Consider the following 144,179-nt stretch of genomic DNA (forward strand, 5'->3'; position numbering starts at 1 on the left):
TGCAAGCGTTAATGTGAAGGACACGTATGTTGCAAGAGAAAGATTTGCTAACGTAGATGCCATTTGGCCTGGTTCTGTGCACGACTCTCGCGTATGGAAGAACTCGGATATTCGTAGAGTAATGACTAATACCGCTAACGCACTATTATTAGGTGATTCTGGATATGGGATTGCACTTTGATTAATGACCCCCTAGCACAATCCTACTACTCCAGAACAGAAAGCGTTCAACAAAAGCATTGGAAAGAAGCGAGTAATAATAGAACGTTGTTTTGGTCAGCTCAAACAGCGATTTCCAATCTTGGAAAGTAAGATCAGAATAAACGAGGACCCAGACCGCTTTTCTGCTTAAGCAAGCTAGGCACGTGCCTAGGGCGCAAAAAATTGGAAGGCGAAAAAAGAGGAAAAAAGAAAATACGCTGGTGCAGAAAATGTTATTCCCTTTCCGGTTGAGCTACCTTGTTACAAACAAACTAGATCTCGGCGACTGATGTAAATGTGATACGTATAATTTTACTTTTGATAATTGAAAATAGAGATTTATATTACTTGATAAATAAGAATACTTAAGAACAGTTGTTTTAGAATAACTGTGGGGTCAAAACACACTATTAACTGTACTAATATTTGAAAAAATACGTATTTTCTGCTATTAGCAAACAAAAGCCGAGACTGTGGAAATGATTTCTTGTGCACTTTTTCATTATAATATTTTACGAGAAATCTATAAATACAACCTTCGTCCATTTAAAACTACTAGTTTGTCGCTCAATATGATAAACTGAACATCAACATGATGAAATAATAATAATAATAATAATAATAATAATAATAATAATAATAATAATAATAATAAAACAAATATACTTTCGATGAGTTCAATGTATGATTATTCAAAGCGCGCCGAATAAATTTCAATCTCCTGTACATGAATGGGATTATCTTGTCACTTGCTAATTTAGCAGCAGTTATCAGCGTTTGTTTGTAACCATCATGGGTGCCAGTCCGGGACATCACAGGTCCATAGGTGGTGGATAACGGAAAGACTCTCCAAAAAGCAAAAACAAAGAAAAAGGAAAATACATCCCGAATCGAAACTGGCAAGGTAATAACTGGAGGGGTGATTTGGGAATAGTGAGGGGGCGTAGCAAAATGAAGTGCCTATTGCGCCGGGAGGTTAAAAACGGCCCTCGAGGACAGAGTAGTTTAAACCTTATATACATTGCTAAATATTTTGGAATTTGTTTCTCAAAACTGGCTTTATTTATAAATATTTATGAATGTTTGAAATTAAAAGCTCTTCTTCCCTCTATTGTAGAAAGCAGACAAGACAGTGGGTTCATTGAACACTTGTTACTTGCCTCGGAGCATTTGCTAAACGAGTAGAGGAATGTTTTATTTATACCAAAACAAAGAGCAGGTGCTCGATACTCAGCTTGCTCATGAGCAAATGCTCACAAGTAAACCTTACGTTTGGGTGAATCGAGTTGCTGACTGAGACACATATGAGAAAGTAGTACTAAATGTGGTCAGTATTTCAGTGAAGTTTTAGGTGCGAAGCTCCGGGGGTTTAGGAGATACAGCTACCAGAACATCACATGGAAGTACAGAATAGTCTTCATACAGTTGGAGGTAAAAGCTCTGTAAGACCTCTTGTAACGACAAAAGATAAATAACAAATATATGGGTACATATTAGGACTAGGGGGAAGTCATATAGTAAGGATATATCTGACGGCGGCCATCTTGAAATCCGCCATTTTGAATTAAGGTTAAGTTTTTAAAATAGGAATAGGGTCATGTGATACATGATTTAAGACTCAAATTTAATCAGAAGAACAATGGTGACGTTAATTTTGATTTACGCGCAATTGGTAAAAAGTTACAGGGAAATTAAATATTGTTGCTGCATATGTATTAGTCCTTTACCCCACCTTGTAAATTTTGTTTTAATGATAATAATTAAATAAAAAGCAGGTGGATAAATATTAGGTCTATGGTAAGAGTTGCCTTGATGGCGGCCATGTTCAAATCCGCCATTTTGAATCAGACAAAAGTTTTAAACAAAACGCATAACAGTGACACCTTATTAATAGCAAATTTTACCATAAATCCAACGGTATAACCATTTTTGCTTTATCATTAACCAGCATTTGTTATCGCATAAACAAGTTGCTAATTTAAATAAAAATGACTAAAGTGGAACTGAGTCATAATTGAACTTGGGTCTTTGGTGTTTTCCAGAAAAGTCCTCAATTAGTACAATCAATATGTAGTTCAGAAAAGAGTGCATGACTTGCACAAATGCTCTGCTCACAGTGAGCACACCTGACACAGGCAATCGAGATGCACTTGACACATTTGTCGTTAACAATTCCGTCAAAGCAGTAGTCGTAAGAAGCGATCCATTTAACTTTGTGTTGGTTAATGATAAAGCAAAAATTGTTAAAAATGGTTATGGTAAAATTTGCTATTAATAAGGTCTCACTGTTATGCGTTTTGCTTAAAACTTTTGTCTGATTCAAAATGGCGGATTTGAACATGGCCGCCATCAAGGCAACTCTTACCATAGACCTAATATTTATCCACCTGCTTTTTATTTAATTATTATCATTAAAACAAAATTTACAAGGTGGGGTAAAGAACTAATACATATGCTGCAACAATATTTAATTTCCCTGTAACTTTTTACCAATTGCACGTAAATCAAAATTAACGTCACCATTGTTCTTCTGATTAAATTTGAGTCTTAAATCATGTATCACATGACCCTATTCCTATTTTAAAAACTTAACCTTAATTCAAAATGGCGGATTTCAAGATGGCCGCCGTCAGATATACCCTTACTATATGACTTCCCCCTAGTCCTAATATGTACCCATATATTTGTTATGCACCTTTTGTCGTTACAAGAGGTCTTACAGAGCTTTTACCTCCAACTGTATGAAGACTATTCTGTACTTCCATGTGATGTTCTGGTAGCTGTATCTCCTAAACCCCTGGAGCTTCGCACCTAAAACTTCACTGAAATACTAATCACATTTAGTACTACTTTTTCATGTGTGTCTCAGTCAGCAACTCGATTCACCCAAACGTAAGGTTTACTTGTCAGAAGCAAGTGCTCGCTTTTATTTATACGACCCAATGTCAGAGAAGAGCTTTCTCATGCTACAAAAGAGCTCGGCTGCGCATTGATTGAAAAGTAGCCAAACTAACAAAATATTTATTTTATGTAATTCACTTCGATACTAATGTTACCATGAAGCAAAAAATGAAAAAAAAAATTGAATGCAATTTGAGTTTACATTCTTTACAACACATTTCAACAAATTCATGTTACTAAAAAGTGCAGACCAGCGCATTAAACTTTCTAGCCATTTCTTAATTTTGTTGTGTCACGCTATAATTATAACTGAAATGTTTACTATATATATATATATATATATATATATATATATATATATATATATATATATATATATATATACAGATGGTGATCAGAAAAATGGAAACACCTGTAGTTGGCAACACGTCAGATGTATGGGTTGGCACTGGTGTCGTGGCGGTCGCTGGTGTTTCTCTACAATCGCAAACTTTTATGTGCTGCGATTCTCGTAGATAGAAATGTATTGAAAATAGATGCTTTCATTTTCGTTAATTTCTTTCAAAATCAGGCAAGATATGGCAGTTTCAGCTTGTGATTAAATTAAAACTGCATTAACGTCACAACAACCAAATATTTATAGCGACTTCTCAACCTTTTCCAGTCTGTAATCACCTCGAACTCCCCAGAACCCAGAAGTATAACGAAAATACTCTTTAAAATATAGACACAAAACAATCAAATATTTTTATATTCAAAGAATAAATGACTCACAGGCTTTATATAGAAATTCTTAATGCTAAAAACGAACTGATTTCACTTTCAATTGGATGTAAGGTGTTCTTCTTTCACTCATGGTATAGTAAAGGGTGATACGAGCAACTCAAAGCTTCATCCGAAATTTTAGAAGATTCATTCTATACACACGCAAAAAATTTTAACCTTAATTTAATAGTTTAGTTTGATACAAATATTTCATGGTTCACCAAATATTCCCTGAGGACTCATCAGGGGGTCGCGCCCCATATATTGAGATTTGCCGTAATGATAACCTTACATATAATCTACACGAGGATGGATCTTGAAGAAGGCTACAAGCAGCAGTAGTCGAAAAGCAAGCATTGTAGAAGGAATAGTGTTTCCTGGGAGTGGATACAGATGACGCCAGTTGTCAGCAGTTGTGCAGATAGATATTGTGAGTTTTTAGACACGTCAGAGCAAGTGGAGTGGTGAGTGACTTAGAAGACTGGTCTTGCTTGGATTTACTGAGCCGGGATTCGTTTCTTGTGGGCAAAACTGTGTCGTCATCGGACAGTCACAGTCAGATCGTGGAAATGGATGGTGAAGAAGCAATGAGCAGATATATGGCAAAATGGTGTCGTCTTTTTCAAGCGGACGGAGAGGAGTTGGTAAACCACAATAAGGCAGCAAACGGTAGTCCAAGTTCTGCAAAGACAAACAGCAACAAAGCACGAGTGGAAGAAATGATTGAAAATGATCGAAGGGTAACTGTTCGTGCAATTGCGTTAGAGCTGGAATTGAGCTACAGTATCGTATCTGATATGTTGCGTTATTCCAAGTTGTGTGCCGGCTGGGTTCGATGTGCGTTATCCTAGGAGAATTTAGACAAACGAATGACATGCAATCTCACATTTCTGGAGCCGTACCATGCTGACAGGCCGGAACTTCCTCTATCACATGGTTACTGGGGACGAAACCAGGATTCATCATTTCACCTCAACAAACAAAAGGACCAGTATAGCGTGACAACATACTGGATCACCAAAGAGAGAGAAGTTTAAGGTTACACTCTTTGCCTGTAAAATTATGACAACCATATTCTGGAACTCATGCGGCGTGATCCTAATCAAGTATCTGGAGCGTAGCGATTCCGTAACTGAGGATCATATTTATGTAACGTTGACAAGGTTACGTAAAGTCATTCGAAGAAAATGCTTTGGCATGTGAGTGAAGATATCATTCTCCTGCATGACAACGTAAGGCTCCATACTCCTAGCCAAACTCAAGCAGTGCAGAAATAGTTCAAATGCGAAGTGTAGCCCGAATAGCCCAGATTTGATTCCCAGTGACTATTGCAGTTTTGCAGCATTGAGGAGCACCTTTTAGGAAAAAGATTCGCTTTAGATTGATGACAAAACAGCTGCTGAGAACTGACTGAATGTGAAGAGATGTGATTTCTACCAAGCCGGGTTAGAAAAGTTGATCACGTGTTCTGATAAATACCTGAATTTAATTGGTGATTATTTGGATCACCCCTTTCAAGTGGTTTTAGGCAAAAATGTTAAAGATGAAAATTTTAGCTCTGCACGAGTTGGAGAAGTCCAGAGGTTTTCAATTTAGTAGAACAAATACATGCTGAGATATTCAAATCAACGTAAACTCCTAAAATCGCAAAAAAAAAAAAAAAAAAAACGCTAAATGGCAGTAGCCGCTGCGTCGCCATGGGATGTTGTAAAAAAAATAATTAATTGTGGTTTTGAAGTACCCTGATATAGGTTAAACATTCATGAAAAAATTAGATTTTTTCAAAAAGATCGAGCGGCAATTTTTCTTTTTTCTCGATCATTTTGCATAGATTGATCCTACATTGAAAAATTGTTACCATTCGACTTACTAAAGTGTCTTTTCTATTATTTAGTTAAGAAAGTATCAGGTGAATATTTTCGTTATAAGTAGACAAAAAATAAGATGAAAATATTCAGTAAAAATACTCAAGCCGTTCATAATAGATTATTACAATCAGGATAGCACTATTATAAGAGTCTTGGTATAACGAAATAAAGATTAGTTGTATAAACACGGCTCAACCGGTTTAGTAATAAGCTATTATTGATTTAGTAACAAATCAATACATAGTTCTATGTAGAACTACTCTGTAGTCATTTAACAGTATTATTTAAGACACAATGTGATTCTTATAGTGTTATCATAATAACTGCAAATCACAATGTTTTTGGAATTTCAAGATCAGCATTTGTGTAATCAACAGTGTTGTTTTAGAATTTAATATTTAATTATCACATGCAGTCAAGTTGTTGTCTCGAGTATTATGCCTGGGCATTTTTTACAAATTTCTTAAATTGATGTAAACTAAATGAAAGCACAAAAAGCCGGAACTAAAATTTAACTTTGCGGGCTTTTTTGGCTGCAAAGGTTTTCACAGTGTTTTCAAAGTATAACTTTGAAGCTAACTTATGCTCTATGGATATGAATTTAAGGTTGGTGAGTCGTTGTTGTCCTGTTAAATTTCTGAGGTATTTTTTTAAATGATCTTTAGTTTGCTTAAAGTCCTTTCCTTGCCTTATAGTGAAAACAAATGTTTACCCAGTTTTTCGCCGCCTAATCCGGCGCCCGGGGCACAAGCCCCTTTTGTCCCCCTTTGTTACGTCACTGCGAAGTTTGATCCCCTTTCATTAGCAGTGATCATTAGTTCCTATCAATGACACACTCTTTACAGTTTCTGCTACTCCATTACGTAATACGGTACAAATATGCATGAACTTTCCCTTTCTTTAAACCCTCTGCTATTATTTGACGAGCACTCTCTCCTCATTTACTCCCATGAGGTCTGATATTACTCTTAGGCTTACCTTTTCGCAATTCAAAATGATACTTGAAACATGAGCCATCATAATTTTCCATATACTCTTTCCAGACAGCCATTACGTCACTCAAATCCATGCAAATAGAAAAGACAACTGCCACTACATTCTTTTCGAACAGCTCAAATATTTTCCGTTTGGGTTTCTCTAAGAAATTATGATGATCGTAACGGAAAAGACTAATTCGAGATTTCAATGGATTTTCGTTTCATCGCCCCTAGATATTAAAAACTGATTCTTCGATGCCTTTCCATCTATTCGTCCTGGTTTTATGTGCACAAACGTAAGGGCTATAACATTCAATGTATCTGGGCTAAATTTTAAACTTAGGATTTTTCTGCTTTTCCAGGGAAGAGGATTCGAATTTTCTTCTACTTTTAAAAATAAAGATAATTTACTGAAAATACTGAAAACTGTCATTTTCCTCGAAACGATTTTTAACATTTTAATTTTCATAAACCAATATATCATTAAATATCTCTTATCACAACGTACGCAATTTTGCATCAAAAAGAACACAAAGAATAGTTAAATTGTTTACTGCTAAGATTTAGTTTTCTTCCACTGAACTTCTCAGACACTGTTCAGTCAATTTTGTTCTTACTTCATAAATATTTATGAAATAATTGTTAATTGCGGATCTCTAGACAGCAATTGGGGTGGATACTGGCCAGACAAGTCAGGAACTGCGACTATAATTCAGTGAGAGTGAAGAAGAAACTCGGCAACACCTCCATCAACTTGGGAAGTGATCGAACAAGTTGGGTCGATGGGTTCCCATATGATTTGACTCCGGACGAGAATAGTCCAGTCAAAATATAAAAAAGTAAGGAACAACTTAGTAACAAGCTGAAAATTGATACAGATGTTGGGAATGATGTTCTAAACAACATACTAAAAGTCCCGTGAAATCCCACGTGACCTTCAGTGCCATATTGGAAAATGGCTGCTGGAAGTGTCAAATTAACAATACCCTGATAAAAGTATCAATATATTCGCTATGGTTGAATATAAAGAGATAAATTTAGTGTCGTTTTATAGAACATATATAACACAATATTTTTTTATCGAGAAACAATTTTTCATAAAACGCATATTTTTTAGAAATATTTAGCCGTAATTCTAAAATCCAGAAAACTACCATCAAATTGATTTAAAATTTTATTGAACTTAGGAAGTAATTATTAATAAGTTAAAATTTGACATAGATTTTGGTAAAGATTATTTAAATGACATATTAAACACCACAACTTTTTCGCTCGCCATATTGGAAAATGTCCAAATGTCCGAAGTAATTGAAAGATGATATTTTGTTGAGTGAAATGAAAAATCTGGACCGGGTAAATATTTGATAAACTGTAAATGCAGTGGATCCAAAGTCAGTTGGGGTCAATGGTGGTAGGAAGGGGTAACATTATGACGTGTTTAAGCTTGTCGTCCGCCATTTTGGAATCAACTTGTTTATTTTGAATGTCAATATGGTCGTGTGACATATTGAACAGCATCCTCGTTCGAAGGGAAACCCAACGGTAAGGTTGTTTTTCCAAATCCTGCAACGGTTTTGAAGTTGTGGATAGATTTAGGATATGTTATGTGCGAAAAAAATTGCTGTCCGAAGTTTCAAATTGAAGGATTAACTAGAAAACAAGCTTTGTAACATCTCACATTACGTATACTTTAATAATCAGGAAGGCAGAGAGCTAACACATAAAACAATAACAATCACATGACGTGTCCAGCATGCCCACCGTTCTGTTCTGTGCATATCCTTAACCGTGAGATACAGTGCTTGTGCACTCTACGAAGCATAATTGGTTATATTTGTTCACAAGCGGTAATGATTCTCCTTTTCAGGTAGCCTATGTCATTAATTTTACACTGGTAGACTTAGCTTTAAAGAGCCCCCCAAAGATAGAAATCCAACGGAGTTAGGTCGGAAGATCTTGCTGGCCTCTCAACTGATCCATGCTGACCTATCCAGCAACCGAGAAAATGTCCATTGAGCTGTCGATTACATTACGGCCATAACGTGGCGGTGCTCCATCTTGTCTCCAATATTGATGAAATCACCCTTCTTCGTTCAATAAAAGTGTCATAATAGTGTTTTCAAGCATATCTCCATATTGTGCAGCATCCAAGGTCTCATCAATGAAAACAGGTCCAATAAATTTTTCGCCCCATATTACACACCACACTATTGCACCTTGCATCTTTGATGAATCTACCTAATTAAGATTTGTATTAGCCTAGCACCGAACATTTTGCTCAGTACCGAGAAATTCTATGGTAAAGTTTTCTGTTTTCAAAATCGGCAACGGTTTTGAAGTTGTGAATGGATTTAGGATAGATTGTGTTATCATTTAGACTTAAATTTTGTTATGAGTGGAACAGTATAGATGGGAATCGATTGTCTCTACTTTTTTCTTGTGAGTAGTACAGGATGCTAACTCGAGAGTAAAGAATCGAAATTATTCTATTGGCTGGAGGACGCAGTTCAGCAATAATAACAGCTGTTTTCAAAGAGCGAGCCGGTGACGACACGAAAACTAATCCGCAAATTCAGGGCAACGGGAAATGTCGATGATTTACCACGAAATGCAACTGATCTAGATACATCAGCAACTGTGTTGAGCATATTGGTGAAAAGTCCTACGAAGAATGTGCAACGTCTATCAAGTGAACATTATGTTAGTGTGAAAAGTGTTCAAAGAATATTAAAAAGGGAAAAGTGACACCGTGACTATCTTTAGAAGAGTGACACCGTGATAAATCTATACTTGCAAAAGTATCGACAACTGAAGTCCACAATTGAGGTTATCTATAGTCCACAAATAAGTCTCCATGTACTTACTTAGTTTATGCTCATTTGCAATGAGGTTTTTGTTAGGCCAACAATAAATTACACAGCCACACACACATAAAATAAAAGTTCCGTGCACCGAACCTAAGGGAATGGATTTGATATATTTTGTTACACCGAATCCAAATTTCGAAACCCCAGGGCAATTAACCGTTCTAATCCCTTTTTATGAGCAAAAACACTTTAGCAATTATGGATAGGGAAAATACACGTAATACAACTAGGCAAAAATAAATAAATAAATAAAATAAATTCTGATCAGCGGTCCCCAGGGTATATGTCCGATGTATTTTGTTACACAAAATCCAAATTTCGAAGCCGTAGGACAATTTATCATGTGAATGTTGCTTTATGAACGAAAAACCTGTGTCCTCTCTATCCAAATTTTTCGCCCATAGCAAAAAATATTGACACAATGAATCTTCCTGGGGTTTCAATAACAAAACACAGCCAATCCATAGCCTGCGATCCGGTGCACAGAACTTAAATTTTATTGTGTGTGTGGGTGTGTTATCTGTGAGTAAAAAGATAACACCTGTGTACTAGTCACGCAAAGCTGCTGTTACAAATCTACTTGTACCCATATGGTTGTTCATTTCCGACTATGCAAAAATTATAAAATTTCCTTACACAGTTGATTAGTACTCATATACCGTAAATCACATAATACTGAATCTACGAAGCTCTTGGTCGCAAGCTGTTGCTGGGCAAGCTTCCTTCTTCGTTTAATCATCATCTGATCCTTTTATATTCCTCGTGCCGAAGCTTTCCCTGCAGCCGATTTGATTCAGCATTGCAATCAATTTTAGCTACCTTTGTTGATCGTCAGCTATTTGAATACATACCATCAAGTATGAGGTTCATTCCGCACTGATGATCGTGGTCGTCAGCTGAAAACTTTCGAAAATGAGAGTTGCATGCTAGTCATATTTAGCTCTATATTAGTCCTTACTTTTGTACTAAGTCCAGGATCAAGTATTTATTCGTGCATAAACCTCTCCCTGTGCGGCTTCCTTGTGGCTTCACACGAACGACAAAGTGTATACAGATTTCTATGGCAGTATCAGTAATAACTGAAACTCTGCCTATTACTATTAATGTGAGGGCGCCTGATTAGTCTGGAGCCAAAATTGGAAATGCGATTGGAAAAATTCCATCATTTTAAATTGGAAACCACTTATTTCCAACAGCTTTTCTCTCTTTCTATTTTTGCTATCTCTACTCACAACGGAGTTGGCCGATGGTCCCAGACTTGAGTTGATTTTAAATTTAACGTCTCTTTAAGCAGCGAGGCTATATGAGACAGGACCTACTGATTAATGTGGAACCCAAATTACATGAACTTTCTCGGGGAATTGAACCCGAGTCTCCCACGGCACGTACGCTGACCGCTTAGCCACGAAGTTCATCCCGGACTTACTATATATATATATATATATATATATATATATATATATATTTCATTTCACCAAGGGAAATTAGAACTGGAAAATCCCATTCAATACACTAATGGTGCACAAAATTCGACGTGGGAACATCGTACTTCGTTTTCAATTAAAGCCATTTTATTAATATTACCCGTTGATAACTTTCGCTGAAAGCTTTGAGAGCATGAATTAGTAATGAGTTTGCTTTTGAAACGTAACGACTACAGTAGAAATACCGAACTCAGAAGTTGTTTGGCTAGCAATTTGTCCTACGCTTTAAGCAACGTTGGTCAAGGTTTTGCTGTTACTTATTATTCAACCTTCCACATTTTAGGAAAGCATATATATATCTTTATCTGATTGTAAATTGCTTCTTTTACAAGCACTATTTCACCAACTTTACCACAAGAAATTCAACATAGTATAACTTGACACCTTAAGTATAGATTTTTATTTTTATTGTGAATTTTAAACATTCATTATTCAACTTACACGCACTGATGGGAATCTCAGCACAGACTAATGTTACACGAAGAACTACCTAAAGTGAAATACAGCAATGTTGCTATTCTTAATAAAAATAATTATTGGACTAATTAAAACCTTATATTTTTCTCACATCCTGTTCTTCTATTAAGAAAATTACTATTGAATTATGAGGTGTCGCTTTCCCTTATTGTTCTGGCAAAACCAGATTGGACATGACTTCTACTAAGGTCACATCTAGTACAGCAGATATTTCCCAATAACTTCTTTCGTGGTTGAAAATGTAAAAGAAAAATTGGGAAGCTGGAATGAATTCATTGTCAATTAGAATATGAATCAGAAACAGTAACTTAACGTGGCTAGTTAGCACAACAGAAAAGAAAATATTTACGAACATATTAATAAAAGTAATTTATTCACTGTCATGTATTTTCAAATGGGCTTTTAGGTGACTTCCTGTCGAATATGCTTTAGGACAGTATTTACAATGATAAGGTTTTTCACCAGTATGTGATCTAATGTGAACTTTGAGATCACTCAAGGTAGAACATCTTTTATGGCAATGGTCACATTCGAAAGGTTTTACCAAATTGTGTGATCTTGACATATGAATATTCAAGTGACTTACACTAACAAAGACCCTGCCGCATTCTTGACAAAAAGTTGTTTTCCCATCAGTATGAGTAAGAAGGTGTCTTTGAAGAGAAACGTTTGTTTTAAAATTAACACTACAAAGATGACAATTAAATGGTTTATCTCCTGCGTGTAACTTTAAATGATTTTTCAGTGCATAAGTTGAAGGAAGTTCTTTATCACAAAATTTACAATGAAATAATTTCCCTACACTGTGCACATGCATGTGTAAATCAAGACGAGCTTCATTCGGAAATGATTTACAACAGATTTTACATGAGAATGAATTTTCATTTGAATGTGTTTTCAAGTGTAACTTTAGGGTACACAACGACTCACAAATTTCGGAACAAATGCCACACTTGAATGTCTTTTTTTCTTTCGTAATACCTCTATGGATATTTAAGTTACTTATCCTTGAAAATAACTTATTGCAGTCAGGACACTGAAATCGCTTCTCTCCAGTATGTGATCTCATATGTTGTTTTAACTTAGACTCCCACAAAAAACCCTTATAACAGAGTTCACATTTGTAAGGCTTTTCACTAGTATACCATAACATGTGTAACCTGAGATTACTTGCACACGCAAAACTCTTATCGCAGTGATCACATTGATACGGTTTGGAGCCAGTGTGTGTTGTTTCATGCCTTTTCAATTTCCACATAGACGAGAAACATTTTCCACATTCCGAACATGGATAAAGTTGCTCTCCGGAGTGCAATCTCATATGCACTTTTAAGTCAAAGGGTCTAGAATAAGACTTACCGCATTCCCTACATTCATATCCTTTCTGAGTTCTGTGCTGACTTAGATGATCTTTTAGTTCACTTGAATCTAAAAACAACATTCCACAATATTTACACTCCTTTCTTTTGCAATGGAAATTCCTATGTCTCTTCAGGGAATTTGCTGCTAAATACTTCTTGCCACAAGCTGAACATGAGTATAAGCGTTTACCGGAATGCAGATTACGATGTTCTTTCAAGTTTCGCTTTGTTGCAAATGACTTTGAGCATTCAGAACATGTAAAACGTTTTTGACCCAAAGACTTAGATGGGGAATTTTCTCCACAATGCGAAATTTCATTATCTGTATTTTCGCCATCAGCATCACCAAATGCTGTTTCCAAGATGCAGCTGAGAAAGGACAAAATAATCATTTAATTTCAGAAAGCCAATAATTCATAATACGTAAATGTCTGTTTCCATCTAGCTGCAGTAACATATCTATCTAGGAATGACCTATGTTTCTGCTTATCGCTAATAAATTTTCTCCAGAAAGTTGATTCTAAATGCCCAAACTTTCCTATATATGAAAATGGCAATACATACACAGAACAATACTGCAGTTACATAATGGTAATTAAACGATTTTCAAATGCAGAATTATTACTCTTCTTACAGATTTATTCTTAATATGCTTTTGTTAAAATGATATTAATATTAGAACACCGGACACAAAATTAAACACCCTTATTACAACTAACGTTAGTCTGTTTCTACCATTACATATTGGGTTTTGCTTGTGACACATAATTTGTAGTTCGCAAAGACATGCACTCGCTCAATCCCTCCTGTTAACTAACAAAGTGGAAGATGGTACTATGATGCTGTGGGGTCCCTTTCTGAAAAACTTAATATATTTTTATTACATATAGGATTAAAGTTACGATAATTTTGTGAATCAAGAGAAGTTTAAAAAACAAGATATTTCAAATTTTAACAACTTGGCGCAGTAAATCATGATCTTTTATATTTAGGAGTTCTTTCAAGCATGTCATAATACCTATATTAAACGTAAAAATCGACATTTACAAAACTATTATGCATTGATTAAATTCGATATTTGAATAAGTATTCTCTTTCTAAGTGGACATAGAGTTCACGTCAACTGGTAGATGTCACCACATGGATTTTCCCTTTCTCACCTTTATTTTCGGCAAAGGGAAACAAACAAGAGGTCCACTCCAGTAGTTGGGACAGGTGGGTGGAGACTTCTGTTGAAAGAAAAATGGCAGCTTCGTTCTTGGAAACATGCAAAATTCTCAAATATCCTAGTTTGCACTGCAGACAAACCTCCAGACACAAAGCTCAGAATCTGCCCAGACACTTGGGAGGCACGTATATAGCGTTGTGGATCTTGATTTCTAATTTTTTTCCTATTTCACATGTAAACGGCATAGGATGTTACAATATTCGTAAGGAATGTCGTGACGTGGGAGACCCGAGTTCGATTCCCGGCAGGAGCTCATGTGGTTCGGATTCCACGTTAATCAGTAGATTCATGTCTCATATAACCTCGTTGCTGAAAGGGACGCTAAACTAAAAATCAAATCAAATCAATTGATAAAACAAAGCATTCACATTCTTTACATTATTTTACAAATTTCCTTCTAATAGGAATGTAATTAGTACATATTATAGAGGCAACAAAGCGTCAATTATTTTCATGTATTTGTGTCGGAGAGAGTAAGGCAACCGATTTTGCCTAATACCTTATAATGGCTTTAGTACAGCCTTAATACCGGCTTTCTAGACCGAATTCCGCTACCTCTTATTCCACGTATGCTGGGTCAACACCGAAATTTTGAGTATCCTTGTTGGAATCGAATCCTGATCATCCTTCCTGATCATCATCGATATTCTGTCATTATTGTCAGGTCACTTGCTGAAACTGAGAAGTTTCCGTGCTCCACGATCTTTCACTAACCTCTTCGTTTTCACGCACGATTTATCTGTTTTCATATCGTCCATTAATTATAGTCTCCTTCGCCCCCTTCTCTTTCTCCTGCCACAATACCCTCTAGTACCTCCCTCATGATACAGTTCCTTCTTTTCCAATGTTCCAACCAGTTTTTCTTTCTTAGTAATATCTAAAATTGTTTTTTTCCCTTAACATTTCCAACACTCTTCCATTCGTCTTCCGCTCGATCCAGCTAATTCGCTCAATTCTTCACACCTCAATTTCGAAACCATCCAGTCGTTTCTCATGATCTTTGCGTAATATCCATGCTTTCTGACCCATACAGTATAGTACTCCACACGAAGCACTTCATAAGTATTTTTCTCAATTCTTTTTTCAAGGTACAACAAAATAGTATTTTCGTCATCCTAAAGGCTTCATTCCTATTCTTGCTTTTATTTCACGTCATTAATAATAATATAATGCAGGTATCGAAAATTCCTTGCCTCCCCTGCTCCACTTTCTTCCCTCCTACTTCTATATTTGACACCGATCCCTTCGTTCCAATCGCCATGGCTTTTGTTTTTAACATTTACTTTGATCTCATATTGTTCACAGTCCTTTCGCAAGTCTTCTAATATTTTATTGATTTCCCTTCAGATTCTGGAACAGGCGCCATTTCATCTACAAACTGTATAGACCTAACCATTCTACCTGCTACTGAAATGCTGTCTTCGTTACATAGGCCTTTTTTCACTATATCTTCTAGATAGATATTAACCCCTTTCTGCATGATTTTTCTTTTAGCGAAAAAAAATAATCAGTATTGGAAATCCTCATATGGGAACTTGAAAAATGAATTAAAACTTGAATTTTAGATTTTTCACTTAAATCCGACGAGAAATAAGTAAGTGCCATATATGACACAACTCACAAAGAACATGCTAGATGCCACCAATATCTCTTATTCATACACGTCAATCTTACAGAGCAGACAAAACAGTCATTTGGTGACTTTGATAAATCACAAAAAAGCTAGCGAAAAAAGGGTATGTACCATATATAGCACGGCATGCGGTAAGGGGTTAAATAATGTAGGCGAGAGGCAGGATCCCTGTCGAACTCCCCTTCCATTTGCACTCTCCTCTGACATTTCCTCCCTATTCTAACACTTACTTGTTGGTTTAATAAATAGCACATACACCTCTTTCCCTTTTTCTATAAATGTTTCACCGATCGCCCTTAATAATCCAATTGCATCTCTTGTGGCCTTACATCTCCTGATCCGAAATGGTTCCTCCTCAACTTTTTTTATTCGATCTTCCATGTAATCTTCTGTTCAGAATTCGAAGCAAAATTCTTGCTGCACAAGATATGAGATAGTATTTCCCACATCACTTTGAGTTCGATTTCTTATCTATCGGTATTATGATCGTCTTCAGGAAGCCTTCGGCCACTCTCCTGTTTCATATAGTTCACTGCAGACTTCGAATAATTCTTTCTTGCCGTTGCTGTACCGTATACTTAATGAATTCGATCGGTATATTATCTATTCCGGTCGCCTTTTCATTCGTAATCTCGAATATAGCTTTTTCAAACTCATTCCGAAGAATACTGAACCCTTTATCTTCCTCGCCTAATTCATTACTTACTTCAACATCTATGGCACACGATCTATTCCTACTCTCATACAAGTTCTCAACTTTCTGAAACATTCAACAATATTATTTACTTGCGTGTCTTTTACGTCAAGCATTGAAATGCGTAAGTAGCATTTGAAAAAATACACTGGTATTATGGAAAGTGTGTTGCACTTTGTATAAATATATATAATAACTAATTTAAAACGTATTCTGAAAACTAAACTAATGTATTATTGTAGTAATAAAATACAAAACTATAGTATTGACATTCCTGTAGGCAAGGAGAGAATGCTTCATAAAGGCTGAACTGGGAATCGAATCCGGGATCTTTCTATTACAAGACAGAAGTATATGATATTGTATTCTGCCACACTGATACAGTACACCTTATGAGCCTTCGAAACGCCCTTCCGTTGGAAATAAAATTAGTAGTAGAGAAGAAATGAGAAGACGGATGCCCCAAGAAACACTTTTCCACTGAGTTGCTTACCTTTCTGATAAACGTATCTCCAAATCAGTAGGAAAAACATCACAGACATTACCCCACTCCATTCCTACTCAGGCCACCACACCATCCTTTCGCTGAGAGTGTGAACGAATAACAGTAAATAATTTTGGTTTTCTTATTTCCTTGCAAAGCAGATGGTTGAGAAAAAAGTAAAAGTTCACAACCATCTTGTGGCGAAGAAAGAAATTAGTTGCATATGAAAAATCCAAGAAGCTTATAGACACGAACAACTTCACCCATGGCCAAGTCTAACCCCTATTGTAGACACATGCCCTCTTGTAAAGTGAGGGAGGGGGAGGGGTTAGAAACGGATGACAAGAAAGATTCTTTTCTTTCTCTTGCAAAACATAAGTGAAAGAGTCAACATTCAGAGCCATCTATTGACGGAAAAATCCAAGGATTGAAATGTTTTCTCCGGTAGAGAGAATCTTAACTAGAACGAGTGTATCAATCGGTTATATCGAAAATCTTGTCAATGTGGATCGCAGGGCATTTTTTAAGCTACTTTTTTGTATCCAAAAGGATACCCGGGCCCAGCAGTTGGATACCCAGGCCCAGCCATTTGGATACCCAGTGCACTTTATAAATCTTTAAATTACTGGAAAAGTACTTGAACAATAAATTACTTGAATTATGTAAATTTAAAATTAATTCAATATACTTTAGTTTTGTGACTACATGTTTTAGCATGTATTCTGTGGATAGGTATAAAATTGGAGAGCTTCATTCTTGAAATTTCAGCTATTCCTCTTTCCTTCGTTTCGCGTACCCATTTGTCTACCTCTAGATGGTATAACTTTCATTCTACTCTAATACAGAGAAAGTTAATGGACTGACTAAAAAGGTAGAAAGGTTGAAGCCGAATTATCACATCAGTACGATCCAAATGACGTTTGGATTATACACCTTTTGTATAGTCTCTGAGAGAAAATAGCAGAAGAAAACAACTTGCTATTTCGATATTTAATTTTTATGTAATTGAATTTTTACTTATTCTTAGCTTACAATTCTCTTTTGGTTCATTACAATTGAGACTCATTATTTCTGATAAAATATTGAGAATAGAACATTTACAACACTTTTGGGGAACACTTTGCGTTGCGACGATAGCCACTTAGATCAAAATCGGCAATTTGTAGAGCAAGAAGGAGCTGCTGATTCAGTGCCGACGCCGATGGCTTTTTAGTGAAAATCTCTCATGCCAAATGATTAATGTAGCTACGTGAAGTCAAATCCAGGATTGTCGTCTGTCATCTATAAGGTAGGCCCACTATTTACAACATATTTGAGGGTAAGCTAACCTGCATATTGAAGAGGAGGTTATTGTCAAGTATTGAAGAGGAGGAATAAAATAGAGCGACAGAATTAGTTAGACTTGCCATGTTTCTTTTGCTTTGCTTCTTGTATGTTTTCTGCAGACAATTGAATATCGGGTTTCCTAGCATCTATTTCCGTTTTATTGAGAAGAGGCGATCACAGACGATTTTTCCTTTAAAGTCAGATTGTTTTTTTATTCTTTACCATAACGTGGTTGTTTCTCATATCACCAAGGGCACCGATCCTGGGGCCCCTGTTGTATTTATGAATATACAATATTAGGCATAATTTGAATGCAATTTGTCTTAAAATATCCTTATATATATATATATATATATATATATATATATATATATATATATATATATATACCTTCTGCATCTGAATGCCCCCTCCCCAAATGTACAGAGAAATCGGCGCCCTTGACCATCACACCAATCTACTATGCACTATATTGTTGATATTCATTTGATGCGACGCATATTAGGTTATAAACTTTGATAAAGCAATTTTGATTTTTTTCTTAGGTTGGGTCATATTGAGTGAATACATAATTTTGAAGTTGTTATTTTAGAAGCCTGTTGAGGCTAACTTTCAGCTATTCCTGAGCTACGCTCTTGTATTTGTAATTTGGTTCGCTTTCCAGAAATTCCCAATTCTCATTATCGCCCAATTCCAGCCTTCTCGAAGATTGTTGTCTTTAACCCAGGAATGCAAATAAGAAACAAAATTTTACTCACTCAAGAAAAAAGCTACTAGCCCACATCCCACAATAGAAATAATATGCTTACCTTCGGTATTATATTAAATACTCGCCCGCACCGATGAACCCTCGCCCCGGGCGAGTGGTTATTTGCATCCCTGCTTTAACCTAATCTGTTTTATCTTGGCCTGACATTTCCTGTCAATCAAACATTTCATGTGTGTTATGGGCAATATCGATAACTAATATTTGTTCACGGAATTTTTCTGACTCAATTAATAGATGGCACAAACTTGTTAAAAAGTAAGGGATTGTCCATTAAATACAAAGCGCTATTTTTAACATTTTTTAAAAATCGAATTTGTTGCACAGTTACCTTCAGTGGTGGATTTACACCGGGCAGAAGGCCTGAGCTTCTCCAAAATTTTAGGATTTCTATAGAAAACGAATCAAATGTTCCTCATAACCTTCAAGCCCCTCCCCATAAAATTTAAAATTTCTAAACGCAAAGTATTCCTAAAGAGGAGCCCCTACTAAAATATTTTTCTAAATTTGTGGCTAGTTACCTCTGTGCCCATCCCCCTGTTTTCCCTTATACTCAGATATTAAATCTCTAATACTCAGATTATAGTCACTGTCCATTTTCACGTTTTTTCTTCAGCGCGAGTTTTCTTAAATATTGCCAGAACTTTTTCCTTTTCTTTGGTAATTTTACGATCAGTAAGATGCTACAAAAAGATTGAACGTTTGTGACAGTTAAATTGTTAAAAAGAATCTCTTATGACACAAAGCGTAACAAATTGTAAACCTTTCTCATGCTCTGTAGCGTTACATAATTAATAGACTGTCCTAATGGCCGAAATCTCCAATACACCGCGAGCATTCTATTTTCATAGGAAAAGCAGGGTTACATACAATGTTCCTGTATTGATGCGATGTGTTAAATCGGAAATGAAACGGTTAGCAGAAGTCTGACAAATGCGTCATTTTGTATGTCATTATTTCAAAAGTGTACATACAAAAAGGCACTTTAAAAACTCTGCCATGTGTGTCAAGGGCCCTTTTGTGCCTGGATACCCAGTAGCGATTTCTTAAAAAATGCACTGGTGGATCGAAGTAAAGATAAGAGAATAAGAATAAAAAACAGAGTATATAATACAAGATTTCTTGCAATTCTATCCATCAAGATTCTGTAACTCACTAGAGGAAAAATAAACACTTCTGAACAGAGTAAATACACTTATTGGTTAAAAACTAAGCTACAGTATAACGGTTTGAACTACTTAACGTTGTCTTCATCAGACACTATCTCAACTGAGTTAGTGGCTGATGAAGACAACGCTATTGAAACCATTACACACTGTAGTTTAGTTTTTAACAAATAATGTATTTACTCTGGTCAGAAGATTTCTTGCTATATGAAACTGGAACATCCGATGTGTCTACAAGGAAAGCTCCAATACGAGTGTTCGTGCAAACAAAGTCAAATTGTAGATGTAGAAATATCACAAATCCAGAAGGACTGCCAACGAGTTTCGCGTCTAATGAAATAAAATCTTTATCAAACCCGAGAAAGTTCCAGCAGTTCAAGGATACAGCTATATCCGAACAAATTTCCGGAAGAATATATAGAAGGAAACCTCATGCAATTAATATTTGGTGCCATGTATCATGAAAGAGACCACGTACGAATCTTCAATGAACTTAAGGGTAAAGATACCCGAGTGGAGAGACCTAGTCGAATTGCTAACAGTCTATATTCGAACTATGCTTTGCAACAAGTAACGGAAACCCACTAGATGAAATGTCCAGGTACAGCTGGAAGAGGCACTATGTGAGATATTTCCGTACCATGGCCTGAGTTCATTCATGCAAGTGAAAGTGACTGAATATAAAGAAGCTCGTGTATCTGCACATTTTTAGTGACTACACGTTATCATTTATCTTACATCTTAATGATTACTATGTAGTGAACTCTATCTTCTATAATTATGGCAACTACTGTATTTTCAAAACAAAGCGATTGCACAATTACAAGTATTTTAATGGACCTGGGCTGGCATGGCAAGTCTCCAGATGGAACAACGGCTTAAATGCATGAATAAGAATCCTCGTATTTATGCAATGTTTAAAGTACAGCAATCACATCGATCCAACGAACGGATTCAAATCGATGTGGCACATTTCGTTTAGTAACTTTAAACAGAACCCACGCAGTTATTCATGCTAGAGACGATGATACCCGTTATTATGAAAGTCTTGGGGCAATATTTAGCTATCTTTACTTTTATCAAGTATAAAGTTCCCTTAATATTAGTAAGTTTATAGAAAAGTAAATGGGACCCAATCACATTTTTCAAAGCTGACATGCAGTATAGTAGAATTCAACGACTATACTTTCTATCAACTATAACCTCCATACAAATTCTTTGTACAAAATTATAGCGTATAATTTGTAGTAGGTGTCTATCAAACACTTAATTTTTAAATTTTTAAGAATCAAGACCATAGATCAACAAAACAGAACAGAACAAGAAAATGCTTAACTTCAAGTGAAAACGTATTTAATTTTCACAGTTGTTGAGAGTATGTTATCCTGACCTCGTGGCTAAGAATTAGCAGTATGTTAGTATATACGTTTTTAGCGAGTAGGCTCGGGTCTGATTCCCGTCGGGAGGTCATGTGGTTTGCATTTCATGTTAATCAGCAGTCTACGTCTCATATAGGCTCGCTGTTGAAAGGGACAATAAGCTCAAAATCAAAAATTATTGCTGACTTTATCTACAACACTTTTTTTTTCTAAAATTTTAAATCAATTTTTCATTAGTGGTCATCATCGAAGTTAAATAGTATGCCAACAGTATTAGAGAAAATAAAGACGATACACACACACACAATACTATCGCTTTCAGAAAAACACTACAAATATATTTTTATTCGCGAAGAAGTTCTGAGTTAGCGTACATTAACTACACCTTCAGCTGGTTTTCTGCTTAGGAAATTATCAAATCAACTGTTTGCTTCTCCTTGTAACACATGCTAAACAAACAACATTTATTATGTTTATTTAAAGTAAACTTCATTTGAAGCAGACAATTGTACAATAGGTGAACAAATGTATATCTCAGCATTATATGAGGACATGCAATGAAAAATGTAAACATGTTCGTAGGTTCGACGTAGAGGTAATATTGTCCAACTATATAATATTAGAAATATTTAAGACCTTTTTCCTACTTTGCCACATTAACTGAACACATAAAATACATACCTTGATTCAGGTAACTTTGTATTTTCCTGCAGTCCACCAAGAACAGAAGGCGGGTAAATAACATTTGAATTGCTCTCATCTGAGCATGATATTTCAATATCTCTTGATGATTCATTATTGGAACAAAAATCTTGAGTACCTTCTTCTTCTACTTTCATATCATAAAATTCATCTTCCAAATATGAATTTGCCAATCTATGATTTGCCTGCTTATTGGAGAGGCTTACAGTATCAGGTAACAAAACCTCGTCTTCCTGAGCAGAATTAGAGTAATCATCGGTTTTTTCACGTTTTATATTATTTTTCTCTAACTCACATAAATCTGTAAAATCAGTGCAAATTTTAGACTGAGTATCGTACCCTACGTTTTCACATGGCAAATAAAGTTCTCCAGGATTGTTCTCGACAACAGATTCATCAACAAAATGTTCTTCTTGTTCCCTTTTTAATGGAAACGGTACAAACTCAACGTCATGCTCCATCATACTTGAGTTGTAAGGAATATTCACATCTATAAAGAAAGAATAATCTAATATATAATGATTACTTCTTCGACAACAATAAAGCAGTTTACACAATTAGAATTTGTAAGACAGAATCTTAAAGCCCTTATCATTACGGAAAGCATATGCTGCTTTTACTAGCTTTGTTTTATGGCAGCAACACTAACGCGACATGAAAAATCGATTAATTTGGCGAATGCAAGCCTAAATATCGGTAGACCTAATTTAAGGTTACTGTGAACTGTGAAGTAAGAGGAAGAAACTGTCTGAAAAAGTTGCGTTATGCTGTCGAAATATTACTAGAATTGTAAGCCTTTGTTGTATGCAAATGCGAAGGCTCCTCCTGGTTTAAGTGGGGCTCAGCTAATTGAAAAATGCAATTAACAGAAACGAGGATATTAAAAGGTAAAAGATACGAAGAATTTAAACACGGAAAAAATACGCAGAAACCAACACCAGGAGAAGAAACAGTCTAAGCGTGCATCATGATGCAGAGGAAGTGGGAAAGTATCAAAGATCAACGGGCAACTGAGAATCTATGATCTCCCGAAGAAATTAGAGGAGAGTAAGTCTACGGGATACACCAGGAAGGGAAAAATTATATATAGGAACCTTAATAAGAATTGCAAAGAAAATTCAACCAATCCAAGGAAGTAAATTTTATTGTTATGGAATTACATTGTCCTGGACTCAATAAATGCTTATGGTACATACAAGCCAGAATAACGCATCAGAAAGTCTGAAACCATGAACCAGTTGCTTACGGAACCCGACGTCATGTTGAAAAACATTATATCAACCTCTCTCTTGTAATATCGACCACCGTAATAACTCTTTCACTTACTCTTTTTTATATAATGCTTCTTGTAAGAACTAAATTTCCTGTACACTAAAGTTCCCATTCTCTCGACACTTGAGAAAGACATCGACCGCTACAACACGGAAACGGAAACCAGTATTATTGTCAGCCCATGTGAACAATAACAGTTTAAATACTTAAGTTACGAAGGTCATAAATTACATTTACAGTTCTGGTCAGATAGATACGTCATCGCAGGGAAGAGAAAAATAAGAAATTGGAAAAAAGTGGAATTCCGCCAAAAAAAAAATCATTCCGATTAATTTGCACGGCGGATTATAGAGGAGAGACAACTGAAGCCCAGAGATGACCAAGGTGGTCTAATTCAGTTCGCCTTTTCTATTGTAACAGCCCAAGAAGCACAGACTACGCCAGAACTAGTGGACAAAACTTGAATATAATTACGCAACATCTGCAAGATCTTATTTAAAGAATGTCAAGTTTCAGGTCCGTCATTTGAGCGTTCTTCCCCAAAACTCAGTTCTGATCTCTACTCAAATCTCAGTTCTGATCAAGGGTTTAGCTTAATTACTAAAGAAATGTTGGAATTTCGTTTACAAAGATCTTATCCATATCCCAATTAATATGCTACGTTTATGAATAATTTTAACGTAAGTCATTATTTCTATTTTCTCACACCTCAAATCCAATGCTATAGCGTAATCTAAAGGAACACATATTGAACTTAGACAGCTGATGTAATATTGTTTAATGTGTACAAGGTTACTAGTTTGAGCCTCGAATCACACATGTCAAAAGGATACAATTTTAACATTACCACATCACGAAGAAATGTTTTTTTATTATAAGAAACAGTAAAAAATCCTTCACATTTTTTTTTAAAATTTTGAGCATTGCCAAAATAAATGTAAATATGAAAAATAGAATTTCTTAAAAAGGAAAGAAAATATACAACAAATTATTTGGAAGCTTGAGGCTTAGAACACGAGAAACACATTAACAGAAAAACAATGGAGAAATAGTACATGAAAACAATTTTTACGTAGATGGACGGAATATATGGAAAAATTGCAAGATAAAAGTGCCGAGCGCGTAGTCTGGATGTAGAATATATTATGTATGTAAATGAAGACGTTAGATGGATTAATATACTTAAAAATAAGTTCGTACATGCACTTTTAGACATGAGAAACAGAAAACCAAAGGATAGATAATATGTCAATTGTATAAATTAAGAATCTTAACAAGAAGAAATATTAAGTTAACCATATATATTTGGAAGTACTTATTAAAGAAAATAATTAATGAAGCTAAAACGAATAAATTATTAAAGAGAGTAATGGGTAAATGAATTTTAAAGATGATGAGATTTATTTGCTTTCTACAGAAGGTTACATTAAGCTATCAGGTTTCCGAAAAAGCAAATGCAAATTTAAGGCAATTTATCCCAATTTAGGACGAAATTTGTAGATCAAAATAAAAGGCATTAGAATCTATGAATTTTGGCCAACAAGGAATAAGTCTGTTTCTTCCCATAACATGAAAATATGAAATTCTTCAACCGATGAGCTCTACAAAGGCGACTAGGGCTCGTTTGGTTGTTGAAGATCCTTTTCTGCAGGATGTTGTCTAGGTGCTTCTTAAAGTGGTAATTGGTGGGAGGAGGGTCGGGTGAGTTAGCTGGGTGAGGTAGGTCTTTATATTTTTGTTAGTTCAATTTTTGCGGATTTCATTTGTGATACAAACCTTCTATGTGGTTGGAGAGAATTCTACCTTTTGATTGACAAATACGGTCCATAAGTTTTGCAGTTGGTGCATTGTGCCGCTTTCCTGACAATGTTTGATACGACAGTTTTGTCAGGGTTCAACATGTTGTAGTGGACTCGCTGTGCCTACCCACAAATGATAAGTATTTCCTTCGTGTGATGCAGCGTAGGTTTAAGAAAGTATTTTGGTGCACCTTCGTCTAGCAATTACGCGGAACACCGTTATTGTTGTAGAGCAATTATTTCTTGTCATATGTCGCAATGCGATCACGATTTTTTTTTTTTTTTTTTTGTTTTGTTTTGTTTTCTTAAGGAAAAGTGCAAAACATATTTCTAATCGGCGAAGTTTTTGGTTTCGGGCAAGATTATGAGAGAACCATTTGTCATCTTATTTTTAGATTTTCGAATCAGGTTCAATTACGAGCAATTGTTTAATAGTCAACGTTAATTTTTCGAATCTACTAAGATGTTTTACGTCGGCCTTCATCACTTTCCATGGGATAATGAGGTCGATGACTCTCCTTATCTTCTAAGCTCTCGTTTCCTCGGGAAATTTCTGGACTAATGTTGAGCTGTACGTTAGCTGATGATACTCTTGACACATGTTTGGTTGACATTGCGAGTAGTTTCTGCAACTTTACTCTCAATTCAAACTCCTAAAAAAATTCTTAAATTTGCTTTCTTGCGATTATTAAATATCGAAATGGTATATGACATGACCACTGTTAAATGAAAGCGTTCCTACAACTAAGCATCAAAGTATAAACTACAATTAATTTTGCACCAACACCATACATAAGTACAGTAGACCCAGCTTTGATTCCTGTCGAGATCATATGGTTCGGATGCTACGTTAAGGTGTAGATTTACATCCCTTATAGCCATGCTGCTGAAAGAAGCGTTAAACTCAAATCATATGTATATAAACGTTACTGTAGTTGAACAAGTTACGTACACCTATATATATTCTCAGTATGTCCGTTATAAGCATGTATTTTTTTAAAAGGAAAGGTCTACCTCCATTAAGAGGAAACCTGACTTTAACGGAAATTTTTGCGAGTCCCGCTCGATTCCGCTGAAGACAGGTTTCACTGTATTTGCAAACTACTTTAAATGTTTCAACTAATTTTATTTTGACTCCCTCTTCCTAAAAGTTCTACGCAAATTGATTGGCTGCCAGAGGTTCGAAGTTTCGCTCGTAAGGTTAATTTGTCCTTTGTATATTACATGCAACAATGTGGAAGATTCTTGTGATCGTTTTAAAAGTTAATCATTCGTTACTTGGAAAATTGTTGACGGAATCAGTTTCATGTTACATCCAAGAACAAATCGTATGAATCCATGCTCCTTTGTCTCCAGCAACAGATCCAGAACATCTGTCTCTCATATCGGAATACGAAAGAGTTAAGAAAAATAACAAAACAGTATTACACGTGGCCAAAATACGCAGATAAATTTATCATTATCATCACTATTGTATCAATGCGGCCAACTTCCAAGATAGACAGGTAGCCAACATACAGAATAATAAGTAACAAATGTCTTATAGGAAAATGCAGATTCAGGACGAATTAGGCCACGATAAGGAGGTAGCCAACTTAAAGAGGTGGCCAGGTTGACAGGTTTTACTTTACAAGTGTAGATTTGACAAATAAATTGGATGCTAAGACATACTGTCTGAGCATACAAAAAGGAATGTGCAAAGGAAGTTAAAAAGAGAAGTAAAAGAAGATATAGCGCGTGAAAACGATTATAGCATTACCATATAAACTAGGGACAATGCTCCTCACAAAGCATTTTCAAATCTGAAGCAAGTTCAAACGAAAAACAATAACATCATGAAACCTGACGCAATTTGTCAATACAATCAAAGAAACTCGCGAGTTGATCGCTCATACTAGAAGGCCTTTCGTCTCCGCAAGGTTGTGAATTTGTACTAGAACTTATCCTAAATCCGTCCCTTGTACGTGCCCACATTGACAAAGAAATCACTGGTAATTCTACGAACAACAATGATTTTAGAGAGAAATCCTGAGGTGAATGTGTGGTATATGAAGGTGAAGACAACAGAACATTATCGCTAGGTACTAGAAATGTTACCATATAAAGGGTACAACTTCTGTATGTTAAAATGTAACTTCAAATTCAAAGGACTGCCAAAACCACCATGAAAAAAAATGAAATGTTTCAGTTTAACGACCCACGGTTATGCCGGTTAGGCTAAAGGAGACGGTGGTAATGAGAAGTGAGTGAAATGGTGGAATGAAGAAAGTGGGAGGAAACGGGAGAACACGAGAAAACCCACGAGCACGGTGTTTGTCCACCACAAACTCCACACGGCGCGAGCTGGGATCGAACCAGGGACCGCAATCACCGGAGGTGAACGCTCTACTACTGAGAAATTACCATGAAGAAAGTCGTCGCATACTGTAACAATTGCAAGAGAAGATATATTTTTATCTTGTATATTTCAACCATTTAAATGTCAGATTGGAGTTTTAGCACACCCCGTTCGGCACCGAGCCTACACGTTGAGCTACAGCTAAACGTAAGAGCGAACGAACCGGGGTTCCCCGCACCGAAAGTGGAAAAACCAACAATGCAGTCACGACGGAGCTCGTTTCAGTAATTTGAAGTAAACACAAGAAAGAAACGTAAATTTCTTTCAACCGATCAAACATTTTCCAAGTGCTGTAGAGAACATTTTTTTTACAGATGCAAAAATATCAGTAGTTGACCAATATTCTGTACAATTAAGTAGACTTTAGAATGAACTATCACCATTTAGTTTCTTCATTCAAAAATATTAGATAAAATAGAAGAAATCTTTTTAACACGGAAATTTTCTCAAATAAACATTTCTAAATAGCTGCTATTATTTTCAACTTCAAAACAATACAAATTAGATTTATGCCAACCATACTCCATGTAATTATGTTCCAGGCTCCGCCGGACAATTCAAACATACCATATAAAGAACTTCTATACTTCTAGAACAATTACTATTAATAACGAAGTGTCGGTCTAATATGACCGATGTGGCGTGTTCGGATAACTCTCTACCGGTCCCATATGACCGCCATGACAGAAAACATGTCAATTACAATATCTTGTCCTGAGGTGCCATTGATGATTGATTGAAAGAGTTTGGCTGAGTACGTCGTCACTGAGTTTTTCACCCTTCTGTGAAATTAAAATTAAAGGGGAAGAAAAAGGGATAAAATGATATTATCCCAGGAAAAATATAAATTAAGAGCGCAGTTGTAGGATAAAAAAAAAGGTGTCAGTTTACTTAGGAGTTAAAATGTCAGCATTTAAGAAATGTGCAAACTCAAAACACAAACAGAAGTGCTGGTTACACGCAAAGGCTGCCGGGGCAGCTAGCAATAGGTGAAAACACGTGGAACAGCCGTAATTATGACTGGATATGAATGTGTACAGAAGAAAATAAAAGGAAGAAAATGCTATTAAAACCATAAAACCACCATGAAGACACAGAAGCACTAGATACAATGAGAAATACATTAATTAAAAGAAAGATGGGGAATATACTCACAAAGCAGTCAGGACTTGGGCATGGTGTAGGAAGGAGAAAACTTTGAGGATCACTTGGGCATCGTCTCAAAGCAAAGTAAGTATATCAGCTGGTACCTCATTGTTACTATCAATGGTTCTCTAGTGATGGGTAAATTCTTGGGAAGATATTTTTCGGGAAAATTCCCTGGGAATATTCCCAAAAATGGGAGTTTTCCGGGAATTGATGTACAATAACAATGAAAACTGCATTCATTTATTATATTATGATTTCAAAGTTAAATTCGTTTTTTTATCACAGTATATTATTACTGCTGTCTACAGAGGATTCTTTAAAATGTATATTCGGAACGGTATTATGCTATTTTATTAGTATTTTATTATATTTACAGAGTACGCATAAATGTATATTTACTTACAATATGTTCTATGCAAGTAAATATGTGGGAAAAATGGTATTGTAAGTTCACATACATTTACACCGCTAAACAGTTTAAATTTATATGTAAGTGGATTTCCTAAACTTGACTCTACTACTGATATCATAAATATATTAAATTTTTAAATCTTATAAACACATTTGGTTGGGTAACTGCCTGAAGACACACAGCTCGCCATTTTATCAATATTTGCGCATACATATTTATGTTCAAAATATTTTAAAGATACTGACTTATCTTTATAGTTTTGCACGTAACATTGCCACACACGACCTTCCTTCCTACCTATTTCTTGAAATTTTATGCGTAAATTCACATGAGAAGTCCAAGTACCTCTTCAGAGATTCGAGTCTGACAGAAGACAGACCGACTTCTATTACTAACAGTCGTTCGGGGCAGGGTTGGCAAAAACCATGGTTTTTATTAAAAAAACCAAAAAAACCGGTTTTTTTGGTTTAAACCAGGTTTATTTGGTTTAAATAATTTGCTCTATATATTCATATCATATATGGACAGAAATAAGTTTGTTTCGATTTGATGTTACTATGCAACAGCCGGGTTATGCTGAAAGGGGTCACATAAGCTTACAGCAGAATAAAAACTGCTTCTCGAGTTACATCCGAGAGAAATTGTCCTCCATTTGAACTCGGAACCAGGACTAATTGGCCACAAATGCGATACGTCTGCCGACTCACTCACGAAGGAATCCTGATAAAAAAAAATACGTTGTACTGATCTTTACATGCTTCTTAATATAGCTGTCAAGAGTCATTTCAGATGGACAAAGAGATAAACAGTTGCACAAGTGAAACCATTATACTGAATTACATATGGACAATTTCAAAGTACTACGGAGTACAGAAGAACTAATTTAATTCAAGTTAGTTAACAATGACTTTTATTGGTCCAAATTAAAGAAATACAACGACTTAATTTGCATATCACAAAGATACGAATTATTTGAGTCCACTTTGGCTCAGACTCATTTATACATAAATAGATACAGAAGATACTTCTCATTTCACTAAATTCCTCTCGTGAAGTCTGTATGACCCTCCCCCCCACACACACACAAAGTACGGCATTTCGATGTATTTTATCAATAGTAAACATTGAAACAAAACAATATTTAGATTTTTTCTTTGATTGCAATTACATAATAATAACTACAAAAAAATCACAAAACAAACATTTATAAACTTATATAAAAAAAAAGTTGCTTTTGTAGTATAATCTTTTTGAGTAATGAATGGGGAATTTAGGTCTGAATATGATACAAATAATATACGGGAGTGAAACGTGATAACCCACAAATGTGTGTTCATCAAGATTTTACAAACACTTACACTTTTACGAACATTTTCGTTTTTTGGTTTAAACCAGTTGGTTTTTTTGAAAAAACAAGCTGGTTTAAACCTTGGTTTAAACCATGGTTTAAACCACCTTGGTTTAAACCAGCCAACCCTGGTTCGGGGTGTATTAACAGTGCTTCATTTCTATTTCTACATTACTTTACAAACTGGTTCCTTTTCATCATTTGTAAATTAGTACTTTACTATTTTTAGAATGGAAATGGAAATTTAAAAATCGTGTTATTAGTTATATAAAGTACAATCAACGAATTTTGATTGTTTTAACCTCCAAATTATTTAAAACCTAGAAGTAATTCATAATAAATGAAAATAAATTCCTTCCCGGGAATTTATATGCCAGGGAAAAAACCGGGAATATTCCCATTTTTTATTTTCCTTCCCACCGGGAATATTCCCACTGCCCATCACTATGGTTCTCACCAACCCAACTTTAGCTAATTTCATTACAGTTATTTAAATAAATTTGCACTCTAAAAATAATGCTATATCTTTTATAAATGATATCGATATTGTTATATATACGATACAAATATTCTTGGCCTTTTCAGAAATTCAACTTATATTGTGTCTCCTCCCAGTATATATGAAATTCAACACTAAAACTGGAAATGAATTTCAGAACATGTTAATTATATATAACAGAGCAATTTTTAGTTTTTATTACGCTGCTTGTACAAGCAGGTGGTCGATACCTTGTTGTGTTCCTAAGGATAATGCCAGCCTGAAAGTAATGTTCAAGACTTCCTGCAGTTCTCACTTAACAGAAAGATTTCGTGTCTCTACATCCTAGGAAACCAGAAATAGACTTTTTGTGGTCATTCAATATGATGAAGTTATGCACTTATTAGTACGAGGAATTACTGCTTAGCGTGAAAAATGTCTTACCTTGATTTCAAAATTATTCCTTACAAGGTGACTATCAGAAAATTAAATGAAATCTTTAAGTGTTACGTCCCACGGTTATCCCGGTGAGGCTAAAGGAGACGGTGATGATGAGATATGAGTGAAATTGTGGAATGAAGTGGGAGGAAACGGGAGAACCCCGAGAAAACCCACGAACACGGTGTTTAGGTGACTATCAGAATGGAAAACAATAATTGAAGCAGAAAATCCATTAAATTCAAACGAAATTTGAAGAAAAGATGTCGAGCTGTTTAGCTTAATTTTACTTCTTACTAAATTCCAAAACCTAATTATAAATAAAATGCAGTGACAAATTAATTAGGATACATTGGAATACAAATAAAATTACCAGTTGCTAGAAATAAATAAACTTGAAATTAAAATTTCTATTCGAAATAAAGAGGTATAGCTGACGAACTGTAGGATGATAATAGTGGTTTAAATTAAATAATGGTTAAGTCGTTTATATTGGGAATTAAAGAGTGAACATTGGTACGGACAATCAGCTTAAATAAAGTGAAATAATAGGATAACTTTCAATACGGTATAGAGCATTAAAAGAACTCACACTTCTCAACTCCGATGATATGTACGAGTAATATCCTGCACAGTAAGAAACAATGTTACGTATAGCTTGGAGTCAACTTATATTTGATTCTGACCGTACATTCAGTTTAGTTTCCGAATACATTGTCTGTCATTCTTACAACAAGAAAATCATTTTATTAAAAAAAAGAAAAAAAAGTCATAATGCAAATTTATTTTTGCAAGCATATTCCGAAACAGATTCTAATAGTTGCAGATTTTCGTGTCTAAAAAAAAGTATTTCAGGCCTAAACAAACAACTTTCTTTTATATTCTGGCATTCCATAATGAATCATTAAATTTGGTATCTTTACTTCTGTTGTTTGGTTTATGGCGGAATCTACCGTGTAGCATGAAAAGTTCTACTGGTTTGGTGTGCCACGTTTCATTTTTAGGTAGTTACACCCACTGCATTATTGGTGAAGTTTTACTATACAGATTCATAGATCGTAAAATGTACAGAAAAATTTGGGCAAATCTTTAATTTGCTCATTTCTTGTCGAGAACAGAACGCAACCAATCCATGCGGGGCTTCTAATCCGTTCCTAGTAATAATACTACTACTACTTTTCGTGCAGTTTTACTATACGGATCCATAGTATAGGTAATAGTAATTGTAAAAGTGATAGTAGTTGTAGTAAGTAGGGATAGAAGCCCCACAGGGGTTGGCTGGGTTCTGTTCTCTATATGAAATGGGCTAATTAAAGATTTTCCCAAATTTTCCCGTGCATTTTATAATATATGGATCCATATAGTCAAACTGCACTCTTCATTTACTACTACTATTATTTATACTATGGATCTGTTTAATAAAACTGCAAGGCATTAACTAAGGAGGACACAATTGTCATCGCAAATTAATGATTTTTGAAAAGCTTGGGAATCTGCCTCTCAATTGTCTAAACTTACATTTGTAATCTCTATTTTGAATGAAGTATATTCTTGCCGAAACTGTCAATAGTACTTATTTCATTCTACACGTATTAAATGAAATTAAATTTTAGGATTTATAACGTTGAACGTTTAAACAGTCGCAAATTAAGGCGATTCTTAGGATAATGTTTCCCTTTATTATTTCGAGTAGTATTTCATTATTATACATTTTACTGTGTCTGTACTGATTCACGATTTTGTTGCATTGTAAATCGTTGGTGAAGTAATGTTCATGTACGATATAGGCATGTTTTCTCTTGTGTGATCGTGGTAGTTTCAGGCAGGCGACTAAAATCATTGATCACTGGTGATATTGAAGATATTCTTTCTATTCCTCGTGCTTGTTGCTGGTAGAGGGTTTTCTGGATTAAAAGTACACACTGAATGATTAAGCTTGCGTTAAGTTACTTTAGGTTCTGTTCGGTTTACACAGAGATAATCGTGCGGAACTTAATGAAATATAACCCATAATAAGCATTAACTGTGATTGTCTTTTATATATATATATATATAATGTGTGTGTGTATATACATGGTGCTGGTACAGTTTTGGAGCACTACATTTTGGAAGATTTACAGGTATAATTGAATACTTTTAATGGAAATATATATTTATAAGGAATAAATTTTAGCAAGAGACAAAATTAAATGCAATGTAATATAGCTCTATTTTAAGTTTACAAGTGATAGGTTATTAGTGTAAAATCATTACAAGTGCTTTACGACGGATAAAATACGTGAGTACATATAAAGATGACTCTTATTAGATACTATATTCAATCGGCAGTGTATTTCTACACAGTATACAGAAGCTGTAGTTCACGTATACAAGTGAAGCGTTACTACTATGAAACCACGACAAGTGCTAAGCGTTAGTAGTATGAAACCATGACAAGTACTATTGAAACTCGGGGTTAACTGCTGCATCGGCGGACCAATTTTAAGGAATTTACCGGGTCAACTGGAGAATTTATTTAAGTTTGTGAGGAAGAATGAGCGAAAGTCAGGTAAGGAGAAGAGTAAAAGTTAAGAAAGTGGTTGTATTTGTTGGTTGTTTTTTATGTAAGCGGCGTTATATGCAGAGACGGATGGCCTATTTCGCGGAGAGAAACAATTGTTTTACCATACGGATCCATAGATTGTAAAATGTACAGAAAAATGTGGGCAAGTCCCTAATTTGGCCCCTTTATGTCGAGAACAGAACCCAACCAACCTCAGCGAGGCTTCTAACCCGTTCCTTCTACTACTTATACTATGGATCCGTATAGCAAAACAGCACACTTAATAACGTAATCTAACGTAACCTAAAATAATCCAATCAAATATTACCGAATGCAATACATTTTTTCAATTTTCAAATTGGTCGGGCGATGCAGCAATATAATGGCTAAAACTCGTATCATTTCCAAGACCTACTTACGGCAGTACTCTCGCTTATGCGTACACCCACCATCGCTGACGCGCCTACTCCCTTCGGAATTACACCCGCGAGGACCCTCCAGCTGCGCAATATTCTGACTCGGTTAGATAACGTTCGTGCCTTTTAGTGGTGACCTAGGAGTTTTATTTGCGTTTTTTGCAGTGTAATTTTTATGCTATACATTCGGAAGCTATATTTATATGTAAATCGTAAAAGAATTGTAATTGTCCTATCAGCAGAAGATATACATAGACACCAGATATATATATATCTATATATATATATATATAGACACCATTTAGAACATACACCATTTCATAAAATGAACGAAATTATTCTTTAAATAATAGCGCTCAAATTATTTTATGTTGAAAATAGTGCATTTGTGCCATATCGCCGGACCTTTGAAAATTGAAAAAAAAAAAAAAAAAAAAAGCATAAAAGTGTATTGCATTCGGTTATATTTTCTTGGATTACACTAATTTACACTAGATTACGTTTCATTAGGCATGCAGTATTACTTTAATACGGATCCATAGTATAAGTGTTATTAGTAATAGGAGCAGGATTACGAGTAATAATAGTAGTAGATGGAACGGGTTATAAACCCGGCAGGGGTTGGTTGGGTTCTGTTCTCGACATGAAATGACGATAGGAGAATAGGATTACTTGTTAGCAAAATCAAATATTTAGCACTTTCTGTTGGTTACTTCCTCAGCACATAGACTTTTTTCGTTTTACCATAGATTCAGGAATCTTCCAAACCACTACTGGTAATAAAATTTACACATACACAAGTACACATGTATGGTACAATTGTAGAATTGTCTTATGTACTCCTCAGAAAAATTTTGGATAGTACAACTAAATTGTCTACGTGTTAGGAGTTACTATGTCAGCTAACCATGACGGCTCACAGAGAACATTAATGTTTAACTTGCACCACAGACAAAATAACAATGTTTAACTTGCACACGCCTTTACCAGAAGTTCACAAACTTAAAAACAGTGATGCCAGGTTCATTCGTACATTTTCAATGTCCTCCCCAACCGGGGATGTTATGGGGCGTATGGTGAACATACGGCGTTTTACCCACCTAAAATTTTTATAATCCAGAGTATACTTAGCTTAAATTTGCGAAAGAATGAGCGCAAATGCAGCAGCTTGTAGATTGTATAGTGTAATTTGCTTCATATAACATGTCTCATATTCGGTTTCGTTATTGTTATCTTGTACGTAATAATTACATCTTTGTATCTCATTTATTGACGTGTTCGATTCATACGCTCGTCTTCCTTCGGGCTTCATGTATGACTATGGATGAAAATGAAATGATATAGTGGGATGGTATACACCAAGTAGTGATGGGAATTCTGATTCCTTTCTGGTATTCGATTTCTTCGGATTCGTTGAGTTAAAGGAATCATAAACAGTAACGACTACTTTCGTTACTGTGATTACAATGACTCATGTGTCCCTCTGAATCCCTGTACTCAATTGCCTTTTGGGTTTCTTTCCCTCAATTCTGATTACCCGTACTCAAACACGGTTTCAAAAGCTTGTTCCTCGTTTTCGCCAGTGTATTCAGTTTGGCTTCGTAGTAGTTCGTATATCTTCGGCACCATACTATTCATAAAGCAATCAAGTATGATTCTGCTTGCATTTTTGCCGATCCCAAACGTTTCAGCATTCTTGCCAATTTGATGTCGAGAACATAATCCAAACAACCCCTGCGGGGCTTCTAACCCGTTCCTACTACTACTACATTAGCTGTGGATCTATATAGTACAAGGGCAAACGTACTACTACTACTACTACATTTGCTGTGGATCTATATAGTACAAGGGCAAACTTATTTTAATGAAAGAAGTTTAATGAAAATTTTAAAACAATGATCGTTAAATCACTTTTTGAATATTATTTTTAATCTTGTTTTAACGAAAGAAGTGTTATAAACATTTTTAAAAGTAGTAAAAAAAACTGTCTGTAGGCAGGATTCGAACCCTCGCCAAAAACAATCTTGTTACTAGCATGTTACGCTAGACCTACCAGAGCCGACAACAAGTTTCGTTTATTTTGTGCTATATGTAGATCATGTCTTGTGATATCGCATCTGTATCGACCAATCAGATCAGAGGATATGCTGAAACGTTTGGGATCCGCAAATATGCATTCTGCTTCGGGTGACTGAAAGGGAGAAAAGGAAAGAGTATTTTTAGGCAACTGACTTTAAAAGAAAATAGCACCTCCCGCTCCATCCTCTTTAGAGGGAGTGACTGCAGCGAGTGGTGGAAAATAGTTGTTATCATTCTACCTTCCTTAATGAACACCCAACGTTGAACTGCCATAAGTTGGTAGTACTACTGTAAATAGCTGTGGTGCGGTTAATTAAAACAAAAAATGATGGGCTGCGTTTCACTGTATTTAAATATATGTTTTTTAAAAAAAAAAATCGTGTTGGTTATTTACATTAATTTGAAGTGAATTAACATAATATTCTTCGAAAGTAAGAAAATATCGGGAAAATAGAATGGAATTTGAGATAAAAATGTAGAAGGCAAAACTTTCTGGCTTCTACTACAAATCAAGCCTTTACAAACAACAGCTACAAGCAGTGTGCGGACTGCGTGGGGAATACCGGGGAATTTCTCCCCCGGAAAAACTGAAATCTCCCGTGACTAAATAGAATTTGGTTTCTGTCCCTCCTGAATAAATTAATTCGCACACTGAGTACAAGTGACAAATTCGACAATGTTAAAAATTTATGGTACCGGTACTTTCTGCGCAAGAATTGTATGAGTGGCCTCGCATAGCGTAGTCGCTAAAACTCTCTTGCCTTTGATGCGAGCGGTCATGGGTTCTATTCCCGGTGGGTATACTCAGTCGAAAAAGTGTAAGTTATTTCTGAGGCCAGTCATCCTGATTGGATTTTCCTGTTTCTTCCTCATTCACACCAGACAAATGCCGGAAGGGTACCTAATATATAGGTCCGAAGCCGTTTCCTTCCTTCCCCGGTTAGCCGAGGACGTCATCCCTCATACGTGACGGGCTATTGTAGCCATCCATGCTGAAAGTCCAGAAACCTAATTCCTAATCCTATAATCCTAACGATGAAATAGAATCTTTGAGAGCCGGTAATACGTCGTATCTGATGACATTTTAACATTTTTTTTTCTTTTGTCTGTTAGTTTGTCAAGAGTGAAAGAAAATCTGCAATGTGAATAACCATAATCATAGATAATGGTGTTATGCCCAAGAAAAGATGAATAAAAGCAACCATTAGCGTTGATATCTGTAGACGTTTGCAGTATTACCACAAATTACGATTCAAAAAATCTATGTGAAGAAAGCGACTAGAACAATGAATTCAACGGCATTAAATGATAAATTGTGTTGGCTTTGCGGCATTTTTAAATATTACGTCTATTTAATTCTAATAATTGTATTTCAAAACGATTTTGTTTATTACAAATGTAATAAAAGTACGTGACAATTAAAACACAGCCGTATATTTGACAATTAGAACCCAGTCGTATAAGGATTCAAATTAAATTGGAACTGCTCGAAATGGCAACAGATGGAGACATTTTGTTTCTGCGACTGTGAACTATCTGGTTCCTTAAACCATAGCCGGAGAGGGGGCTAGTGTGGAGTTAGCCCCCTACTAAACATAGCTTATATTTATGTTACTAAAGCTGATCAAACGTTAAAAATTGTTGATCATACCTAATCAAACGATTGACATAAGAAAGAGTCAAATCGTAGGTGTAGATGACTGTCCCCTCCCATTTTTTAACCATTATTTCTTTGTTAATAAAGTTGATCAAACGTTGAAAATTGTTGACCAAACCTGATCGAACAATTGGCATCGAAAAATTCCGAATCTGGCATGAAGGGAGGATTAGCGTGTAGTTAGTCCTCTCCTACTAAATATAGCTTATATTTATGTTGGTAAAGCTAATCAAACCTTGAGCATACCTGATCACATGATTGACATAAAAATTTTTTTTGAAGGGGTGCTAACTGCGCGCAGGTGATTGCCATTTTCCAAAATCTCACAAATTCTGTTTTTATATGCAAATATGCAAGAAAGACTGCCAGTGGAAATAGTTGTAAATACATTTAAAAACAATTTGTATATAACTGGAGAATAGATGGCAACACACTTTTTTTTATTACTTTGTTGTTTGTTCACTTGTATGGCTAAAGCTGTGGATTCTGAACACTGGATGTTAAAAGTTGCCTTGCCGTGAGGAAGGGAAGGAAAACAGTTTAGCTTCGTCTTCCTGTTCACGAAACGTGCATAACGGCGAAGAGGAGAGAGCACTCGACAAGCAACAACAAGAAGAATCGAGCAAAGAAAATGTGTTTTTCTTAATGCATGCGCACTATAATAGATATATGCTTCCAACGTGTCTTTTTGTCTACCGTTTCGTGTGAGTATTCGTTACTAAATCTTGTCAATCTCTCCAATACAGATGAGAATTGATTCGAGGAAACATATGTCTAACTTTACATCCGAAACCAAACGGATACTTAGAGTCCTTGGACACAAAAGATTCCGAAGTGAATCCAAGTCCTTTGAGTTGTTTTCAGTATCAGTTTCTTTGAATACTCAAGAAGAGTCGTTACTTTGTAACGACTCCGCAAGTAACGACCCATCACTAAAACCAAGTAATCTTGCGTATACGCTATACGTTTGAAAATGATCGAGCGTATACCTACCAAAAATTCCAGCATTACACCACTGCCAACAATTATGCATAGGTATTCGAATGTAGTTAATTTTCTCCAAACGACGGGATAGATTAATAATTCTTTGCGTCAATGCAGCAATAAATTCGTGCAGACTGACTGTACGGATCCGTACATAAATTCATGAAATGTATACTTCTTTCTGTGTACGTTCACCTTTCGTACCTTCAGCCAAGGGCGCCGATCCTGGGGGCCGAGGGGGTATTTATGAATATACAATATTTGGCATCATTTGAATGCAATTTGTCTTGAAATTCTCATACATATGCCTTCTGCATCTGAATGGGCCCCCCCAAATTTACAGAGAAGTCGACGCCCTTGCCTTCAGCAACCATTTTCAGGTGTGCACTGCATTCAATCACGAATACATATCGATGATTGATAGTACGTAAGAGTACCCTTGGCTTCTTGGTAGTTTGCCAATCAGATCGATATACAATTTTTCATGCGGTCAGGGTTCCCATATTTTAAAATGAAAAAGCCGGGGATTCTAAATCCCAAGTCCTAATGTGACCTTGAATGTTACAGATAATAACCTGGAATCATCGGAGCAGTTTTGTTAGTAATTTCTTTGTTAAGTGATATTTATATCATACTTTTCTAACGAAACTAAAGTGAAGCAAATTTAGTTTTCGCCTTTTAAGTTTAACAAATGTGGGTCTAGAATTGTAAAGCAAGTATTAAATAAGCATTACAGTAAGATATCTGTAATTGTAAGGATATATTTAAGGCAACTCCCCCCCAAAAAAGAAAAAGGAATAAGCAAGCGATATATGGCAGATATTGCTCATACAGTTTTCTCTAAGAAGCACAAAATAATTTCTAAATTTTGTCATAAGAAAGGTAAAGCATATTTTGGAGTCTTGGTCCATATCTTATAAAATTTCCAATCATTTTTAAAGATTGCTAGTTGGAATCATACTAAGATACAAAATTACCACGGTTTCACAATGTATGAAATACATCTTAAACATTTTAAAAGGAAAAAGTAATAACACGTCAACTGCCGGCCAAAATTAGCAGGTTGGACCCCATGCACCATTGATGCAGTATCATGTAACTCTCACTGAAATACCCACTGGTTGCTATAATCCTCCTCCCATAAAGTTAATAAGCAAAAAACTTTTCACCGGCCATTAGTTTCGGTATACTTTCGTACGCCGTATTGGTCCGACAGCACGAATAAGTAGCTTTAGTTGTGAGCCAAGAGGAACAGGTATGGGGAATGGCGGAAACTTCATAATGAGGAATTACATAAGTTATATGGTTTACCCAACATTGTTAGGGTCGTCAAGTCTAGAAGGCTTAGGTGGGCGGGTCATGTAGCTAGAATGGAAGAAAGTAGAAACGCTTTCAAAGTCTTGACTGGAAGACCAATCGGAAAACGACCATTAGGATGACCTAGGCGCAGATGGGAGGACAATATTAAGATGGATCTCGCAGAGATAGGAATGCAAAGTAGAAACTGGATCCAATTGGCTAAGGATAGAAGTCAGTGGAGAGCTTTTGTGAACGCGGCATTGAACCTCCGGGTTCCATAGGCCATAGAGTTAGTTAGTTGTGAGCCAACGGCTGGGAATAGTCATAAACTCAATATTACAATGTTGGTCCCGTCGGACCAACGCGGCACAGTAGGATAGTTTACTGTTGGGCCCATCGGCCCAATACGGCAACCAAAGTGTTAATAATTAATCTAATCTAAACAAAATGTTAAGGATACTGTAATTCAATTTGCAATCATTTCTGAATATATAAAGATTAGGTGAACACATAGACTAGGTAAAAACACAGATTTGTTCAACTGAAATGGACAGAATGGTCATCAAAGAAATACGCACCCATAAGGCGACACCAGAGGCGGATCCAGGACGGACTTCTGGGGTGGCGGTGGTCTGTAATACTCTTACTTAGAGCTACTTTTAAGAGCTCCAAACTCTAGTATGGGTTTATTTATATATTATAAAAGAAGAAAATTTTCTCTTCTGTTGGTGGGCAATTGCCCCTTTGGACCCCCTGGACGATACAGAGATGTAGCGGTTTACGTTTACGTTGAATATAACACCACTTTATCAACAAATCGTCTTAAGTTAGATTTTTCTCCAATCCAAAAAAGCAGGTGGTTTTTCGTTATTAAGATATGATTAAGCGGGAAAGGAATATAGGACCTGAAAATCGGGCGGTACCGTACCCGCTAAAATCGGGTAATATGACAACCCTTCTTCGAAATAATTCCTTTTTGACTGGAGTTTGTTCGCGTTTATCTAAGTAACTATGACTGACCAGACGGAACTCAATCGGGTAATGCGTAGTCAGCTCATTGCCACAAAGCTCTATTATCTCAGGTTTTATCGATTGGAATTCCATACATATTAATTCAGATTGATTACCAATTGGCTCATGATGTCAAATAAACACCAGAAAGTTTTAGTATTCCCATAAGTAGTAAGGGGTCTCCCACACCAAATTCACACCTGTTAATAATTAGGCTAAGTAGATGAGATATTTTAAAAATCTACTATTTTCTACTTTCTATAGTAGACTATATAGTAGTCTACTTATATATCTACTTTCTACTTTAATCTTTTATATTTGTACCCACAGAGAGTGAATTTGAAGCATATGCTATCGAGAAAGCTTACAAATTTGAATATAGTATCTAACTAATTTGCTGGAATATTACTAATATTAAAGATACAAGTAATGCAAACTAAGATTTTCAACATTATTACGAGGGCTAGTTTTTAAGTAAAATCTGATGGTCAATAGAAATAAAACTAGTAAAGAGAGTGCAAAATATTTTTGATTATTTCCTCTATATATATTAAGCTATTTTCCTACATAATTACAATGTTTATTTAAACGTAGTTTCACGTCCATGTGGTAGAAATCACCCGCCTGTGACCGTAGCCAATATGCAACCGTTGTTCCCACTTCTTCCTTGGTGTCAAAGCGCTTACCGGCGAGAAACTGCCCCCATTGACAATTTGCCGCCACCGATGGCGGAACGCCTTCTACTTCAGCGGCCAGGCCGCCAAGACAGGCGATGTTAAGGCGGAATGTGGGCGTTGCCCGCTTATGCCGTTTTGCAGCTATTTCGCTTGGTGGCCCGCCAGCGACGATAACAGCTTTGCCGTTAAAGAGCCTCATTGAAGAAATCGTCGTCTTGTCGCTTCCTGCATGTTCGGTTCGCGTTCATTTGTTGCATGGTGATGCATTATGTGTGGACTTGTTCAAACTTTTATAAAGTTTACACGTAGAAGGGGGAGAAGACGTTTTGTGAGTGACAAAAAAGTGCATATATTATACCGTAGTGCTTTTCCAAGAGGACAATAGTCTGGAAACTGTACCAAGTTGCTGGTTATGCGAAAATGACAAGAATATGATGTGTTAGTGGCCCCTGGTGGGGAAGACGACCAATAAAGTAAATGTTATACTGTGTCCCTTCACTGGTTTCTTCCCAATGACTGTAGTTAGTGTAACACATGTGTTGCTGTGTGTTAATGGGCCTCATAAACCAAATTAAAGTACCGCTAATTTTTATCGTTTTTTTGGAATCAAACTTCAAAAATAATCGAAAAATTGCTTTGTAGGAACAGTAATGAGCATGAGACACAGTTATAACGAGTCGGCAAACTGATTTCGTTAAGCAGAAATTTGAGGAATTCGCATTAACGAAAGCAGTTAGCCGACTCGTGATAACTGTCTTATGCATACTACTGTTCCTATAAAGCATTTTACAATTATTATTTCAGTTCGGTTACAGAAAAGCGGTAATATTTAGCTGTACTTCAATTTGATTCCTCGGAAATCTGTCCTTCAGACACAGGCATTTATTCATTCGGCTGCCTGCGTACGGATTTTTGGTCGTAAAAACCACAAATCGCTGACCAACCCGCGTGCGACATTTTGGCGGCAGTAGACAGGTTACCGCTAAGAGGGCCGCCAACGGAAAAATTTGAGTTGATTTTGAGTTTAACGTCCCGCTCAGCAGCGAGGTTATATGAGACGTGGAAATACTGATTAACGTGGTATCCGAACCACGTGAGCTCACGCCGCGAATCGAACCAAGTCTCCAACGCCAAAGACATACGCTAATCGCTTAGCCACAAGGAGTTGGCGGAAAAATTGTAAAGTCATTGTCGGGCCGCAGTCGATACTGGCCGTAGACGCGCTGTTTGGCCCGCCAGCGGATTGTCAACGCGGGCACTATTGTATTCTTTTTACAGGTCAAAATGTGTGTTTTATGCAAGTTAAATAATTATAACTGTTTGTTGGAATGGCAAGTGGTAAACTATAAGGCGATGTAAATGTTAAATAGGCAGGTCATTCTCGGTTTCAACTCCAAAGTTCATGATAGTTCATGTCGTAAATCTACCGTCATTCTAAAGACAGTATAGTATTGGACATTGATGAACTATTCATGAGTATAGTGTCTTGCATTATGAGACTTCTTATATTTAAGAATAAAATTAAATAGCGTTACTTCCCATATTATATTTCTTTAGTTCTTAATAATTTGAAAGTGTTACATTTGTTCTACTATTTTATATAAACACTAAAAACCCAAGAAAATCGAATGGGACTCTGCCGAGATAAAGAAAGTCTTATTTGGAGCATAACTTTAAATATTATTGATTACACCTAACTAACTACGCTGGACTAACCTCATATATTCATTTTTCCAGCCATAGCACGTGGCTTCGAGCCTTAGCAGAAGGGTTTCTTCTGTTTGTTCTATATTTTGGTATCAAGTCTTAAGTACAGAAGCCAATTTGAGAAAAAATATAGATTTAAACCAAGAAATACGAAAGCACTTTCCAACGTGGCAACATTTCCATCAGTAAGTACTTTGACGAACTTCTGTGATGTTTGTATGAAACATTTATCCAGCAAATGCTTACAAACTTATTTCTTTCACATTTGATATTTTTAGCTTATTTCAACAATTTTGTAACCCATATGATGATCATCATTTTTTCCTTTTTTCTCCTGATTCTGTAAGGCTAGTTTTAGACGGAATCATTTATCGTAGCATATATGCTGTCAAAAATCTCGTATAATATTCTATGAAATCAAAAGTATATTGTGCTTTTACATGGTAGCATTTTAATAAGCATCTTGTCGTGACGTAGTAAACAAATCACTCGAGAAGAGGGCAATGATGGCTCCGAAAGTAAAGCGTGAGGTAGCTAAAGCTAAAGCGGTTGTAAGAACAGCTCATGCCGGTTATATTGAAAATGAACACCACAAAGAAGTGTGTCGATAAAGAGCATCCCTACTCCAACTCAATTTTCTTTACTATAGTTCAATTTCACACACAAAACAAAGAGCATGTATATTTGGCAAAAAATCTTCGCTTCCTTTTGATATACCACGGCGCTGCAAGCAAACCGGAAAATGCTATGAAATGGAGCAGGTTCTATGGACAAGAAATGCCATAGGATATGCCATGGCATTGGAAATGCTATAGCATTTGCTACTTTACACGGTAGGATATAGATGATACGATTTTTGCTACGATAAATGCTTCAGTCTAAAACTAGCTTAAAGATAATATATACACTCAACGAATTATAATGTCCTTAAGATATGGTACTAATTGAACAAGACGGTTGAAACAACAGAGATTAATCTTAAAGTTGAGAATTTTTCTTTTATCAGTGCACTACAAAACCTTGTTTTAGTGCTCCACGGGCTTGAATCGTTACTTGTAAGTTGGGTTACATCTGTCCAGACGTTTCTGATAACAGCAAAATTATTGAAATCTACCTAATGCAAGTATACCAATCAGGGATTCAACTACTTTTGTCGCTGTTTCGATATTTAAATTAATTTTACTTTTTAAATATTACTTGCATGTCAAAAATGAGGAGAGAGTCACATTAAGTATGCTATTATACAAATATAAAACTTTATAGTATACAAATTTAACACAAAGTGAATAAGATGGTAATATAAATATTGAATAATATGTAGTATGGTCTTCAGAAAAAGATTGCAGGGTGGACTGGGACCCCTTTGTCCGGAGACTCAGTGCACTGAACATCTTCTGCCGCCGATTGTTACGTTTCTGAACATATTTCTAATACTGGATATTCAGAACGGATGGAGAAAGAATTAAAGAAAATACAAAGTTGATAAATTTATTTTTCTTGAAAAAAATAACAAAACACTAATTATATATTGAATGGTCGTGATTCAGCTGGCGATTCCTTAACTTAACATTATCCCATGCTGTAAGCGTTGGTGGACATCAATGGGCAAATTTGTTACATTAAGGAGTCTAAAAAGCACTTTTAAAAAAGTTTAAAAAATACGTGCCCCGGAGCGGACGCGAACCACCAACCTTTGGATTAATAGGCGCGTGCTCTTCCGACTTGGCCACGGAGGCGATGGATAAAATGTCGCTTGTTGAAGCATAAATAGTGATGTATTTTTAATTTATATAATCACAGTGCTCCTGTAACAGTGTATATACGATGATAACCGTTTGAGATTAGATAAAATCCTTTCGCCATGTAATTTTATAACAAAATGACGCGCGTCTATTTACTTTATTTCATGGTTCTCCCATATTCACTTTCAAATGATGGGCTACAGTTTTCATCTAAATTCATACAATTATACGCACTCATCTCAAGATTTTTCACTTTATGATGTAGAGGCAGGGGTTACTCTTGAACCCCCGTAGCTCACTTTAGGAACTATTCGTCAGGAAAAAAAGCATATAATAATAACCGCTTACATATGACTGGCGATAGTTCGTGTTGGTCCCTTCGCGATTCTCCACGACGAATCGAAAAAGCGCGGACCAAAATGAAGTTCTCGCTGCTACGCGGTGGAAACTTCAATACCTCGACGCTAGATATTTCTTTCGACTCGACGAAACACTGCCGCCAGTGGCACACTAGCGGCAGTTCTTCGACGCAAGGATGTTATAAAATAGAGGATCTGCCCATACGTATCTTCATCATACGAACTCAGTGAAGTTAAAAAACAACCAAGCATCGTCTGATTGGCTACTTTTGTTTCCGCCATGATTGTTGGCTCGGAACAATGCGATTTTAGTGGCTCGGAGTGGGCAGAGTAGGTGTGGCGAAGCTGTGACGTATGGCTTCACGATTTTGTTGTATGGGCAGATCCTCTATTTTATAACATCCTTGCTTCGACGCGTCGCTATAGCGACGATCAACATGTATCGGTTAGTGGGCCACTAGGTATTGGCGACGTTTACGGCATGAGGTAGGGTTTTCAGGTAAACTGCGGAGGTATATTATTTACCTTGGTAGATCTACACCGAGTGTTCTAAAACTAGCACTTGTGCGCTAGGGGAATTATACTTAAGGTAGAAAGAATAAGAAAATGTCATATGAAATTTAACCTCCACGGTTGTTTCGGCAGTAGATCCCATTAAAAATATGACGATGTTCGACATCGCACGATAAATGGTAAAAGTAATGTCTAACAGCAAGGAGTTTCCATTTCTGGGTTCGGACTTCGTTAGAAGTGCACCCGTTCGATTCTCAAGCCAGATTTCTGACCATTATTTTCGTTTTTCTTTCTTTTTTGTCGTATTCTAATAGTGTCTTTTTATGAAGAATAATCTCACATGTCATATTGTAGATACTGTTTGATATCTGGATTCACCATGTTCTAATGTAGGAACCTCGTGCCTCAAACAAAGAGTCAGCCGCACTGGATATGAGCCTCATAGCCACTTTTCATGCAAGGAACGTGCAAACCATGCACATGTACAAAACTTCTTTTGTTGTAGAACATTACTATCGTGTATCCACTTTGTTACACAAATTAAACGTGTTCAGACATGCAAGTGTACTATTTGTGTTTGTGCAAATTTTTCAACTTCCTTTCATTGTATCCATTCACATAACGTTTGGACAGTGATGAAAGAAAAGCGAAATCGAAGATCGGTTTTGAAAACTGAAACTCAAAAATCAGTTTTGAAAATCGAAAACCAAAACTTGATTTTCAAAGCAAAACTTGAAAATCGATTTTTCAAATTTCAAAGTTTTCAAATATCGATATTCGGTTTTCAAGAAAATCAATTTAAACAACTAGTATAAACCTATGTTTTACATATAAAGATTTTCGCCTGTCGATGCCGACGTTCCGAATTGAATTTTATTTTGTTGCATTCTTTTCTTCGTAAAGGATACTTCTTACTACACAAATTCACAAATTCTTCAATGGTATCTTTCAACGTGGTACTACCACTTTTGTCTTCTAAGATTTCTCTTCACTGTGCAATGTTGAAATGCCTAACCAGACTTTCTGGCTCGCATTTAAATCTTTTTGTCTTAATTTGTTTGGCAACATTTTTTATTTACGATATACGTTCTTCTCAGATAGATTACTACATATCCACTATACATTTGTATTTGTATTAACCGACGGATGTCAATACACGTAAGACTGTACTTACCTTTGCCATGACTACTGCTTCACTACTATTATTTTTTAGATAAGGGATTGAGGATTTGGGCCTAAGATGATTTGAACCTGTCCATCTTCTTGTCTTTCGATGTACCATCAACATGTTATTGCCGATTCCTTCATATCTTTTAAGAATGATTTCATTCCTAATTATATGAAATGAAGTAGTTTATCTATATTGATGGTTTCTGCTCAAAGGAATAAATGATGCATTTGAACATGGCGTGATCTGGTCTCTTTCTCTATGCACTGGAACTTTTTCTTACTTTCCTTTAATTTGTGCCAGACGCTTCGTGACTGCTTATACTGTCGTATTCTTCTTCTGGAATTAAACTAGTGTACATTTTCAATTTTTTCTCCAACAATGGTATTAAGTTAAAAAGGTCTATCTTTTCTTGAATTTCCATATTCATATTTTTTTTTCGTTTCTTCTTTTCGTTGAGTTATCTTGATCTACTGGATACATCACATTTATTGCTTGGGACAACAAATTTTATTCCTGATGGGAAAGTCTCGAAATCTGAACACATTATGATAGTTTGGATTCTTCTTAAACTGTAGATCCACGTCTCATATAGCTTCGGCACTTAAAGGGAAGCTAAACCCCAACCTTTTTCTTGAGAAAATCCTCCATATGTTTCTACTACTTTAGCAGTATTTCAGTTTCCCTTCCTGTACATGTAGGCAATCTTTTGAGATGTTATTCCCGTAATTATTTTAAAAGTGGCGAACGGGATTGTTCTGTATGCTTCTGTTAGTCTTAGAAATATTCTTTCGTACATTATATATGTATTTTCTAGATTTGCATTCTGACACTCTAACCCCATATGGTTGCTCCATATAGAATTATCGATGTCAGGATTGCTTCATTATACTCTTTCGTTATGCTTGTTATTTTTTCTCTGTTTGCAATATATGATTTCCGTTTTCTTAATCTTTCGGCTAGCAGTTCAGTAGTATGTTGAAACACACATTTCAGATCCAATTGTAGTGCTATGTATGTAAATATTTTCCTTCGTACATTTACTCATTGTATTGTTTAATTTTGAATATTTATTGTGGGTTTTTCTTTTGCTAGTTTATCATTAAACAGTACACATTTGGTCTTATTATTTAAAAGAATATACTTTATACTTTATTTTTTTTTCCATCCAGATCTCCGAAACTTAATTTCCGTTCTCTTCTAATTGTCTGCTTAAGGTTCCGATTAATATTACGAACATGCCATCGTATTGCCTTAATACATCCGCATTTCTTCCATTGGTTTTATCTCCAAGTTTAGTTACATTAATTGGTTGTTGTAAATAGGTTTCCAAGCCTGCTCATGTCTACATCCTTTTTAAACAAGTTCTCCGTCATCTGAATAGCTGTATATAAAATGTAGGCCTACTTACGTACTCTCAAGTCGTCCTTTATCTAAAACATGGCAAGTTACCAAAAATTGTAGAACATAACAGTGATATCGATGAAGATTATCACTTGCTACTTCCTTTCTTCCTCCATCGGCTTCAATTAGATGAAAGAACATATTAATTGCTTCTTCTGCATTTAAGTTTCTGACAGCAGTGTTGTAATTTAAATGTAATACAGTAGAGCGTCGATTATCCGAACGTCGGTCAACCGAACGACCGCTTAACCGAACTGTGTACTCGCTCGCACCTGTTACTCTCCCACCCTACCGTCCATCATCCCCCTCACTTCCAAACCAAGTTTCCCACAGTAGTCGCCGCACTGAGCCACCCAGGCCCGTAGCCAGCCCAAAAATTTAGGGGGGGCCCGATCCAATCACATTATACTTCATCACCATATTATAGTTCATTTGCAAGCCTACCGTAAAACTTTTAGGGGGCCAGCCAAATTTTAGGGGGCGGCCCCCTAGCCCCCCGTGGATACGGGCCTAGAGCCACCGCTGGCGGAACATTGCTTCTAATGGGGCCTTCATAAGGCGCTGCTGACCGGCCAAGCCGCCAGTCGCTGTGTTTCAACAATCAGCACACTTCTTTTTATGAATAACTTTACTGTACAGTACTTCTTTTTGGCAAATAAACCTGTACAGTTCGATTATCCGAACAAACCAGTTTTCCGAACACCCATGTCCCCCAATAACTTCGGATAATCGACGCTCTACTGTAATGATCTCTTGATTTACTCTTTTCACTGTTACTTATTCGATTTTTATTTCAGAATCAGCCAAGAGTCATATTAATCTGTATTGTGTACTTATTCTATCATCTTTTAATATTATTCTCTTTGCTTTTGTTACTTGTTGATTAAGTATTTGCTTTCTTCAATATCGGTTTTCTATTCTCTACCAAACACTATGTCCTTTCATATTTTGTACAGGCGTATTGTATTTTCTATTTATTTAAAGGAAAGATAAAAGTGTAGCTATGATTACTTATTGACTATGTGTATGAATTTCTCCGTAAATCTATTTTGACTTTGTCTATAAAGAATTTAACTCCAAGTTGATTGATTTTTGATTTTAGTTTAGCGTCCCGTTCAGCAGCGAGGCTATATGAGTCGTGGACCTACTGATTAACGTGGAATCCGAACTACATGAGCTCCCCGGGAATTGAATCCGGGTCTCCCACGCCAAAGGCGCGTACGCTAACCGCTTAGCCACGAGAGAGCTCTAACTTCAAGTTCGTTCTTCAGTCTGGGCTCATTTCCATTATTTGATCTCTTATTTTCTGAAAGATTTTATGTATTCACTTTAAGGCAGGGCTCGATTTTTAATTTACCAGTGGCGGTGGATAGGTGGATCACAATGTGTAATGTATTTCCATATACACTAGGAGCAGTGGGGCTTCAAAGTTGTGAGATGACCAAAAATATTTTCTGGAGCCTCCTTTAATCAGAGTAATATTTTATGTTCAAAATCAAAATCTAGCTAAACAAAATATTAATTATCAAAAGTAACAAAATAATAACAGAAAATGTAGTAAAGATAGAGTAATACAAAAAGTACGTACATACAACAAACTAAACTTTTATTTTTTTTAAAAGAAAAATATTACTTACGTTTTAGTTGAAAAGGCGAGATGAATTTCTTCGACGTTTCTTGCTTTCCCGGTAGGATTGTCTGTAGCACCGTGACGCTTCAATTTTATCCACATTGTTGCATGTTTTTCAGCATTAAAGAAGCGCAAAGGTGGATCATATATAAATACAAAAAGGAGCTTGCTAAGTGTTACAAACTGCAAACGATTCCTCAGATCATTCAATGTTTGATTTATAGCACTAAACCTACGTTCACATTCTCCAGTTGATATCGGTATTACTTCAACAGCTTTCTTAAGTTCCTGAACAGCTGGAGGCATGTAAGAAGGATTGTCCTTGTACAAACGAAATTTTCTAACTACGAAGGAAACACCATTCATTGACTGCTTCATCAATTTGGGTAATCGAGGAATGGCATCGTCTCCAAATAACACTAGTTCATTTTGATGAACAAGCCAAGAAGCAGGTTTTATTACTGATGCATCAACGAAAAAGTCTTTATTTATTTGGAAAACTGGAGTTTATGTTGTCTGAAAGGAATTGAAGAAATTTCAATGGGAAAATGTCAAATTTTGTTTTATAACTAGGAGTACGCTTAGTGATGGACACTCCTTTGAATGTGTATCTTTGCTCTAATTCATTAAGAGCATTTCTTGGATCGCTCTCGGGGGATCAACAGTCTTTAACGCGCAAATTGATTCATATACCAAATCGATTTCTCGTTTGGCTTCAACTGCAGATGCAATTAGAGCAAAAGACATTCCAAAATTTCAAGAACATCATAGATTAATATATATTCCCTGATGCATCACCAGCGCTGGGTACCTTCTTCACTAAACCCTCGAATTTCGATCTCCCACGCACAGGACGGGATGTATCTTTACTAATTTAACCAAAAGACTGTACAAAGCCATGCAACTTTCCCACAGTGACCGCACAGAATGGAATCAAGATGCAATCCAACGTACTACAAACACACAACCCAATTTCAGAATATTTGTTGACAGTTCATCTGATAATTGTTTAAGCAGTCTCTGGTTTCTTGGGCTATGACAAAACGCTGAATATAAAGCATCTGTTAGTTAAATCAACAAAGACATACACTTAAATTCTTGTGTATCTCTACTCTTAATCTGTGCCTCTCTAATCCATCTATCTCAATGATACTACAAAGGTACACTCATTTTGTTACACATCAATCTCAAACTCTATCTATCTCTTCATAAACTATATTAAATAATCACTTCCAATATAATCTGACTCTTATTATGTTCTAACTTCCATCATAATCTAACAATATTTCCACATACTATATCTCTTAAGTATCATAACAGTTTGTTTCTTATTTTTAAGCACTTAGTGCCGTGTTCCCATATTCTACAGCATCCATAAATGCTTGCATATGATGCACGTCAGAGACAGATTTAATCACATCTTGAACTGTAAGCTCAAGTTTATGATTCATACACTGAACCACAATTAAGTCGTTGTTCAACAGTTCATGTAATCTTGTTGCAACTCCATTATAACAACCCTGCATCATTGCCACGCCATCTGTTGCTAAGCCGATAAGGTGACTCTTCTGAACGTTTTCCGTGATGCCTAACAAGCTTCCTAATATAGCTTCTGCTGTAGTTTGTCCAGTTCAACAATTTTCAAAAAATAGTTACACGCAACACATTAAAAAACTACATGAAAATAAATTATCATAGAAGATTTATTAGATGTTGTCGTGCTCTCATCAATTAAAATACTAAAATTTTCTCCTGACTCCACAATAAACTTAGCAAGACTTCTTTTCATCTCCTCGGCAATAAACATTGTCATGTTTTTTTACGTATGATCGGAGTATAACATATTTCCCACGGAAACTCCATTTAATCTCTGAAGTTCAACCAAAGAAAAATGTGTCAAGAAAGACAGATTTTCTTTAGCAATCATATATGCAGTACGCACGAGTGCTGTTGCTGTTCTAATTTTTTCTTCACGTGGGAGTTGCCATAGACTCGTGCTTTCTTGTTTGGATTCCTCAATATGCTGTTTCTTCCGATTATCCATTATTTCCAAGAACTTGAGGTGGGACTTGCATCTTCCATGATCACGAATTTTGTCATTAAGTTTCTTGGGATTAGTTGCAGAAACACCGTCTATAAATGCATTGTCGATACCATCAACTCAACACGAGTTGATTGAGTTAATTTTAGTTTAGCGTCCCTTTCAGCAGCGAGGCTATATGAGACGTGGACCTACTGATTAACGTGGAATCCGAACCACATGAGCTCCCGCCGGGAATCGAACCCGGGTCTCCCACGCCAAAGGCGCGTACGTTAACCGCTTAGCCACGAAGGAGCTCTTAACTCAACACGAGAGAACACTAGAGGGCTCATCCACATCTAACTTGCAGCGAACAACTCTAAAGTCCTGACCCTGCCTAATTCTTTTCTTTTCCTTTAAAGCCGAATGTAACCTATATAACTCTTCGATTGTTTGAAAATCGAAATTAACCGAAATGGTGAATTGTTGTCAATTTAACGCCGGCCCCTATGTGGCTATGACCAATAGAGGAAAGCGTCTACGTTTTCCTACGCCCAAAGAGCAATAAAACTTAATGTCCCAAACGGATCTGTCACGGCGACAGCCGCAGACGAAAAACAAATATGGCATTGACCCCTCGCAAGCGCGAATATATATTAACTTGATTTTCCTCTATACTTGTAATTTTCCCCACTGCCTTTATTCCTTCTCAACAGCCATTCTATGATAGTGATAGTGTAGGTTTCCAGTGTTCTGAGATCAAATTTTCCAGTTCTGTTCCTTTATTAGCTATTAAGAAAAACACTACTGTAGATGACAACACAGATTTGTATTCATTCTTGCCTTTGGTTGGGGAGGCTGTAGGATCCAAAATTTCAAACATATGTTGACCGCAAAAGCAATAAATATTTCTTCCTTCAGTAATGTGGTGCACGGGGAAAAAGGGAAAACTCTGGTCCACTTGTGCTTTTGCTAGTACCTCAGTTGTTTCTTTTCTTTCGGCCGAAGAAGAAACGCATTATTGGTATAATAATGTCTGATGCTCCGAGTTTCAATGCTAAGCTTAAACATCAAATCTTCCCCTTCATCTTTGATGACAAGGAGGAAGGGAACCTTCCAAATATACTACAGACCTTCAAACAACACGCATCTTTGGTTTCGTTTTCTTGCAAGATTCGTTTAAAACTCCCCAAAACGGTATTTATATGCGAGTAGCTAGCACAAACAAATACAGCCTCATGTACGGGAAAGAAAGAAAGGAAGTGAGATAGAAGAAGCATCATCCAAACTTAGAAAGCAGAATACTCTAAGAGTGTGATTTCAAATATTTTCCATGATAAAGGAACTATGTACAGAGAGGGGAAAACCACTATCCCTGGTTGGGACGACATTAAACCAGAAGATGGGATGATTTTTTCCAGAGAGGAAAATGCCAGGCATGCCCCTACAAATCGAACACTGCTTTAAGGTACATACTTCATTCTAGTATTCCAAACTTTTATAATTAATTTCTTAATTGCTGAGTGTGAACTACGTCTGCAACATCTGCTGGTGTTTTCATTACTATTTCGTGTCTGTAATACTAGTCAGCAGTACCAAAAATATTTTTCAACTAATAGATGGTGGGCCTTTCTAACTGGGTCCTAGTCATGGGGAAAATGTAATTAGTTTTTCTCTTCTTCGAATTTGAATCCTGTGTATAGAGCAAAAAGTTTGGTAGTTGATTTTAATATTCCTTCCAGTGCCAACGATGTATGAAAGTAGACTATCAGTATCATGTAGGATTCGAACCATATTACCTCCCATCGGGAATCGAAGGTAGTTTCCCGCTCTTACCATGTAACACGGGAACGGTTCTGTAAGATAAATAGAAAAACCAAAATTGATTATAACAATATTAGTTAACACAATATCACTTCCTACAAATATCTATCCCTTGCAAGCAGAACTCGAAGTCGCGATTTGGTCTTGCGTTCGCCAGCCAACGTTTGAGATACTCAACCGCCATAGGTTGCGGTTAAAACCTGAGAATGTACTCCATCGAGATTTTGCCAAAGGTAGCGTCAAATGCATGATGACTATATCAAGAAACTTTATAATACCCTATTCGTTCTCATGAGTGAACATTTTGTCGATAGTACACCTTCGTTAGTGCTGCTTTACACATGAAATAAATCTTAATATTTTTTAGGTTGAGTTTAAGTTTAAAATTTGGCTCTATTCTTTCCACAGTAAGTAATAGGAAACATAATTTTGCAACAAGAAACATCACAAAAGCATGTCACTTCTGTAATAATGTCATTCAATAACAAGATTGAAATTAACATTTGCAGGTAGTGATAAGACACAAATTATAAACGATATGTAATGATAATGGCTAGGTTGTCAGAAACAAATACATAAATATATATGTTGGTATCAGTAAAGTTAGAGAAATCTGTATAAAATGTAAAAATATCATTGAATGAAATGAAAATCTATGAATATAATTCGGTCTAATAATTCATTTATGTGAAGTTAAAACTTTGTGTTTTCAATAATTAAAATCAAATTGAGCGCCAATAAATCTATAAACAATAAAATGGCATACAAGAAGGTGCATTTCTAAAGAAACTAAATAATTGTCATATTTCATGTTCAATATTCGTAAGAAAATTGGATATATTAATCATAACTTCAATCAATTCTCATCATCTGTGCTCAAACAGATTATATCTGAATCAAAGTATGATCTGATCACTAAAAATATCTTCCTTAGGTGATCTGACTGTGATTAAAATATATAATTTATGCGTTGAAAATGATGGACAATTTGAACACTCGATTTTGGTAACCTAATTTAATGTTACTGTTCAAATTGTAACAATTTCATAGTTTTGTAGTTGTCAAATATTTTAAATTCAATTTCATCAAGTAACTTGTGGCACACCCTCTATAATTTATTTACTATAGCACAATGATAATATACTATCTCTTCCCATACGCCGGCATTTTATTCCATTCGTATATTTCACAATTTTGCATTTGCTTTTATAAATAATCCTTGTATATGCAAATTTATCTTTTCAATTTTTTTACAAATGGAAAGCAATCACGGAACACGCGAGTTTTATGTCGCAAGATTAGAGGCTCACATACACCAACACACAGTGTTAATTGTTTATAGGAGCAAACGGAAGACAGTAATAAAATTAATGCCGTGAGTCTCTCAGGCCCGGACCTAAATTTTATTTTTACCTATATAAATCGTATATTTTAAATCTCTGCACTTGATGGTTTTATATAACTCGAAGATAAAACATTTTTCCAAGTTTCTTAATATAAGAAAAAAATAATCACACTAAAACGATAGGAAAGTAACTTATAAACAGGGTCATTATATCCTTAGACACTGTGCCTAACAACAAATTATCAGAGAATACATATAAAAACTTTTTAATTTTTCTGCGGGGTTACTTTATTATGTTCAATACACACACCCGAGTAATTATACACTGTCAAGTAAGCAAGACATTTGTAGTTATTTTTTGCATTATCTGAATTCTAAAGTACTCATGTTCATGGTACATCATTATTCAAACTACGGAACTTACAGGAAAGGATCTCCGTACATTATCACAAATTACTATTGTTATAGCTGCCTACAAACAGGTGCACTCACATTTACCATACATTTCTTCACTCTCTTCACACCGTCTTCCTTTCTCTGTATTTATGTTTATCATTTCTGTTTCCCCCAACAGAAACGGGGTGCATCGGTTTCATTTTTGGGTAGGGTTCTCATATTGAATGGAAATATATAAAGCGTTTCAGATCTGATTTTAAACAGTAGGTTGTTACAAATAACCTCAATGCTGAATAAGATATTAAACTCAAATAAACCTGGATACTTTCGTTCGCAAAGTGAAATTGCGGTTTGATATCACTGTGAAATTGCGGTTTTCCCATGTATCTGCTTTTTTCATGCGGTGACAGTTAACACTTTATTTTCCATTTTAAACTTGAAAAAAACCTCCAACAGCGTATTACAAGAAATAATCGAGTAAAACAGTTATAAGGCATGTAACGTTTGTGTTATTTACTGTAACTTGACGAAGATTTATACAGATTATTAATATGTTTGTCTTGTTGCACGTTTGAGGACTTCGGACTCGGAACATTCATACCGGAGAAGCGGACGTTTAAAATGGCGACACGTCTGGAAAATTGATCACGTGCAGAATGAGTTCAGTGGTGTCGTTTTTATGGGCAGAACCCACTAAAACTGCTGATATTCATACGTGGATTATGAAAGTGTGTGGGAGGATTCAATTTAGGGCAACATGTAATGAGGTGATAGTGTACTTCACAAAAGGATGGGCTAGTATTGTTAATGTCAACCTTGGAGCAACGGTAAACTCAGTACTTCAATCACTGACATGAACTATGCTCGTAAGTGTGAATGAATTCATGTGAAGAGAAGAATATTACGCTCAATATCAACTTAGTTGGTTCTACCATAATGGTGTTGTGCAGAACATTGTTGTTAATGTCCTTAAGTATGGAACAGTGAGCCTACAATGGGAGCTATGAATACTATCCGAGAATTAAGAAAACTCGAATGCTGACATCGAGTAATGCTGGCATCGAATGCAATCTGAATATCTTGCAGCGTTACGCAGCGGAGGGGAAAAATTTTCTTTACTGGGTAATTGCATCTGTTTACTTCATGAAGGAAGCATGCATCTCTACGGAAAAAGAAACACAAAACGGTTGCTTCGTTCAGAAAAGTTTTGTGCATTGTATTGTGGGGCGTATCAGATGTTTTACTGATCGATTGTTTGGAACAAGGAGAAACCGTGAATGCTGAAAGGTACGCAGGACAGTTCTGAAGTTACGGGATGTTATCATACGAAAACGTCCTGATCTTCTCCGCCGTGAGGTGATCGTTCCAGATTATAATGCAAAACCCCATTCAGCTGACACACACACACAAGCTGTTAGTATATTTATTGCCAATAGAGTACTCTTTACAGCCCTGATCTAGCTCTTAGTGGCTTTCACATTTTCCCTACTCTAAAGTAAAATATGGATGGCCCCTATTATCTAACATGTGATTATATCAAAAACGCTGTCTCATGGTGGCTACGAGAACTTGACGCGGATTTCTGTGTAACCTATACGAAAAACATCATCTACCGCTGTGACAAGTGCATGAATAAAAAACATTACATCGAGGACTAGTGTTGAGTGCGCTCTATCACCAGGTGTTGTTACCTTCCAGCTACCCAGCCCTGCACATAACCAATAATAGGTTTTGCAATATTTTCTCTTTTTTCATCATCGCTGGTGACAGAAAATGCTAATGTAAACCTGCACTTCCACAAACAATTCCCTTTAGAACGTTATCTGTGAATCTAAATTAGAAAATGTTGCAAACCTATTGTGACCTAAATCTATTAATAAAATGCATAACACTTTTCAAACACTCCAGGCCTATCAGACCAATATTATCCATAACAAAGAAGGAAGTGAACATAGTAATTCTTAGTTGATGGTAAAACATGTCCTCGCACATAACGGTTTTTTAAATTAGCACACAGCTCTTATATTCTTTAGAATTTCGTTCCTATCGAACAATATACGCATATAAGCAAATGTGAGTTTTCCTGCGAACACATCACAGAATAACTACTCAAGCAATTACAATGCTATTCGGCATGATTATAAACCTTAAGCATCTTTAGGAACTTACACAATGGAAATGAGGGTGGGTGGAGAAGGGTGACATGTAAAACGAATTAAAACGATTAATCCGTACTTTTCGGGGTCGCTGATATGAATTACGGCACTTTCGATGCCGGTTGAGTCCAAATGTATTTTCCTATCGGTTTTGGAGTGAGATTCCACAAAAAACTCTACAGTTTTCAAACTGAAACTGACTAGGCTTTTTATTTCACGTATGGTCTTCTATTTTGCAATTGAGTTGATTTACAGTGTGTTGAATGCAATTAGTTAGGAAACATTCCTCTCTTACTTTTTGAAAAGTAAATTTTTCAGATGATTTCCTCAGTATTCTATAGAGTCCATACAGTGTCCGGTTTGCATCAAGGTCAGTGCTTCACAATGTAAGGTTTTGTCGAAACACATAACACTTTTGTGTGGTGGCTTCTAACGTTAATTTTGATTAATATTGAAGTGCCGTATAAATGCACGCTAAAAATCACTGACTTTTATTTATTTATTTATTTTTTAAGGAAAATGTCTCCACGGTGAGTGTTTCATGTTGTTAACTAACGCTTCATTGCGACTGAAATAATTTGAGTTTGCTACAATGTCACAGCCAAATTCAACAACCTTTGCAGAATTGATTTGGAAAAAAGAAAAGAATTTCAGTTATACCAGTAAGGAAAACATCCGAAAGAATGGAATTTTAAGAAAAAAATGAAATCTTTGAGGTTTACGACTCACGGTTATGCCGGTTAGGCTAAAGGAGACAGTGATAATGAGAAATGAAATGATGGAATGAAGAAAGTGAGAGGAAACGGGAGAACCCCGAGCACGGTGTTTCTCCACCACAAAGTTCACACGCCGAGCTGGGATTGAACCAGGGACCCCAAGCACCGGAGGTGAATGCTCTACCACTGAGTCACCACGCCCCCAGAATTTTCAGAAAGGTTAGTGCGGTTCATAACTAGCTGCTTTAAGTAACATGTTTAATTATAGTTATAGTTTAATTGGAAAATAAAATATATCTGAAATAATAAGTCAACTCACAATTACAGTTTAAAAACCGTCAACACCGTGCATATAAAAATGAATGTGAATTTCTGTCTCATCGCATGACGGAAAAACTACTGAACCAATTAAAATTATACCTGCTATGATTATCAACCTTAGTGCTACCAAGGATCTTATGGCAATAAACAGACAATTTTCACCATTGGGGTGACCAGCTGATATAAAAGTAATCGAAAACGTTCAACACTGGTGTTCAATCTACAGGTTAGGGTCGCTGAATGACACTCTAGATGCGGTTTAAAACTAAATTCATTCGCATGAGGCTGAGAAAAGTGACACGTAAAATTAATCAAGAACGGCCGATATTAGTGGCTAAGTCATAATTTCCCCGGCTGTTGTGAATACAGGATTCCCACAGGGTTTTGTAAACTCTTTTCCCTGACAAAGGTTTATTTATTTCCCTGCACAAACGTTCCTTGTCCTTTAATTTTTAAACAAACATACCTTGCTACCAGAATATAGAGCATTAACTTACTATAAAAAGGGTCAGTCTAGGAAAACACGTGACTATATATATAATATCACTCTAGGCGATACGGAATTGTACGTGAACGTACACACGGTATTAATACTATCAGCTGTTGAGGAGTTTCACGGTGCAACACCGAAAAATTTTTAAATCCTGATAGAATTTGTATGGAACTTGTGAGAAAGTATACTCTTTGAAACTGAAAAGGAATGTTTCATTGTCTAGTTCCGATGACACGTCAGATCTTAATGAAATTCATATTAAATCACCGCGAGAGCATACTTTTTTCAAGCAAAACTGTGCAATCTCGAAATTATACGTGATCAGACTCAATTGTGGCACATTACAGTTTATATTAGCAGTAAGTTCATCCGATATATCCTGTAAAAATTACTGTAAAGTCAGCTTCTTTGCTTTTGTTTTGTTAAATAAAATAATCACATTTACCAAAGCCAAGTTCGAAAGATGAAAAATAATTTTCTCCACCGCTCAGTGTTTCCCGGCTCAATGAGCAATAGGAAAAAAAATTGACAGATTTGTCCATCCCTACCTACTTTGCTCTTATTATATCCGCAAACAGCACTCTGTTCTGCCCTTTCATGCGTTCATCTGCTACAAGAAACTTCGATCAATTCATCCTTATGAGTGGTTGATAGCTTACGCACATTTTTCCATTTGATTGCAAAATAATTAGTCAAGAAATTTTTTCTCCTTTTCTGGAATGCTTCTTTCGGTATTCTCTTCATGTTTGACATGGCATTAACTACTGCTTTTATGTCATGTGTCCACAGGTGATCAAAGCCACCTGTCCATGAGAACACTGTACCACTGCCCTTTTACGTCCTGACACAATCTATGATGCTGATTACAGTGTTGTGTCCTTTGTTGTGAGGGCATGAACTTGCGTATACTTCTAGGTTACAAACGTATCCACTTTCTGCTTCATAAAGTTCGAAACCCTTTATTCCGTATTTATGCGGTTCACCCTTCATGTGAACACGAACAAAACTACACCCCCTGAAAGCATAGATTGCTTCGTTTATTGTCAGGCACTCTACAGATTTGTATATTTCCTGCATAATTCTGATAATAGCATCCAGAAATGGACGACTTCGGAACACTGGATCATACCCCTCTTCACCTCTCTCCACCTGAAGCTCTGTTATTCAAATGGAGCATACCTAAAATGCCTTGGAACATATTACGTGACATTTTGATTTTGCAAAGTAGTTTTCAACGCTGATCTAGTGCTCCAATTGTCACAATTTGCGGGTTTCCGTACTAAACACGTGTATGACAGCAGCCGAGAAAAGTAATAGTTCATTGTCACAGATTTCTACGAAGGAAACGTAGATTTTGGCCTAATTGTCTATTTCTGTTCTTGCCTAGCGTATTTATTTGTTTTTGCGAATAATAACACACACGCCAAATAAACACTGCAAAAACTGAAGACCGGAACTCTCCCTCGAAATTCCAAAACGTTCGTTTACATCGGACCAGCGGAAGTCAGTTCCTGATTGGGCGAAACTTTCTCACTTCAACCCAACTCAGAATCCTGGTTGATACTGCGCAAAGTGTTTCAAATTGAGGAGGCTGTACATGAGTTCCCTCTTTTTTACTTTAACTTATTCACTTGAAAGTCACTTTCTGTCATTTCATCTTCTACATTATAATCTCTCTCCAGTTCATAGGCACCTGAATCTCTATAATTTACATTTTCGCCAATTGGTTTCGGTGAAAGAACTTTTCTTGGAAAATCACGATGACTGGGTTCGGAAATATCCATTGAAACAGCTGTAAATGCATGAATTTCGCATTAAAAAAAAGACAGACAAAAACATACCGAGAGTATCTGGAAAGCAAGTAGAAACGCTGAGAGAGAATATAGACATTTTACGATTTGAAGAACAATGAGAATTAATTTCTTAACTGTGCCTGTGGTTCCTCCCGTGTGCAAACAATTGCAAAGAAAAGTGAACAAAATATATTATTTATTTTTTGGTACTCAGGAGACTGACATATGACTGCTAACATCATTACATGTCGAGAAAATGTCAACAGCAATGATTTAAAAACCTTCACAGTTGAATTTATGCTCCGTGCGATTTAAAGCCCACACGTAGTAATATAACGCAGAATTCATTATAAAACGCTTTCCGCATTGAAGTCGATAGTACACCATTCATTATATAATGTACTTCGGTCTAAAAATGTTAAAGAATTCAAGATTATATAGGTCAAATGATATCAGAATTAACAATCTAACCATACATCATAGCACAACATGCCTTAATATGAACAACGCATTTGTCACCTATTATTCTATGTTGTATTGACTAATTTCTAAATCCCAAATAATCTTATTACTTCGAAAGAAGTCTTCATTGTCGAAAACGAGTCACGATATTAAAGAATTTTTTAATGATTTCCGATTTTGCCTGACAAAAATCAAATTCCCTGATGTTCCAAGTCTGTGGGACCCCTGGGAAAGTAACACTCATGATACCTTTTAAATCCAAATTTGTCGCAATCCCCATGAAATGAGTGGTGGATGTAAAAATGAATACCATATAAAAATATTCGAAAATGATCAATGTCTACTGTTTCCGGAATCACCGAGATGCATAGTAACGTCCCGGATATTTGGGTCTAAATTCATCCCGGGTCTAAATTCATTATTAGTTTTTGGAGTCGCTGCGATGAATAGAGGAAACCCGATGCCACTTAAGTGCAAGTTCACTCGCATGGGTGTTCGGAGTGGGAAGATGGTGTTACGAACTTTTGTCCTTACAGTTTCATTAAGATGCCTATCCAAAGAGGACAGAGGTTGAAATACATTTCATAAACTTATTCTGCTGATGAGAAGGAAAATGTGTATCATAAGGGGAGTGGATTCGAATATTTTCCACAAACTTATTTTTTCCGTGCCAAGAACAGAAGTTTAGCTATTTAAATATATTAAATAAATTATTAAGCGATTATAATTTTAATTTTATAACACATTTTATAGAAGTTTCCCGCTCCTATTAATTGCAATAATCGATTTGGGAAGAAATGGGATCATCAGAAACTAATCCGATTTTGTGAATTTTTCGATAATGTCTATTTACACTGCTTGAAGAAGAAAAGGCCTTACCACAATACATACAGTTGTAAGGTTTTTCGCCTGTATGAGTTCTCGAGTGCACTCGAAGGTTCGTTGGAGTAGAAAATGCCTTACTGCAAAATTGACATGGATATGGCGTCTCGCCTGTATGGATCCTTATGTGCACTTTAAGGTGACTTCGCTCAGAAAACGCTTTGTTGCATTGAGTGCATGCATACGGTTTCTCTCCAGTATGGATTCTGACATGATTTCTAAGTTTTCCAGCTTCCGCAAAAGTCTTACCACATTGATCACATATATAAGGTCTTTCCCCGGTATGAGTCCTAACATGGGTGCTTAAATGACCTGGTTGCCTGAAAGCCTTCGCACAATGTTGACAAATAAATGCCTTTCCAACATATATTCTTGGATACTTCTTCTTTACTTTAACCGTGTTTTCTGAATTATTTTTATCTTGTTTAGATACACCAGAAGACGACTCAGATTGTTTCTTTGACTTTGAAACCAATTTCTTGCTGCTGGCGATGTTAGATTTTCTCTTTTTAGAAATCTGGACGCTTTCCTCGCACTTCCTAATAAAGAAATACAGTAACATTTCATTAGCTTTTATAATAAAATTAAAGAGTAGAAAGAAATATTTTTCTTACATACTAACATGAAGTGACACATAATGAGGTGGTGAAGTTCATTCATATTTTAAGAAATTATAAAATCTTCGACTGTTATTCAAGAGGAGCACACGAATGCTTAACTACCTTAACAGTATTCTGAATTTAATAGGTTCGTGTGATTGAATTGGCCAAAAATACATGTGGTTGGAGAGGAAGTATTTTGTAACGCAACCAAATGAATAAACGAAGATTACGAGTGAGGCGTAAGGAAACTGCAAATGAGAAAACACATAATAGGGAGTAAATTTCTTAAGTTCAAACAGCAGTATACTGTAGCTTTAGATGACTAAAATATCAACAGTGTACTTTGACCACAAGTAATGAAAAGTTGCACTATACACCGTTGATTTAGGTGATTTCATGCTAATTACACATTAAAAATTGAGCCTCGCGACCACCGAAAAACATGTGATGTCCTCGACAACACAGTCAAAGCAAATTGGGCAAACACATCTTCAATTTCAGACGACTTAAGAATACATCATACCACAGTCATTCGACTTTTATGTGCAACGCGTAAAATGAATAAACCGTAATAAGCACACTAATCAGAAAGAATCGCCATACGGAAACGTTGAGTTCTCTAAGTGTGAAAAATAACCTGCAATTTTATTGAATTAGAAATGGTCAGTGACGATGATCAGTGTACTGGATGATTTTTGAAACCACCTATCCACGTGCTGAAGGCATTGTTGCTGATATGGTGGCCTATGGGGGGGCTCCATCTTGTCTTTCTCCTTCATGACTAAACCATCATTGTTGATCGCTAATGTTGAACTTCACATTGACTGCACATAACATTCTATCTAAGCATTCAGAAATAGTCAATCGACATGATGTATTTATATCGCACAGATGTCGCTCAAGGAACGGTGCAGACACCATGCTTTGCAGTACAAAATCCTTCCTTTCCAACACTATTCACTTGATGTTTTTCTGATCCACTACCACTTCCTCTATCATTTCGATAATTTCTGGGCAGACCGAGTAAAGTCTAATCGCGGAGTTCTTTTTATCGCAGACAACATACATCTTTCGTCATGGAACTCCATCGTTGGATGGACGATGGTAAAAATACCTGCTTGTAAGCGAACACTACTCCGAGTAACTAAACATATTTTCATTTTTTAAAGATTTGAAAGTGACACTCGTGACATTTTCGTTTCACCAAACCAATAAAGACAGAAAAACTCTACGTTTGAAAATGTAATACAATATATATATATATATATACAATTTTCTAATTTCGCTTGCTTTCACTTACGCTTTCGATTTATATAAGCCTTCAATATACAGGAAAACAAGCATACAAACATCTGTATGTTTGTGCAGTAGCATAAACGAAACAAACACATATTAATCATGGGGCTAGCTCATGTCTGGTGTACCTGAAAGGTCCCCTCGATTTGACTTCAGATTCGATTGATGAATGGTTGAGACATTAAAAAAAGTTGGTCACATGGTGTGGTGAGTGCTCGTTCTGTCCGCCATATTGGATTTTGAACACGGATAATGATGTTTTGAGAAAACTGTTAGATTTCTAATTAAACAGTTCTAGCATAGGTTGTAATTATAATACAGAAAAGAGTTATACCTCGTTCGAATTGCAAATATCCATGCTTTAAAACGGTGTATATGATATGCATGTGTGTCGCAGGAGGGAGCCGTTACGGTGGGGAATTCCCGGAAATTTACACAAAAATTTCGCTTCTATCTAGTTTGATCGCTTATAAGCTAGCAACCGTGTGAGCAAGAAACAATATAAAATTTGCAGGAAAGTAACAATATATCTGCAACATTTCTAGAAAGTTTGAGAAAGATAGCTGATTTACAAACAGAGAAAAAATAATTCATGAATGTGTTACTTATACGCGTGGGTGACCAGGACATAATTTATCGGGTTTTTCTAAGACATTTAAGAAGTCTATCGTTGAAGTAGAGAGTACTTTAATTTGGAAAAAATATGTAGTGTTAAAAATTATACATAGTGATTAGTAATCCTGAGATACAAGGAAACAACTGTGGACAAAGAGCACATCCCATCAGGAATAGGCTGGACGCATGATACTGTCATGATAATCTTCCAGGACAAAGTGATTCTGGACGTGGACTCCGTGGGATTTGAAACTAGTGTTTAAAGAATGTCTTTTGAATATGGAGATATTGACACTTCCAATCGGAGTTTATCCCATACTTTGCCATGCCAAGAACACCTTGTTTGCAATAGGCGACTAGAGAGAGGAAATTTCCCCCTCACTTTTGTTCCGTCCACAAGATCTGACACAAGTCAACTTGATAATCGATGTAGGGAACAAGACTTTGTTTGGCTCCTCTCTCGGTTTCTCCAAAATAGATACTTTCAAGATGTAAGCGAAGACATTCAAAAAGTTCGTCTCCTTTAGCCTAACCGGCATAAGCGTGGGACGTAAAAGATAGATTTCATTTTACATTTAACAAGTATTTCGTGGAGTGCATTCAATAGTATGATAACAGATGAAAATCAAGCTATTACCCAGACCATAGTCACTCCAATCATTCCATATACAGCAATAGAGTTTGGTACAATGGTAAACATTGAAGACTTTTTAAAAGAAGTAGAGGTGGAAAGTGGATCCTTGTGGTGTGATCAAGATGTGTACCAGATTGCGAAAGAAATACATTTCAAAATATTTATCGGCTTCGGTGGATTTCATTTCATAAAGGAGGTCATTTAATTTGTTGGAAAATGCCTGTGACATAGTTTAGCAGATCACATAGTTAAAATAACAGTTTTTTTTTGTTTGTTTGTTTGCTAACAAGCTCGCAAAAGAGTTTTCAATGGTTTTCGCTATGCTAGAGGAATGAGGGAACTTTCTATACTGGCAGAGGCAATGGAACGCTTGTGCTGATTGGCTTTCACATGCAAGTATGATGTGAATAAACATTGACAATGTATCAGTGACCTGCACAGAATACAAAGAACCTGCCAGATGAAAGATGAAGAATGTATTCTTGAAGGTATGAAGAGTGCATGTGAACATTATAGCCAGTTAAAAGTAAATATTCAGGCTTTTGTAGTCATACTTTTCTCTTCTGTAGTCAGTTTCTCCATCTATTATTTCCCATTATCCGTGACCAGCTACGTGCCCATCGTGAAACGAAATGGGAGATATTTGTGAGTGCTGTTTCCCGATCAGTTCCTCTTTTCTTTGCTTTCGATAAGACAAATTATTCTCGATGGGCTACTGTATTCCTAGAAGACTGTCTAATCTTACTATCTATACTTCTTAATGTGTACCTCTCTTTTAAAGCTGGCTATTTTATAGTAAAAAATACAACTCAAAAATTTAGTTGTGTGCCGATGGATCAAAGATTAGAGCAAAACTACAACAAGGCAGCAAAGGACACTGGTGGTATCACCCGCAGGAAGGAAGCTGTGGCCCAGTATGATCTCTTCAAACACGAAAAAAGTCTTATAGGGAAAAAAGTCTTAATTTTCTTCTCCCCACACTATTCGGTATGAAGACTGTTTCACACGTGTTGTTGATTTCATTCTAGCAAGAAAAAATCCTTTCAAAGTTTATTCTGGTGATCATACCAGGACATTATATAATATTGCCACAAAGTGATGGACTCGGATATGAGCAAACTTCCCTGTTGAACTGCATAAAAGACGGCAAACGATTTCACGAAGACTTTATCCAAGAACGCTTTGCTGACAAAAGCAAAAAGTTGATGGATCCAATTAAGCGAAGTGTTCTACGCAAACCTGTAGTTTGAACTGAACGGCTGGATATTCAACAGGAAAGTTCAAAGGCAATGCATGTCATTATCGTTGCAAGAGCAAGAGGCTACAGTGTTGAGACGTTACTGAAGTATAAGATCACACCCACGTCATTCCTTATGACAAAAGGAATGTTCCTAAGTAAAGCAGTAAAATCAGACCTGATGTATGAACTAGAGAAGCATCTTACTACCTCACTTCCTTCGCAAATGCCACACGGTGACATAGTTTATAGTGTTATTGTGAACTTTATGGTGCAAACTAGAAAGATTTCAATTAAACGATTGAACCTGAAGACATTTGGTGAGTTTGCTGATTACTTGGTGCCAATTTCGTATCAAGTGAACCGTTTGGATGTTGTTTTTGACATTTATGCGAAAAAGGAATCGCTCAGAACGAACGTGAAGAAGTAAAACAAGTTCGGTACAGTATTATATTCCGTCGCCACTCACACCACTTCCGGTTCAGATTGAATGTTACTGAGCCTCTTCTGACAATAAAGTAAAATTCTAAGAGTTTTCATATCATGCATATTGGAGAAAGACGACATCTCTACAAACCAAGACCTCTACCTTGGTGGTGCACATACTAGCGACAGATTCAAGTGTGTAGTGATTTGCAACAAATCTGTGTCAGATGGAAAAATCTTCATTCCGAACATGAAGAAGCTGATGACCGAATGTCGCTTCACATCAACCATGCTACAGAAACGGGAATTACACCAGGTGTAGGTGTTGTGTACAGATACAGATGTGTTGGTAAATGTTTTGTACCACTACAAAAATACATGGGAATCTTAGCAGCTTCAGAAATTGTGGATGCTACCTGGTGTTGGTACTACATCTCGGGCAATTCAAATTCATAAACTATCAAAAGAAATGAAAGAAACTTCCATCCTTGTTTTGCCTTCAGTCCACACTAACTGATTGTTATTCAATTAGCAAAGTTGGAAGCAAAGCAACAGCAATGAAGATTGTCTATTTGTCTGGAATCTCACGCCTTGAGAACACTGGAACAAGAGCGATAAACGAAAATGATGTGCGCGATGGAGAGAAATTCCTCTTGCAATGTTTGGGGTCAAACATTTATTCATATGGCGAATTGCGATTCACAAAGTTTCATCAGTAACAGCGGAAAGGAAATTTCAGAAACCTTAGACTCCCCTAAAGTACGATGACACTTCATATAAAGCGGTCATATTTTCAGTGCTACCGGTGGACAAACGCTCTTAGACGTGTCAAACAATCAGACCCTATCGATTTTGGTTGTCTGTGATGGTGAATACTATATTCCAGATATATCCTCTACATCTCTATTACCTAGTGATTTCATTAAACCTTGTAAATGAGAGAAGTGTGCCAGAAAAGGTGCCTGTATCAGGTAAGTCTCCTTCAAATGTTGTACTTATTGTAAATGTTCCGGATCCAGTGGCTGCATAAATCCACATTAATACACCAGTTGTTTCTCCCTGTATCTCACGGTTACTAATCACTATGTACAATTTTTAACACTACATACCTTTACCAAATTAAAGTACTCTCTACTTTAACGCTAGACTTCTTAGATGTCTTAGAAAAACCCGATAAATTATGTTCTGGTCACCCACGCGTACAAGTAACACATTCATGAATTTATTTTTTCTCTGTTTGTACATCAGCTATCTTTCTCAAACTTTCTAGAAGTGTTGCAGATATATTGTTACTTTCCTGCATATTTTATGTTGTTTCTTGCTCTCACGGTTGCCAGCTTATAAGCGATCAAACTAGATAAAAGCGAAATTTTTGTGTAAATTTCCGGGAATTCCCCACCGTAACGGCTCCCTCCTGCGACACACACGCATATCATATACACCGTTTTAAAGCATGGATATTTGCAATTCGAACGAGGTATAACTCTTTTCTGTATTATAATTACAACCTATGCTAGAACTGTTTAATTAGTAACCTAACAGTTTTCTCAAAACGTCATTATCCATGTACAAAATCCAATATGGCGCACAGAACGAGCACTCACCACACCATGTGACCAACTTTTTTTTAATGTCCCAACTATCGATCAATCGAACCTGAAGACAAAACGAGGGGACCTTTCAGGCATACGAGACATGAGCTAGTCCCTCCTACACTATATGAATTGCATGTTTTTCTTGCTTCTTTTAAATTTTATTTTGTAGTCTGTGCTGTGTTAAATTGACAATTACGCTAGAGTTAGTACTGTAAGCATTATGAGTAACTGTATATGTTGCGGTTGAACTATGAGATATTGATTCTATAAATTTATTTATGAATTGTTTAATCAAATAACTGACTCACAAATGGCACTTATGTTATGCTGAATCTGACACTTACTTGGCGAAATAAATAAAGTAAAATTATACGTTAATTGCTTCAATTATTGAAGCATATGTTAATTACTAAATTATTCAAGTATATGTTAATCATTTCAATTTACATTACCACTACGTTAGTTTGGCGGGCTCAAAGATTTATCACTAACAAGTACTCTCTACATAGAACAGAAGAAAGAATGACAAAGGCACAAACAGGATCCAAACCGAAGTATTTCGAACCGTTTGATGCAAATGCTGCGATTGAAGCCTATCTTGAAAGACTCGGTCAGTGCTGCAGTGCTGTCGATATCTCAGATAAAGAATATATATATATATATATATATATATATAAATTTTGTGATGAATTCTACAGCATACAGAACGATCAGATAGATGGTGTTGCCAATTCCGAATAGTTAAGTTCTGATGCTTTCTGTGGTGTTACAGAAAATATCGGAACTTAAATATTAAAAATTAGTAGAGGTACGACTAATTACATAGTTGAACGGCTTAAATTTCGATCCGTTAAGCCAGAGAAGGGGATAGTCCGTATAGAACTATTTACTCGTTTTAAAGACACAGGCGAAGAAATGTTCTTCTGAAGATATATTGCAGAAGAAATTCGGAACCAAAAGCCTTTGGCACTTGTAGCAAGACGAAAAATATATTTGCTAAGACACCTCTTACATAAAATATACCAAAAGAAATCAGCATATCAAACAGAAATTTTAGAAGGGCAGGTTTACGATTTTAGGCACGATAAAATGAAAGCGAAGAGGATAAGCTGCAATCTGAAAACAAGAAATACAGAAAGTTCCAGGAGCTAACAATCACAAGTGGAAATTGTGCGTTAACACAGAAGTTTAATGTTCTGCTTGCGGAGTCCAATGCCACAGATGTAAATAATAATATGCTAAGGTGTATCATCAAGACAAGCATTTTTTCATAGACCTATGCAACATTTGGGCCTTTACCGAAGCAAAATTGTACAATGTAGTGGTTCTCCGGAAAGTTTATTCATCTTCGCGGCGCAATACCTTACATCTGATTAGATAATTCCACTTTTTCCACGTCTACTCGCTTTAACTATCAACTGTCAAATGACGTTAGGTTTAATCGGCTACAACTTTATAACCTGGATTTGGAACACTAGCGCCAGTTCGTGTGCGTAAGGCTCATTACCTTTAAACAACCTTATAATTAATATATATCATTGCTTTTAAGATACCATTTCTACAATTATCTACTATGGGTTTCGTTCCTTTAGGGTCTTTACAGTGAGCTGTAACTAGAGTATAAGAGATTCTGGTCATAAAGAAAGTATACAAAAGACAAATTTACTCCCTGTGTAATACTTAACCGTAAACTATTTATCCCGCTGCAAGTACAAAAAAATCTCAGGAAAATAATATATCAGATAACATTTCCTCGGAAAACCCCATTAAATGAATTCTCATCTGACATTAAAACATGTAAATACATTTTATATACATTGTTTCTAACCGAACATTAACTACCTTTAATCATTTTACATTTCCATGAAAAAAATAAGAGGGTCCAAACTTACTGAAGCGTTACAGTGTGTGCTTGCTAAAATTGTCACGTACTTCACAACTTGTACCATACATACGATTCAGACCCTACACTATACTGGGGCCACACCTCATACAAAAATTGCTGCAAAATAACAGTAAACTTAAAATAAAACCACGCTAAAAATGCTACCCCAAGACCGAAAATTAAAAAAAAAAATCGCGATTTAATTAAAAATTGGAGGTGGTTTCCACACGAAATTGAATGTGATAGGCATAATAGATTTTATCTTTCAAAATCACTACTGCCAAGTTAGTGAAGGACCTCTGATTTCGTTCAGGGATAAAACAAAATATTGTTTTTGAATAAAATTGCGTTCTTCAGTACTTGTTTGCCTAAAAGTTCATTTCGTTGATTTAGGCTCTACCACAACAAAAACCTTGCAGTGCTTCTAATTACAGTATACATCCGCTGAATTTACATTGTAGCAGAACAAAATTTGAATATTTTCCTACCAATTAATAACAAAATATTTAGAGTCGTGATACTAGTAAAGAGAATTTACTCACTTTTCAACATTGGCTTCTGGTTCCTTCTTATCACCATTGTTGGACACTAATTTCGTATTCTCATTTCGACCCTCACTGGATGCAGACTGCTTCGATTCTTCCTTAGAGCTGGAAGTCACACATTTACTTTCTTCCTTCACATCAGTCACACCAGTGCACCTTGATTCATAGCATTCATCCACACTAAGTTTGTCGCTGGAAGAACCTTCCTGTTTAAAGGCTTCACAATCATTTGTGAACTCATATGGAAGTGAATTTTCATTGTAATTGGATTCATACTCAACTGTTTCATCTTCCTCTTCTATTTTCACAGCAACGAACTCAAATGGGTTAATTTCTTCGGTAGACATAATAAATTTCCTATTTAAATAGAAAACACCTGGAAACAAAAATATTTCTCTGTAATAATAAGATTTAGCAGATTTAACTTGGGACAAGGATATATATTTAATTCGCTACAGAGAAAAGTGATGAAATGTAAAACAAACGGACTAATCTTGTGCAATCGTAACAAACTCATATTACCTGTGTAGATACACCCTGATATAAGTCTGCGTTACATATTTTATCAGTTTGGTTAAGCAAAAACAGGAGGGATTATAGTTTTCCACGTTCGACACATTATTCAGAAACAAAATCCCTCAACAAATTTTTAAATAAAGACTGGTTTATATCTTCATTGTTTATACAAAAACAAAGAACATCACCTATCATTCCTACTACTACAATTTACAGGCTTGTATTTTTTGTTATAACTCTGTATGTACGAAGAGGTAAAATTAAATCTTTAAATTTAAAGAAAGGAGATGCTCTCCGACACAAACAACTACTATAATTCATACAGAGTGCCAACAGAACTGTTGTATCAGGTTGTCTAAAACGTATTGTGTTTCGGGAGTCAAAATTGACAAGATATTTATTGTTATTTGAAAATATCATTATGAAATCACATATGCATGTTTGTTTGATAAACATTTGCTACTTTCTCTCCAATACCACAATCGCTATAGAATTTCCCGTTAAAATTTTAACATGTGGATTTTACGGGCATATCATTCAGGGAGTTTTGCAGATTGAATCAAAATGTGACAATGTAGCTGCAGGTTATATGGTCGGTGCATTAAAACCTCTAAGGCAAGTTACTTTAATTTCCCACTGGTCTTTAAACATGTATGCAGTTTTGCGTTGTCAGCGTGGTATACGAAACCACTTCCGTTGAATATTACGCCGTTTATTTTGAGTAACTAGGTGCAGTAACTATCTACAATAAAGATTAGAGTCTATCGCTGTGCCCGGCGGCAAAGCTCATGATCGACAATGCCCTTCCAAATCCACCAAATGCTCAGCATAAGCTTCATGAGAGTCATTGTAAGCTTTGCTACGGAGCTTCTTTCTTCGACCACGATCTTTTTCGTATATCACTGTCGTAGGCAATCTACATCTCATCACTCGTGATCAACCGATGCAGAAATGACTCCAGTTCATTACGTTTCAGTAAGTATTTGCAGAATAAAAATTCTGTCGACTAAATGGTTTTGCGTTAGATTATGCGTTACACAAATGTCCACCTTCCTTTTCGTATCCAGTTTTCTCAAAATGGTTTATAAGTGTTTGGTGATGAGTCATTGGTCATGTTACGACCGATTGCTTTAAATGCCAATTTTGCGGAAAGTCCACTCATCTTTAAAGTATAATTCCTTATGTCTATTTACAAAACTTCCAACACTTTTTCACATCTACTAGTACCAACTGTCAGCTATCAAATTGTCATATGACTTTATGCCTGACTCACTGCAACTCATATACTTGGAATTTGCAATACTAACAATGCGCAAAAAGAATTAATATTTTATAGACGACCTGATATAAAAATTTCTACTAGCCATTCCTGACAGTATACTGTTTAGCATCTTTGAGTTCGACATTCGGTTGGAGAAGAAAATTCAAATTTCACACTCACTTTCACTAATCATGTGTCTCCTTTAGCCTAAAGAGCATATGCATGGTTGTAAAGCTAAGAAAATGCATTGAAATTTTCAGAATCAGTACTAGAAATGATTAATTGGATGTTATGGCTCATTATTACCTAATACAAAATAATATATTAAAAAATAAACAACATATTTAATATTCTTTGTGCCCAGAATATTCATCTTTTAATCATATAAATGTGTAATAAATTTTTGATTCATTCTTAGTTGTTTTGATTCGAATTGCAGCCCAAACTAGTTATAAGACACCCTAACTCCCAACAAAATTTTAGAATACTGTATTAAAGAAGTAAGAAAATTAGAACATATTATGACATGCGTTGTAACGAAGGAAACAAACGCTCAGAACACAAGATTCTAACGCACACATCCATACAGATTTAGAAACGTCTTAAAAACCTTGGGGGGATGTATGGAAAATTGACCTATTAACCTTCTCCTCCCACTACATGGTAGTAAAAAAAACATTTTCTCCGAAATCCGGTGTTGCCAAGAAATTCAAGCTAGCTGACAATTTTTGACCAGAGGGGTGAATGCCTATTCCTCTCTGTCACTTGAGAAAGGTTTTGGCGAAAAAGAAAAAAAAAGTAGCGTGGAAACTCCGAATGGTTTGTGTTGTTTTGTTATTTGACACTTTGAGTGGAAAAATCTTCCTTCGTCCTTTGGAGAGGAACAAAATTCGAACTGGACGGCAGCTCTCGGCAAAAATAGGGGGTGAGCAAAAGCTGATCTTCTCAGTCATATGAATATGGAATGGAATGTCTCAAATGTTTTGGCGAAGAAAAAAGTAGTCTGGAAACTCCGAGTGCTTGATGTTGCTGTTATTTGATACTTTCAACCTGCTTTCAACAGAATATTTCTTTTTCCATTGAGACGGAATGATCTATATATGCAGGCAAATTGGTCAGTGTTTATTTCCCCCTTCTCTATATAGAAAGAAAGAACCCAATGTGTAAGCCATTAATCACAGTGTAATGGGGATCAAAGCTATGGCAACGTCGTTGAACATAAGTTAAGTTACAATGTTACTAGTAAGAGGATATGATTGTTCGGACAGTTCCGATTACCACCCACTAAGGCTTTTAAGATCCTGCCAGTTCTTTATAGACTAAATTATATTTATGAATAGTACAAAATACACACACATACCTAGGTATATAATGTATTATAGTCATACATCTATTATTGTCTTGATGATTAACTGACAAGCTACTCTATTAGTCTAAAAGAAAGTGTTCTTTCGGAGAATACTTAAGAGTAGTTTGAACAAGTTTAGTTTTTTTTAAAAAAAAAACTGGGTTATATGGTCAGACAATTTAAAGGTAAAAAAACGTATGTATTCGTTTTGCACCTGCAGCACACGGTTTTGTAGAGGTTCGTCGTCGTCGTAACATTGTACATGTAGTACAACTGAAAATTGGACATTTTATTAAGTGTGTTTGTAGAAAGTTTTAACTTACTAAGGAAAAGAACAGCTCCCAAAACCTTCTTACCCGATATATTAATTTAGCCAGATATTGTTACGTATTGGTTAAATGCCTATATTTTGACAGTGTAAAAGAAGGTGCCTTTGTTGTCAAAAATTATATTAGACAACAGTGGTGTATACTAACATATTGTAGGGTTAATAGCAAAGCAGTATGCAGTTAATAGCATAGCAGGCGCCTTCAAAGCAGTGTTGTAATAATATATTTCGATTCCACAGGATTTATATTTAAGCAATTATCTGTTATCTAGTTGATTACATAATTCACAGCTTCGTTCACCCTTTACGAGAGCTGGAACTTCAATGTCAACTATTTATTTACAACTGATACGAAATAGATACATGTGACAAAGATTTATAGTCTTTCAACGTAATCACCACCATTATGTATAACCTGTTGCCAGCAATGTGGAAGTTGTTGAATACCTACAAAAGCATCTGCTGTGTTCATAATTCTAATGGATTGGTCTACTGCCTGAAGAATATCTTAAACATTTTTTAAAACAAATAATATGAAGAGGTTCCTCCATCTTAGGAATCACGTCAAAATCACAAGGGCTTAATTCTGGGAGTAGGATGGATGGTATAGCACTTCCCACTCCCATCGATTGAACAAATCAGTCATATCTTGCGATGTATGCGTCCGAGCGTAGTCCACCAAATTATGGATGGAATCTGCAAGAAGCGTCGCCGCTTTATTCTTAAGGCTGGTCGAAATTGTGTCCCAGAAAGGAACAAAAATACTGTGATGCGGGAGAAGGGTATGCGTTAGGATTACACCATCCCATAACATACGAGAATCACCATAACTTTCACATTCTTGAGGTTTGGACGAACTTTGGGTTTTCGTGGGTACCTATAATGACGCTATTCATTTGATAAGTGTTAGAACTGTGGTCCATGTCTTATCCAGCGTAATAATAAGACGGCGTAAGAAAGCTCCTCTTCTTCCCGCTCATTGCTTTCGAAGTAAAAGCAGCGCCGTGTTGTAGCCATTTCTCTATTGTCGTCAACTCAAGTGGAACAGACCGTGATGCAATTTTTCTCATGTCCACACGTTCCCTCAGAACGTGCAGAAGTGTCATCAGCACTAATCCTATTTCTTTGGCCAGTTCACGAATAGTATGACGTCAATCAGTGTCCTGTGACGCGATATCAGCATTCGCGTGTTCTTCACTCAACGAAACGACCAGGCCATTGCATATCTTTTACATTTTGGCGTCCTTCCTTGTACTCACCTTGCCACCGTTCTGTAAGGCAATGTAGATTCTCCGTAAGCCTTTTGAAGACCTTCATAACACTCTCCTGCAGTACTGCCTCTGGCACATTTGATTTTTATCCAAGTCCGTCGTTGTTATTTCGGAAATATCATGACAATTACGTTGTCTTACACAACCGTTGTAGTGTGTGTGTGTGTAACATACACCGCCTACTACACAAAGCTCTGTTCTTCTCGTCTAGTACTCTTCCGCTTCACGTAGGGAGAGTCCATTCACGCTGAGATAAGGCAGATATCTAACGAACATATGGGACGAAGAACTTTATTTGATTCCGTTGGGTAGCGCCTTCAAAGCAGTGTTGTCCAGAAATTCCTAGAGTAACCTACAGAAGTTCCAATCTTTGTATGTAAGTTAAGAAGACTTGATACACATATCTAAACTCGTCCGTATATATACGCGATATTATGTTATAGAGGTTGTGTTAAATCTTTAACATAAAGACAAAAGATCTAAAACAGTACAATGCGGTACCTTATAAGGAAGATTTTGCTGAGTACGGCGTTTGTTCTGCATCAGTCGTTGCATGATTTGGCTATCGAGGTGTGACGTAAGTCGCTCGCACTCGTTTCAAATTCTATGTCATTAACGATTTTTTTGTGTGTGTGAAATAGTGAAACCGACTTCGTTCAAGTCGACAGCACAGACGTTGGAGACTGGTACTCGCAAGCGACAAGATGAAGAATATTTATACGCTTGTTGTTTGCCTCCTAGTTAATTAGATTTAATATAATCAAATATAAAGGCTATTAGAAATTTTTGATAATGCGAATTTCCAGACACTTGCAGGGAGTTATTCTTAGAAAATTAATTCGCATTTTTAAACCTCTCGCGGAAAATAATATACCAAAGTAAATCAAGGTTATAATTTGTGAAAACAGGTGATAATATCTCGAAAATTTATGGATGAAATTAATTAATTTAAATATCAAGAATGGAATTTAAGGGTAGTCATTAAGAATAGGCATACGGAAAACGTAAAAGGTTTACAAAAGGAATATTATATAAGAAGGAATGTTGCTGTAATAAGTAATTTATAGATACGGTTTGATTCTAAGACAATAGCTAAGAAATTCAAGGGATAAAATCATGACTTACTACATTCTTATACTCTATAATGCATCACATACTCCAAACAACGATGTGCTACTTCATTCTATTTCGAACTGTTATTTTTCCAGAAATATGCCAAGTACGAACCAATCAACGAGTACGAAAAGACTGCGTAAAATCACATAACTGTAACGAATATATGACTCAACTGACAAAAAGTGTGAGAACTGATATTTTGGCGTTGTTATTGGAAATCACGTGAAATGAAGGAAGTACGAGAAAAGGTGCACAGGCAAATACCGGCAAAACTAATGCAAACATAAAGGATAGATATAGTGTATGCAAATAAAATACACGTACTCTATATACCGATTAGTTCAGCGACTACTCCTCTGTAATATCTGTCTATTTTTGCTCACTCAGGCTCCTACAATAGTCATTATCACCAAAGTCCATGATGGAAGCAACCCAGTAAAAGATAACTGTTTCTTAAACATCTAGGATCCAACTTCCCCTTTTAAGGAAATCTGAATTCATAGACATGAATATACTCTCCTATAGAAAACCTAAATGGAAAATAAAAATTCCTTACACATACTACTTTTAAGGTACCAAATGTCGATTTTATTTCGAAAGTACGACATACATAGTAGTTTTCTGTTGGTATACCTATCCTTACTTTGTAACAATTTAAAAAACTTCCTTATATAGACCAGCTATCATCTAGTTTAAGTGACATATCAACGTACAAGCAACATTAAAATTTCTCGTCATATGATGCACTTGTACTGGGTTTCCATTTGTAAAGTGTATACCTATAGAATGATTGTGGAGCGCCCACTTCTGCCAATTCAGATCCTACCTCTCAGTGCACATCTCTTAAATGCTCTCTTCGGTACCACATTTCATAGTGTGTCACAAACCAACCCCTAATGTGTAAGCACACGTATTAAAAGTGAACAAAGTTATAACAATCATTTCAATGATATTTATCATTTCATGTCTTTACTCATAGATTTGTAGACACGTGGTAGACAAGGGAAAAATATAAGTTTTGAAGGTATTTGAGGTCTATTCTGACTTATAAAAACGAATATAATTGTTACTATCTGAAAGCAGATGTAGAGAAAATGGCACCGCGAAAACTGACTTCCAAAAATAATGATGCCAGCATGTAAGTTGCTTAACCAAGGGACATTTTTGATACCGTATTTTGTTGTACTGAAATGCGTTATTTGCACAAGGCTATGTTAAATATATATTTACAGTATGATGACTATATATTTCAGCTTTATATTGTAAGCGTTTCAAGAACACAGCAGCACTTAGTAGAATCCCAGAGCAATTTCTAGCAAGTAGACATTTTGTCCCTTGGTGTAAACCTAGTAGTTATCTACAGACATTGTTGTGCATAGGAACGATAATATATCGAATGATAACCAATTGTTTTCTGCGAGAAACTTATTTGTTACAAAATAAACGGTGAAAAGTGCTATAAGATTTGAGCTGATTTTGAGTTTAACGTCCCTTTCTGCAGCGAGGCTACATGAGACGGGGCTTATTGATTAGCATGGAATCCGAACCACATAAGCTACCGCCAGGTTCTCCTCATTAGAATTGGAATTTTCTCTTTGCAATGTAACTTTTACAAACAAGGAAAATAATACTGCATATTTATTAGATAATTCGAACAATGGTAAAAGAACAAAAAGGAGTTTCAGGTTTTGTAAGGGATGTTTACAATGTAAGAAAATGCTATTTCTAGTTATCAAGGTAAACTTGTTACGATTTATATGGTCGGCTGATAATATGCACCAATTACAGCCCTTGTGCTAATATTGGATTTTTAAAATATTAACGCACACTTCACTAAGCAAGAAAAATATAAAACTACGTAAGTTTTTATCTATCACCTATGCAATTTACGAGTGATTATCGATCTTTTACTTTAACTCACAATTCCAGTTCAAAAAGGAAACGTAGAAATAACTGTCCACGCGAATTCCAAGAAACTTACAGTGCAGTTAAAACATATTTTGAAACAAAACTTTACTAGTTCGAGAATAAAATGCACAAATATAAGCTTCAACTCTAAGGTACACTATTTTAAAACAAATTGGATAAGAAATATTTCAATCTAACAGACCTATGTTGTCAAAAACGAAGAAAAAGTTGAATTTCATCAAAAGAATGAACGGCATAGTGCTCACCTTCAAAGTTGCACGCAGACTGCGATACTCGTTTCGCGGGCTAGTAGTAAATGATGATGCCAACTACAAGAAATCTTATAACGCATTGATTTGACTGGATCTGGGAACTCTCGTTATCGAACGAGGATCTAAGAACAACAATTAGTTCTAATTCCCATATATATATAATTATGAATGGTTCCTTTGTATGTGAATATAGACACCTGCATATAAAATGACCGTCTTTTTGTTTGTGCGAGCTTAAAACGTAAATTGATAAGGAATGTTCTAAGATACGAGGGAAAAAAAGAAAATTTTTGCGAATAAATTTTAAAACTAAAAATTCAGAGCTCAAAAAGGTGATAGGATCCTCTGGGTAGGACGTGAACTAGCGATAAACAGTTGTAGAATTGTTTTCGCTAAGGACCTTCAACCGTATGATTAAAAATAGTCAGGTAGTTTTGATTTAATCTCCTCCACGTTGGCGTTTAGGAAATCCCAACGTATTACACTGCGAGAGACATTCAGTAGACAGATAGGGTTCCAGCAACTGATAAGGTCAACTAGTCTAATGTTACTCAATTTGAGCAGCTTCTCTGCTCCTACTCGATCGTTTCCACCAATTAAGTGTCATTTCGTAATTTCTTGATATCTCTAACCTCTCCAGCGTTATAAGTAATCACTTTATTAATGAGGAAAGGGGACATGTCCTTAAGAGCACTCAGACGATTTGCTTCAGCATTGATCTGTATATCTTTACTTGCAATATATCGGACTACAGGCATTACGATAGTTGTCTCTTCCACACTACCCAGACAGCATGTTTGCTTACCGCAAGCTTGTCTGTCGCTTTTATTTGATTTTATTTCGCTTTGGCTTATACACAAAAGCTTATTTCTGCTTAGCGCAAGCTGTAGTGCGGGCAACCCACGCTTCACTTGCGAGACGCTTTTCTTTAGATTGAAGTAAAAAGCCAGCGCGCGTTCGATTTTCAGTTGTTCCCGAAAAAGCCACGTGACGCTGACTCTTAACTTTCGGCGACAAGGTAGTGTTCGAGTTGTTAGCGTCTTGTTAGCATTCAACTTGAATAAAGGACAAACTTAATTACTTTTTTAATTGTGCCGTCTAGTACTCTAGTACTCTAGTCCCACGTACCTATAATGTCGCTCTTTATTTCCTCATATTTCGGTAACCATGAGGCATAACGAATTATAGTATTTATGTATAAAGCATAAATGTGAACATAGATGGCAGCAGATTTGAGCCTACTTATTTCGCGAAAGAATACAGAACTGTTGCACATATTTTAATATAAACTTCAAGTTTAACTTACAGTATAAACTTTATTTTAACCCTGTGTTTAAAGTATAAACATTTTTCTGCATTTTTATATAAAAAGGTAGAAATTTCAAATACTCGCGGCTAATATAACAACGTATTAGATATTTGTAAGAAGCAACGGTGCGTTGCTTGTCACAACTAAAACGTAACAATTATGCTTATTTTGATGTCTTGCAGAAGCGGATCCGAGACTTGGGTGTTTTGACGGTTGTGCATTTGCTTCAATAATTGGGAAGGCGAGGGGAAAATATATTGTAGCATAGATTTAGTCAGACGGTTAGATTATACTGATTTCATATTGTTTTATCTAAATTCGCTTACTGCAAGCTTCCATATAACTTGTTTGGCGTGTTTTCGCTTGCAAGAAGCTTAATAAAGCTTGCCATTGATGAGAATACGCTTATACTTGGATTGCGTTTGAAATAATTTGGCTTGTGCTTAACTTGTGAAGACAAGCTTGCGCAAGCCTTGCCCAGATGTAACTAACTAGCTTGCCACAAGCTTGCAGAAAGCTAATTGGCTAGCATAGTATAGCTTGCGGCAAGCTAATTGACCTTCAACAGCAAGTTTGTGGCAACTTGCAGCAAGCTTAAATTGCTGTCTGGGTATCTACATCTTAAGAGTTTGTCTCGCTCTCATTTGGTTTGGGCTTTTTGCGAGAAAAACAGCCTTCCGAATTAAAAGATCCCACAAGCCCACAAAAGAACAAAATGTGCGGATTTTTTTTCTTTTTGTGCTTTTCTAATTTTTTTATATTATAATAATCTTTTGTACTTCATATATTTTCAAATACTTGGAAACAGGACAAAAAAGAAAGAAAGAAAGAAAAACACTGGACACACAATAGTCATCCTGGATGAGTGCACGTCCACCCGAGATGGAGAAAGTCGTCCACGGACCATCCATTTTCCAGAACTCCAGCCAATTATTTAGGGCACAACTCTATCCGGTCCTGCTGGATGCACATGCGTTCACTCCCCGTTTCATGTCTCCGGTTCCATGCGCCTTCTAAGTTAAAATCCAATTATCAAACAGAAGTCCACATCCGACGCTTATCTTTGTACTTTGCTCGATCGGAAGTTTTAGATGCCTGGTGATCGGCCCAGCACAACACCCAACCTGGAGATCCAAGACTCATTGCACTTCGGAAGAACTGGGCGATTACGGTGCCACATCCCGACGCTGGGACAATGCCTTCTTATTCAACGTAATGCTTATTTCATCCACACCTAAAGTGGTGAATTTCATTATACTAATTGCTTTCGTTACAATTTGTGGAATAACAAAGCTTAAAGAGAAACAATTTTCATGAAAACCATGGTGCTCTACTATATCTATAAGCAAGTATTAATTGTACAAAAGTAAATTTTGAAATAAGTGGCAGAGAAAATTACAATTAGGGCCACTTTATTATAAATACAAAATAACTACAAATTTCTCCGAAGATGCGTTAATTCTTACTATTCATTAGGCTGTGAGGAAATTTTAATTTTACCAATGGCTTGGTTACTTTGATTTCAAAGTATCCTGTATTACTGAAATTTATTGTTTGAATTAGACGTAACTTCATACTTTCCCACATACTATTAGCACTAAAACGACTCATCTGTACGGTACGAATTTCATCTGTAATTTGCAGAGAAAAGGAACGAGAAACATTTCGTTTCTCAAGGGGTGAAGTATCTTAAAAGATTCAAAAACAGCTAATTCAAATATGAGTAAGATAGTTGATCTTGGGAGAAAAACAATTAGGTAGACATCGCTGCAACGAGTATAAACAAAGATCACTTAGATATTAATGACAAAATTACTTTAGACCTAAAAGTAAGAGTATTATCAGAAGAGAAAACAAAGACAAAATCGTGACGTAAAATGACACGTAATTAAAGTGACAGAAATGATTAAATCGACGGATGACAGAGGTTAAGTGGATCAGTCATGGAAACATGTAGCTTCGATCGGACACATGGAAGAATAATGTAACTCCTTCGCGGAAATTTCTTACTTCAGGAAAAATTCAAGGTTTATGTCCTCAACAGTTGGACTGATAAAAGTTATATGAAATATATTTTTTTAAGACTTTTAATGATGCTCCTCACTGGTGAAACACAAATATCAAAATATGTTTTAGAAAATATCTCGTAAATGTGGGAAATCTAAAACAGCCAGGTGATCAGTAAATAATGAGCCTTAATAGTTTTTGGTAGGAAAATCACAACTCCGCTATTATTTCTGTTAATGGGGTCAGTTCAGATAATTTTCAAGTTATTTAGTAAAATAACATCATTATAACAGGTTGACCTCAAACGTGCTTCAGAAATCTTTATCACATATACGAAAGGAGTTCATAAAGGAGGCCATTTAAGGGGATACAAAAGAGAACTCATATTTTGCATATGTATTAGTTCTTCTCTACGCAAGACCATACATGTGTATACATTCTTTCTAGTAATACACAACCTGACGTAAACCGTTATCGCATGGGTCTAGCTTTTTGCTCTGAAAAATGGTACTCTATAGCACTAACCTCGTCATTCTCGTAAGCTTTCCATGCGGTGATTCTTTCATTCGACGAAAGAGGAGGAAAGCCAATGAGTGACATATCTCGGGAATTTGATGGATGTTTAAGAATCGGTGCCTAGACTCGAACAAACAGCTGCAGTTATTTCGGTGGAGTAAGCTGGAGCATTCTAATGAGGCCTATTCGCTTACCTTCCAATGTCATTCTTCGTCTCCTGGCTCAATCTGTCAGTAGAACTTGAAACTACTGCTTGGCAACAGTATGCCACCTTTTGCAGTCTGTTATGATAACATCCCGACAGTCCTAAAACATACGCATGTCATACCTTGACGAGAATAGCCTCTTTACTTTCTCTGATGAAGGCGTGTACGTTTCCACTATTTGTTCCCTTCTTTCGTTGCATGCTGGTAATAGTGAACAAACATTTGTCCATTGTGATAAGGCGGCTGAACTAATGTTCTTTGTTCCTGCATATTCTCAACATTGCCTCTGGAGATCTTTTTCACTTCACCATTTGATTGGGTGTCAGCAAACGCGGGATTCATCGGCAGGGAGAGAGACTTTTGTCATGCATGATCTCATCCATTTCTAATGCAGGAATATCGACCTCTCTGGTGACTGTTTGGAAGGTTATCCAGCTACAATACTTTTCTACTTTTTCACAGTATTATATGTCATCGTATTAACCCTGTAGACATCAACTTCAACAATTTGATTCGCAAATTTCCCTTGAAAATGCAAAAACGAAATAAAAGTTTGTTACCACGCTGCTCAACACAACAATCAACTTGTTTCTTTACGCCATCGCAATATAATTACGCAAATGAAAGTAAAAAATGCAGGATATTAGTATACTTTCATCGTGTGCGCTCGCATTCAGTTATTAACTATTTCTAGCTAAGAATACGAAATTTATGAATGACGTCTTATATTCTCGTCTAAGTGAAATAGAAGGTTGAAATCTGTATAGGGTCAGGATAGGTTTTGCAAATTACTGTGTATTTGATTGAATAATGGTTCCTTCTGTATGACTACGTTCGCAATGAATACTGTGCGCTCTCGCCACCTATTTGGAAATCGGCTTATTGCAAAGAATTAGAATCCTGAAAACAAAGGGTCATATTTAACTTACGAAGAATGAAGAGAAAATTTATTCCTTATATTGTTAAGACACTATATAAGTTCTCGCTATTCACATATTGAACATTCCAATAAAATATATTGTAAAAATTAATACAGGTCAAAAAGAAACATGAGATTAATGTATCTTCGCTGCTATTGTACAAAGACTCCACTGCCAAAGAAAATACGGAAATTACTCAATATAATAACCTCCACCCGAAAGGAGGTCATTGATGACCTTGGAGGTGAGAAGAGAACAGAGAGAAACAAAATTCAATTTAAAGAACAGATTGAAATTAATCTAAACGAGAGCCGCAGTGGCTCAAAGTACAGAAAAAACAGTTTTCCCTTCCGATGCTGATAGGAAAGAACTCTTCAGTATCCCTCCTCGGATTAAAACCATCAAATGAAGTAACAGATGTTTCAAGACAAATAATATTTGATTGTTCAATTTTGTATTCATTTTGCAACTAATTTTTATGAATTACTTATAACCACATCCCCAAGTACGAAGATGATAATATAGGTAAGTAGTATTTTTAAACCACACAACCAGGCAGAAATATAATCCAATTCAGAGGATCGTCACTCATCTATTGCAGCTCTAGTTCCAACGCAGAATAAAGAATATAAAATATTAAAAATGAACAAACTAATGAAAATATATCATTTGCGTGGGTTTTCTTGGAGTATTCTCTTTCCTCCTACATTATTATCTTAATAATTTTATCACCTTAGCCATCATCATCGTTGCGTAACAATGAAACGTTAAGAGTAAACAATATGTACATACACGATTCAGAAGAGAATGTACACACCCTAAAAAATACAAGCACGTAAGTATAGACGTCATGAGTCACAAGACTTCTGCAGTTGTTACTTTCATGTGTCAAAGAGGTTAACAAATAAGGAGATCGAAAGATATAAAGGACGCTGACATACGCACACTTCAACACACATAAAACGAAAGAATAAATATAATAAAATGACCAAAAAACTGACAATTAAGTCGCTTAAACGTATGTACATATTTCATAATACCTTGCCGGTATGGCTATGTTCACTATGGTTGGTTCACTATTCTTACTATTATCTGGAAATTTACCGTACATAAAATCTCAATTTTTCCTTCACAACCAAATTAAATATTGTTTTATATGAGCCTATGTATCATCAATTTTAAGTTAAAAAATTTAATGTTGTCTTCTTAGTTGTAGAAAACTTATAAATGTTAAAATGTTAATTTTCAATGGCTTTGGTGCTGCTTTCGAAAATATCTACAAGAATATTCTGCATCAACAAACAATGAGCGTTATTAAAGAAGAAACTTGAATTATACTATTACAGTACTCAAGTTCATTTCAAAAGTTAATAAGTTCCGTATCTTCACTTAATCTGATGATGTTAAATTGCTAACAGAAGAACAAACAGTAAGTGCACCAATAATAATCTGGTATTTCATTAAGTAATTTTTTCGTTTTGATTTCCCAAAGGCAGAACAATAAATCTCATGAAACAAATATTTTTAATGTATGTATATCTATATATATAAAGACACAGTTTACACTTATGGTAGTTACTACGTGACATTTGTATTTTACTTTTGTTTATCTTGTATGGACTACATGTTAACTAAGTAATTACATTGAATGAAGTGTTAGCAGTAAGTAGAGGATACAACAAAAAAGGTTCAGAAGGAATAAGCTGAGAAAGTATGTACTTCTCCAGAGGACACTTAATACTCATTCTGCCCAAGCATTTTGTTCAAGGTCAGGATCTAAACCATTTAACTATTTTAGAAAAGCTGTTCTAATAACCTACAACACAGTATGGATAGCATAGCACCTTTCCTTTAAGATTCGAAATGTATGTGGAGATAGTTAATACATACATATAATTGCGTATTTGTGGCTTAAATTACAGATTTTTCATGCACACATCAATTGTTGTTCCTTTGAAATAAAACGAAAATACGATTTAACAAAAAATCAATAAGACTCTAAAAACTGTACGATTCTAGGTAACATAAAGTAAAGGTATTCACATATTTAAGTTATATTTTATCCTTTATGCCAAGTAACAGTTATGATTGAAAAACAGTGTTTCTATGAGTCGACAATTGCAGAGAAGTTTCTGACAAGGAAGCAAATTGTATTAAACGTTAGTTTACTATTATCAACAGAGATCCGATGAAAGGCACATCTGGCCGTAGAAATAACATCTAGAAGACAAAATAAGTAATCAATTTAATCAATCATGTTGAGAAAAACCCACATATATTTAATAACATGATTTGTCTTGTAAAGGTCCATTGTTAAGCTTTCGTATTTCCCAATCACCTGGTTGGAAGCAACTAAAAACGAGATATTTCTCTCTTGTTACAGCAAATTTCGGAGTATACAAAGAAACATATCAAAAACACTATAACCATATAAGTGAGATTATACAATCAGCAGCAAAAATGTATAGCTATCCACTTTTTCATGAATCACTCTGGGACGAAAGGGTAAATTCAGAGGCAATTTCTCTAACCTATGAAAGACTATTGTCAACTTATTGAAAGATGTCCTTAAAAGGATATAACCTTTCCACACTGTTAGTAAAAGAGTTGAGTTGATTTTATTTTAACGTCCCTTTACAGTAGCGAGGCTATATGAGACGTCGACCTACTGATTAACGTGGAATCCAAACCACATGAGCTCCCACCGGGATTCAAACCCGGGTTTTCCACGCCTGTTAGTAAAATAAAATCCAGGTTAAGATATACAATTTTATTTGTTACTACTTAACAAGGAAATCAAACCAGTACAGTCTAAATCTGAAAACGATTTTTCGTCTAAACTGAAATGAGCGTAACAGGAAAGTTATCGTTATGCTTAAAATGGCCAACGAAAATGTTCAATTATTAACATACTGTTCCACTATTTTACAATGATAAAAATATCAGTTTCTGCAATCTTTTACATTCGGATAACAGTATATATCTGACATCTGTACGATGAAAAAAATAATCTATTACCACAGATTTCCTACAAGCTTGGGGATATTTTATGCATTTTCTAATTTCTTCACCAAAAGATTCCAAATTTGGAAAGATTATATTCCAATATTTTGCTGCAATTTCATGCACTGCGAAAAATGAGTTCATTATATTTAACATTGATTTCTTTATATTTTGTTTATTTATTTTGTCATTAATGAAAAGATAGTAGAACTCCAGTCGAATATACATCTTTCCTATTGTCAAAAGTATCAAAAGTGTTACTACTTTTCCGGCTAAACATTTTCAAACTCTTTCTCTTCTACAATATTCATTGCGTGTCTCATCTCTACGCACACATACAAACAATTAGGGACTTTTATTATAAAAGTTACAAACCCTTTTCTTCTCAGTCTTGAGGATGCAACTTTGAGGATGTGTCCCCAACATGTGCTGAAGTGAAGCTCGTTTGATTTCATTCAGCCTTTCATAATATTGTATGCTCCATACTCAGAAAGTAAAATTAATAGTGAAATTCTATTCGAAAGTAAACTAATTGTCTACATGCATGTTACCACAGTTTCTGTTCGCTAAAATATCCCGTACGTTTAGGGTTGGCAACTGTGACTAAACTTCTCCGAACAGTAGGAGATTCAACAAATCTATAAATGCAGCCGTGTCAATACAAATATGTTAACTAAACGTTTTCATATGTAAAATATTTGCCTTGGCCCTTAAATAATGTTCTGGACAGAGGTTCAGAAAATTGGTACAAGATACACACTAAAATTCGTCATTTTAGTGCTTGCACTTTATAGATAAACGTTTAGACCAGAATATACTGCAAGGAGTATTTAGATTAACAAATGATTCCAAATAAAAATATATATATATATATATATAAATGTATTTGAAAAGAACTGTATGCTAGAATCACATTTTGCAGCACGAACCTTAAGATTACACGAAATAGGGCCGAAATGAGAATATTTTGTAGCCTTAAACATTTTCTATTATGGCTTTATGGTATACACTATTGCAAATTGGAGCCTCGATCGCAGAGCCTGAACACGCAAATTCAACGCTAATGTAGCATTGAAACAAAAGGAAGATATATAACACCGCAGTATTATAAGAATATATATACGCAGTAAGCACGAATATCGGCCTGTTTCGTTGCTCCCTATATTTTCGAAAATTATTGACTACATTATAAAAATAGTGTGATTATTTGGAACAATTTAATATATTTAGTGATTCACAGTTTGGATTTAGAACCGGAAGGTCTACGGTTGATGCCATAGACTCATTAGTAAGCAAGGTTTTACAAGTTTCTGAGTCTAGAGACTTTCCAAGTGCTACATTTTCTGACCTAAGCAAGGCTTTCGACTGTGTTGACCATAATCTATTATAAAATAAACTGGCGTATTATGGTGTAGGAAATGATAGTCTCAATTTATTCAGAACTAATCTTAAGGATCGTAGACAAGTGATTTGTATGGGAAGGGGAAAGTCACAAGTAGCACAGGTTGTATATGGTGTACCGCAAGGCTCAGTACTTGGGCCTTTGCTATTTATATATGGTTAGTGATTTACCTAATTATAAAAAAAATGAAATCTTTCAGTTTTACAACCCACGGTTATGCCGGTTAGGCTAAAGGAGACTGATGATGAGTAATGAATGAAATGGTGGAATAAAGAAAGTGGGAGAAAACGGGAGAACCCCGAGAAAACCCACACACATAGGTGTTTGTTCACCACAAAGTTCACTTGGCGGAGGTTGGGATCTAACCCAGGACACCAAGCACCAGAGGTTTACCTAATTATGTAACTAGCCATTCAATTTTATAGTCATGCGGATGACACAACTTTTCTCATTGTTAGCCAGGACTTAAAAAATTAGAAGAAATCACAGAAAGTACATTAACTCAACCAGGATCATGGTTTAAAACGAACGGTTTTTTCCTTAATGAAGGTAAAACCAAACATTTAACCTTCAGTTTAAGAGATATGGCAACCGCGAACAATTTGGACAATGTAAATTTTTTGGTTATTGTATTTGATAACCAATTATCATGGGACTCTTATAGTCAATATATTACCGGAAGATTTTCTAGAGTAATATAATTGATTAAAAAATCTGAAAAATCAGGTACAACAGAAGTATGTAAATTCCATATTTTGCATTTTTTCAAAGTATGTTACTACATGATATAATAATATGGGAAAATGGTAGCCATGTGAATGACGTTATGTTGTTAGAAAAAAAAAGTCATGAGAATAATGAACGCATTATGATTAAAAATAATCATAGTAACGAAATATGTATATATACAATATGTTAATCTACATCAAAGGCAAAACGTCAGAATTACACTACAGGCATGACATACACTAATATAAACACTAGAAATAACAGACGTGACAATGTATCATATTTGAGAATGACAAAATCACAAAATAGCTATGAAGCCATGAGTGTAAGGTTGTATAACAAATCACCTATAGAACTGACACAACTATCTATGGATACTTTCAAAAATAAATTATACTCTTGGTTAGTTAAAACACCATTTTATTCAATAGATGAGTTTTTTGAATGCGATAATATTTAATTTTTGTAAAGTAATAATTTTTAATTTATGTTATCGTGGTGAACTTTAGTACTATAGCACTTATTGTGGATGATGAACAATCATTGTTGTCAGTGCACTCATTGTAGTAAGATATAATTTGACGTTGTCTATGGCTATGTAGTTGATTCGACAATAAAATTCATTATTATTATTACTACTATTATATCAATGTTTGTTACAGAAACTAACGATTTTGTGCTATAATGAAAACCTGCTTTAAATACTCTGCTGTAATTTCGTCTTGTCTATCACTGAATCGTTGGAATCAATCATAGGGACGCTCATGTACAACACACACCTAAAATTTAGCAAGAGTTTATTGTTCACTCCCAAACTTAATTCCATTGATACTTCCTGTAACTGTGATGGTAACAGGCACTGTGGACCAACTTTGAAACACACTCTTCAGTTGCACATCAATAAGTAGAGCCGCTTTAAAAGGGTATAGCAGAACTGGGTAGGGTGAAGTAGGTACGTAAGTTAGGAATAAGGAAGTTAATTTTGCTATTTTAAAATAAAAATAAATAAAGTTTTTTGTCTGCAAAGATTCCAACTCTAGAGGGCATCTAAAAGGACCCAACAAAACATTTACTTACCTTCACTACTGCTATACACTTCAAATGTCGCTGAATTCCAATTAAACAAATAATAATACGAAGCACCACAGTTTCATAATGTCACCCTCCATTTGGTAGGTGACAGTAAAACAAACACTGCGCAGAAATAGGCCCTACCTATAGGCTAAGCGCTGGTAACCCAATGTATTTTAAATTTGTTCCATTCTGCTAGTGCGAAACTGTTCCTCGAAATAGTGCTCATATAAAGGTAACTGCCGCAAATGGCAGCCCCGAGAAAACAACATTTACAGAGAAATCAAACACTGCCAGCATGAGTAACAAGAAAAGTTCATAAAGGTCGTCGGTGTAGGGTGATTAATTACAGAAAAAACCAAAGTTAAAATCTGCATTACATGAGTTCGCGCATTGATACAATATTAGGTAAACAAGCAAAAAGCATAATATAGCAGTTTTTCAAACCCACTGTTTTATTAACTAACCTACAACGTGTATGTCACACGAGGGAAATACACATATATATAAAGCCGAAACTAATAAGATATATTCATCTGAAGTAAATGTAGTGAAATTGGTTAAAACTAGTGATATCCAATTATAAGGGACATAAATTTGTACAATCCACGGCAGAAATTGTTTCTTGATTTCATAGAAGTAATCAAACTATATCGTGACCCTACCTCTTACATGAAATAACGTAGAAATATTATTTTTTCTAAGGACGTAGTAGTGCATAAGAGATGATCAAGTGAAGTGTTATATGAAGACAGTGTATAAAGTATTTATAGAAGTGTTGTACAAGTATGCCACATTACACAACACATGTGTTTTATGCTATAGTGTTTTCCCACTATCGTCGCTTATAGGTATACCTATTGTCATTGACGAGCCTGCTTCATACGGACGCACTCTCTCGCTGACGATCGGGACTCCGTGCTGCGCTACAGTTCTTACTTGGTTATATAGCATTCATGCTCTTTAGAAGCCACCTAGCACAAGTTGGTTTTTAAGTTCGTAGTTTATGCACTACAGTTTTTATGCTGTATGAGCATATGCTGTAGTTATTTTCAGTACTCCTAACGTCAACCTACAACCATTCATACAACGCCCCCCTTAAGAAACTTTCTGAGGAGGTAACAGTGCATTCTTGTAAGTTCTTTCTAAATATAAGTATCCCCTTAAGTACAGGAAATAAGTATTTTCGAATACATTTTGCAATTTATGATGCCCCAGGGGCATTTCTTAAATAGGAAACTCCGTCCCTAATCTCCCCTCTAAAATGTTATTTACATAACACTGTATTCGATGTTGTTTATAGTGCTGATTGGAAACATAAGAATATGTACTGTTTCAGTTATTTCTGAACGGTGCGTAGTTTTCCCACTTAATAATTGGAACGTACGAAATCTTGCGAAGTAATATAATACAGACGAATACCGGTACGTATCTAGCGAAAACCAAATAAAGCTTGAAAATAAAAAAAAAAAATACTTTTTTACTAAAAATTAATGAACGACGGAAAAGGTTTAAAAAAATATAATTCTATGTAACATAACGACAAGTAAACAGAAGTAGTGCTGAATACAGGTTCGTATAGGTCTACTCAGGGGACGCCATCTACGGAAGTTTATCTCGCTACCATTCCCTAAGCGTATACCTGTTATTTAAATGTTTTTCCTCTCGTACTATACTCCAAAGATACTGGCATTTAAATGTATGATAGGAGCGAGAGAGGTGGTACAAATTTCCGCCCGATTACAAACCTACGATATTCATATTAATAAATACCGTAGTTTTGAGGGCAAAATGAATCTCTTAATGACTTAAAAATTAGCTTCTCATTTTTATTACGTAATCTTACGCGAAACGATTATGACGTAATATTCTAAATCTGTACAAAAATGTATGTAATTACCTCATTGTAGTCGTCTATTATCAATATTCCCAATAGCGAATTTTCTATTCGAGAATTATTTCCATTCTAGACAGATATCTACGGATAATGTAATTTATTATTCATATCTTTAGTCTTAAATTTTGAGTTCAATTTAAATGTGAAAAGAAAGTAAACAGAATGACTGGCGTACAGACAATGTTATATCAATTTTCGGTGAAAGAGAACTTCCTCCAATCGATTAACACTGAGACAAGATGAGCATTATGTTTTCTACTGTTATCCATTTCCCACCCACTGTTGCTCCCAACCTACGCGAATTGAGCATTTGTTCAGTTATAATTCAGTCAACGACTATGGAGTTTAAATAGCAGCAAAATAGTAATAATAATAATAATAATAATAATAATAATAATAATAATAATAATAATAATAATAATAATAATAATAATAATAAATTCGAAGTCAAGTACAAATTCCTTCATTGAGCAAAAACAGTTTTAAAACCTAGAAATAGGAAACGTCCGTGAACTTGGACCCCCCACTTTGAGCACTAACGATAAAATTAGTGTCAATCGTTAGTGCATCGTTAGTGCTTATTAGTGCACCAACCCCTAACGTTAGTGCCTAATTAGTGTAGGAGGTACAAGCAAAGAAATAACTAGTGCCATTCGTTAGTGCTTCCTAGTGCACCAACCCGCGACGTTAGTGCTTCATTAGTGTAGGCTCTAGAGCCAAAACAATGGTACACGCTGGCCCCCCCACTTCAAGCAATAAGGAAAGGAATAGTGCCGTTCGTTAGTGCATCGTTAGTGCTTCTAGAAAATACTAAAAGTTTCGTTAGTGCTTCACTATTAGTGTAGATATAGCCAATTATAAGTAAGAAACTCCCATAAGAAATACATGGAGAATTTTTCATTCGGTCAAATTACCGCCAAATTCAAAAGCACTATTGACCTCTGCTAATGCAATCGTTAGTGCATCGTTAGTACTTCTTACTGCAAAAACCGCTAACGTTAGTGCTTCATTAGTGTAAGAGTTATAAATAAAAAACTTTTGGGGGGGCAAGTTCACGCTGCCCCCCCACTTCAAGCATTAACGATAAAATTAGTACCATTCGTTAGTGCTTCCAGAAAATACTAATAGTTTCGTTAGTGCTTCACTATTAGTGTAGATATAGCCAATTGTAAGTCACGAAACTCCCATAAGAAATGCATGGGGAATTTTTCATTGCGTTAAATTACCGCCAAATTCAAAAGCACTAATGATCTCTTTTAGTGCAATCGTTAGTGCATCGTTAGTACTTCTTAGTGTACCAACCCTAACGTTAGTGCTTCATTAGTGTAGGAACTACAAGTGAAAAACCCTTTGGGCCTAGCGTGAACTTGGCCCCCCCACTTTGAGCACTAACGAAAAGATTAGTGCCATTCGTTAGTATATCGTTAGTGCTTCCAGAAAATACTAATAGTTTCGTTAGTGCTTCACTATTAGTGTAGATATAGCCAATTGTAAGTCACGAAACTCCCATAAGAAATGCATGGGGATTTTTTCATTAGGTCAAATTCTCACGAAATTCAAATGCAGTAGTGGTCTCTTCTAGTGGCATCGTTAGTGTTTCGTTATTGCTTGCTAGTGCACCAAGACCAAACATTAATGCTTCTCATCGTGAATGCTTTTATTGGCTACCGTATAGTTAGCTTCCCCCAAATTTTTCTTTTCTACCATCCATACTGTTAATGCACTAATGTTTGGAGTTCTGTAATAAGAGGTATTAACACTACACTACACCATAACCATTACACTATATGTAGTTATTAGTGCTTTTAAATATGTGGGAAGTTTACAAAATTAAAAATGCTAAGTGTCTAAATATAGCCCCGCACGATTCTCAAGTGCTAGAAAAACTATTTACATGTTTAGTGCTAAGTAATTTCACATTAGTGCACTAAACACTAATGATAGTACTATCATACTTTAGAAGTTATTAATGAATAACTCGTTCGGGGCTAATTTTAGATTTTTCAACTTTTACACATTTTTTTAGTAATTGTGCCACAAAAGTGGGACTAAAACTAGTGGGTTGTGCATTAATAGAGCCCTATTAAACACTGATTGCTATCATAGTTTAGGAGTTATAAGTGAATAACACATTCCGGGCTAAATTTAAATTTATCGAAGTTTAAAACAATTGTCTCACAAAGGTGGAATAAACGTCAAAGCTCAGTACAGCGTTAATACTCCAAAAAGCTCTAACGCTAGTGAAATCGTAGTTTGGGAATTATTAATGAATAACTCGGACGAGACTGAATTTAAAAGTATCGAAAAACACTAATTTTCCCATAAAGGTAGGACAAACACTAATGGATAGTGCATCTTTAACGCTTCAAAAAATATTAAGTACTAACGTTAGTGCTATCATATTTTTGGACTTATTAATGAAAACTCAACCCGGTCTAACTTTAGGTTTTTCTACTTAAACAGTTTTACACTAATTGTACCACAAAACTGGAACAAACACAAGCTCTTACTGCATTGCTAGAGCTCTATAAAACATTAAGCATTGTCGTTAGTGCTTTGATGAATAGTCCGGATAGGATTGAATTTAAATTTTCGAACTTCACACTAATTGTCTCACAAAGGTAAGGTAACCACCGAAGATTAGTGATTGTTAGTGCTTCATGAAACACTAATCACTTAACGTCAGTGCCGTCACAGTTTAGAAGTTTTACCAAATAACTCGAGCGGGGCTAACTTCAGGTTTTTCAATTTTTACACAGTTATTGTAAAATTAGATAAATTTTAATTGAGTTCCGTCCGAGTTATTCACTGATAACTCCTAAGCTATGATAGCACTATTGTCAATGCTTAGTATTTTTGAAGCACTAAAAACGCACGATCCTTCAGCGATTATCCTACCTTTTGATTGACAATTATTGTAAATTTCGACAAATTTGAATTTAGGCTCGTGCGTGTTATTCGTTAATAACACTTAAATTATGATAACAGTAGCATTAATGCTTATTCAGCGGAGGACTAAACGCTGGTTTGCTGCATTTCTGTCAGACAATTAGCGTAAAATTGTACAAAATTTAAAGATCTAAAGTGCCCCCCCCCCCCCCGAATTATTCATTTTTAACCTCTAAACTATGATAGCAGTAACATTAATGCTTAATGTGTTTCGGAGGACTAACGATGTACTAATCTTTGACGTTTATTCAACCTTTGTGGGACTATTATTGTAAAATTCGCTAAAATTAAATTTAGCACACAGTGACTTATTCACTTATAACTCTTAAAGTATAATTGCGCTAACACTAATGCTTCGTGTTTCGGGAAGCAATAAGGATGTATTAACTTTTGACGTTTATCTCACCTTTGTAAGACAATAATTGTAGAATTAGAAAAATTTCAATTTAGTCTTGCAAATAATATTCACTAATATAGAGTTGAATCAAAGCACTAACGTTAGAGTTTAGTGTACTAATGGGTACTAACGATGCACTAACCATGTCTAACGTTTTTTTTTTTTTTTTTAGTATTTGAGATGCGTGCGGGGATAAATTTAGACACGTAGCATTTTCCATTTTGTAAAATTCTTCCACCAAATTTAAAAGCACTAATAACCATATATTAGTGTAATGCTTACTATTACGTTCGGGAAATTAACACAATGAAAAATACCCCATGCATTTCTTATGGGAATTTCGTGACTTATAATTGGCTATATCCACACTAATAGTGAAGCACTAACGAAACTATTAGTATTTTCTAGAAGCACTAACGATGCACTATCGAATTATAACAATCTTTTGGTTAGTGCTCAAACTGAGGGCCAGGTTCACGCTAGGCTCAGAGGGTTTTTTTTACTTGTAGTTCCTACACTAATGAAGCACTAACGTTAGAGTTGGTGAACTAAGAAGCACTAACGTTGCACTAAGGATTGCACTAAAAGAGATCATTAGTGCTTTTGAATTTGGCGGTAATTTAACGCAATGAATAATTCCCCATGCATTTCTTATGGGAGTTTCGTGACTTACAATTGGCTATATCTACACTAATAGTGAAGCACTAACGAAACTATTAGTATTTTCTGGAAGCACTAACGATATACTAGCGAATGGCACTAATCTTTTCGTTAGTGCTTAAAGTGGGGGGGCCAAGTTCACGCTAGGCCCAAAGGGTTTTTCACTTGTAGTTCCTACACTAATGAAGCACTAACGTTAGGGTTGCTGCACTAAGAAGTACTAACGATGCACTAACGATTGCACTAAAAGAAATCATTAGTGCTTTTGAATTTGGCGGTAATTTAACGGAATGAAAAATTCCCCATGTATTTCTTATGGGAGTTTCGTGACTTACAATTGGCTATATCTACACTAATAGTGAAGCACTAACGAAACTATTAGTATTTTCTGGAAGCACTAACGATGCACTAACGAATGGTACTAATTTTATCGTTAATGCTTGAAGTGGGGGGGCAGCGTGAACTTGGCCCCCCCAAAAGTTTTTTATTTATAACTCTTACACTAATGAAGCACTAACGTTAGGGTTGCTGCACTAAGAAGTACTAACGATGCACTAACGATTGCACTAAAAGAGATCATTAGTGCTTTTGAATTTGGCGGTAATTTAACGCAATGGAAAATTCCCCATGCATTTCTTATGGGAGTTTCGTGACTTACAATTGGCTATATCTACACTAATAGTGAAGCACTAACGAAACTATTAGTATTTTCTGGAAGCACTAACGATATACTAACGAATGGCACTAATCTTTTCGTTAGTGCTCAAGTGGGGGGGCCAAGTTCACCCTAGGCCCAAAGGGTTTTTCACTTGTAGTTCCTACACTAATGAAGCACTAACGTTAGGGTTAGTACACTAAGAAGTACTAACGATGCACTAACGATTGCACTAAAAGAGATCATTAGTGCTTTTGAATTTGGCGGTAATTTAACGCAATGAAAAATTCCCCATGCATTTCTTATGGGAGTTTCGTGACTTACAATTGGCTATATCTACACTAATAGTGAAGCACTAACGAAACTATTAGTATTTTCTAGAAGCACTTACGATATACTAGCGAATGGCACTAATCTTTTCGTTAGTGCTCAAAGTGGGGGGGCCATGTTCACACTAGGCCCAAAGGGTTTTTCACTTGTAGTTCCTACACTAATGAAGCACTAACGTTAGGGTTGCTGCACTAGGAAGTACTAACGATGCACTAACGATTGGACTAAAAGAAATCATTAGTGCTTTTGAATTTGGCGGTAATTTAACGCAATGAAAAATTCCCCATGCATTTCTTATGGGAGTTTCGTGACTTACAATTGGCTATATCTATACTAATAGTGAAGCACTAACGAAACTATTAGTATTTTCTGGAAGCACTAACGATATACTAACGAATGGCACTAATCTTTTCCTTAGTGCTCAACGTGAGGGGGCAGCGTGAACTTGGCCCCACCAAAAGTTTTTTTTTATTTATAACTCTTACACTAATGAAGCACTAACGTTAGGGTTGCTGCACTAAGAAGTACTAACGATGCACTAACGATTGCACTAAAAGAGATCATTAGTGCTTTTGAATTTGGCGGTAATTTAACGCAATGGAAAATTCCCCATGCATTTCTTATGGGAGTTTCGTGACTTACAATTGGCTATATCTACACTAATAGTGAAGCACTAACGAAACTTTTAGTATTTTCTAGAAGCACTAACGATGCACTAACGAACGGCACTATTCCTTTCCTTATTGCTTGAAGTGGGGGGGCCAGCGTGTACCATTGTTTTGGCTCTAAAGCCTACACTAATGAAGCACTAACGTCGCGGGTTGGTGCACTAGGAAGCACTAACGATGCACTAACGAATGGCACTAGTTAGTTCGTTAGTGCTTGAAGTGGGGGGGCAGCGTGAACTTGGCCCCCCCCAAAGGTTTTTTGCTTGTAGCTCCTACACTAATTAAGCACTAACGTTAGGGGTTGGTGCACTAAGAAGCACTAACGATTGACACTAATTTTATCGTTAGTGCTCAAAGTGGGGGGGCCAAGTTCACGGACGTAAATAGGAACATTCATTATTTTCTTCCTTAATGTCAGTGCAATGGCGAAAACAGAAAAGTTAATGAAAATCGCTATACGAAAGAAATCAATAAATAGAAACTAGTGTCCAAACAGAGAGTATTGGTAAATAACTAGCTATGGACAGGGCCGGATTTAAGAATGGGCCTCATGGGCCCGGGACCAGACCGGCAAATTTTAAGGGGCGGGATTTTCAAAAGAAATATTTAAAACCGATAAAAATCTTGAAAATACATTGAAAATATTTCACAAACGACTCAATAAAATAAGCCAAAGTCATTATTTTCTTAATGGCCATGACTACGATCATCTTGTAGCAAATTAGTTGTAGCAAATATTGTCATAAGTCAGCTTGTTATTATGGTGGATTGATCAGTTATCGGTGAATCTGCTGAAAAGGGCGGCAGCACACAGCTCGAAACTCGTACTTTCACAAATTGTCGTTGGAACGGAAGAACGTTGTTATATCGCCAGATCGTTTTTTTGACTTGTTACAAAAAATCTATAATTTTGTTTTCTTCCTCGACCCATCGATGGAATATTTTAGAATCATTTTTCAAGCCTGACGATAAGAAATGAAATCTTTGGGTTTTACGTCCCACGCTTATGCCGATGAGGCTAAAGGAGACGGTGATGATGAGTAATGAATGAAATGCTGGAATGAAGAAAGTGGGAGGGAACGGGAGAACCCCGAGGAAACACACGCACAAGGTGTTTGTCCACCGCAAAGAACCCGGGACCCCAAGCACCAGAGGTGAACGCTCTACCACTGAGCCACCGCGGACCCAGCCTGACGATAAGAAGATTTCTATCAAATCACTGAGCATAACAAAATGTTCCGCCGGGGAAGATGCATGTTAAAATGCTCCCAAGTGTATGATTCTCAGCCAAGATGAAAATGAAAATACAAAGATCAAAGCTCAAAGGCCTTTAAGAAAACTTATTTCTCCTGAAACTTCGTTTATGGCAGCCTTATGGAGAGACATTCTCAGTAGATTTAGTTCTGTGTGTGAAAAAAGACACAATCCAGCAAAATCACTCTACCGACAGTTGTGAGTCTATACCAATCTCACAATACATTTGTGGAAGAACTGAAAGGTATGTTTAAGTTCTATGAGAAAAAACTCAAGACTGTCCAGATTGTTCTTGAAACTGATGGTGAAAGCGCAGGAAACAGGCCTAAAAGATTAAGAAAAAGGAAGAAATTCTATGATGAATCAGAATCATCCGAATCAAAACAGGAAAAGAAGATAGAAATTCCAGATCATCGTCTTCAAGAAGCCTTTGTTGTCAGTTACAAGTTTCTTTCCGAATTGAACTAGAGAATCCCGGTCTACAATTTTACTCAATATGTTTTCGCAACAAATCTATGCACCTTGAGTGCCGAAGAAGTCACCCACAGGAGAAGCTTCTCTGCATAAGTGTATGCAGTTGACATCGAGGAACCTCCATTTCTTGTTGAGTGCATTCATTTAAAAGGACTTTAGCCCAAGAGAAGTTGAGAAGTGCTGAGGAAATTTCACTATCTTAGCTTAAACGATTTCTCATATCGAAAAATCTTCAGAACTTACGCTATATCTTTACATAAGTATTTGCCTTAAAGTGTTTTATGTATCATGGCGGACATAAATCATTTATCAAGTAATGTCGACTGCTTTGAAACAAATGCAGAGTATGATAATTAAATCTGTCATATCTGTAGTCCGGTGTGGAGAAGAAAAAAGCTACCAAACCAAAAGTTTAAGAACAACTTAAGTTATTATTAAAAACTATGCAGAAGATAATTGACTTATATCATGATAAAAGAAATAGGAAAGACGTTTTAAAATGAAGAAAAGTAATATACAACTTTCCAAAAGGAGGCAAAGAAACCTAACATAACAACACTAAAGACGAATCATTTACCGCGTAGTGATCGTGGTTCAGCAGTCAAGGCGCTCGACCATCTGTTGTTTTTTCGATTGAATCTCCGTCGTGGAAGTATTTTCCTTTCTTGGCGATGACACATGTTTTATTATCTTCAGATATTTGAATACTAGGATGTTTCAATACATGAACTACCAAACCTTCAAGAGTAACAATAAACTAATAATGATTATTATTATCTCGTAGAAGATTAAAACCTAGGAGCAAATTATCGCTCAGGTCATACCATTACAAGCAGAAACGTGACATTTGGCAAGAATATTTCGTTTTTTAAAATGTTATCCACGAGGAGAGGGATTTCTCTTCTCGTTTCTAAAACAAACAATATAACATGAGAATTAACACTTTACATTCAAGACGGGACACCGCTAACTCAGATTTCGTCTCGCTTTGAAGATGAAAATCGCGACGAGACGGAACGTAAACATTTCTCGTCTTGTCTCGATTCTCGAAATAGTGTATGTCCATTCTTTAACTAACAATTGCTCTCTAGACTGAATCTTATAGGCTATGTGCTATTTTGTTTCTTTATATTTCAGAGCTCATAGAATTATAGTCTGTGTAGGTATTTTTGTAGCAAAGCTTTTATAATTACCTCTGCATATCCTAAGAATTAGTTTATTATATGCCTTACTGTTGAGTGATATTCAGTTATTTTTACTCCAGTTATTTTCCTTAAAACATACAGTAGAATACATTCTATATTATTATTTCGGAATATTTGAGATCTCAATATTACGTTCTATTAAAATGCAAATAAGCATACTGAAGTTAAGAAAAATAAAAAGAATTTTTTTTTACCCTCTATAAGGATGAATTGCCTTATAGGAGATACTTTGGAAGGAAAAGAGGGAAAAAGAAGGTGTCAGCTACTGGACAATATGAAAATCGAACCTTCGGATCCCTTAACAGAAGCTAAGTAGGATTTGTCTTCATCACGATACATAGTGACGCACTTTCTTTGGGTAAAAGACTTTGGATTATGTGTGCGTTGTATTGATATTTTAAACACATATAGATACAAATATAAACTAATAGTTCCTATTTACATATTTCGGTCGAAAAGATATATGGAAAATGGTGGAAATTGCAAACGAAAATATTATTATTATTTCTAGTAAGAATAGAAGAACTTAGAAATAATTCCACAATGAAACAATAATGTTTCAGACACATTTATGACTCATACCTTATGCATTCATAAATTCTTTGCTAAACACGCTAAGTTTTCAGAGAGTACGAATCGAGATTGTAGACTGTAACGCCATGTTGTCAGTATTTCCCCTGTGAAGGAAGTCATTTGAACTCTAACTTGTAAGAACAAGAGAAATTGTATGTTTTTCATATTATTATACGTCAGAAATATCAACATTGTAGATTATAAAATATTTCTCAATTTCATCGACGCGAATAGAACCGCGGACCCCTAAATTACGAAACAAATGCTCAAGCCATTACTCTAAGACTGTTCTGTTAAATAAGAGTCAAGAAACACTCGAGCATGTAGTAAATTGCAAACATTTACGATTCCAATATTCTATTAACCATGAAACACTGATTTGGGTCACGATAAAATACTATAGTCCAGAGAATTCAAATTTAAATGAAAAAAGACTTACAAACACGCAAGAACATAAAGTAGAAAGTGGTCTTAAGAGTAATTCTAATTATTAACTGGAACCTGATACCTCAGACCACTCTTTGTTTCTGATTCACCGAAAGTATCTCCGTAACTTATCTCTGTTATATTCCGTTATTCTCGTTTGACAGTTATTTTCATTAACATTGAACGACATTGACACGAACATAGATACATCGAGGACATTTAATATTTCAAAGGCTCTCCCACCGGGAATCGAAACTGAGATCCCGCCTACTAAACTATCTGATGGGTGGGGTACCTTGTACGTTCCCAAGTCATGTAAGCTTGAGACGGACATGTTGCTCGTGGGTTTTCTCGAGACACTATCACTTTCTTATTCCACCAATTCGTGCATCATAATTCATTTTCTTTAATCTAAAACTAACAGGCATACTCGTGGGACATTATACGTAAAGATTACATTTTCAAGCTGTTAACCCAAACCAATCTGAACCGAAAAACAATTGTATTTTCTATTGCTCATTAACGTGTTTTCACAAAAGTATATAGAGAAAAAAGATGAGAAATTGTAATTCAATTCAAAAGTGAAAGAGCAGACTCACAATACCTTAACGTAAAACGAAACAATTACATATCGTTTGGAACTTTTCCAAAATATATACGGATATTCTAAAAAGTGGCAATATAGTGTCTTTTCGAACAAACCTCAACCAAATTACGGTTCGTTTTCTCAAATAAACAGACACATTTTGTTTCAAGCTTAAACCGAACCGAAACCAGTTAACCGACCAGAGATGGCGTGTGTCAATGAAAATAGGACCCACTGACCCATCACCCACTGTGACCCATTCTAATCCATGACCCACCACCCACCATGACGTACTTTCCTACAACACACTATGAACCACTGACCTACCAAAACACATCGTCATCAACTCTGACACATGATCCAAGACATCTTCTCTAACGACTAAAGAGTTTACACTTGTAATAAAACCAGGTTGTGAAATTGTACCTAATCGGAGTTTGAATTTCTAGGGTCAATTACTCAAGCACCGCTCTGTTACTATAACGATGGACCTGACTTTAACGATATAAAATGGTAAAGTGTTTGTCATGGGTAAAATTACGGTGAATTTCAATTAAATTATAATGGTCTAATTATTTCCTTGTTGAATTATCGATACTTTTCATTGGAAAAGCGTAAGAAATTTTTAAAATTCCAAATCAAGGTAAGTTCATTCCCAAGGCAAGTAAGTTTGTGATGGACAACATAGTGCTCATGGGTTTTCTCGGGACAACCCCGTAAATGTATGTGAAACGTGTGCAATATTTGTCCATCTATGGGCCTTTTAAAATTTATTTTTTCATATTTTCAGCAGCCTATAACTCCGAAAGGAAGCATTCTTGCGCCAGGTTTTTCTATATTTTTTATGTTTTATTGGTGTCAGAAATCAACCCTCAAACGTTGTCTTTGTTGTTTTGGATCACCCTATATATCTATATCTATCTACCTATCTATCTATATCGTATATATATATATATATATATATATATATATATATATATATATATATATATATATATATATATATATATATTGGGCGGAAGGAAGGTGTATACTATAGGGGTTTTGTCTCGAAATTTGAACTTCATAATGGCAGTTGATTTCATGAGACAATAGTAACATGAACTACAATCTAGGTACTATACGTGTTTCACCAGAGTTAGAATGGGTCAGTGGGTCGGTATGTCAAGTGGGTCGAGTTTGTGAGTGGGTAAATGGGTCGTGGGTCAACAGCATGTGACCCACTGCGAGCCATCACCCACTATGACTGACTGCGAACCACTCCACCCTCCGTGACTCACTGCGACCCACCCACCCACCACCCACCGTGACCCACTCTGCTCACTGCATTGTAGAGAGCATCTGAACAGCATATTTCTTCACTCTCAACGCTAGCTGTAGAAATTGAAACACGTTTCTGTTTTGTTGCACTTTGCGATTATCCAAACCTTCTGGTGAATGTATTGTGTATTATAGTAGTAATAGAAGAAAATTGTCACTTTGTTGGTATTGAAGAAGCAGTTGAGATTAAATTTATATCATGGCAGTCAAGGTGGAACAAAGCGATCCCTGCGGGGCTTCTACCCATTCCTACTACTACTACTACTACTACTTAAACAGTGGAATCGTATAGCAAACTGCACACGCAACGTAGGTAAATCACCTTTCTGAGTATTATTTTTTTATAAAAATAAAAAAAACTTTCCTTGGCCCAGGTTTGAACCCACATCAAAAGCAATTATAATTAGCCACGCTCAGCCACGAACACCGCCAGTAACAGACATTTGAATTCTGCTGTATTTAGGCTTCGTGACGAGAAACATCCGCGTATTTAGTTCCTATGAGTAGCGTCGAACGTGGTTTTAAAATATGCTTCTGAACACTGGTGAATTTGTCTACGGTTTACTTTCAAGGCCTCCATTTCCCTTTTTCATTTGTTTCTGTTTACTTACCGGAGATGAGTATCTCTAGGTGAAAAAACAATTTGAGGCATCCTTGGATATTGATATTTGTAATTGTAATAATAGCAATAGGACTCATACTGCTACTTGGCTTTCGAGACACACAGCCTGTGAGTTTTTAGAGGAGCTAACTACTAAAAAAAATAAATTTTGAATCATTATAATATATAAATTATTATATTTAAAAAATGAATGTTAACCATATGTGCCTAATCATCATGGCCAAATTGCAGTCAAATGAAATGAATTTTGGTATATAGTTAGGCCTTAGTCGAAACTTGAATGTTATCATATTGCTTTCATTATAATAATATCCTAAGGTATAGTGGGGAACCGAATTTTGGGGAGAAAATAAGTATCTCACAAGCAGTTCAATTTACGGAGCTGAAATTTAGTATATTAACTCTTTATTAAAAATGAAAAGAACAACTCGTAGTCTTTTTAAACTTTTCATTTATGAGGAGGAGTGGAACTTTCTATATATGGTAAATTGCTAGTAGGTTAGTTTGTAAAAATAATCGAAAACGATTGATATTAGTTGAGAAACAAATAATACAGTGCTTTGCATCATATATACATATATGTTTACCATTAGAGGCGGATCCAGGACGAACTTCTGGAGGGCGGTAGGTTGTAATACTGTTACTTAGAACTACTTTTAAGAGCTCCAAACTCTGGGATGATAGGTTTTATTTATATATAAAATAAGAAAGTTTCCTCTTTTGGGGGGCGATCGAAACCCCTGGATTCGCTCCTGCTTACAATGCCCTTTTTACTAATTTCTGGAGCTTGTTTATTATATCGAGCTCTTAGAGCACAGGGCAATCAAAAAATAAAGTGGTGAGAAAAATAGACATAAAATTTGTAATGTAAGCTTCTGTATGTTGGTCTACTTACCTTCATTTAGGACTTTAATAATTTCATCCTATTATCCACTGAAACGAATTCAAAATTAAATAATTAGATCATCATAATTTAACTGAAATTCATTGTAATTTTACCCATAACAAACACTTTACCATTTTATATCGCAAAAGTCAGATTCATCGTTATTGTAACAGAGTGCTGCTTGAGCGATTCACCGTAGAAATTCAAACTCCGATTAGTTAGAATTTCACAACCTGGTTTCATTACAAGTGTAAACTCTTTAGTCGTAGAGCAGATGACTTGGATCATTTGTCAGAGTTGATGACAATGTGTTTTGGTAAGTCAATGCTTCATAGTGTGTTTTAGGAATGAGTGGATCATGGTGGGTGGTGGGTCAGAGTGTGTCACGGTTGGTGGTGGGTCCTGTTTTCATTGACCCACGCCATCTCTGCTTGGTTAATTGGTTTGGGTTCGGTTTAAGCTTGGAACAGAATGTGTCTGTTTATTTGAGAAAACGAACCGTAATTTTGGTTGAAGTTTGTTTGAAAAACAGACACTATATTGCCACTTTTCAGAATATCCGTATATATTTTGGAAAAGTTCCAAACGATATGTAATGGTTTCGTTTTAGGTTAACGTATAAAAGTCTGCTGTTTCACTTTTGAATGGAATTACGATTCCCGTGTTTTTTCTCTATATATTTTTGTGAAAACACGTTAATGAGCAATAGAAAATACAATTGTTTTTCGGTTCAGATTGGTTTGGGTTAACAGCTTGAAAATGTAATCTTTACGTTTAATGTCCCACGATTATGCCTGTTAGGTTGAAGAAGACTATGATTGAAGCAAGTTAATTATGATGCACGAATTCATGGAATGAGAAAGTGGTAGTGTCTCGAGAAAACCCACGAGCACGATGTTGACCGTCTTAAGCTTACTTGGCTTGGGAACGAACAAGGTACCCTACCCATCAGATTGTTTAGTAGGCGGGATTTCAGTTTCGATTCCCAGTGGGAGAGCCTTTGAAATATTAAATATCATCGATGTGTCTGTGTTCGTGTCATTGTCGTTCAAGGTTACTGAACATAACTGTAAAACGAGAATAACCGAATATAATAGAAATAAGTTACGGAGATAATTTCGGTGAATCAGAAAAAAGAGTGGTCTGAGGCACCAGGTTCTAGTTAATAATTCGAATTACTCTTAAGACCACTCTCTCCTTTATGTTCTTGCGTGTTTGTAAGTCTTTTTTTATTTAAATTTGAATTCCCTGCACTATAGTATTTTATCGTGACCGAAATTAGTGTTTCGTCGTTAATAAAATATTGGAATCGTAAATGTTTGCAATTTACTATATACACGAGTGTTTATTGACTCTTATTTTACAGAGCAGTCTTAGAGTAGTGGCTTGAGCATTTGTTTCGTAATTTAGGGGTCCGCGGTTCTATTCGCGCCGATGAAATTAAGAAATATTTTATAATTTACAATGTTGATATTTCTGACGTATAATAACATGAAAAATAGTCAATTTCTCTCGTTCTTACAAGTTAGAGTTCAAATGACTTCCTTCACAGGGGAAATACTGACCACATGACGTTACAGTCTACAATCTCGATTCGTACTCTCTGAAAACTTAGCGTGTTTAGCAAACAATTCATGAATGTATAAGGTATGAGTCTTAAATGTGTCTGAAACATTATTTTTTGATTGTGGAATTATTTCTAAGTTCTTTCACTCTTACTAGAAGAAATAAAATATTTTCGTTTGCCATTTCCACTACGTTCCATATATCTGTTCAACCAAATATGTAAATAGGAACTTTTCTTCTTTTATATTTGTATCTATATGTGTTTAAAATATCAATACAACGCACACGTAATCCAAAGTCTTTCACCCAAAAGAAGGGCTTCACTATGTATGGTGATGAAGACCAATCCTACTTAGTATGTGTTAAGGCATCCGAAGGTTCGATTTTATATTGTCCAGGAGTTTACATCTCTTCCCCCTTCTTTTAGTTCCAAAATATCTCTTATAAGACAATTCATTGTTATAGAGGGTCCAAAAATTTCTTTTCATTTTTTCTTAACTTCAGTATGCCTATTTGCATTTTAATAGAACATAATATTGAGGTCTCAAATATTAAGTAATAATAATAATAATAATAATAATAATAATAATATAGAAGACACACTTACACGGGAGTGTCCAACATGTTGTCGCTAAAATGTGATTGCCACATAGCACATCTGATAGAGCATCGCCAGAAATGAAAATGAGCAAAATTTAACGTGCTATGGACCAGAAGGATAGGAGCTAGGAGGCTTCAAAATTTGAATATCCAAAGAATAATATCATGGAATTATGTACGTACATATGTATCTTGAACACCGTTAAAGCAATCAAAACAAAAGTTGCACAATATAATGATAACAAAATGCCCTATCGAAAACCATAAATAGTGTTGCCTGTAGAATGGGGTCACTTGGGTTTTTTTCCTACTGCGCATGCGCAAACAAGCCACGGCCTCTTCGCGCTGATTGGCTGGCGCAGGTCACGTGACCCGCCCCTCACGTTAATTGGCTGGCTCCGCCAACGGCCTAGCCCCTGACCACGCCCACTTTGGCTCCGCCCACTGTCCACGCTCCCTGGCCACGCCCACGTGCGGGAAATCGAACACCTTGAACCGTCCACCCACGGTCTTTTACGGCCTCCATTTTAGGAGTGTATTTGTTCCCTTTTATGACCTACTGCGCATGTGGGTTTTCGAACATACCACCACCCCTTATTTCACCATATAGAGCAGATAATACATAAGACCACGTAACATGGCAGAGAATACATGGAGACTACGAACACATAGCAGAGCCGATAATACATAAGACTACGAAACACAGCAGATCGATAACACATTCTCCAACCGCCTAGCAAAGCTAATACAAGAGCATGGCTTGGAGACTACGAGCACATAGTAGAGCAGATAATCTTGAAGGGGTGTACTCGTTCTCTTTTACGACTTCTATTTTAGGAGTGTAGTCGTTCCCTTTTATGAGCACTTTTCTCTACCCATATTTTAACATAGCAGAAATTAAAGAGGGACTATGAACATAGAAGATCGATAACATTTTCCAACCGCCTATTTAATATAGCACATACTACACAAGACTATGTAACATAGCAGGGGTGTACTCGTTCTCTTTTATGACCTCCATTTTTAGGGTGTAGTCGTTCCCTTTCGAGCACTTTTCTCAACCCATATTTTAACATATGAACATAGCAGATCGTTAACATTTTCCAACCGCCTATTTAACATAGCACATACTACATAAGACTATGTAACATACCAGAGCTAATAAAAGAGTATGGTCTATTTTAGCAGAACTAATAAAAGAGTATAGCTTATTTTCCAACCCCTGTTTGCGCATAACAAAAATATTTTAACAGCATTCATATGTAATAAGGGCGTGTAATCCTTCCCTCTTATCAACCCTCTGTAACAGCATTCGTCAATTACTGCATGTCCCAAAAGTACTGACTATCGTGGTAAAAGGTCAGACTCGTAAACGAAGCCACATATTGAAGAGGTGTTTACACACTTAGTAACAGGTCATCAACTACTTACCATGGAGGTCAAAAATCAAACTCGTAAACGAAGCAACATATTGAGGTGCCGTTTCCACATTTAGTAATTGGTAATCAACAGCTACATGACCGAAAAGTGTTGACCATCGAGGTCAAAGGTCAAAATCGAAAACGAAGCCACGTATTGAGGTACTGTTTCCACCCTCGGAGCAGACTACGTGCAACGAGTAGGTCGTAAACGAGTAAGACCTATTTTTCGTTCCCTAAATAACTTGTTACCCTCCACTTATGGTTCTGATTAAATATACACACACACTTTGTTGCGTATGCCAAATCCAATTTAGTAGAAATAACACGCTTGGGCAGAAACATTTACATTCCCGATTCGATACGCCCTTTGAACCGATTTGGGTGAAACTCAGTATATGAGAGTTTTCGACCATGCTGATTACGAATATCACACTTATTTTTACCTGGTCCTATAGTTTATGTGGGATACGCTCTTTTTGTATAACAATTTGAACAAGTACTGACTATCGAGGTCAAAGGTCAAATATTTAAGCCTTAATAACTTGTAAACAGCGCGCCGGATAAATTTGTGTGACCTATTCAGTTTTGTACCAAACAGAAAAAAAAGCTACTCAAATAAACGAAGGAGTAAATTTGTACTTACCCAAGAAAAGCGAAAAAGGACCATTTTAACAATTCAGAGTTTTATACCATTTTGTACTACTCCAATAAACGAAGGAATAAATTATAATGAAGTATTCAGTTTTGTACCAACTAGAAAAAAAGACCGAAGGAGGACCATGTTAACTATTTAAATATACATAGGAATAAATTTGTACACCGAGAAAAAGCAAAGAAATAGCATTTTAATGCCATTCAAATGAACGAAGGAATACATTTGGATAGAGTATTTAGTTTTGTACCAACCAGAAAAAAGAAGTGAAGAATGAATAAAATTTGGGAGGTCTATTCTCTTTTGTACAAACTGGAAAAGTGAAGAAGAGCCACTTCAACTATCTTAGAATTTTATATCATTATGTACTGTTTAAACAAACGAAAAATGACAATTTTAACTAGCTCAGAATTTATGTACCTTTTGTACTACTCAAATAAACAAAAGAACAAATTTGAATGTTCTGTTTTTGTATCAAACCAGAAAAAACCTAAAAAGGACCATTTTAATAAGTTCATAATTTCTGTACTTTTTCGTGCTATTCAAGTGAAGGAAAGAAATAATTTGTGTCCTCAACTTTTTATGCTAACGAGAAAAAATGAAAGTTCTATTTAACTAGCCGAGTAGTATTTAAATATACGAAGAAATAAATTTCAGTGATTTATTCAATTTTGTACCAACGAGAGGTGTCATATTTAACTGGCTCAAAATTCTATACCTTTCTGTACTATTTAAACAAAGAAAGGAATAAATTTGTACTAACCAGAAAAAGCGAAGAACTCAAAATTTTATATTATTTTGTAATACTCAAATAAACGATGGAGTATTCACTTTTGTAGCAAGCAGAAAAAGGAAAGAACTAACCTTTTGTACTAATCAAATAAGCGAAGGAATAAATTTGGGTGGCCTATTTAGTTTTGTCCATTCTTTAACTAGCTCAAACAAACGAAAGAATAAATTTAAATTGCTTAAGCAAAGAAGGTCAATGGTAACTAGCTCAGCAATTTGTACCTTTTTGTGCTATTAAAATAAACGAAGGGTTAAGTTTGAGTGACCTATTCAATTTTGTACCAAGTAGAAAAAATTGAAGAATGAATAAATTTTGTTTGCTTCTTCACTTTTGTATTAGCAATTAAAAAACGGAGGTCTATTTTAAATAGCTCAGCATGTTATACATTTTCGTACTACTCAAACAAACGAAGCTACACATTTGAATGGTCTGCCCAATTTTGTACTAACGAGAAATGCCTTTTTAACTAGCTCAGAAGTTCAAATACCATTTTGTATTATTTAAACAAACGAAGGGATAACTTTTTAATTTTGTAGCAAAAAAAGCGAAGAAGGGCCATATTTTATATTATTTTGTCCGAACCAGAAAAACGTGAAGAATGAATAAAATTTGAGTGAACTATTTCCTTATGTACCAACTGGAAAAAGTGAAGTATTTTTGAACCCATCAGAAGAAAAGGAAAAAGGACCATTTTAACTAGCTCAGCATTTTATACCTTTTATGCCATTTAAATAGGGTGTCTTATTTCCTTTTGTACCAACGAGGAAAAGCCAAGAAGGACCATTTTTAACTCACTTCTATGAGGATCCGTTTTCGACTTATTAGGTTTGAAGTGTCATACAAAGGGCGTATCCCACATAAACTATAAGATCCAGGTTAAAAAAAATAAGTATGATATTCGTAATCAGCATGTCCGAAAACTACCATATACCGAGTTTCACCCAAATAGACTCAAATTGTCATAGAAAGGGCGTATCCCACATAAACTATAGGACTCAGGTAAAAAAATAAGTATGATATTCGTAATCAGCATGGTCGAAAACTCCCATATACTGAGTTTCACCCAAATCGGTTCAAAGGGCGTATCGAATCGGGAATGTAAATGTTTCTGCGCAAGCGTGTTATTTCTACTAAATTGGATTTGGCATACGCAACAAAGTGTGTGTGTGTGTATTTAATCAGAACCGGAAGTGGGGGGTAACAAGTTATTTAGGGAACGAAAAATAGGTCTTACTCGTTTACGACCTACTCGTTGCACGTAGTCTGCTCTGAGGGTGGAAACAGTACCTCAATACGTGGCTTCGTTTTCGATTTTGACCTTTGACCTCGATGGTCAACACTTTTCGGTCATGTAGCTGTTGATGACCAATTACTAAATGTGGAAACGGCACCTCAATATGTTGCTTCGTTTACGAGTTTGATTTTTGACCTCCATGGTAAGTAGCTGATGACCTGTTACTAAGTGTGTAAACACCTCTTCAATATGTGGCTTCGTTTACGAGTCTGACCTTTTACCACGATGGTCAGTACTTTTGGGACATGCAGTAATTGACGAATGCTATGTTACACAGGGGGTTAATAAGAGGGAACGATTACACGCCCTTATTACATATGAATGCTGTTAAAATATTTTTGTTATGCGCAAACAGGGGTTGGAAAATAAGCTATACTCTTTTATTAGTTCTGCTAAAATAGACCATACTCTTTTATTAGCTCTGGTATGTTACATAGTCTTATGTAGTATGTGCTATGTTAAATAGGCGGTTGGAAAATGTTAACGATCTGCTATGTTCATATGTTAAAATATGGGTTGAGAAAAGTGCTCGAAAGGGAACGACTACACCCTAAAAATGGAGGTCATAGAAGAGAACGAGTACACTCCTGCTATGCTACATAGTCTTATGTAGTATGTGCTATATTAAATAGGCGGTTGGAAAATGTTATTGATCTGCTATGTTCATAGTCTCTGTGTAATTTCTGCTATGTTAAAATATGGGTAAAGAAAAGTGCTCATAAAAGGGAACGACTACACTCCTAAAATAGAAGTCGTAAAAGAGAACGAGTACACCCCTTCAAGATTATCTGCTCTACTATGTGCTCGTAGTCTCCAAGCCATGCTCTTGTATTAGCTTTGCTAGGCGATTGGAGAATGTGTTATCGATCTGCTATATTTCGTAGTCTTATGTATTATCGGCTCTGCTATGTGTTCGTAGTCTCCATGTATTCTCTGCCATGTTACGTGGTCTTATGTATTATCTGCTCTATATGGTGAAATAAGGGGTGGTGGTATGTTCGAAAACCCACATGCGCAGTAGGTCATAAAAGGGAACAAATACACTCCTAAAATGGAGGCCGTAAAAGACCGTGGGTGGACGGTTCAAGGTGTTCGATTTCCCGCACGTGGGCGTGGCCGGGGCCGTGGCCAGGGAGCGTGGTCAGTGGGCGGAGCCAAAGTGGGCGTGGCCAGGGGCGTGGCCGGGGGCGGTGCCAGCCAATCAGCGTGAGGGGCGGGTCACGTGACCTGCGCCAGCCAATCAGCGCGAAGGGCGTGGCGTGTTTGCGCATGCGCAGTAGGAAAAATACACCCCCAGTGACCCCACTCTATGCCATAGGTGAAGCAGTTTGGCCAACTCAGCATAAAATATTTTTTTATAACTACCACCATATACAAGGGTCTACTGATTTAAAATGCACTTTTATCACTAAACATACCAGTGAAGTGTAGTGGTACAGTGCTACACACTACTGGAGCTACCTGTGCTGAAAGTGTACAATGGAGAGAACTGATATGTGTCAGCAGATGGTAATAAAGGAATCTGGGTCCCATGCTATGAATTTAGTTCAAATGTATAACACAGATAGTATAGCATAGCAAAATGTCAGCAGTGTCACAAAATATTGATGCATTTGAAAAACGAAATTGAGTGATGCCTTTTTTACGTCCTGTGTCAGCTTCGAAGCTATATTGGGATACGAAGTGAGATTCGAATCACTATGGAAGAGAAAGATAACAATGAAATGAAAAAAACATGTCTGAGGCGGGATTGGAACCCGCGATACCTAATATGTCGGTTGTCTAGCCTTCAAGACCACACCGCTATCCGGTCCAACTAAAAACGAAATGAGGTAGTAACAAAATAATTATATTTCCAATGTGAATATGGTAATATTACGGTGTACAAACATAATAATGGTATGTAGGAGAGGAAGTAAAAGAATATGTTACTTAACACAAAAGACTAAACCAAGAAAATACTCTTCCAAATACTGATAAGATAACCTGGAGAACCAGTTTACGTAATTAAAAACACGTGTTTCTTTCTTCGCGTGAATCACTTAGTTTTCGCGAGTTGTCTTCTTATTCATCGGGACTACAGAAGTATATTGCAAAATCCTCACAGTTTTCTAATGCATTCTTTTATTACCCTATGTTTCCACATATCAGACTTCACCATTGTTACATTTTCAGCACATGTAGCTCCAATAGCGTACAACACTACCACTACACTTCACTCTTATGTTTAGTGATAATAGTGCATTGTAAATCTGTGCACACTCGTATATAGTGCTATTTATAATAAAATATTTTTATGCTGAGTTGACAAAACTGCTTCACCTATGGCAACACTGTTGATGGTTTTCGATAGGGCATTTTGTTATCATTATATTGTGCAACTTTTGTTTTGATTGCTTTAACGGTGTTCAAGATATATACTTTAAACGTACATAATTCCATGATATAACATTAATTCTTTGGATATTCAAATTTTGAAGCCTTCTAGCTCCTATCCTTCTGGTCCATAGCACGTTAAATTTTGCTCATGTTCATTTCTCATGATGCTCTATCAGATGTGCTATGTGGCAATCAGATTTTAGCGACAACTTTATCTCGTGTTAGTATGAGGACAGATTGTATTAAAATCTATAAAATTGCACCTAGCGTTAGGCAAAAGTTACAAAACAGTCGGGGTTGGAGAAGTGTCAGGACCATCAGGACATACCCTCTGCATATGTCCCTGCAACTAGCTAATTGTTAAACAGAATGTTTTCAGGCAAATTTCATGTAGAAAGTAGGGCTACTGAACTCACAAGAGCCATAAGGAAACTTGGTTTTAAGTAATGATTATGCCGGCTAAGCTACAGAAGACGTCGATGATGAGAATGAAAGAAATATAGGAATAAAGAAAGTGGTAGGAAGCGGAACCCGGAGAAAACGTATACACGCGGCGTTTGTCCAGGAGAATGTCCAATAGGCAGGAGCTGGGTGGAACAGGGTGATCCATTAAATTCACAACACTTCAGTAATAATAATAACAATAATAATAATAATAATAATAATAATAATAATAATAATAATAATAATAATAATAATAATAATAATAATAATAATAATAATAATAATAATGGTATTAAAAGTTTGAAAGTTGCCCTAAAATTTGGCAAAACTTACTTAAAAGTAGGGATTTTGGGGAAGGGTTTCCATACCTTGAAGATACACCTCTGCAACTACCCAAATTTTAAACTAAAGCCTTCCACTCAAGTTTCATGTAGAAAGCATTTTACTGTATGTTTTAAGGAAAATAATTGGAGTAAAAATAACTGAATATCACTCAACAGTAAGGCATATAATAAAGTAATTTTTAGGATATGCAGAGGTAATTATAAAAGCTTTGCTACAAAAATACCTACACAGACCATAATTCAGTGAGCTTTGAAATACAATGTAACGAAACAGCCTATGAGATTCAGTCTACAGAGCAATTGTTAGTTAAAGAATGGACATACACTATTTCGAGAATCGAGACAAGACGAGAAATGTTTACGATACTTTTCGTCTCGTCTCGATTATCATTTCGAAAGCGAGACGATAACATTTGAGTTAGCCTTGTCCCGTCTCGAATGTAAAATGTTAATTCTCATGTTATTTTGTTTGTTTTAGAAACGAGATGAGAAATTCCTCTTCTCGTGAGCAACATTAAACCAAACTGAAATATTCTTGTCAAATGTAACGTTTCTGCTTGTAATGGTATGACCTGAGCGATAATTAGCTCCTACCTTTTAATCTTCTACGAGATAATAATAATTATTATTAGTTTATTATTATTACTATTATTATTCATAAGATTTGATAGTTCAAATATTGAAACATCCGAGTATTCAAATATGTGAAGATAATAAAACATGTGTCATCGCCAAGAAAGAAAAATACTTCCCCGGCGGATATTCGATCCAAGAAACTTCAGATTACTGGTCGAGCGCCTTGACTACTGAACCACGATCACTACGCTGTAAGTGATTCGTCTTTAGTATGGTTATGTTAGGTTTCTTTGCCTCCGCTTGGAAAGTTGTATGTTACTTTTCTTCATTTCAAAACGTTTTTCGTAATTTTTTTATCATGATATAAGTCAATAATCTTCGGCATAGTTTATATTAATAACTTGAGTAGTTCTTAAACCTTTGGTTCAGAATTTTGTTCCTTGTCCACACCAAACTACAGATATGACACATTTAATTCTCATACTCAGTGCCAGATTTAGGTTTGATGGGGCCCTACGCTATTGAAAGTAATGGGGTCCTTTATATATATATATATATATATATATATATATATATATATATATATATATATATATATATATATATATATATATATATATATAGCTTTCTTTTTCAGCGACAAAATGTTGCCATTTTGGTGATTTGAGAATATGCTATATGGTAATTTATGGACCTAATAGATATCTAAATAGTTTACACCTCAAATATGTATTTTATTAATTTACGTATTGATCAACTTGCAACATTTACAACACATTACAAAATTCCTAATAAACAAAATACAGACTCATAATCTAGTCCCTGAAAACTTTCTCGAACATGAAATAATAAGAGGTGTCAATATATTACTCAAATTGCTAATAATTATATAGGGCAAATCAAAATGATGGAACCAATTTCAGAAAGTTATTCTGTAAAATTTAATAAACGTATGTTATTGTGAGACATGACCTTCGAAGGACTAACTTGGAAAGTTTAGTTTCCACCCAATGTGCAATAAATAATTGCCGAGCGAAAGCAGTTTACTGGGTCATAGCAACGGTATCGCATGTAAAATAAAATTGTCTACCCCACTGCGTTTGCACTTTTCGATTACTTTGGTCTATTTTGAAAATACGTATTACAGAAAAAGTGTAAACTTAGCTGCAGTTTAATTTCGTCCCAATTAAGTCTCTTGCAGATCTTTTCTGCTTCCTTCTGCGCCAACTATGATCAAAGCTCCACTCCATGCTTCTATACGTGGAGGTCGAACATTTCTTATTTCAAGTGTAATATTTTCCATAAGTAGAAGCTTTGCTTTGTATATACTGAAATACAAACAAACTATTTGCTGAGCAAAACAATATATTCACATAAAAAACTACATGCGTGTTACATGGTTATATAGTTGGTTGTATAGTGTATGTGTATATACTGTATGTGTGTGTCGTCTTTTTAAGCGTATTGTATGTTTATCTGTTTTTTATATATTTATTTATTTATGTGTATAAATTATTTATTTATTTATTTATATTTTTTATATAATTATTTAGTTATTTATGTCAATTAATTGTTAGTTTAGATTATTTGTGCTACGATCGTCCTTTCTATGTATGTGTAATTTACAAAAGATAGGAAGCCTCCGTATAGGGCAATACAAATTAGAATACTTGAAGGGGATTGGCTGCTGCCAGGAGCCAATCAGAAACAAGATCTCTCAGCTCTTGTGTGTATATAAGACTGCACGTGTCTCATGTATCTCATAGTGTCTGATGAAGCCAAAATGTTAGTTGGCGAAACTGTAACACGCATGTAGTTTTTTATGTGAATATATTGTTTTGCTCAGCAAATAGTTTGTTTGTATTTTATTTCAAGTGGTTTCTATTCAGGGTTTTTGGTAGTTTCAAATGTTTTCAGAGATCCAATGTAGATAAATACAGTCTGAATATCACCAAAGGTTAGTAAGTATTGCCTAAAGTTCTACTTCATTCTCAACCAATCGTGCGACTTTTTTCAGGTCATATTACTCGAGTAACTCAGACCAAAATAGAATGCAACCCCCTAAGATTACACGAGGTGTAGTACGACGTAAATTCGCTTAAAATCATCAAAATATGGTTGAAAAAGGTCACTGTTAGATTAAAATGATTATAAAACCTATAAATATTATACTTCTTCTTTTTTTCTGCGACGTGCAGAGATTTAGGTACTTTACCTTGTTATGTAGTAACTAGAGCCGATAGATGTAACACTTTGCGACTTCTACATATTAACTTACACAAGATAAATTCACTTCTGCAGTTTTGAAGACAACAATACATAACAAAATATAGTGCGCTGTTAATATATAAAAACGAACGAGTCAGATGCCTAAAACGAACGACATATGCTTTTCTTCTTTCTTTTAGTGAACCATTATTGACACTCTAAATCACTACGAAAAGGAGTGGCAAGGATAGTGATTGAATATTATGAAAATACTTCTTGACACTACTTCTAATACGCAGGGTCGGCGCTAGCAGTTTTGCCGCCCTGGGCGGTATTTTCACATGCCGCCCCTTTAACCCGAAACCTTATTTTGACAGAAAACATTCAAGGGTCACGAAAAATTAGGATACCCCGTTTAAAAACATGTATGAAATGCAAAAGTAAACAAAAAATTGAACCACCTCTCTCGAATGATTACGTGATATTTAAATGACTCCATATATAACACAATATTCAGTATGCTTGATTTCACTTCACACCTGTAATATACAGCAGCATATACAGAAAATAAAATTTGAAAAAGTCACAACTAAGAATTTTAATTTTTAAACTTATTTTATATCAAAAGGTGTGTCCAATAGAGTTGATTTTAGTTTTGCGTCCCTTTCACTAGCGAGGCTATATGAGACGTGGACCTACTGATTAACGTGGAATCCGAACCACATGAGCTCCCGCCGGGAATCGAACCCGGGTCTCCCACGCCAAAGGTGTTTCCAATAGAGTATGAAGCATGAAAATAATAGTGAATCAGCTATTACGGCAAAACTAAGTGATTGGCCTAAGTCTTATGATGTACTAGAACACAATAGTGATACATGAATTTAACATACCTTAATTGAAAGAAACTTTTCTTGCTTTGATATTAGCAAATTTCTGTATAATATTCGCGTAGTTCAATGTTTCAACCAATTCGTGTTCTATTGATATCTTCGCTAGGCCCTTCAAGCGTGTTTCAGACATGGAAGACGTAGATAGTTTTAAATAAGCTTAAGTTTCGGAAACCTTCTTTCTCCACTTGCCACGGTTACCGGTAAGGTTAACAAAATCCTAAGTGCAACACTAACATTGGGAGTAAAGTCATGTTCCTTAATTAATTGTAAAGTTTCTTTTGTTGAACTTTTACGCTTAAGTATAGCGGATAACACTTTTAGTTCGTCTTTCAAATCACTGGGGTTAATATCTTTCGATTCTTCGTGTGTTAAAATGCCGGCAAGTTCAGTACCTTTTCACACAAAATTTCAGGTGACACATCTTTAAGATTACTTATATCGTAACGAAAATCGAAATACTCGATGTGGTGTTTAAGTTGCTCAAACTTTTCTCTTAAAGCTAACACAATCACGTCTAGAACTTTGTAATAAAAATCGCTCTTGTATCTTGTTTTGTGGATCTTCAATAGCTTCATCCTCTGCCTCGTACTGAAATTGTCTCTTCCTCTTTTGACTTCGAGCTTGCACTGTATTACCTATCCGTGGGTCATCCATGTCTAATACTGATGACAACTCCATCATATCAACTAAGTGAGATTGAAACTTTGGATCATTTCTGCTTCTCTCAAAGTATTCAGATATATTGTCAAGAAACCCCAACTGCATCCAACACACTAGAATCAATGATTTGGAGACTTTTCATTACTATGTTTATGTGGAGTAAAAAAAATCATATCAAATAACTAATGAGTAAAGAAAAGGAAAGTTATGCAGCTGGTTTGCTATACACAGAGGATCGACGGTGACCATTCTATCTGTTCTATTGCCATTACTTATTAGAAGTAAGGCATCATAAACTTTCCCTGTTTGATACGAGGACTCGCATCTGAATGGAGTCAGAGCGTCAATTCGGCTCTGGCATCTTGTGGTGCTCAATGGTTTTAAAGTGAGACTGCTAATATGTTCCTTTAGTATGGCCCAATGTTGAACCGATGGAGAAATTTTTTTTTTTTTTTTTTTTTTTTTTTTTTTTTTAGCTATACAAAAAATGGAACGGCGTATTAAAATATTGTGGCTGCATCATTAACGACAAGGTTTAGTGAATGACTATTGCAAAGAACATAGAAGACTCGGGAATTTATTTCTAAAATTCTCTTCTGAATATATCAATGTTTACTTTTCATATTGGAAACATTGTCATATCCTTGGCCCCTATGTCTTCGATAGGAATGTTAATTTCCTTTATATGTTTAATTATTACTTCTGTCAGTCCTAGACTAGTGGTGTCTGTTACCGCTACAAAACCAAGAAAGTGTTCTCAAATTTTTACAAGGCATTCTCCATTACTGTATGTAATTTGTACATGACCGATTATTGTCATTTGCTCGGTGCCAGAAATATCTGGCGTACAGTCTAGTATTATACTATAATATTTTGCAACTCTCAACAAAGACAGCATTTTACTTTTTATTTGTTCACTAAAAATCTGAATGATTCCAGTTTGGACATCTTTTCCTAAGTAATGGTGGTATTTATTTGGTCCTCCTATGGGTCTCAAGTGGGAGTGTACCTGTTTTAGTGTAGCGTTAGAACATTGTTGAATAGAAAAACAAAAGGCCTACCTTGATAATTTTATCCACCCTAGCTGAAAATCTTATCTACGTTGCTGCAAGGGAAATATTGAACGATACCTGTTTGATAATTGAAAATGAGGAAAAATGCTCTGAATTTCCTGAGTGAGTATTTTCCTAAATGTGCGTGAAGTAAGTTCAATTATATTCTCAGATGAACACAATTTTATTTTTCCATGTGGACCCATTACGAAGCATTATATTTTGATAGTATTCTTTTCCTTTTCAATTTTTGCCACCCATTAGACTTGCCGCCCTGGGCGGTGGAACGGCTCGACCCCCCTCGCGCCGGGCCTGCTAATACGTACAGCGAAATATCTATAATTTCGCGATATAAAAAGTATCGCCACTTAAGGCTGTAATTTCTTGATATTTTATTTTTATTATTTCGCCAGCTGTTGTTTCATGTCTTCTTCTTAATGAATCCATCCCAGTTACAGCCTCAATTTCTTGTTGTACCGTATTCCAAAGGGTGCGAGAAATGGCAGCAGTATAGTTCTATCAGCATACGTACAACGTACCATAACCCTTATTATGTGAAATCGTATTAAAGTAGCTAAATATAATGGTTGGGAAACAAGGTCCCCATTACAAGTAGGACTCTGAAACAAGGGCCCCATTAAAAGCGGGGCTGGGAAACAGGTGCTCCACTACATGCGAGGCTGGAAAACGAAGTCCCATTATGAGCGGAACTGGGAAATGGGGCCCCATTATAAGCGGAGCAGGAAAATATGGCTCCATTACAAGCGGGTCTATGAAACAGGGGCTCAATTACAAGCGAGGCTAGGAAACAGAGACCCTATTTCAAGCAGTTCTGGGAGACGCGGATCCCATTATAAGCGAAACCCTCAATACTTGTTTCGTAAGAGCCAATTGCATAACAATACAAAATACCGTTGTTGTGTGTGCGGTTTATTGCTTTCTCTTATTATTTGGAAATTATATTAAGTTTTTTTTTAAAAAAATATAATTTAATTTTAATTAGTAAGTCACTTTTTGTCTTTAATAAAATATTTTTGGAGAGTCCCCAAGAGAGTGGGGCCCTAAGCTATAGCTTATTTAGCTTATACGTAAGCCCGGCACTGCTGATACTCTGCATTTCTTTCAAAACAGTCGCCATTACCTGATCAATGTATTATGTCCTCCAGGATACACCAGCAACTAACTGTTCGACGGAAAGATCATTTTCCACACTGTCAACAATAAAAAAAACTATTTGATATCTACTCTTTCTTAGAAGAGATAGATTCATCTAGTTGTTTTAGCCATCGAAAATGATTCCACTATTTAACTTGATTTTGATGACGTTATTAATGATTCTCCCAATGTCAAAGTAGGACGTAAACAGTTTTAATACACTATAGTTTCAGAAACTCATTATACAATAATATAACTCTTTATATTATTTAAGAATGTTTTATATTTTGCCGTCTTTTACACCGTGTAATGTTGAATAGGTTAGGCAGAAGCAAAGTAAGTTTTAATGGATGTAGGGCTTACTCCAAATGCTGACCAGATACAGGAATTAAAATATATTACAGTACAACCCCTCAAATCCGAACTAATTGGGGCTGAAGCCTGTTCGGATTTCGGGGGGTTCGGATTACCCGGGAAATAATATTACGTACTAATTTCGTTACTGAATTGGCGGTAAAACAACGACTGAGGTTAGACAGGGTGACCCAGTGGTCGAAAGGGCAGTGACCTTGACTGGCGGGTGTACACTCATGTCCAAAATGATTGTCGCATATCTATAACTGTTCGATTCGGTTCGGATTTCCCGGGTTTTCGGATTTCCGGGGTTTGGATTTGAGGGGTTGTACTGTACATAAAATAAGCAATAAGGAATAAGAACAGTAATAAATAGTAATGGTAATATTTATAATTTATAGCAAACGTAAAAGTAATATTTTAAGAAGTGAATCCAGGAGAATGAAAGTTTTGGAGAGCGATGCGATTGGTGTGGTTAGGGGCGAATATTTCACTAGGGCCCATGGGCGCAAAATATGGAAATCCGGCCCTGGCTATGGAAATTAGGTTCTCAATTAGATATATATATCTATTTCTGTCAATGCAATTTACGTTTCAGTTTGCTATAAACCGAAGTGCATATTGCTTTTCGAAATTTGAGAATACGTCGGTCTATGTAACGAAAGTTTTGCGTTTTGTAATTACCTATCCTCAGTAGCTTTCTTTGAGCCACCACTTTAGTTGTTTCCGTTTAAAGAATAGTTTGGCAATATTTTATCACAGCATATTTGCAAACACTGATACCAGTAGCGGCTCCTAGTCTGTACAAGCACCGGTTGCAATGTTGCAATATCAAAGGTATGTAGGTACGCGCAAGTGCTCCCCTCCCCCAGCATTCTTGAGTCTTATCCAAAAAATATTCAGGAAATATGAAGAGGAAAGTCTTTTAAGCTCTATTTGTATATTATTGATTAAATTATTTCTCTAATATTAATTTAATATATAAGCTATTTCCTTTTTTTCAAACAACCACTATCAATGTACGTTTATACACTATTTATATACAAAACCTCTACACTCATGTTATTGAACACGAGATAAATCGAATATATAGTAGGTGCTGTAAGGCAAGAATGATGGCGTTAATCCGAAAAGAAAAAAAAAGCAAGAAAATTGCATGCACGCAATTAAACAAAATTAATTATATAAACTATGCATTATTTTAGAATGGAAGGTCTTTCTTCGATCTTTCGGGCTTCAAATTTTTCTATGACTTGATTGAAATCTGAAATGCTCCTCGCCAAGTTTCTCTGAATAGAAAGCATTGCTACCGCAAATATTTTCCGCTTTATTTTCTTTAGGGTCCAGAAACATCTCTCTCCTCCGACAATATGCATTTTGTTAGCATTTCTTTGTATAAATATACGGAACAAAAAGTCCATTTTCAGGAACCACGTATTTTTTTTTTTTTTTTGTCTGTAAAGAAGCATGAAATCTAAGATATTTTCCTTTGAGAATGAAAAAAAATAGTTTAACATTCCAGCAAACTAGGCTAAAGAAGACAGATGAGTATTGGAAGTGAATGATTTGATATTAATTTATGCTCCCCGCCGGAAATCGAACACGGAATCATGTGCACGAAAGACACAGAGCTAGGAATTAGACCAGTAGTAAGACATTTTCTTCTTGGAGACTCGATTGATCCCTCCCCCCCCCCAGAATAGGATTTTTAAAAAATAAATCTTATCCCAAGAATTTTCTCCTTTGTATTATAAATGTTAAATAAAATCTATTGACTTCGAACGACCGCCCCCCAAATTTTCCGCCTGGATCCGTCCCTGCTACCACCAGATATATATTTGTTCTTTGCGAGTTTATGTTTTGTGAATAACTTCTTTCTTCCACGCGTCTGTATCTTCCTCACCCTATCAATTGAGTCAAACGCTGCTAAGCGGAGGAATTCGTAACTATTACAGAAACTGACCAGTTGCGGAAGAAAATGCAACCGCTTGGGACCAATACGGAAAGATAGGAGCGTTGCAAGAATAAATCCACTTCCCCATGTTAAGAGATAGAAGCTCGCTGCCATATGCTCAATGTTACTGCTTCCAGTGGCAAGTTCGCTGCCACTGGAAAGGTAAATCTCTCTCTTTCTTTCCGCTTTTTAATTGACTTTTTTCAGAAATGCATCAATACTGTATTGAGTTCAAGAGCAAAGGTTTATTTTTTACTGATATACTACTTTAACACTTAAAAATATTTTTAGTATTAAAAACAATATCCGGTTGCACAACCATGCAACATATAGTACCAGCCGCCACTGACTGATACGATATGAGACTCAAGAAATATTTGTCAACGCAAAATTTGCAAGGGCAAAAATAGTTATTTATGATAGATAACATGGTAACACTGATAACGGGGATCATTCCTCAGTAATATTCCCAAAATTGGACGGTGTCATGCATCAATTGACTAAGCGCCATTTTGCGATTTTCTAGATTTTTACATCAGTCAGTAGGAAACAATGTATAAAAATAGTTTGAAATCCTACTATTTGTTTAAACGTTCAGGAACAGCTATTCCACCAAGTGCCAATTACTGGATCGTAATGGGAACATGTTTTTATTGTCTTCAATATCTCAGAACCATGTTTTGACGTTGGTCAATTGATGCATAACACCGTACAATTCATTTTACAGGAAAGGAACAGAACGTAAAAACTGTTAAAACATTAGGTCTTATTCAGAATCGTTCTGACACGTGACTAATGCCATAGTAAAGAGCTCAACTAACTTATGTTTTATGCAGTAGTCAGGCGCGTGGTAGAAATATGACACGGTCTCTTATTTCTACCATAGTCTGGCGCTTAATATGACGCTAATCACACGCGAAAATGACTGAATACTCGCAAACTAAATATTAAAAAAAAAATGCTTTGTGTTGACGCAAACTATAGCTAAAATTGCCCTGTATAAAACTCAAACATAAATGTTATGTTATATTGACGCAAAGCAGCAGAGTATTGAGGGGCAGATCCAGAGGAAGGGGCGATCGCCCCCCAGAAGAGGAATCTTTCTTATTTTATATATATAAATAAAACCCATCCCAAAGTTTGGAGCCCTTAAAAGTAGCAGTATGACAACCCCTCCCCCAGAAGTCGGTCCTGGATCCGCCCCTGAGAGTGATACTACAGTTTGTAATATACCGGCTTGGAGACACGCTGACTACCCTTCTTAGTGATTCTGAATGCAAGCCCATAACCAGAACACTATGATAAAGGAGGGCGGGATCATTTTGGCGGTGACTTCAGTTCATCTTAAATTTATAGATTCACACCTACAAATTAAAAGTTTTTAAAGTGTTTAGGAGGTCTTGGCGGAATGAGCTCCCTGACAACCCCCTACCTACGAGGTTCAATCCCATTTCGTCTAAAGGCTTATCAGCCACTGATTTCCCCAAGGAAAGAATTTCCACCAACTTCGGTAATATGCGAATTCCCATCTTGCCTAAAAGTCTACCCGCTGACCTACTGGCTAGCGTGTGTGCTCTTTAATGCCCAGACCAAACTGCTTAAGCTAGAAACTTGAAATTTTGACAGTGCTTATGATTTGTAAAGTAAGGATTTTTGTTAATTTGACGGGAGAGGAGAAAATGGGGGCTGCAATTATTATTGTAAAATGTTCATATCTACGAACTTCTGAGGGATAGAGTCATAAGGGTTTTCCGCTTAAAAACAAAATGGACACGTGTTTCACCGTTTCTTGATATTTTCCCTAGGAGGAGAGAGGCAAAAAGAGTGAGATTACTATTGGTATAATAGGATAACCAGATTCCGAAATCCATTAAGCTTAAAGACATGAAATTTTTCGTTTCGACTGTTTATTTATAATAATTAAAGACGTGATTCGGCGTTTTTAAATCTTTCCTTATAAGGAAAGAAAAAGATCGAAAGAAAAAAAAGTGTGTCTGTTCATCATCATCATCATCATCATCATAAATATTCTGCCATTTTTCGGAGGTCTTTGCTCGACAGTCAATCAGGACATCTTTTATATATAAGTAAAAAAAATATATTTATACACTATACAGTGTGAGGACACCATATGTAATAAATATGTATATTGGTTTGTGATTCGCAGACTGTTTTAAATTTTTGTTACTTCGGCACTCTAATTAGCACACTCTTTATTCATTTCTTCCTTCCATCTCTGACAGTAGATCTAGATAAGGTCATCTGTATCACGAAATATTCAAAACATCCGTGTTGTCTCACTCCTCTTAATAACGAAACACTCTAAGTGTTTCTGTTGCGCATTTGGAAACAAGAGTTAATGTGTGTTGACCAGCATGCCCTGGAATGAAAGAACAAACATCCTGTTATTTTATCTTTTTAACACTTTGTTACACGAATCGGATTTTTTTTTAATTTCTTACTAGACTCCAGAACGATAAGCTCCTTTTTCATACTATATTTTTATTGTAGTTACATAATTTCTAGAAAACCAACCGTTTATTTTTCATTTGAATTTTTAGAAATTCCAAAATGTTCTCTCTCTCTCTCTCTCTCTCTCTCTCTCTCTCTCTTGTATATATATACAAGCTGTTTAAAAACGACACCGACAACGTTTGGGAAGTGATTCGTAACACCAAAATAAAACAAAAAGTATAGACCAACTTGGGTGCATAAGTGCTTTCTTTCGGAGTTATAGGACCATAGCTTCAAAACTAAAAATCTGTCAGCATGTTTAGGACAGTCGCAGCCCTGAAAGCATGTTTGAGTTAGTAACTGTGGACGAAACATGGTTATACCACTACGAAGCTGAAAAGAAGCAACACTCAGTGAAGTGATGGCACTCAGGATCCCCTCAGCTCAAGGCATTCAAGAGACAGAAATAGCCTCAGAAAGTGTTTGAAACATTCTTCTGGAATAAGAACAGAATCCTCCTCAAGACTACCTATCAGAGGGTCAAAAATTTAATACAGGGTATTACTCTGCATCACTTACAAAAATGAAAGACAAATTGAAAGTGCAACGCTTCTTAGAAGTGAAAAAAGAATTCTGTTCCTTCAGGACAATACCTCTGTTCATCGAGCACTGTAAACACAACTGAAATTGAATGATCTAGGGTTTCAATGTCTAGATTATACTTCTTATTTCTCAGATCCGGCTCCGTGAGAGTATTACTTATTGTCTAAACTTAAACAACACTTCAAAGGACGGCATTTTGGATCTAATTAAGATAGGATGGCCAGACGTGCTGATTTTCGCAGTACGGTACTGTTTTTTAAAGAGCTGTCCTGCGTGTTGGGAAGACGCCTAGAAAATCGAGAAGTGTCCTTTTTTTTAAATGTCCTGCTAAATGTTCTGAGTTAACCTATTTCCAATAGCTTAATATTTTATTCTTTATTAACAATATTTTTAATCACAGGCATTCTTCTCCTGAATGATGAACCGCTGTGTTTTTAACACTCTTCAAAAGATTAAGGATGGAGAACAATCAACAAACCATTGTTTTACAATACATTGGTTTTACTGAAAAGGGCTTGTTGAGATATCGGTAAAGTAGAAAACGTTTCTTTTTCAACTTACGAGAGTGATGCTAACCAAGTTAAGTAGAAGTTCCCTCGTGCCAGTCTAAATTTTCTCTCATTCCTTAAAATAATACCATGCTCCGAAAATAGATAAAAAAAAATCTTTAGCCCAACACGAAGTTTTACTCTATGTTCATAAAAATAAACCACTTTGTCATTCGTCAAAGCATTTGGAGTTGTGTTGAATTTGTTCAATACAGGGTTATTATAAATGATTGAAGCGACTTTATAAATACACTATAGCTCTAGTAATTGACATATTGTAACAAAACTCAACAGTAACGTAGAAAAATTCAAAAAGCTTTGTTTGATGCAGGTTTACTTCAGATTTTCCCCACAAGCAGGAGTAAAAGTGAACGGGAACGTGGGAGTACGCCGTCCCCCACCTCGAGAAAATATGTACGGCGTCCGGCGTCCCCCCAGTTTCTAAAAAAAAAAAATACAATGAGCAAAGATAGGCAGGGAAACGGTGTGACGTCAGGGCGCTACCTACCGTCCCCCTACTTTTCAGATCCACTTTTACCCCTGCCCACGAGAGCACAGCAATAATGCAAGATGGCGACAGGCGTCGAGAAAGCATTTTTAATATCATGGCCTCCACGCTCTCCTGGCCTAACCCCATGTGTGCGGTTATGTTTTTTGTGTGTGGTTATGTGAAAGATTCAGTGTTCACACCCCCTCTACCAGCAAACTTGCCAGAACTGCGAGCTCGTATCAACAATGCTTTTGAACTCATTGATAGGGACGTGCTGCGCCCAGTGTGGGAAGAAATTGATTTTCGGCTTGATGTCTGTCGAAATACTAAAAGGACACATATCGAACATTTGTAATTGTTAACAAAAACTTTTTAAGTTTTTCTATGTGTGGGAAAAAATTATCGCTATATATACAGTAATACAGTTATTATAGAGCTGGAAATCGCTCCTTGTACTTTTCTTTTTAACAAAAATGAATGATTACTTAAGGTTAATGTCAAATGAAATAAGGACATGCATATTGCCGCCGGAGTAAACTATCATATACTATTATACGTATTATACCTACTTCTCACTTGTCAGAATCTGGTAACCCTAAATTAAGAGGTAATTAGTGCTACGGAATAGTAGTGCGAGGAACAGCTTTTAGAATTGTTTGAACCAGTCTACAAAAATTGGAGCACTGTGCCGAGAAGTGATGAATTTCGGATTATTTGTAGAATAACTGTAAACTTTTATCATTTCACGTGCACTCCTTCAAGGTTGGGCTACGAACTTTTCCTTGTAAGTATATACAAGGGGACAAACATCTCCTTGTAAATATATACTGGGTGTAACAGAATACATGTTACAACGCTTGGATGCAGCGTCATAGCCATGTTATGAGCTGTCGTAAATGTTAGAAAATGGCATGCAAGATGGGAGTGTGGAAAAACGGGATGTGTGACAAGAGGTGGTTCTAAACATTTTGGAGAAAATAATACCTGATTGACAAGCGCAAATTGGAGAGACGCGGCGCAAGGATTTGCGCAAAGAGAGGACAGGGGTCCCGTGTCTGTGTGAATTGAGTTGGACAGACACGCAATATGGGAACAAAAAGGGAAATAAACTGCTAATCATGCATGTGCAGTACGTAACAGTCACGTGATAAGTAGCGTTACTAGAAGGGAAGGAGCATATACCCCATCCCTCCCCCCGACGTCAAACGAATGCCCCAATCTGGAAAGACAGTTTACTTGAGGAGACTGGAAACGCCAGAGAGGTATGAATTCCGATCAGACCGCAGGAGATTTCTCTCAGACGATCGTCGTTGATGTCAATGTACGGACATATATGTCGAGCATACAACTACCACCACCGACACCATCTATGAATAATACAAAAAAAAAGTTCATATCTCCAAAAGAAGTTACTAGAGCAGGTGCACAAAACGGCATCCGTGAACCGTCATGTGAACCATATTGAGCTGATTTTGATTTTAATGTCCCTTTCAGCAGCGAGGTTATATGAGACATGACCTACTGATTAACGTGGAATCCGAATCACATGAGCTCCCGCCGGAAATCGAACCCGGGTCTCCCACACCAAAGGCGCATACGCTAACCGCTTAGAAACGAATGACCTCTGACCCATATTGAGATACACCCGGTCCCACATGTGAAGCATATGTGGCACTTCGTCCACAGCAGTATGAACTCGTTCTTCGAGAATTTATGCAGATGGAACTGGTGACGCATACAGTACATGCTTGTGATGGCCCCACAAAAAGGTATCCTGTTGAAAGCCCACAAAGTTTAATCCATCTCATTCCTAATAGACATTTCAGGTGTGCGCGTAGTGTGCGGTGTTTTATTGTGCTGGAACCACATCCGGGTGCGTGTATCCAGCGGAACGTCCAGCGTATCTAACAAAGTGGGAAACACATCTTGCAGGAAGTGTAAATATGCAAGCACTGTGAGACGGGGTAGAAGGACATGTGGGCCTATTATAAGACCATCGGTGATGCCAGGCCAGATATTAAAAGAGAACCGTTGTTAATTATCACGAGGTATAAGTCCATAGGGATTTTTTTCAGCCTATATATGGATGTTAAGACTGTTCAATACGCCTTCACGGGTAAACGATACCTTATCCGCGAACAAAATTAGTACGTATAGGAAAGTGCTGATCTTCTGCACATCGTTGCAGAAATCACGTACAAAATTTATTGCGTGGTGTAAAATGCTGTTGTTCCGCAATTGTAGATCTAGCCCGGGGCGGGGAACTAAGCCCTCAGTTTTTAAGAAACAAAATTAATTTAAGGTATTATTTATATATTTTTAAAGTTTATAGTAAACTCATGATATACCTATCATAGTCTGGGTTCTGTCTGCCCCCTCCCAATTTTTATCTTCTAGATCCGCCTTTGTTGTTCCGTAGCTTACACTCTCTGTAGCTGTGGAGCTTCTCCGTGGCTAAGCGGTTACCGTACGCGCCTTTGGCGTGGGAGACCTGGGTTCGACTCCCGGCGGAAGCTCATGTGGTTCGGATTACATGTTAATCAGTAGGTCCACGTCTCATATAGCCTCGCTGCTGAACGGGACGTTAAACCCAAAATCAACTCAACTCAACTCACTCTCTGTAGGTGGTATGGGTGGAACTGCTGCTCGTAGAGAACACGCCAGACACTGATGTGATCCACATTCAAGATACGAACAATAGCACGAGAACTTGTTGATGGGCATTGCGTCACAAGCTCCAAAACAGCTTCGCCAAATTCTTCTCTCCAGCGAATTCTTAGAACAGCACAACCATTCTTGTAGTCTGTCAAGGTTCCGCTTTCACGTAGATGAATTTCTATTCTCACAAACGTGGTGTGTGCTGATTGGCGACGATCAGGAAAGCGTTCTGGTTACAAGAGACTGACAGCTCGCCCATTACACCGATACTGGCCTCAGATCGGAAGTATATCGGTATGGTAACTAAACGTATACGACACCATTGTAACGTTTCACAAGATTGTCTGAAGTCTGAACAGATTGCAATGTCGAACTACACACACACACACTCATACACAAATGGGGCAGGGGGTAATAGGAGGGTAGTGTAAATTCTTATTCTTTACTGATTTTAATTGAGTGTAGAACGAATTATTGTAAAGTATCAAAGAAAATGTACGACATAGAAAATCAAAATCAAACAGTTTTTAACGAGCATATTTTTTCTAAATTGAAATGAAAGATAAATTCACCTTCTGTTAATTTACATTTAAGATCATTTTAGTTTGGCTATTAACGAACATTAATACTAAAATCTAAATGTAATTATGACACTTGCCTCATTAATAAACAGCGAAGTACGGTGTACGTTCATATCCAATGTCATCACTACCCATTTTCAATAATTAAATTGAAACGATACAGCTTTTAAAATTAATTATTTAAGCAAATTTAATTAATTCGTCATAATCTTTTACTGCAGAAGCATATATCTAATCTAAATATGGTTGCCATATTTTGAAATAATGAAATTGAAACAATGCAGTTTTTAAGATGCATTTAAATCGTCACAATAGTTTTGTATCACCAAATGTCCTGCACTCTGGCAATATCTCTCGTCATCAGGCATCACAGGCAGCGACACCTGTTGAGGTGACTCTTTACTACTATAGAGCGTCTCACTCTTAGATTGCAGTACAGAGTAAATGGAGTGCGCTGTTGCCACATTTCTTCCGCCGTATGTTTTCTTCTGAAGAAAGAACAAGAAAGACAAAAAGAGTGACAGAGTCTGTAAATAAAGCTTTCCTTAAATTCATATATTTTGAACCTTTTTTTCATTTCATTCAGTCAAATTCACTTGGAACGGCTAATTGGAGGGTATGAAACAACAGTCTAATAATTTCGTGTTATAAATTTCTTTTTATTATGGTTTATATATCGTTGCAATAAAATTTCGATAAGAGCAATATGAAATCGAAAGAACTTATGAAACGAATAGAAAACATGATTAAAATCAGGGGCGGATCCAGGGGGGCGATCACGCACAAGAGGGAACTTTCTTATTTTATATATAAATAAAACCTATCCCAGAGCTTGGAGCTCTTAAAAGTAGCTGTAAGCAAGGGCGCCCATCAAGAGGGACAAGGAGGGGCGATCGCCCTCCACTAAGAGGAAATTGTACTTGGGAATATTGAAAATCCAATAGAATTTTTACATTAGTTATAGCAAAATTTGGAACTATATTTGAAACGTCGCTTATACTTGCCCCCCCTTTGAAAACAACATGGGCGCCCTTGGCAATCACCCCCCCTCCCCAGAAGTCCGTCCTGGATCCGCCCTTGACTGAAATAAATGACACACTAAACCGTTTCACACAGAAATTTCCTGTAACAATTCTGCGGCAAACTAAGGAATAGCAATGGATAAAATACTGCTACTGAAGTTCGATAAGAGTGAAAACTGGAGTAGTGTGGTGTCGAGAAAATATGGCGTACGAAAACGCTCATTCGTCTGTATTGCGAAAACGCAAAATATCCGCAAATTCAATTCCGTTTGTCAAATAAAAGTTACATCTTTAAGTATACTGTGAAGACGGCTGCTCCCCACTTCCGATGGTTTAGATCCGATTTTATCGCGGAACAACAGTATGATATTTAACAAATATCAAGAGGTCTAAATGAACCATCGCACTATACGTAGTAGGAAGAGATAAACTGATGAAATTGACAGGGAGCCTACCTATTAATGAATTATGGCAAGGAAGTTTGGATAGCATAGATAAGAAGAAAATAAAAAAGGCCCCTACATGAACCAAAAATGGAGGAACGTGATTAGTTGGAAAGTGAACAAGGAGACTTACAGGATTGGGTGAAGGCCCATCGGTTCCATCGAAAAGCGGCTAACTTAGACAGGTGGCCAACTTACAGAAAATAAGTGTGATTTGTGTATTTTTAGAATAGGATTTCTAGTATTACTTAATTGTAAAATTTTAATAAGCAGTGGCACGACAGCTACTTATAAATAATGTATATAGAGTAATCATAAAAATATAAGTACTGGAAAATATTACTATAGTATGCGAGAGGGGGCATTCAGACGCAGAAGGTGTATATATGAAGATTTTAAGACAAATTGCACTCAAATTATACCAAATAGTATATACTCATAAATAAAATAGGGGCCGCATAAGCTTTGGGGAGCCCGGGCCCCCTCGGTCCCCCCAGGATCGGCGCTCTTGATAGTATGTTTATTATATATGCATACCTTTCTCTTCTTGAAAACTAGTCTGGCACATTAGATTATTCGGATTGAAAAGACAATAACACAAACAACCATAAAATAGAAGTGTATGTACGCAGTTTATTGAAATTGATATTATAGCACACTGAGTTATTCAGATTGAAAACAAGAAAAGCTGTTATAAATTGAGAAATTCATATGCAATTTATATGACTTCTTTTCAGTTGTTACTGAATGGTGGTTCATTCTAGACATATTTGCTTTATTCTTTTTGGCAGATATGCACATTCTAATATTGTAGTTAACTACCTCTTGTTAATGACATAGAAGTGTTTCCTTCAGAGCAAACGATGTTTTGAGAAACTCTTGAGGGAATTCATATCTCAAAACCTCCGCTACCTTTTGACATGCAGTCAGGTGTCAATAAGTGACAATTGAGCTTTACCCTTGAGAATTTTCCGGAATTACTAAAGCTTCCCACTGATGAAAGGAGCCGATATAGCTAATGGTTTTACCAAAACAGACAGGGTAAACAAATACGTACAACCATTTCCTGAATTCCTGTACGTGCTTTTTCTTATTCACACCTTCCTTCACCACCCTTTTATGAGGGTAGTGTTCAGGCCATTGACCTCCAAGAACAAATCGTGCGAAAATGCTTCTTTGTGTCCAGTCACAAATACAGAACATCTGCTTCTCATATGGGAATTCGAAAGAGTTAAGAAAAATAAAAAAAACTGTATTTTTCATGGCTAAGATACGCAGGTAAATTTATCATTATCATCATAGAGTAAACATTGCTTCAGTGTGGCCAACTTCCAAGATAGACAGGTGGCCAACTTAGAGAGGTGGCCAAGTTGACAGGTTTCACTGTATATATATATATATATATATATATATATAAATATATATATATATATATATAGTGGCGGATTCAAGGGGGTAGCTATAGGGGCTATAGCCGCCCCATTGACGCTCAGGTATACACTGGATAAAATGGGCTTCGATCCTGCTTTACACTGGATAAAACGGCAAAATATGGTTTAGCCCCTCCTTGATCATATCCTGGATGCGCCCCTATATATATATATATATATATATATATATATATATATATATCTGTCGAGAGAATTTAAACTTTTTCATAACAATGAATATATATATATGTCTGTTAAAAGAACTTTAAAAAAATGTTCATAATAATGACTATGTACATTTATGTTCTATAGTGTCTGAGGAAGGATATGTTAGATATCCGAAACCGTTACATACTATAGTTTAAAATACAGTAGGCTTGAAGCTTTGCTCAGTGTTTCTTTTGTTAAAAGAAATTATAAATGCATTTGTGAATATTAACGAAAGATTTGTAAATATAAAATAAAAGGAGAAAAGACGCATCCTAAATACCTTTTAATCACTTTCACTGCTTCCACTTAAACACTTTCGGCACTATTTGACCCTCTCTCCCACGCAGCCTACCAATTGAACGTCTTTTCCGCACTTCACTCCATGACGAACAATACAGTGAATAAAATATTGCACACGTCATATAAAATATTTTAAACATTTCAAGCAACAATCTACAAATGTAATGATGAATAGGAACTGTATCGCCCTGGTTTCTATACTCACTTCTGACACCTCAGACACACATTATTAAACTGGAAACAGAAAAAGAATGAAAATATACCCTATTATATATGTTCTAAACAAACGCACAAGTTGTGACTTTAAATCACGTTTAGTGACAGCCAACAAGGTACAGATAGTTGGGCGAAGAAAAAAACCACACAGAATAATCAAACCCTTCGAAAATATATTTTGTTTCTTCTCCATGCTTCCTAAAGAAACAGGGGGAAAAGAACAAAGAGCCTTTTCATTCTGTTTTGTGAACTCATGAAGTTATTCAGTGGTGCCCACCCCCCCTCATGTCCATGACGCACCCCCCTCAATTGTCTATCCGTAGATGTTCTTCCATGAAAAAAAAAATCTTTTCCATTAATTTTTACCCTCTCTCAAACATATTTATATAGATTTTACCCCCCCCCAAATATTTCAATGACGCAGTTTGCGTCATAGCCCCCCCCTTGTGGGCACCCCTGAGTTATTTGTTATGAACGCTTTTTTTAAAATTTTAATCAGCGTATCCACAGTAAATAAGAAAAATGGAATTACAAACGAAACCAACTTTTACTGTCAAAATTTTCAGCATTCGAAAGGACATTAGAGAACGTGCGAACTGTAAACGAATCAATTACGAAAGTCCTGATTCGAACTATCCTGATTCGTTTTCACTACTTACTATTCACCCGCGATTGAAATTTGTCTTCCTTGGAAGAAAGAAAAAAAAAACTATACATCTGAATGTTAGTCTTATAAATATATATATCAAGGGAAACGAGCGAAGTAAGTGAAACATAAGACTGAGTGGAGTTGACGCAATGTTTCTCGTAGGTGTGGTCCAGTATTGAATTTTGCGATCATGCTTCTATTAAGCAGTAGATTCGTGCTCGCGTGGTACCAACAGTGATTACTCATCGGTATAGCAAGAAACTCTATATCAGTGAGTTTAAAACAAACATTATAAGGAAAATAACATTGGCAAGATTTGTCACTACCTTTCTTCTGGTCAGATGCGCGTGCTTGACTCTTAATACTAAAAGTCATAAATCCTAAATAAAGAAAGATATCGACCTGCAATTTAAAAAAATAATAATAATAATAATAATAATAACCAATCATTTCTCAACATTTTTCTCGCTTTGCACCCCCAACTAACCTGAAAAATAAAAAAGTTTCTCACTAGTCAACTTTTTACATATTGCATTGGAATAGTGTACGCACTGTCTCTTAGATTTTATTTTTTATTTTAAAATTCGAAAAGTATTTTTGAATGCAACTTTTACAACATTGACACCAAATATGGTGTTAATAGCTGTATAAGTTTCAACGTTGTATCTCTTACGGTTCGGAACTTATGACGTGATATATTTAACGTGACGTTAGAATTTGCCATTAGTAAGATTTCTCTGTTTCAATTTATTTCAATATTTGAAAATTCTTCTTGATATGGGAAAAACAGATTATTTGATAGAGAATACAATGTTCTACAATAATCTATTCATACATAGTAAAAAAAAAAAAAACTATTTCTAAAATTCAGGCTAAGTTTGGCAACAATGGGCATAAGGAAAAGCATTGCTATTTACTCCTGCACTGTAATCTAAGGGTGAGACGCTCTATAGGAATTAGAATAGCCCAGAGACTGACACGTTTCTCTTTTATACGGAGGATGTTTTGCATCATTATTATTGAGTCTTATGGATGACGCATCATCTTTGCTGTTAACCTGCACACAGAATATCAACACAATAATTAAAGTAGCAATATTTTCTTTCCTTTCTTTTAAAAAGAGCCATTTGTCAATGTACGAAATCTGTTCTCTCTAATTATGAATTCGTGTAAACAGTGAGTTCATGAATGATTAAAAAGAAAACCGATCACAATTTAAACATAACAAACCATCATGTCAGTGCATTTTACATTTTAAAAGCATGAGTTAAATTTTTTTGACGCGTTAAGCACATTTGTTGTCTTTCTTATTACGTGTTTGGGAATCTGGAAAAATCTACTTCTATAATTTGTTGTGAAGTTGAAAGACTATGAGTACTTCGACCTTCAACACCTCACTTGGTCATTTTTGCTGTCTACATGACGTCACTTCTTTCCATAACAAAACATTCGAAGTTCGTTAGCAATAGTTCGCTGAGTGTTATTTACTGAATCTTTTGACACCTCGTCAGCACTTTATGGTTGATCAGTTAACTTTTTGTCAGTTGCAACGGAACATGTTTCTGAAGACATACCTTCCACCTCTCGCCATCAGCTATTTGGTCCATCTTTGTAATGCAATAAGTAAGTTTTATTTTTTCGGCTTTTCTCTATAAACTAGGTTACATGAAAGTAGGTATTAAAAAAAATAATAAGATTTTATACTCTGTGAAGCTCCTGAAATAATTTAATCTACTGCCTTCAGCGTCAGTGGCGAATTTAGAAAGTAAAAACTGGGGACGGAGGAGCAAAAATGAAATGAAAATGAAACCTTTAAGTTTAACGTCCCATGGTTATGCCGATTAGGCTAAAGGAGACTGTGATGATGAGAAATGAGTGAAATGGTGGAATGAAGAAAGTGGGAGGAAACGGAAGAACCCCGAGGAAACCCACGCACACGGTGTTTGTTCATCACGAAGGGAGGAGCAGTCTGACACCAGACTATGATAGGTATATCATGAGTTTACTATAAACTTTCAAAAAATATATAAATAATAGCTTAAATTATTTATGTCGCTTAAGAAACTGGTGGACCTAGGCCCCCTGGTCCCGGGCTATATCCGCCACTGTTCAGCATCTACCTCGTTTCTTATGCCCCATACACAATTAGTGAGCACTGTCAGTCTCAAAGTCAACCAATAAAAACTATTAATTGCACAATCGTTGAGATATTCTCTTATATTTATTGGTACTGGTATAACAATAATATCATTATAAATATGCCCACCAATAGAGAGAATGTAAAAAAAAAAAAAAAATGAAATGAAATCTTGAAGTTTAACGTCCCACGATTATGCCGGCTAGGCTAAAGGAGACGGTGATAATGAGAAATGAGTGATGTCGTGGAATGAAGAAAGTGGGAGGAAACGGGAGAACCCCAAGAAAATCCACGAGCACGGTCTTTGTCCACCACAAAGTCCACACGGCGCGAGCTGGGATCGAACCAGGGACCCCAAGCGCCGGAGGTGAACGCTCTACCACTGAGCCACCGCCCCAATAGAGAGAATGTCTGGTTAAGTGTGTCTTAATAATTTCGCTCCTAATTGTTCGAGTTACTTTGAATTTATAACATAGCATCTCTTCAATAAAATTTCCGAAGTATCAAATTTTAGACACTTATCACCACCAACTGAAATTCCATGTGTTCTATGTTATCATGAATTTCTCAGAGACAATAAATCTATTGAAATTCAAATGTTGCTCCCTAATATAAATGAAGAAGCTTTCAAACGTTATTTCTTTCAATTTTCGAATTTTCCTAAAAAGATATAATAGTTCAATTTTAGGGTTATATAATTTGAATTTCTTTCGGCTTGCGAGACCTGGGTCGATTCCAGTGAGAGCTCATATTCTTCAGATCTTACATTAAGCTGTAGGACCATGTTTCGTACACTCTTGCTGATGAAAAGGACGCTAAATACCAATTCCATTATGTTTCATATTGAATTTTCACTATTCAATTTTTGCTGTATTATGTACGTAGTACCACTTGTAGTTAGAGGCTGGACAGGAGAACTCACTGCCTTGAAAGTTTTCAGCTATTTGCTTAGATAAATGTGTGTTCAAAAGTTTAAGCATTCATCAAATATTTAGTATATTTCGTTCAAATAAAAAAAAAAAAAAAAAAAAATCGGTTTAGTTGTAGGAAGAAATAGAACCCAAATTGTATTATTATTATTATTATTATTATTATTATTATTATTATTATTATTATTATTATTATTATTATTATTATTATTATTATTGTTGTTGTTATTTGATTCTATTGAAACATTCTCGTCCAATTCAAAGGTAAGCTTTGAAGTGTATAGTTGTAAACATTTTCTTTTTAATAAAAAATATTTCATTGTTTCAGACACTACCGTATGCACACAGCATATCCTTGGAGAAACTCACTTTATTGAATGTCCCAATATAGCCAATGAGCCTCAGTTTTGTTGTATGAACAACGGACAATTACATTGCTGTTCTGCAGAAGATTTCGAGTCTCGGGTTTATGGCCCCAGGTAAGTTTTTGTTAATTATTCTTTGATACAAGCAGCCTGTCGCACCTTAGAGAGAAAGTGTTCTATGTTCTAACTCGAATGGCAATTCCTTGAAATTTGGCCGTTCAGTGCACAAGCGTATCAAGTCCATTTTGGGTCGTTACTTATGTAATTTCATATTTGAGGTCTTTATCTGAATCTCCTTCCAGAGCTTAAAACATTAATGTCCAGATATTGTAAATAATTCCCATAATGTGGAAAAGAAAGGAAAAGAAAAAGAATAAAGAAAGAAAAAATGAAAAAGTGTTACTTTTCATGTACTTACGCGTACCGTACAAACGTTATGCTTTTCTCACAACTTTGGTAATTAACCTCCTCCATGGCAAATTTACGTTTTCTTTTTACATTCATGGAAGGAAAATGTAGGCCTACAGTATACTGTACATAGTTTGCAACTATTTGTTTTAACAATGAAAACCGCCCAACAGTCACTCAAATGCATTTCTGTTCACTGACTTGCAGTGTTTGCAGTTCATAGAAGATTGTGAATAGACAATGTTGCTACTTGTTGGTCAATCATTGAACTACTAATGTGGCACTGTCTGTGGTTGGTGAAAATTGTGCTTTCCTCGTGTTTTGAAACTGTTTGTATTGAGTAAACAGGGCTGATCAAAATAAACAATTGCTCGTTTGTGTCTTGTAGAAGACAAATTTTGAATATTATATGCCAAATAACACTCATATTATTTTTTTATTTGCGTTAAAACGTATTTGATAAAAAAAAAAAAAAAAAACATGTAGAGCATACTGTACATTTTACCTTATTAGTCCCGTGGCAAAGTTCTACTCCGTGCAGTGTATTTCGGTTGGATTCTGGTTGCAACGCAGATAAGAATGAAAATATTAAATCCTTCAGTTTAAAGTTCTAGGATTATGCCGGCTAGATTAAAGGAGACGGTAATGATGAGAAATGGTCGAATGAAAGTGGGAATAAACGTTACTACCCCGAGAAAATCCACGCACACGGTGTTTGTCCACCACCAAGTTTACTGACAGAGCGTACGTGTCAAAGTAGACCATCTGCCTATTCATAATGGTGGGAATGAACCAACCCATCGCAAATATTAGACATACCGAAAGTTCAGATGTCACTTTCTTTGTCAAAAATACCAAGTACATTTGTATCTAAACCAAAAAAGAAATTGTTTCTATGAATTCCACCAAAAGTGATTTATTTTGCGTAATCACGAAAGAGACCTTTCTATAGTACAGTTTTTCATACTCGAAAATCTAGTACAGTGTTCAGAAATTGGTTATTTTATGTGTACTATATACAAATGCTACAGGGAAAATGTACATTATAATGTACATTTTTAAAAATATATGTAGATGTATATATTTTTAAATTTTCCATTATGAAGTACCTTAAGGGTCCAAAATAAATGTTAAGACGAATAATTATAATTTCATCTCAATTAAATAAATAAGTGTCCCTAAACGATATCTAAGTTCGATGTACAGTATACTGTACAAATCCACGGAGGAGGTTAATTAGATTTGATTCTCTTGTGCTCTGAACGCCCCAATTATTGTTGCGTAAGAGGTAGCAATAGATGGGACAGACTTGTAACAGAATAGTGTCATTCATGAAGCAATAGTTCCTTAAAGGAGCGCCAGCTTTTGAAAATCAGTGGTAGTGCTCTAATTCACAATTCTCGACAGGGGGATCTCGGAATATAAGTACCATCAATGCTTAGCAGGTTGTCCAGATGATCTCCCCTGCTTAACTCTCGTGAAAATTCAGTTTTAGCTATTTTTCAATAAAAATGGAACTTTTTGATATTTTTCGTATTTCTCTTCTTCTTTTCCACAATTCATAATACGTATTCTTGAATGAGAATATGGTGGCATAACCAAGAAGATTCTGAGGTTCTAACCCCTGATCTTAGTTGTCGTCAAGTCATTCTGAACAACGACCATTCGTGATATAAGAAGTCTAGTAGCACGGAGAAATGTTCAATTTGCCTTTTAAAAGAGAAATACTCTCCATATGGAATTATTACAGTGAAAAGGGTTTTGCCACTTTTGATCCTCAGCGCTACAATTTCGGAATGTCCAATGACTTCATTCCTGGTAAAGCCTCTGCTCAAACTTCATGTTCCCCTCTCCGCTCTATGACAAATTGGTCTCTGCTTTAATTTCAAAAATGCGGAAAAAGATTACAATATTTCTTATATTTTTTAGTCTTTTTCCGTTTCCTATTTCGTTTTCTGTTATTTTATTCCCTCTTTTTTGCTTGGATGCTGAGCACCCCCACAAAAATTTTAAATGAATTAATACATATTCTTGAAATATAAAATATGTTTATGTAATAATATTCAAATTAATTCGCGTATCTTGAGAATCTTTGTCGGTAATAACTTTTATAAGCAACGTATAACATTGGCTAATCTGAACTTACCTGTTGTATTGCCGGTGCGCGACGGCTGTCCTCTGTAATTAGGTCTAAACATCAAACTATAACGGTTCTTTTGTTTAATGTACCTTTATTTCAAAATTATTTCTTATAGGGAAAAATCATATGTCGTTATTCGTTACGTACAATAATGTGATACGTGTGTAGCAACAGACATCTATGAATGGAACCATAGCACCTTCCGACCAAATGATACGGCCCCTCCTAATATCAGTTCCACCTTTTTCGTCGAGTCCATTCCTGTTATGTATTTTCCACATTGTGACATAATTAATCAGAATTTCTAATTGTTTTCTTCAAACAATGCAAGAAAAAGTTAAGAATAATAAATATGAATTTATGCAAACTGTTCCAAAAATTTAAAGATAATAATGTACGTTTGTGGATTAATCAGGGGTGTAGCCAGCAGGTTTATCTAGGAGGGTCCTGTCGTTTCTGACGGGGAGCGGCTACAATCTAGAAAGTAAAAAAAAAAAAAAAAAAAAAAAAAATGTGTTACAGCTAAAGAGATTTTCAGGCCTGAAAAAAACGGAAAATTTTGGTTTCCGTCCGAAAAACTAAAAACACGTTTTTTTAAGCTTTTCTTTCTCCATAAGTATTATGTATCAGGTAGTTTTTATTATGCTCTTATCAGGTAGAATTTATTACAACTACTACCTCGGACCAAACGTGCAAAACTATTTCAATTTAAGCCCTTCAGGGGCGTCATTTAGGGGGCAGGGAGGGGAAATTGCCGCAATAAGTTTGGGATTTATATAGATTTTATCAATAAAATAGTAGTAAATCAGTAAAAAACGCGAAATTTTAATTATATCAAGGGGTCTTGCCCCCCCAAGCAAAATTTGAAATGGCGCTTCTGAAGCCATTGTACAAAGAACCTATCTACATAACACTGATTTTCTTCGAAATTTTACTTATTTTCTTTAAGATTTCCTGACAAAAATATTTATTTGTTATTCGTGACTAAAAAACGCCATAATTATTTTATTAACAGCTATATCTCACTTCCTGTTTTACACCAAGTGGCAAAATAAGCCAATGAAATCCAAACTGAATAAGTTTGGGATTTATATAGATTTTATCAATAAAATAGTAGTAAATCAGTAAAAAACGCGAAATTTTAATTATATCAAGGGGTCTTGCCCCCCCAAGCAAAATTTGAAATGGCGCTTCTGAAGCCATTGTACAAAGAACCTATCTACATAACACTGATTTTCTTCGAAATTTTACTTATTTTCTTTAAGATTTCCTGACAAAAATATTTATTTGTTATTCGTGACTAAAAAACGCCATAATTATTTTATTAACAGCTATATCTCACTTCCTGTTTTACACCAAGTGGCAAAATAAGCCAATGAAATCCAAACTGAAAACTTGTTAAAAACGTTGTTTTTCACCATAATTTCCATCTAGCCCATTTAATTTCAAATCGTACACGTGATAGCCAAATGTGTACCATGACCATCTTGAAGTTGCATGAAAAAATATATATTAAAGTTGGACATGACCAGAATACAGAAACAAAATACTTTTGGTCTCTGATGATTTGCAACAGTGTTGCAACCTCTTAAAAATCACCACAGATAGCTACTTTGGCAACAAAATGAAGAATTGGGTTTTGAAAGTATTATTAAGAAAGAACCCAAAGTGCTAGAAATGTTTTTTGTTGTTTATTTTATACTATGTTTTCAACTCTTCCAAACCATACCAAACAGAGACACTAGAGGTGTAATATAAACTGTAACAAAAATTGTTGGACTTGGAAAAAACTGTTGCGCACATATTTCGGATATTTCCTGTACCTAAATGAAAACACATAAGATTTGTTTCATACTAGGGATAAATACTACGGAAACATGACATTACAGTAAAAATATTATTTCCTACCTATTTGTACACCACAAGTGAGAATTTAGCATGAAAAAAGTGAAAATTTCTAAATTGGACCATTTTCAAAAATTAATATCTCAAAAACACCATCTTGAATTTTCACGAAAGTTACACAAAGCATACACACGTCAATGTTCTCCAATCCTGTAAAGACAGACTTGGTGTTATTTTTCTACGAAGAGAAATACGAATTTTTATATTGCACCTTACATTAGTTGTGAAATAATAGTAAAGTAGTGAACGAAGTCTGGGATTGG

The 144,179-nt window shown here is 35.9% G+C and overlaps 2 protein-coding genes across 3 annotated transcripts in view; one reads left to right on the top strand and one right to left on the bottom strand.

Moving 5' to 3' along the window:
• Nucleotides 1-11,894: 11,894 nt before the first annotated feature.
• LOC145673490 (uncharacterized) lies at nucleotides 11,895-93,368 on the bottom strand. Of its 2 annotated transcripts, none has more exons than XM_081743240.1 (5): nucleotides 93,088-93,368; nucleotides 72,002-72,380; nucleotides 63,167-63,708; nucleotides 22,259-22,769; nucleotides 11,895-13,270 (listed from the first exon to the last, which is right to left on the bottom strand). In XM_081743240.1, the coding sequence occupies exons 2-5, from the start codon at nucleotides 72,349-72,351 to the stop codon at nucleotides 11,911-11,913; spliced, it is 2,763 nt and encodes a 920-aa protein (XP_081599366.1). In that variant the 5' UTR covers nucleotides 72,352-72,380; nucleotides 93,088-93,368; the 3' UTR covers nucleotides 11,895-11,910. The 2 variants fall into 2 exon arrangements, with proteins under 2 accessions (XP_081599366.1, XP_081599367.1); XM_081743241.1 differs by lacking the exon at nucleotides 93,088-93,368 and adding an exon at nucleotides 78,169-78,363.
• Nucleotides 93,369-137,484: 44,116 nt separating this feature from the next.
• LOC145672830 (uncharacterized) overlaps nucleotides 137,485-144,179 on the top strand; it is a 100,757-nt gene continuing 94,062 nt past the window's right edge. Inside the window, exons 1-2 of the mRNA XM_081741978.1 lie at nucleotides 137,485-137,655; nucleotides 139,427-139,577. Of these exons, the coding sequence (XP_081598104.1) occupies nucleotides 137,550-137,655; nucleotides 139,427-139,577 (257 nt within the window). The 5' untranslated portion in view covers nucleotides 137,485-137,549. The remainder of the gene's footprint in view (nucleotides 137,656-139,426; nucleotides 139,578-144,179) is intronic.

The sequence above is a fragment of the Thermobia domestica genome, chromosome 16 (genome assembly GCF_964235325.1).
Source record: "Thermobia domestica chromosome 16, izTheDome1.hap1.1, whole genome shotgun sequence".
NCBI lineage: Eukaryota > Metazoa > Arthropoda > Insecta > Zygentoma > Lepismatidae > Thermobia > Thermobia domestica.

Excerpts from the sequence above, each read along its gene's own strand:
- LOC145673490 (XM_081743240.1), bottom strand. The coding sequence starts at position 72,351 with ATGTCTACCGAAGAAATTAACCCATTTGAGTTCGTTGCTGTGAAAATA. Across the intron at positions 22,770-63,166 it reads TTACAACTGTATGTATTGTG|ATGTGAATATTCCTTACAAC; the intron begins GTAAGGCCTTTT and ends CTTTCTTTATAG. Across the intron at positions 13,271-22,258 it reads ACAAAGTTACCTGAATCAAG|CTGCATCTTGGAAACAGCAT; the intron begins GTATGTATTTTA and ends GTCCTTTCTCAG.